The sequence below is a fragment of the Pristis pectinata genome, chromosome 9, assembly GCF_009764475.1.
Source record: "Pristis pectinata isolate sPriPec2 chromosome 9, sPriPec2.1.pri, whole genome shotgun sequence".
NCBI classification, from domain to species: domain Eukaryota; kingdom Metazoa; phylum Chordata; class Chondrichthyes; order Rhinopristiformes; family Pristidae; genus Pristis; species Pristis pectinata.
Window position 1 is genome coordinate 60,034,090 of NC_067413.1, and position 121,896 is coordinate 60,155,985.

Consider the following 121,896-nt stretch of genomic DNA (forward strand, 5'->3'; position numbering starts at 1 on the left):
GGCACCAGGTTTGTTTCTTTATTCTTTAATGTTTTCAACACCTTTAAAGCTTCTACTTTGTGTTTTGATTCCCAATCAATATTATTTATAAGTAAAGGCAAAAGTAGCAGCTCATCAGAGCTAAATTTATGTATTATTAATCCTGTATCTAAAGATTCATTCTCCTATCACCCCCTCAAAAAAATCAAACTTTTCAAACCCTTTGATGTGTGCTGATTACCAATGTAATTATTTTTACATTGTCAACCAAATGGAAAAAATGGGTCATGCTTCCTGTGAGCACCCAGTTGAGCAGACTCAGAGTAGGTCAGTAATTGGATAGGAAGCCACTAGGAATAATACCTGGTGCTATCAGCTTGCCAACCAAGAAAGAAAATGATCCACTAGAAGAGTGAATTCAATAAGGATCTCAGTCACACTGCATATTCTAATTGAAAAAAATCACCTGCTATTTACATTTGGTGTGCTACCAACCAAGGCACAGCCAGAATAAAAAGATTGTGGGTTCAAATCCCATTGCAGGGCCATGAACAAAACAAAGTACAGAATTGATGCAGTGGTATTATGTTAGAGGTACTGTATTTCATATGTGAAATTAAATCAAGGCCCAGCTATGTTTTACTCTCAGGTGGTAATAAAAGTTTCTAAACTACTATTTTAAGTACAATAAATTTAGCTCCACCATCTTTGCCAATATTTAAGCCTCAACCAACATTAGCCATGACTCACAAAACAAAAAGACCTTGAGCATTCTCTCAAGGCATACTTTGCAGCAAAGTTCCAGCTCATATCTCACCAGTGAGAACCTCTGCTGCAAACAATTCATTGCAGTGTGGGGTTGTTGGCTGGGGGGATGAGGGATGGATATAAGAACATGCAAACGTGGAAATGCTAAAAACAAAATGACAGCCCTGCCTCTGAATCAGTCAGCATTCAAAATACTATCAATTTTTGACATTGAGAAACAAACATTAAATCTATTAAAAATAAGAAACTAAAATACTTAAATAAATTCAAAAGTTTCCTTCATCCCTCACAGTCAATCTCTACCAGCAATATCCAGAATTGCAGTTGGAAAATGGGTGACAAACAGTAATCACAAAGTTCAGGACTTTTATGCATGTAATTTCTCCTTCCACCATGTGGTTACTTCCAAAATTGTCAAAAAATATATACTTAGAAACCTACTCTTCTGCATCTGCATACTGGCATTTGTCATATGAGGTCAAGGTCCACTTGCAGTCCATGACACCGACTTTCCTTCAGGAGTACTTCCCTCAAGCAAATGATCACTTTGTGTAATCAGTCAACTTTGTCAACAGCGATATTTAGTCTTCATCAATAGTATTGGTATTGGTTTATTATTGTCACATGTACCAAGATACAGTGAAAAGCTTTTGTTTTGCATGCCATCCAGACATATCATGCCATAAATAATTACATTGAGGTCATAAAAAACAGAATCCAGAATAGTGATACAGCTAGAGAAAGTGCAGTGCAGGTAAACAAGTGCAAGGGCCATGATGAGGTAGATAGGGAGATCAAGAGTTCAATAATTATCCTTTAGCATATGAGAGGTCTGTCCAAAAGTCTGATAATGGTGGGATAGAACCTGTTCTCGAGTCTGGTGGTTCATGCTCTCAGGCTTTTGTATCTTCTGCCTGACAGGGAGAGGAGAGAATGATCATGGAAGGAGAGGTCCTTGATTATGTTAGCTACTTTCCCAAGGCAGCAGGAAGTGTAGACAGAGTCAGTAGAGAAGAGGTTGATGAACTGGGCTGCATTCACAAATCTCTGCGATTTCTTGTGGCCTTGCGCAGAGCTGTTGCCATACCAAACTGTGATGCACCTGTATGAGATGGTTTCTATGGTGCATCTATAAAAATTGGTAAAAGTCATCGTAGACATGCTGAATTCCTTTTGCCTTCTGAGGAAGTAGAGGTGTTGGTGTGCTTTTCTGGCCATAGTGTCCACATGGCTGGACTAGGAGAAGTTGTTGGTGATATTTACACCAAGGAACTTGAAGCTCTCAACCATCTCCACCTCAGCACCATTGATACAGACAGGTGTATGTACTTCACTTTGCTCCTTTATTTTGCTGACATTGAGGGAAGGGTTGGTGTCCTGACACCATGCCACTAGACTCTTTATCTCCTTCCTGCACTCCATTACATCATTGTTTGAGATCCATCCCACTACGGTGGTGTCATCCGCAAACTTATAAATGGAATTAGAGTGGAATTTGGTCACACAGTCATGAGTGTATAGGGAGTATGGCAAGGAGCTGCGGACACAGCCGTGTGGGGCACCAGTACTGAGGGTAATAAAGGAGGAGGTGTTGTTGCCTGTCTTTATTGATAGTGCTCTGTTGGTCAGAAAGTCAAGGATCCAGTGCAGAAGGGGTGCAAAGTCCTTAGTCTAGAGTTTGGAGATGAGTTTGTATGCAGTTATGATGTTGAAGGTGGAGCTACAGTCAATAAATAGGAGTCAGACATAGGTGTCTTTGTTATCCAGATGTTCCAGAGATGAGTGAGGGCTGAGAAGGATGGTATCCACCATGAACTTATTTTGGCAGAAGGCGAATGGCAGTGGGTCTAGGTTGTCTGGGAGGCTGGAGTTGATGTGTGCCATTACCAGCCTCTCGAAGCACTCTTGGAGTAACTGCATTGCAGTGCAGACTTGATATATTAATCTAGGCCTAATCCTGCTGTTCTTCCTTTGCACTACGCTGCCATATAAACTGGGAAAACACCTACCTGAGTGCTGGCATGCTCCAAAGTCATGATTAAGATTTAGTAAAGCTTCAGGTTAGATGTTCAAATATTTAAAAGAACCCTTGGCAAAGTAATTCCCCATTTGAAAATGTTCCCTGCCACTCCACAACTTCTTATCTCCATTTCTGATAAACACTATCAACCAATAGATTTCCTAAGATAACTACTACAAAATAAAATATAGTGTTGCCTAGAATCTTCAGGAGATCAGACAACAAGAGCATACGGAGAAACAGTTAATATTTCAAGTGGATGGCCTTTCATAAAGATGCTTACCTCTCTACAACTGTCACCTGCTCTCCTGAGTACTTTCAGCATTTTCCAATTTTAATTCAGAAGCCTGCAGCTACTTTGATTATATGTCTTCCCACCACCACTTTCTGGAAGGGCACCAATAATTCTCCCAGTTTCTCTATCACATTGGTTCTGATGCATGATTTCAGATAAAGCTAATCATGTGCTGTCTTGCTTCAGATTGGTTAAGAGATAAAAATTGAACCTAAGAGTTGAAAATTATGTACCTCATCAAGGAGAGAGTGTGTGGACTGCACCTACAAGATGTTCAGGCCCCTGTCCCTCCTGAAGAAGAATTGTGAATGGAACTGAACAGTGTGCAATCATCGGCAAACAAATGCTCCCACCTCTGGCCTTATGACAGAGGGAAGACTATTGGTGAAGCAACTGATTGGGCCTAGGACAGGGAGAGCCCTGTAATGATATTCCATGGCTTATCAGATTAGTCTCCATCTATCAGAACCAATGTTCTAGGAATTAGGTAAGATTTTTTCCAGCGGATAATTCTCTCCTGGGTTTGCATTAACTTCAATTTTACTAGAGCTTATTTGCATCACATTTGGTCCCAATGTTGCTCTGAAGTAGTCATTTTCAGCTCACCTATAGTGTGAAATTCAGCTTTAATGTATCAGAGCAGCTTGAGTAGAGGTACAGTGAGCTCTAGAGTTTTGACAGAGTCATGGACCATCGACTTTGCTGGACAAAATACATTCAGGTGTTTCTTGATATCACATGGAGTAAATCAAAATGCCTTGTGATGGTGGAGACCTCAGGAGAAGGTAGAGATGCATCATCCATTTGGCTCTTCTAGCTTAAGATGCAATTAACTTAGCCAAATCATTTGCAGTCAAGTGTTGGGCTCTTCCATCACAGAGGATGGAGACATTTATGGGCCTACCTTTTCCCTTTGTTCATTAATGATGCACCAGTAGTCATGACTGGATACGGTGGGACTGTAGAGCTTTAATCTGATTCATTAGACATAGGATTATAATAGCTCCATCTATAGCAGGCATGTAGTCAGACATTGTAGCTTCACTAAGTTGGCAGTCTGATACCACTCCTGGCATTTTACAATCCTCAATAAACCAGGAATCCCTTGCCCAAGGTTGCCAGGCTTAATGGCAATGATAAGAAGATGTTTATGTTAAAACATGGGGTTACAGATAAGGGAAGGATCTGATTCTGCTGTTGCTGATGGCCCACAGCACTTCATGGGTTCCCAGTTTTGTGCTGCTGTTTTATTTTCTAAATCTATCCCACTTAATATGTAATTATGCCAACAATGCAATGAAGTGATTATACAGTTTGGACTTCATCTCTACAAGGATTGCACAGAGGTGACTTTTACTCAAACTGTCCTGGTCCAGTTGATCTGTAACAGCTGGTTTGATAAGACCAGGGTCAAATAGGTTTTCTTACTCAACTTGATTTTCTCATTACCTGCTGCAGATCCAATCTGACAGATATGCTCTTCAGAATTTGACCAGGAAAAGTGTCACTAAGCAACACTCCATTAATGAGAGCACAACATGTAACCTTCCTATGTTGTGGACCCCAAAAGCTACTTCCTCACAAATATATGCTACTCTGAAACCACACATAAAGTTGATTGGAAAGGAATCTGGAATGCAGAATAAATAGACAGGATCTACTGGAAGCTTTAGAGAGGGTGCAGAGGAGATTTACCAGGATGCTGCCTGGACTGGAGAGCATGTCTTATGAGGCTAGGTTGAGTGAGCTAGGGATTTTCTCTTTGGAGCGAAGGAGGATGAGAGGTGACTTCATAGAGGTGTACAAAATGATAAGAAGCATAGATCGAGTGGACATACAGAGACTTTTCCCCAGGGCGAAAATAGCTCACATGAGGGGGCATAATTTTAAGGTGATTAGAGGAAGGTATAGGGAGGATGTAAGAGGCAACTTTTTTTTACACTGAAAGTGGTGGGTGCGTGGAACGCTCTGCTGGCAGAGGTGGTGGAGGCAGATACATTAAGGACATTTAAGAGACTCTTAGATAGCCACTTGAATGATAGAAAAATTGAGGGCTATGTGGGAGGGAAGGGTTAGATAGATCTTAGAGCAGGATAAAATGTCAGCGCATCATCGTGGAGTGAATGGCCTGTACTGTGCTGTAATGTTCAATGTTCTATGTTCAATTGCCTCAACTGTGCTGTAATGTTCTATGTTCTAAGTTTAACTTGCCTTTCTCATGTCTGATTCCAGTACCTAGGCTGATGGCAAGTGATCCATCTAATTTTATTCTTATTATGTTTTGATGGAGCATTTCAGAGGGCAGGTAAGAACATGCCCTATTCTGTGGGGTCTGGAATCACATACAGCCTGGACTGGATAAAGCTTTTTTTTCCCTACATGAGCATCAGTGAACCAGATGTCTTTAGTAATTTAATAATTTTAAAAATTATTTAAATTAACTAACTTAGATTCCCCAGATGCTGTAGTGGGATTTGAACTTAAGTTTTCAGATAATCAGTCCAGATCTCTGGATTACTAATCCAGTACCAGTATGCCACTATAAAAGTGATCCCTCATACAGATATAGTATGTGTATTGCTGCTTTCATCTTTGACGAACAGATTACTGAATTCATAGACAGTTAAAAGAATATTCTACAGCATTTATAACTATGACATATATTGTGCATGTAGTTAGCATTTTCAATAGCCATACTTCTATTGAGCTCTGAGAAGTTCAATATTAAACAATACATAAGTTAACAATAACAGAAAATGTTGGAAACACTCAGCAGGTCAAGCAGCATCTGTAGAGAGAGATAGCGAGTCAATGCATTAGGTGAAGAACCCTTTGACCTGTTGAATATTTTTGGCGTTTCTGTCTTTTGTTTCAGATTTTCAGCAACTTCATTTTTTTTGTTTCAATATGCTGGACAATTATTGTAATTTCATTTTATATACCAAACCTGATCATCCCAAAAGCTAGCCCTAATAAAATGCAAATACCTCACAATATGCATTCCTAATGTAATTGTTGGTACAACAATTACACTGTTAGCACAAATATATTAACTGGGCAATTCTATAAAAACTCTTCCTCAATTAACAGAATACTGTCACATATTCTATGCCCAAACCAAAGAGTAAATTTTATAATACCTTAACTATATCAAAAAGAAACATGGGGCATAGTTTTCCATTTTGGGGAAAGATATCTTTATAATAGATTGTTGTATTTGCTGTGATCCTGCTGCACTAGCCACATTTGATATTCTGAAGTCAGCCTAATTACAGTATATACCTGGAGTAAGGTCTGATTGGTCTGAGTTTGCTGAAAGGAGTAAGAAATTGTAGGCAACAATATTTGAGGCTATTGCTTAACGGACAAGTGAATTGTTGCAAAGTGAACAATAAAAACTGCAGCACACATGATATGTATACTTTCAGTTAAACGGAGGTGCTACTAGAAAGTGAAATAGAAGAAACATACTTGGTTTGGACATGAGGTGGACGCTGAGAAAAATGACACCTCCAGCATCCATAGGATATGGAAACACATGAAAGAAAACATAAATAGTATCTGAAAATCTACCAAGATAAAACTAGCCTGCATTATACCAAGTAAATGAATAAAGCTTGCAAAGCACTATCAGTTTCCTCTCATTGTTATGCAAGCCACAAAGAGTGTTCAGCAAACAGCAAATTCCAAGTGTCACATCCATGCCTACATTGAAGCTAGACACACTATTACTGAATATTCAAAATAGTAAACGTTTTGCATAAACATCTGAAGAGATGATTGCATAAGGGAAACTCACCATAGAATTAACCTGCAAAATAAATACAAATAATACTCACACACTAGTTGGATTCAAAATGAGTTGGAATCAAGTGGTCATTTCTGACGTTTTAGCACTACTTTTTTGCTTGCTGCAAAATTAATAAGTGGTATATAAAAGGAAAAAGTAAGAATTCTGACTTTGAGAAGCTGTCTTTAATTTAGACCTTTTAGTCGATAACAATAGGTTATGTAGCGGTGAGCATAATACTATTACAGTGCTGCTGTCTGTAAAGAGTTTGTATGTTCTCCCCATGCCTACATGGGTTTCCTCCAGGTGCTCCGGTTTCCTTCCACATTCCAAAGACATACAAGTTAGGAGCTGTGGGCATGCTATGTTGGCGCCGGAAGAGTGGCAACACTTGCGGGCTGCCCCAGCACATTCTAAGTAACGCAAAAAGATGCATTTTAATATGTGTTTTGATGGACATGTGACTAATAAATAAATATCTAATATATAAATATCTTTTGACATTAGGATCACAGAACCACTTGGCCGAGTATAATAAACTTCTAATGTTGAGGACTAGCATTAACCTTGTTATCCTTTTTCTTCAATCAGATACTCACATGTTTGTAAGTGTACTAGCATACATATACACATTTGTAGCTGTGGAATATTGGGGAGGGCTCTTCAGTTACTATTCTGACATATATACTTCCATTTATAGCATCCCAAAGAAAAAGCTGCATACATTTGCAGACATCAGAATAGGACCCCAAGCACTAACCGTCATTTATTCCACCTGTAGCAAGCAACAGAATATCAATCATTCCCAAAATTCAGATAATTAATGTGCATAATTAACAAAAGGGTCATTTATCATGCCATGAGAAAACAAAAGGAGATGACAGGGATAGAAAACAAGTCACAACTTATCTGGAGAACCAGTTCTGGTCATTCTGATGGCATACAATAAAAAGTCCACTTCTGCAGTTCTAGAATCAAGAATCACCTGAGTTTCTAAGCTGCCCTACTTACAGTGAATGTCAACTTATAAGATCAGTGCATCAGAGCCTCAAATCTTAGAATCCTAATCTCACTTACAGTATTTCTTGTGAATTGTCAAACTGCTGTTAAAGAAGCCTTGGGTTGCAAGGCAATGCTATCTTGTTCACTTTTAACATGCTGGCAACTTCAATTTGAAAGCACAATAATTCAAGCCCAAAGGTTAGTGAACATGGTTATGTAATGTCTTGTAGTGAATGCAGATCTAGAAGAACACAGGTAAAATTGCTGTGCATAGAAATAGCATTACATTTCCCCCATCATGACCAAATGAAAATAGATGTCCCAGACACCCAAATTATCAGCGAGACCCAGTTATAGGGTGGTCTATGGTAATGATTGGCAGTCACTAACAATTACTTTGTTAAAAGGATACTTGTATCATTGAATAGTACACTGAACTTTCTCTGCAGGCTTACTGGGAAACTGATGTGCACGTACAGCAACTCCTTTAAAGTCATGAGATGTTTACATGCAAGATGGCTATTTGTGCAAAACTAAGAGAGTGGCACAGATCTACAAATAAATCAAGGCAAGTTGCATTCTCTCTTTATCACTACATTATTGGTTAATTTGGATGTGTTTACTATGTAAAGAAAAATTAAATGGGGAATGATAGAGTAATTTTTGTATGTTTTATAATTTAATTCTTCACATAGGACATAGTAACAATTTCATAAAACAATGGTATGTATTACTGGTTTCCTTAAAATCAGAACAACTGTTAATCTGCTTGTTTTCCTAATAATGATACTTACAGTTTACTAAGTATTCCAATTAGGGTTTTAACCTTTGTTTTGAAATGATGAGGTATACCATCCTGCTTAGGCTGCAGTTTTTCCAGATGATCATCTTTTGCTGATTCATTTCTACTTGATCTCTTGCTCAACCTGCTGTTTAAAATAAAAGCATAAACTTAAAAGGCAAAAATGAATTCTTGCATTTGAAATGTTGCCAGAGGTTAAATCTGATTACTTAATGTAGACATATATTTATGCAGCTGGCAAAATCATAGTACATCAAAACTGCATTAGAAATCTCAAGATTTAAGCACATAATCCAGACTGACAGCTCAGTGCAGTACTGGAGGACCACTGCACAGTCAGAGCTGCTATCTTTCAAATGAAATGTTAAGCAAAGACCATGTCTTTCTCACTTTCTAGTGAACATGACACAATTTTAAAGTAGAGCAGGACCATTCTCACATGTCCTTTACAATATTTAAGCCTCAATATACAATGTCAGATTACCTGGTTATTATCTCATTGGAATATGATTGACCCATGTGCAAATTTATTACATTTCCCACAACAGTGAGTATACAATTAAACTATTTCAGTGGCTCTGGGGACAACCAGAGATCAGGAACTACAAATCATTCAATTTACTACCCACAAATACAAAAGTGCTAAAAATGTGGTACAAAACTGGAGTATCCATAAAGGAAGCACTAATTAGTTTATGATTTGAGGTATTAAATCTTCCTCAGAGCAAGGAATTTTCCCAATCCAAATTACCCACTTTTGCCCGATATCAACCCTGCACTTTCTATGACTGAAAGCAGCAAATACATCTAGAAATTGGGCATTAAACTGCTGTGTACAATATTAATGCCCACAGGTATCTCTCACCAAGATTGTGAAATTGGCCAAAAATGCCTTTACATGAAGGGCTAAGTTGTTTTACACTCAGAATTATGCTATAAAGTAGGACCTGTGCTGCTTTACTTAGCACACAGCCCAATTTAGCAGACCAATCATGTAGGGCCTTGATGAGACCACACCTGAAGTATAATGTTGAGGTTCGGTCTCCTTCTGTATAAAACGGCAATAGACAAAAAGTGCTGGAGGAACTCAGCAGGTCAGGCAGAATCCAGAGGGGGAAATAAACAGTCAACGTTTCAGTCCGAGACCCTTCATCAGGACTGGAGAAGAGGGCAGAAGCCAGGACAAGAAGGTTGGGGGAGGGGGAGGAGTACACACAGGCAGGGGATAGGTGAGATCAGGTGATAGGCGAGTCCAGGTGAGGGGGGAAGGTGGTGGATGGGGCAGGGGAGTCCCCCTCCCCCACCCATTACCTTCCCCCCTCACCTGATCTCACCTATCCCCTGCCTGCATGTACTCCTCCCCCTCCCCCCACCTTCTTATTCTGGCTTCTACCCTCTTCCTTTCCAGTCCTGATGAAGGGTCACGGTCGTAAATGTCAACTGTTTATTTCCCTCCATGGATTCTGCCTGACCTGCTGAGTTCCTCCAGCACTTTTTGTGTATTGCTCCAGATACATCCAGCAACTGCAGAATTTCTTGTGTCTCTTAGTGAAGAGAGAGAATGTAGTGAAGATTCACTACTCTGGTTCCAGGGATGGCAGGTTTGCCATTAAAAGACAAATTGAGTACACTTGGCCTGTATTCTCTGGAGTTGAGAAGAATGAGAGATCACCTCATTGAAACTTACAAAATTCTTACAAGACTCAAAAGGTGGATGCAGGAAAATAGCCAAAGACTTTAGAACCAGGGGTCAGTCTCAGAATAGAGTAAGCTATTCAGGACTAGGAATGAGAAGATATTTCTTCATGCAGAAGGTAGTGAGTGTATGGAATTTTTTTACCCAGAAAGCTGGTGGGGCTCACTCACTGAGTTCATTCAAAACAGAAATGGATAGATTTCTAGATATCAAAGAAATCATGGAATATTGGGATAGTGCAGGAAAATGGATTTGAGGTAGAAGTTCAACCATGATCTTGATGAATGGCAGAGCAGCTTCACGGGCAAAATGGCCCACTCCAACTCCAATGTTTTTAATACATGCACACAATCTGTACACCAATCCCACAACTGTGTCAGCTCTTAAAGGCACACATACCAGCAAACACAGAGAGCACCAATAAAGATAATGGCGGCAAGGATTGACAGTAAAGTTACATGGGAGAAGGAGCAAGATCCTCAATTCAGCATGCCCAATTAACATGCACTCTTTAATTCCACTGATGCAAGGAGGAAAGTCTTGTGCTGCAAGGAAGCCAGGAAACACTGCAGGGCTACTAATAGGACAGCCTGGACTGAGCTGGCTACGAAGGTGTCTGGCCGCAGCAACAATCTCCATACCAAGGAGAAATAGAACATATACTGTACGTAGAACATAGGACACTACAGCACAGTACAGGCCCTTGCTGTGCTGACATTTTATCCTGCTCTAAGATCTATCTAACCCTTCCCTCCCACATAGCCCTCCATTTTTCTATCATTCATTTGTCAATCTAATAGTCTCTTAAATGTACCTATTGTATCTGCCCCCACAACTTCTGCAGGCAGTGCGTTCCACGCACCCACCACTTTCTGTGTGAAAACTTACCCCTAACATCCCCCTTATACCTTCCTCCAATCACCTTAAAATTATGTCCCCTCGTGTTAGTCATTGTTGCACTGGGAGAAAGTCTCTGACTGTCCACTCGATCTATGCCTCTTATCATCTTATACACTTCTATCAAGTCACCTCTCATCTTCCTTCTCTCCAAAGAGAAAAGCCCTAGCTCGCTCAACCTATCCTCATAAGACATGCTCTCCAATCCAGGCAGCATCCTGGTAAATCTCCTCTGCACCCTCCCTAAAGCTTCCACATCCTTCCTATAATGAGGTGACCAGAACGGAACATAATACTCCAAGTGTGGTCTGACCAGAGTTCTATAGAGCTGCAACATCACCTCGTGGCCCTTGAACTCAATACCCCGACTAATGAAGGCCAACACTCCATATGCCTTCTTAACAACTCTATCGACCTGCATGGCAACCTTGAGGGATCTATGGACGTGGACCCCAAGATCCCTCTGTTCCTCCACACTGCTAAGAGTCCTGCCCTTAACCTTGTATTCTGCTTTCAAATTCAATCTCCCGAAGTGTATCACTTCACACTTATCTGGGTTGAACTCCATCTGCCACTTCTCAGCCCAGATCTGCATTCTATCAATATCCTGTTGTAATCTACAGCAACCTTCTACACTATCCACACCACCACCAACCTTCATATCATCAGCAAACTTACTAACCCACCCTTCCACATTCTCATCCAAGTCATTTATAAAAATCACAAAGAGCAGGGATCCTAGAACATATCCCTGTGGAACACTACTGATCACCGACCTCCAGGCAGAATACACTCCATCTACCACCACCTTATGGCGGTTTTCTATGGGCGAGCCAATTCTGAATCCACACAGCCAAGTTTCCCTGGATCCCATGCCTCCTGACTTTCTGAATAAGCCTTCCATGAGGAACCTTGTTAAATGCCTTACTAAAATCCATGTGCACCACATCGACTGCTCTACCTTCAACAATGTGCTTTGTTACATCCTCAAAGAATTCAATCAGGCTTGTGAGGCCATAACTGCCCACAAATCCTGTCTCTAAGAATCTTCTCCAGTAATTTGCCCACCATTGAAGTAAGACTCACTGGTCTGTAATTCCCAGGATTATCCCCACTCCCTTTCTTAAACAAAGGAACAACATTTGCCACCCTCCAATCATCTGGCACTACTCCTGTGGCCAGTGAGAATGCAAAGATTGCCGCCAAAGGTGCAGCAATCTCTTCCCTCACTTCCGGTAATAACCTTGGATATATTCTGTTTCATGATATCCCGTGAGAAGTTTCATGATTTGACAAATATGCACTCGAAAAAAAGGAACCCCAATGACAAACATCTCAAATCACTCACTCTCAAGTCCCATTCATCTTTGCATCACCCTGCACCACTACTCAGGTACTACCACTACAATCAACATTCAGAGATCAAGTTTAAGACAGAAACTCATTATGTCTACCAATGTCCTTTTACCTCCCCATTAAGGCAAGAGATGCCTGGAGTAGGAGGAGGCCCAAAGAGGGCAGCATCTCACCAATCAGAAATTTTCTCTACTGAGAATGATCGGTACAGGCATTGAATTTACAATAAGGAGCAGTGTCTGATGAACTAGCATGAACTGGACTTGGAAGCTGTTCTTTTGATGAAAAGGTTGGCGTTATTGAGTGGAGCTCCTATGACCATATAAGTGCAGTCAATAGTTGCGTGTGCTGATGAAAAGCCGGCAAGTTTTACAAACCCTAGTGCCCAAAACGTTTCTGCTTCCTCACTAAAGTCAAAGATGATGGCAAATTGAGAAATATGGTAAGGATCTCCTGGTGCTGCTTTGAATGATCCTGTGGTAGTGAAGTTGACAGTCAAGGTGACTGTGACCTTAACAGAGAAAGTAGTCCTTGAATGGCATCAAGATGTTGCCCAAGCAGGACTCTTATTTCTGTCAGGACTAGCTATGAAAACCTGAGCCTGTGAGAGGTAGAGGTAGGAAACAGTATTTCTGAAGATTCTCAGGGAATAGGATCTTCTCTGATGGACACTGCTGTGCGTTCTGGGAGAAAATTCCCAACACAAATGGTGTAGCCAATGGTCACAATATTGATTCTTCCATTAATAGATAGCACCCATTGGTGTGACTACTGAGGATCCCCATTGTATAAATACTTCAGCTGTCAAATTCATTACTTTCACTCACTGTGGGAGTGCAGTAGAGTTGATGGGCTTTGGACAGTGCTTCAGTAGCCTAGTCTGATTTCTGAAAACAGTCAGCCAAATATCCAGATATGTACATTTAAAGCACAAAAGGTGTTGCAAAGCGGTTAAACTGTACAAAAATCTCAAAGGTGGCAATCTGCAACAAAAAAACCCTATTTATGAGAGTAAATACATAAATGGGAGTGACACACAATGATCTTATCAGTTGTGCAAATCACAACCAAACATCATTTCCTGTGCAAGGGCAAATAATATATGGAATTACTCAGGTCAAATTTGCAAGGAATGCTTATTCTAATGATATTTAAGCTCAATCCCTTTTATAAATGCTTGATGCATGAATTTGTTCTACTTACACACAAACTGCAGGTACTAAGCACTCAAGCATTAAATATCTTTAATGTGTTATTTGTGCAAAACAAAATGGATGCTAATAGGTCCAAGTTTTAGATGACAATGTACAAACATAGGAATAATATAATACACATGTTATTATAGACTATTCACAAAATAATAAACTTGTATTTGTTATACACCCATACTGCTGAGCCTGGACACTACTTTTGACAAAACTCATAAATAGACAGGTGTAAGAGGACAATGATCAGCAAGCTTCCAACACACGACAAATATCTGACATTGAGTCATACTTGATTTACTTTGTTCATAAGTAAATTGCAAATGCAAATTGTACCTTGAGCAATTTTCTCATTTTAGCAGTCAACATAGAAAAGTACAGCACAGCCCATGATGTTGTGCCGACCTATATAAACTGACTCCATGATCAATCTAACCCTTCCCTCCTACACAGCCCATAACCCTCCATTTTTCTTACTTCCATGTGTCTGTCTAAGAGTCTTTTAAATTTCCCTATTGTATCAGCCTCTACCACCACCCCCGGCAGTGCATTCCAAGCACCCACCACTCTCTGTGTAAAAAACCTGTCTCTAGCATCTCCCCTAAACTTTCCTCCTCTGACAAACTGACATCCTCTGGTATTGGTCATTGCCACCCTGGGAAAAAGGTGCTGGCTGTCCACTCTATCTTTGCCCCTCATAATCTCATACACCTCTATCAGTCCTAAAACCATTGGAGAAAGAGGCCTGGATGCTCTAAGAAATATTACTTGATAGCAGTAAACTGCATTTTCTCTCTTTTTAAGATGATAAAATCACCTTTGTGAAACTGATTTTAAGACACATTTAAATTTCTCACCTTGCTAACTCAGGAATCTTGGGTAACACAAGTTTTGGTTGAATAAATATAGATAGATATTGTTGAAGGAATTCATTGTGGGCTTCAGGTGTACTTTGAGAATTATCCCTAAAAAAGTAAATAAAACACTGGTTTATATGGAAGTTTCATTAACTATCTGAAACATATTAAATGAGCCTTCATTTTTCAAATCAGTAGACAAATAAAATAATCCAGCGAAGGTATCATCAGTGATTTACTGTCAGGGAATTAAAGGTAGACAAGCAGATAATGATCATGTAGTGAAGCACAACAAATTAACAACTTTGATTAAAGAAAACATAAAGACACAAGAGACTGCTGATGCTGGAATATGAAGCAAAAAACAAACTACTGGAGGAACTCAGTGTCAGCGTCAAGGTCAAGCAGCATCTCTGGAGCCAAGGGGATAGTTGACATTTCATGTTGATACCCTGCATCACCTTTCTTACTTATGAGATTCTAGCAGCTCCAGTCTCTTGTATCTCCACTTACCACATTCCAGCCTCTGGGTCTACCTCCACCCTCCCCCCCACCGCCCCCCCAACCAATCCTGGCTCCATCTGTTTGTCTCTCTCTCTCTCTCTCCTTACCTGTCATTAACTATCACCCACCAGCCACTGTCTTCCAACTCTACTTTATCCCTTCCCCCACCTGGCTCCATCTGCCCATCATCTCCCCCCTCACCTGGTTCCACCTATCTCCTCACCCCACCTTCCCACTTCTTTATAGTGGTTATCTCCCCTCTCAGTCCTGATGTAGGGTCACAACCTGAAACGGCGACCATCCCTCTGCCTCTACAGACTCTGTCTGACCCACTGAGTTCCTCCAGCAGTTTGGCTTTTGTTCAGATTACAGCATCTGCAGTCTCATGTCTCCACTATTTCACAATAGACAATTGGGCTAATGCAATGTTTAACACAATTGATACTCTTGTATAGATGGCAGCTTTATCAAACCGTATTGAGTTCCATATTTATGACATTTATATTGCCTCTCACATTTCCTGTGATATCTGTTTCATTTTAATTATTTATTTAAGTCATTTTTCAAAATGATTACATTGTGATTTATTTTCAAGCATTCTATGTATGCATACATGGTATGATTATATAATCGGTAAAACATTTCTGATAGTGGTTGAAGAGAAAAGATAACACTGGCAGTGTGCTCTTAAAAGTAGTTTTGGATTATGTAATGTCTGGCAGCTTGGAACTTTTGAACACATTGTTGATGCCTGTTTGACACTCCTTGAACATTAAAACTGCCTCCAAATGTTCACTGTCTCACATCTATCCAAGATTAGAGTCTACCATTCAGTTGTGACTTAACTGACAATTCTACCCTTTATTACAAATAGAAAAATTAATTCTAAAACAGACTTGTGTGCAGAAATATGATTATAGTAAACTGTAGTGTAACAAAAATTCTGGTTCCATACAGACTTAACTTGAAACTGTAATCATTAACAGCACACTTGATTTCAGTGTGATTGGTGTAAATCTGAGATCAAAGTATGTCTTCTGTATTTTGCACATTAGATATCAAATTATTTGTGCCTATTCATAATGAAGATTTTCATTGTGGGTGGTTAATTTTACTCAGGAATAATTCTAAATCACAGGAAACATATACAACAATAGGACTTATATGACATCTGTAATGTGAATAAAATACATTTCACAGGAGTGTTACCAAACAAAATTTGACACTAAATCACATAAGAAAATATCATAACAGCTGGTCAAACACTTAGACAAAGAGAGGTTTTAAGGAGTGCCAGAAAATTTTGTGCAGCTGAAGACACAACATCCCCTAATCGTGGACAAATTAAAATAAGCTTTGCACAAAAGCTAAGAAATATAGGGTTCAGATGGTTGTACAGCTGGAAGTAACAGACAAGGGGAGGCACAAAGGGATTTGAAAATGAGAACAAAAAGATAAAAAGAGTTGTTGCCACACTATGAACCAATATAGATGCATGATCCAGGACTGCTGGGTAAATGGAAAAGATTCAATTTGGAATAAGATTATGGAATTTTAAATGACTTCAAATTCATCGAGGGTAAAAGAAGTTTGGAGCATGTTCAGGGTTAGGAGTAGAATGGAACAGTCAAGTATAGAGGAAACAAAGATATAGATGGAGGATTTCAGGAGCACTAGTATATCATTGCTGGACACTATAATCTAGGCTTGAATAGATTCACTCAGTTAAATATTCTAATGGCTCAAATGGTCAGTGTTCTAATCCCAATCAGAATGCCATCAGCTCAAGTACTTGTGGTAGTCAACTCAAAAAATATACCTGCCCATAACTTAGGACTTGCACAAACATTTGCGTGCTAAGAATTAAAATTCTATTAAAAACAAAGTATGAATGAAAATTGGTGACTTATAATGTGGTTCACAAAGTCTTTGATTTCCATTCTGAGCTTCTCTGAGAGTAAAAAACATAATACATGGAAGTTCCCAAACTCGCATAGAACCATCCAACAAAATGCAACAAATGTCTAGATGTTACTTCTGGGATTTTCAATCTCATTCGAGTGGCCACTTAGTCTATAGGCCATTCCTACAGAAGCAGAGTTTCCACTTTAAGCAAGTTCCAGGCAGGTACAGGGAACACAAATCAGTGAGTCTCCTTTAAGGTATTTACTTAATTGCTCTTTTTTGGCCCTCCCACCATCAACATAGTGGTACAATATTTCACAATCCAAACCCAACAAACTTATTAAACACCTAATTGACCAACCTCACCCATCAATCATGTGACCCCCCTGCACAATAGAGAGATCTTCATCTGTACCTTGAGTGCTATAGAATTTCCAAACAGTAGTCCCCACAACCAAAATAATGTTGGCTGCCATCAATGACCATTTAACATACCTCTGCAGGAACCAAGGAACTTGATAGTTAATGTAATGTTTGAAGAGAGGCAAGCACTGCTCTACAGAAGTTTTATTATGTATCATTTCTAGGAGAGGATAATAAATGACTTTCTTAGATCATACCTCAGTCTAGTTAGCCTGGTCAACATTCAGAATCATTCTGATAACTACTATGAAGATCTTTAAGCAGTTCATAAAATAGAATCAATTCAATACTACTATGTTGAATGATACCTGTTCTGTAGACCACTGATGTTGCATAATTTCTGCAAATTATCATAATCAATTCCTAAAAAATAGTTCATTCCTGAAGGGAAAAAAAACAGAGCAGTTTTTAATTTTAAAATCATTCACAATTATGGTCCTGGTAAGATAACTTGCACAACGCTGTGTCCTTAAAAGAAAAGTCCTATTTTTGTACATTAACTGTAAGTGTATTTTAAGCAAAGTTCCAAAAGCAACAGAATATAATTTGGCTGTGAGTCACTCAAGTCATATTTTTAGTTCCATCAGATGTTCTGGGAGTTAATAACGTTGCCCAGAGATTGTTCTGTAATCAGAAATAACAAATGTCTAATGTCTATAATTCCAACACCTTGAGTGCTATAGAATTTCCAAACAGCAGTCCCATGACCAAAACAGTTGTTGGCTGTTAACGTGCTTCTGCAGGTACCAAGGAAACTTGATAGTTAATGCAATGTTTAAATATATATATATCAATTTATATTATATATCAATTTTAGGAAGGAATAGTAAATGACTTACTTAATCATACTTCAATATAGTTAGCCAGGCAAACTTTCAGAATCATTCCGATTACACTTTCCTCTGAGGACCTTTCAGCAGTTTACAAAGCAGAATCAAATCAATTCTACTACGTTGAATGGTACTTATTCTGTAGATCAGTGATGTTGAAGAAGTTATAAAATATTAGCTGTGTTTTAGCAGGTGAGGAACCAAAAATTGCAGTGAAAGTTTAACACCCTTGACAAAGGTTCTTCCCTGTGATAAACAAGATGCTGAGGGTGAAAGCAATTATTCAGAATGAACATCTGGAGGAGGGGGCAAATTAGCTGGTGAAGAAACATTCTTCTGGTGGGATCTAGAAATTATACATGCCTGCTTGAAACACTACAGCCCTTCTTATGAAGCTATTCCCATAGTGCTTTTGAGTAGGGAGTTCCAGTACTTAGACCAAGCAGCAAAAAGGGCTAGCAATTTATTTCCAAGTTAGGATGGTATGCAACTTAAAGGGAAATGCTGATCCATGAGATAACAGATTGTGGTAGTATACATTGCTGCTACGTATGATGGTCCATAGATGTCCACTTTTGAACTGCCAGTTCAATCTCAGTCTATTTCATTTAGCACAATGTGATGGAGATGAGACCTGGAGCAGATCAGTCATGATCACATTGAATGGCAAGGCAAGTTTAAGGGACTGAATGTCTACTCCTATTTCTATTCTCTTGTGCTCCTTTGTACGAGGTGGGTGTTCTCGAGGTGAAGATTGGACTTTGTATCTACAGCAATCATGTAGTGGTCTGATTGTTATCATAAATAGATGCGTCTGGTAGCACAGGTTGACTGAGTCGATTGCTAACTTTTCCTAATTCTGATAAAAAGTCATCAACCTGAAGCATTAACATTTCCATCTCCACAGATGTTACTTAAACTGCTGTGTATTCGCAGCACTTTGTTTTTAGTTTTAATTGCACTCTCATGATGAACAGAATTTAAACCTAAAAGAATGTGAGGTGATGCATTTTGGGAGGACTAATAAGGCTAGGATATATAAATAGCAGGAAGGACTGAGGAACAGAGGGACCTTGGTGTACATTTCTAAGAATCCCTGAAGGTAGCAGAATAGTTAGATGAGGAGGTGAAGGCAGCTTATGGGATACTAGCCTGCATTAGTCAAGGCATAACATACACAGCAAGGAGATCATGGTATACACCATAGAAAGCATCCTATCAGGATGTATCACGGCTTGGTATGGCAACTGCTCTGCCCAAGATCGCAAGAAGCTGCAGAGAGTTGTGGACACAGCCCAGCGCATCACAGACACCAGTCACCCCTCCTTGGATTCCTTGTCTTTACCTCTCGTTGTCTTGGTGTAGCAGCCAGCATAATCAAAGACCCCACCCACCCAGGACATTCTCTCTTCTCTACTCTTCCATTGGGTAGAAGATACAGGAGCCTGAGGGCACGTACCACGAGACTTAAGGACAGCTTCTACCCCACAGTGATAAGACTATTGAACAGTTCCCTTATACAATGAGATGGACTATGGACTATGACCTTATGACCTCACGATCTACTTTGTTGTGACTTTGCACCTTATTGCACTGCACTTTCTCTGTAGCTGTGACACTTTACTCTGTACTGTCATTTTTTTTACCTGTACTACATCAATGCGCTCTGTACTAACTTGATGTAACTGCACTGTGTAATGAATTGACCCGTAAGATCGGTTTGTAAGACAAGTTTTTCACTGTACCTCGGTACAAGTGACAATAATAAACCAACACCAATGATATAACTTATTGTCCACAGCTGGAGTACTGTGTGCATTTCTGACCATCATACTATAGGAAGGGTGTGATTTCACTGGAGAGGATGCAGAGGAGATTCATCAGGGTGTTGCCTGGGATGGAGCATTTCAGCTATAAGGAGCAACTGAAAAGGCTGGATTTGTTTTCTTTAGAATGGAGACTGATGGCTGTCCTGACTGAGGTACACAAAATGATGAGGGGTATAGATAGTGACAAACCATTCACCTTAGTAGAGGACATAGGTCCAAGCTAAGGGTGGGAGGGTTTAGAAGGATCTGAGGAAGGATCTTTTCACCCAGATGGTTGAAATCGGGAACACACTGCCTGAAGAGTTTTGGAGGAAGGTTCACAAGAACACAAGAAAATACGAGAAGGAGTAGGCCACCACGTCAAGACTGCCCTACCATTCAATATGATCATGACTGATCTACACTGTCTTCAACTTCTCTTCTGTGCCAGCTCCCCATAACCCCCAATTCCTCATTCTTTCAAATATTTATCTAGTTCCATCTTAAATATATCTAATGATCTAGCTATTTTACTCTCACAACAATTGAGTATTTAGATGAGCACTTGAAATACTATGACACAGAAGGATATGGGCTGTGAGCTGGGAAACTGGATTCGTCGTTAATGTCCGTTTAATGGCCAATACGGGCGTGGTGAGCTGAAGAGCCGACTTCTGTGCTGTATGACTCCAAGAAATATGTTTCATAAAGTTGTAATTTTTTAAAGATATTCTCTTGAATTTAATGCTAAATCGGTGTGAGATTTTGCGTCAGTTCAGAAGCGGGGCCATTCGGCACATCATTCTATGCTGACCCATTCTATGTTGATGCCCGTCTCCTGGCTAAAGAGGAGGGCGGAGGTCACCTCCAGCAAACCCCGCCCCGGGGAACGGACAGACCGAGCCGGGAGCTTCCGCCTGGCTCTCACCCCAGCTCCAGCTTCTCTGGCTGCAGGGAAAACTTTCGACCCTCTTACCGGGAGTCAGAGCCAAGCGGCTCTTGCAACTGGCCGCAGGCACCCGAACCGGCATTTTCCTTCCGACCAACGGCAGGAGCCGGGTGGCCGGCGGTCTCCACGGCAACGGCACCGCGCCGGGGCACGTGACGCGACCAAGTCTCGCGGGCGGAGAAACATGTTCCGCAAGGTAAGTGAGTGAATGTCGTGCAATGTGGAGATAATTTCTGGTTCACCTGTTACCTCTCCGGAAAATGGTTAGAGGAACCAGACTTTTTTTTTGGAGTGCAAGCAACGTAACTGACTGTCCGCTCTGAAATCCTCCTCCAAAGCTCAGCTGGCAATGTAATGAAGGAATTAGGTTTATTATTACTGAAATATGTCCTGAAATGTGTTGTTTTGCTGCAGTAGCAGCAGTACTGTGCGAGACATGAAAATTACTATAAGTTACAAAACTAAATAATAGTGCAAAAGAGGAATAATGAGGTAGTGTTCATGAACCGTTCAGAAATCTGATGGTGGAGGGGAAGAAGCTGTCCTGAAATGTTGAGTGTTGGTCTTCAGGCTCCTGTACTTCCTCCCCAATCGTAGTAACATGAAGAGGGTATATCCTGGATGGTGAGGGTCCTTAGTAATGGATGCCACCTTCTTGAGGCGCCACCTCTTGAAGATGTCCTCGTTGGCAGGGAGGGTTATGCCTACGATAGAGTCTACAACTTTCTGCAGCCTCTTTTGATCCTGCACATTGGAGCCTCTGTACCAGGTGGTGATGCAACCAGTCAGAATGCTCTCCACTTTACATCTGCAAAAATTTGCAAGACTCTTTGGTGACATACCAAATCTCCTCAAACTCCTAATGAAGTAGAGCAGCTGGTGTGCTTTCCTTGTTATTGCATCAATGTGTTTGGCCCAAGAGAGATCCTCTGAGATGTTGATGTCCAGGAACTTGAAGCTGTACAATCTTTCCACCACTGACCCCTCAATGAAGATTGGTGTGTGTTCTCCCAACTTTCCCTTCCAGAAGTCCACAATCAATTCCTTTGTCTTGCTGATGTTGAGTGCAAGGTTGTTGTTGTGACACCACTCAACCAGCCAATCTACCTCATTCCTGTATGCTTCCTCATCGCCATCTGAGATTCTGCCAACAACAGTGGTGTCAGCAGCGAATTTATAGATGGCATTTAAGCCATGAAAGTAGAGTAGTGGGCTAAGCACGCATCCTTGAGGTGCACTTGTGTTGATTGTCAGCGAGGAGGAGATGTTATTGTCGATTTGCATGACTGTGGTCTCCCGATAAGGAAGTTGAGGAGGATCCAGTTGCAGAGGGAGGTGCAGAGGCCCAGATTGTGAAACTTGTTGATTAGTACTGATGGTGTTGATCGATACACAGTAACCTGACATATGTTTTGCTGTTTTCAATCCACCATTAGATAATTACAAGAAGATTTTGTGAATTAAACACCATAACAGCACTCCAAGAAAGGTCCTGTCCTGAAACGTTGACTGCATGCTTTTCTCCATGGATGCTGCCTGGCTGCTGAGTTCCTCCAGCATCATAGTGTTTTTCTCCAGGAAATATGAGCATGACAATCTGAAAACCATGTAAGAAACCTAGCATTTTCCAAAAATAGAGTGCAGATGAAATTCAGCCTCAAATAACTTGTCTGGAGAACAGAAAGAAGAGTTTACCTTTTATGTCAAACTGTCTATGAGTAGTAAAGATGCTATTGCACCTCAGTGATCACAATGGGAGAGAACTGTTCCATACAATAAAGCTTTCAAATGAGCGCATGGAGAATATTAGATGCAATACAAGCACATTACTGTTAGATGATTAATTAAGTTGAAATCATTGACAAGAAATTGTAGGACCATTACTTATTTTTATTACTATGTTTGGGATCACATTCTGCAATTTAGCTTGCTTTATTAAAATAGACACACTGTGGTCACATATAGAAAATCAAAATTCTGCAGAAACTGGAAATCTGAAAAGCAAAGAAAAAGTGCTGGAAAAAACTCAGTAGGAACTATTCAATTCTGAAGAAAGGTCGCTGACCTGAAATATTAGGTCTGTTTCTATTTCCATTGATGCAGCCTGACCTGCTGAGTATTTCAAGTATAAGTAACAATAGAACATAGAACACTACAGCACAGTACAGGCCCTTCGGCCCACAATGTTGTGTCGACATTTTATCCTGCTCTAAGATCTATCTAACCCTTCCCTCCCACATAGCCCCCTATTTTTCTATCATTCATGTGTTTAAGAGTCTCTTAAGTGTCCCTGATGTATCTGCCCCCACAACCTCTGCCGACTGTGCATTCCACACACCCACTACGCTCTATGTAAAAAAAAAACTTACCCCTGACATCCCCTTCATACCTTTCTCCAACCACCTCAAAATTATGTCCCCTCATGTTGGCCATTGTCGCACTGGGAAAAAGTCTCTGACTGTCCACTTGACCTATGCCTCTTATCATCTTGTACACCTCTATCAGGTCACCTCTCATCCTCCTTCTCTCCAAAGAGAAAAGCCCTAGCTCACTCAACCTATAAGACATGCTCTCCAATCCTGGCAACATCCTGGTAAATCTCCTCTGCACCCTCTCTAAAACTTCCACATCCTTTCTATAATGAGGTGACCAGAACTGAACACAATACTCCAAGTGTGGTCTGACCAGAGTTCTTTAGAGCTGCAACATCACCTCGTGGCTCTTGAACTCAATACCCCGACTAATGAAGGCCAACACTCCATACACCTTCTTAACAACCCTATCGACCTGCGTGGCAACCTTGAGGGATCTATGGATGTGGACCCCAAGATCCCTCTGTTCCTTCACACTGCTAAGAGTCCTGCCACTAACCTTGTATTCTGCCTTTGAATTCGATCTCCTGAAGTGTATCACTTCACACTTATCCGGGTTGGACCCCAGATTAACCATATTTCCTCTTTAGGGTATTAACTGACATGCCAAACAAAGAGACTCTAAACCAAAATTTAAAACAACTTAATCTTTATTGACACTTGAGTTACTTAAGCATGTATGTGTACCACTGACTTCTAACAACTTCACATTTGATTTACTGTTCCAATTTATCACTTCTGATGTTAAGTCACAAGACTCACAGCTTGGACAAATACTACCCGTATGAGATGAATTGGCCAGATTCACTGCACAGCTTTGTAGCCTTCTCTGAGTTCCAAACTCAAGACCTTCCTTCTTGCAATGGTTGTTCCCAGGTTGTCACTCCCGATGTCTCGAAATGCCCTTCTTTTATATGACTTTTCTTCCTAAAGGTTTTTTGTATTCTTACCCCAGCTCAGGACTGTCATGATTCTGAAGTCAATCATTTCAAGTTATTGCTCATCCAAGAACTGAGTAAACAAAACATCTTTCCTTATCAGGCTAGAAAGTTCTTGATTATAAAGATGTCTGTTTGTACTTTCCCACTCCCCCCCTCCCACTCTCCCTCCACCCTCTTCTTATAATGCAATCCCTTTATAGGATGGCCATTGCCAGACACACTTATCTTGTTTGTACTGTTTCTGATGGTCAAGTCACTTAGCTAGAAAGCTGTCTCAGCTATGCTCTCATCAGGTGACATTCACAGAACCTTCCTTCACTGTACTACTTTGTTGTGTGGTTCCCAGCGCGCGCGTGCGCGCTCTCTCGCTCTCTCTCTCTCTCTCTCTCTCTCTCTCTGTATATTGGCTATTATTCCTATTAATACTTCAACATTCTTAAAATTCACATTTTTGAGATATTACATAGTTGAATAATATATTTTCCATTTAGTTAAGTTGCAAGGAAAACAAGGGTACAGTAAATTACAAGGGAGGATGGGAAACAGAACCTGGTGAGTTTCAAGGGAGCAAGGAAAAGAGAACCAGGTGAATTTCAAGGGACTGTGGAAATGTGAGCTATGGTGAGTTTAAAGGGAGTGTGGGAACCAGCGTATGAGTACGTTATAGGGAGCATGGGAATCGGCACCTGGTGACCCTGATGCCAATCTTCAGGATTTATGAATTGTCAGATAACAGGTTGTTGGAGTTTTACTGTAGTACCTTTTAATGTAGTAAAACATCACAAAGCACTTCACAGAAGAACTAGCAAATAAAAATTGGCACCAAGCCAAAGAAGGAGATGCTAGTGCAAATGACTTAAAGTGTGATCAAAAACCTAGTCTTAAATGTAATATTTAACATGTATAGTGTTGGTTTCTTTAAATAATTGCTACTTCAAGGCTGTGTTGCTTTAAAGGTGGCATCATATGATCTAGTGATGTGTGTTGTCGTGACACTAGCTAGTCTAAGATGTGCCAAAGCTTTGCCTGCCTCTGTGGAGAAGCAATAATAAGTATGTAGCCCTGACACTGTTAGATTTTATTTAGTAAAATATGCTATAACATGGGTCAGAGGTACTGGTTGATGAAAATATAACACTTAGATGCTATGTTGAATCATAATACCAGGTGTAAACACTCCCAATTGAGATAATGTGTATGTGTGCTAAGAGACAGGTATATGATTCAACTGAGATAGCACACAATGGAACAAAGACATCCAAGGTGCTGGATTTTTTTTTGATTTATTCATTCACAGGATATTGATGTTGCTGACATCAAAGCTTTTGTTGTCCATTCTTAATTGCTCCTGAGTTGAGTATGCAATTAAGAGTCAATTATATCGGTAGGTATGGATTCATAAATAGGCCAAACTATGTAAAGATGATACATTTCCTTTCCTGAAGGAGGATTATTGAACCTGTTAGCTTTTTACATCAAACTGGCAATCACACAAACATCGTTATTATGATTAACTATTTTTAATTCCATATTCATTGAATTACTTGAATTTAATTTCCCTTGTTCCAATTGTGGGATTTGAACTCTTGCCTCTGGTTCAGTGGTCCAGAATTCTGGCTGCTAAGTTAATTTAACCATTCTGCTACATGCCTGAGATTTTCAAGCCATAACCTGTCTCAAGAATGGAAACAATAGAAGGAAGAATTCACATTGTATATTGAGCTGGTTTTGAGCAGATGAAAGTATTATTGGATCTCATTGATCACAAGGGGTGAGAATTGTACCATACTATAAACTCCCTCTTCTGAGACTATGTCAGATGCTGGAATCCACTCGGCAGTGAAACAGTTTACTGTTACTGTTTTCTCATGGATGTCCAGGATCACAGTGAATAGTTTGATGCTTTCTCACAGAGCTATAACCTTGAATAGATAATTGAAGATTTAAAGAACTTTATCATCAGATCAGATTATTTATGGAATCTGGAGTACACTCTGAGGGAATGACTACTATATGAGACAGAGTTCTCTCTAGAAAAGTGCACACAAAGCTTTAGAGCAAACCAAAACCAGCCTAGAAATGTTGGATGGCCAACAGTAAGAAGTGCATGTGATGAAGTATAAAACAAAAGGCAAAAAAGGGAAAATATAGCCAAAGTCAATTGGAAGATCATTTCTGCAAACTGTGTGCGATAATGAGGATATCATAGGTCCATGGAGTAGATAAAATGAGACATGCAGGGTCAGATGCAGCATAACAGTTGAGAAGTTTTATTTAATGAAATGCCCTGATTGTTGGTTTGAATTAAGTTTTTCAGTAACTTTGAGAAAAACTGAGACATTAAGGAGTGCATTCAAGAATGAAAAAGGGGTAGAGACTTGATATTCATGTCCTTCCGTGTGGATGTGACTCTGGCTCTATAATTGCATATCTTTTTGGATATTTGTGATTCACCAAGTGAGGTTTGTTTTTCACACACTGCATCTTTGGTTCGGTATCTATTATATGGCATGAAACATCGATCTGTGCCTTTGTTACCTCTAGATATGACTATTCCAACACACTCCTGTCAACATTCATTTATTCCTCTCTCCATAACCTCATACAAAATGCGGCTGCCCATGTTCTAAAACACTTCATCACATGACTTCTTCAGTCTCGGGGTGCTAATCAATATTGGCACCCAGTTAAGCAGCATCTTGATTTAAATATTCACATTTTTGTTTATCATTGTAACTCCTTTATCACAATAACCTTCTGACATATCTACACTTCCCTAATTTTGATCTCTTGCTCATCCATGAATTTAGGCTGTTCAGTGTGAATGGCTGTGCCATCAGCTACCAAAGTTCTCAGCTCTAGCATTCCCTCCTTTAATCATTCCTGAATACATTATTTTTATTATCCCTTAAAATGCTTCTCAATACCTGCTGTTTGACCTTTCAATTTAACGTTCAGTGTCTCCTATGTGCTTCAGCACCAATTTTTGATTGATATGCTAATATAAACTGCTTTGATATATTTTGCTATATAAACCGTGCCATATAAATGCAAGTTAGTATTGTTGATGTCGTATTATTAGAAAGTTTGTGCTCTACAGCTTAAAAGTTAATTTACATTGATCATTTTACTTTGCTTTTACACTGTCTGTTTCCTAAGAAAGTGGTTGTTATGATAATTATCTCACAACACCTGTTTTACCCTCACTTAAAATGACTTACTGATTTTCCTTTGTAACATTATCAGAGATAAAATGTCATTGAAAATCTAATACACTATTATTTTGACTACAAGAAATACCTGGCTTTTGCATGCCTTCGCCTCTCCTTCAGAGGAAAATGGTTGCCAAAGACAATTTTAAAATGGGCCAAATGTAATTACAATATTTTTATGCAACATAACTTAAACTATAGTTTGTAAAGGAGACTTTAATTTAATTTGAAAATCCATGTCACTTAAAATGCTTTGTTTTCTTCAGCCTAGAAAACCAGTAGAGGAATTTCCTTTTGACTTTATTTTAATCATTCATCTTTGTTCATTGGCATATATAAACTGACACCCTTGACTAATACATCAACCAGATTTGGAGTTCTTTTAATTATTCTGTGATTTGCAATGTAAATAGTTTGATAGAAAAGGAAAACAAAAGAGAAATTATTCAAATTTAGGATACTAATTACCATAACCTATTTGAATGGAGTGTTAATGGTTGATCAGTTTATTCCTTCTGTTCCTTGGAATAAAAGGACTCTGAAATTCCAAGAGGTGAAGCAGAGAGAAAAGATGACTTGTATCAAGGGGATGTAACTTTAACTAATTTCAAAAATAGTTTAAATAATCATGAGAACTTTCTTCGTATGTCCATGGCCATCTTCCCAACTATTTACCTCCCTTCTCAAAACCATACTGGATTTTCCTTGTAAATTCTACACATCCCATCTTTAAGTGATATCAAGGGAAATCATGCCAGTTGCAGAACAGCTGTGAATACTGATGGAGGCCCAGAAAACACCCAGAAGTTTCAGGCAGAAGGTTAATTATTCCTTAAGGACATAAGTTACTTCTAAAGGGTGGCACCTTTGGAAACAAAAATAAACTCAATAATAACTTCTTTCTCTGACTGGGAAGAGACTTGGGAACTAGATACTAATTTAGTATTAGTCAGTGGATTATGGGGATTCTTTTTAATAAAAAACAGGAAGGGAGCGATCACACACACACACACACACACACACACACACACACACACAGCATCAGAGACACTGAGGAGCAGATTGGGAGGCAGATTTTGGAAAGGTGCAAAAATAACAGGGTTGTTGTCATGGGTGATTTTAACTTCCCTAATATTGATTGGCACTTTAGTGTAAGGGGGACAGGTGGGGCAGAGTTTGTTAAGAGTGTCCAGGAAGGATTCCTGACACAGTATGTGGACAGGTCGACCTGAGGACAGACCATTATGGACCTGGTACTAGGCAATGAGCCTGATCAGGTTTCAGATCTCTCGGTGGGAGAACATTTTGGAGACAGTGACCATAACTCCTTGACCTTTACCACAGCCTTGGAGAGGAATTGGAGCAGATGATATGGGAAAGTATTTAATTGGGGGAGGGGGAATTATGATGCTATCAGGCAGGAACTTGGGAGCATAAATTGGGAACAGATGCTCTTGGGGAATTGCACAACGGAAATGTGGAGGTTGTTTAGGGAGTACTTGCATGGTGTTCTGGACAGGTTTGTCCCACTGAGGTGGGGTTAGGATGGTAGAGTGAAGGAACCGTGGTTGACAAAAGACATAGATTATCTTGTCAAAAGGAAGAAAGAAACTTACCTAAGGTTAAGAAGGCAAGGATCAGACAAGGGTCTTGAGAGTTACAAGGTAGCCAGGAGGGAGCTTAAGCTTAAGAATGGATTTAGGAGAGCTAGAAGAGGGCATGAGAAGGCCTTGGTGAGTAGGATTAAGGAAAACCCCAAGGCATTCTACATGTGTGTGAAGAATAGAAGGATGACTAGAGTGGGGGAGGACCGATCAGGGATAAACAAGGAAACGTGCCTGGAGTCAGAAGAGGTAGGAGAGGTCTTTAATGACTACTTTGCTTCAGTATTCACCAGTAAGAGAGACCTTGACATTTGTGAGGATGGTTTACATCAGGCTGATATGCCAGAGCATGTCATTGTGAGGAAAGAGGATGCGCTGGAACTTTTGAAAAACATTAGGATAGATAAGTCACAAGGGCCAGATGGGATATATCCAAGGTTTTTATGGGAAGCAAGGGAAGAGATTGTTGTGCCTTTGGTGATGATCTTTGCATTCTCACTAGTCACAGGAGCAGTGCTGGATGATTGGAAGGTGGCAAATATTGTTCCTTTGTTCAAGAAATGGAGTAGGGATAACCCTATGAATTATAGGCCAGTGAGTCTTACTTCACTGGTGGGCAAATTACTGCAGAAGATTCTTAGAGACAGGATTTATGGGCATTTGGTGAAGCATAGGCTGATTGGGGACAGTCAGCATGGCTTTGTGAGGGCAGATCCTGCCTCACAAGCCTGATTGAATTCTTTGAGGATGTGACAAGGCACATTGATGAAGGTAGAGCAGTGGATGTGGTGCACATGGATTTTACTAAGGTATTTTACAAGGTTCCTCATGGAAGGCTCATTCAGAAAGTCAGGGGGCATGGGATCCAGGGAAACTTGGCTGTGTGGATTCAGAATTAACTCGCCCATTGAAGACAGAGGGTGGTTGTAGATGGAGCGTTTTCTTCCTGGAGGTCAGTGACCAGTGGTGTTCTGCAGGGATCTGTTCTGGGACCCCTTCTCTTTGTGATTTTTATAAATGACTTGGATGAGGATGTGGAAGGGTGGGTTAGTAAGTTTTCACATGACACGAAGGTTGGTGGTGTTGTGGATATTGTAGAAGGTTACTATATGTTACAACAGGACATTGATTGGATGTAGAGCTGGGCTGAGAAGTGGCAGATGGAGTTCAACCAGGATAAGTGTGAAGTGATGCACTTTGGAAGATTGAATATGAAGGCAGAATACAAGGTTAATGGCAGGACTCTTAGCAGTGTGGAGGAACAGAGGGATCTTGGGGTCCATGTCCATAGATCCCTCAAGGTTGCTGCACAGGTCGATAGGTTTGTTAAGAAGGCGTATGGTGTGTTGGCCTTCATTAGTTGGGGGATTGAGTTCAAGAGCCATGAGGTGATGTTGAAGCTCTATAAAACTCTGGTTAGACCACACTTGAAGTATTGCATTCAGTTCTAGTTGCCTCATTATAGGAAGGTTGTGGAAGATTTAGAGGGGGTGCAGAGGAGATTTACCAGGATGCTGCCTGGATTGGAGAGCATGTCTTATGAAGATAGGTTGAGTGAGCTAGGACTTTTCTCTTTGGAGCGAAGGAGGATAAGAGGTGACTTGATAGAGGTGTACAATATAAGAGGCGTAGATCGAGTGGACAGCCAGAGACTTTTTCCCAGGGCAAAAATGGCTAACACGAGGGGACGTAATTTTAAGGTGATTGGAGGAAGGTATAAGGGGTATGTCAGAGGTAAGTTTTTTTACACAGAATGGTGGGTGCATGGAACGCACTGCCGACAGAGATGGTGGAGGCAGATACATTAGGGACATTTAAAAGACTCTTAGATAGCCACATGAATGATAGAAAAATGGAGGGCCCTGTGGGAGGGAAGGGTGAGATAGATCTTAGAGCAGGATAAAATGTCGGCTCAACATCATGGGCCAAAGGGCCTATACTGTGCTGTAGTGTTCTATGTTCTAAATCCAGGTACCTGGGATGCAACCATCTAAATTATTCAAAATTATCCCACTCTTACAATTTTTGAGATAAAGTTGCCCCTCATCACATTTGAACACAGTAGAGGAATTAAAGTTGCTCCAAGACATTCCAGATGTAGATCAAAACTTCTATTAAAATGTATGATGACAGTCAGTAAGAATTCCAGCTGGGAAGGAAAAATGACTGGGACTTTCTAGACTAGATTTTTGGCCATCTTTTTAAAACAAAAACTTGAAGATCTTCTAACTGTTGCTCACAGTTGGGAGAGAATATGCTGCTTTATGCAAAAAATATTAAACAATATGAGCTCCAGTGTTTTTTAATGATATATGAGCCTGTTTCCTTACTTATTCAGCCCATGAAGTCTGCCCTGCCATTCAATTAGATTATGGTTTTATTGAAACTCAATTCCAGTTACTATTACAACTTCCTAATACAATATACAAATGTATTATGAGTTATTTTCCTGCCCAGGGGGTAACATAGGAATTTAAATTTTACGTTTTTGGAGGGGTTAAATGCACTCACGTTATAGATAAATGCACATACATGTATCCTTAATATACCTGATAATTATTAGGTGATCTCTATGCATGTGGTCTTCTCTGTGTATACATCCCCTTCATCTACATATGCTCCTACTTTTGTGGAACTGCTCATAAATACATATTAAAAATTCTCTCCTCAAGTGTAGGGATACTGTGTTGTCAGAGAATTGGGACTTCGCAAGCTCTGCCAAAGGAACACTTTTCTTTTTAAATCAGTGTTCTGGAGTAGAAGAGCTTCCTCTCAATCCCAATTTTCCATCCTTCCACCCACTTTCCTAGATCTTATCTTTACATTGCTGCAAGAGTACTTCAGGTAATTTATGCCCCTCCACCATGTGAACATACCAATTTCACTTTTTGTGCAGAAAATAATGCTACTGTTCCCCCTAATTAATTGATCTTACACTTCGAGTCAAATATAAATCCTTAGCTATTTTCCAGCATTAGATTGATACCAAGATAAAGGTGATTAGCTTGCAATTAAACATATTGTTGGTTAGGGTATAAATTGCAATAAGTTAATGCTAAGAATAGAAATAATTCTTTCAATATAATTATTAAACGGATAATGGTATTAGGCTACATTTGATGCTAATTTCCTATTAAGAAGCTTGTTATTGGCAGGAATAGTCACAGATGAAAAGCAATTTACTAAATCAGAATCTCAGTATTAAAGACGGTCTACAGGATGCATAATCAAATATTTATCAATGGTTAACACTTCCAAGGTATTGTTAATAATAGCTTCTTAACACTAAAAACTTTTCTTCTTTAAATATAGTGAAATACAATTTAAATTCCTAATTGTTAGAAATTGCACAGACATCCTCGATTTGCACAGGTTTCAGTGATACTGGAATCTGTACAGACCTCACCAGTGATAGCATTAACTTTGTTAACTTATTACTATATTAAATCATGTTCTGTGTCACTGGGTTAAAGTCTTTTAATTCACTTTCTCACGTGCAATGTTATTTTATGTTGTGTTATTATCTTTCAGCAAGGCTTACCGTTTTAAGTCAAATGTAACCAAATTTATTTTATATTACTGAATTAAAATCAACCTATGATCTGAAATCATCTGTTCCAAATGGTTGATTGATCAATAAAATCTTTCATTACACTTGTATTTCACCACAGACTTTCTGTGGGACTTTGCACTGGAACTAGGGAAATTAGAATGCGCCATGTTGTTTCGAGTTCCATTGGAAAATCTGCATGGGAAAGGGCAGGTGACTGTGTAGCCTCTAAACCAATCATTTTATTGGATCATTACAAAGACTTATTGGGCTAGAAACAAATGGTATAAGATTAGCCACCTGATATTGCAAGCAATGGAATATGACACCAAAAAGTATTCATTTCACCATGCCACACTTTACTCTCTTGCTGGAGAAGATGATATACAACATGAATTAACTGGAGTGGACATGCATGCTGCATGTTTTAATTGCTAAGGATGAGCTTAATACATAGTGAAGAACTGTAAGGAAAGTTGTGCTCTATATCGAGTAGCATAGAATAGTTCATCAACAATACAGGGCAGGGATTTGGCTAGGGTTTGAGAGGTTCTTTCCAACTGATCACCTCCATTAACATGCATGTGGAAGTATGATGCAAAATCCAATGTCTACATTCTCAGTTGCTACTTCTGATGGGGATTATTAGGCATTGATCTCCACCATGGCTTGCCTCTGTACACCCATTATACACTGAGGGACAAAAGAAAAGGAAAGGAGTAGCTGTTTTTTTCCTGGAAACCTTCTCGCCTATCCATTAACCTAATGCTGGTCTATTTCAACTTCATATTCCTGCACAATCCCCATATCCCTAAACATCCAGAAATCTCTGCTTTTAAGGAACAGTGACTGAGCCTCCCAGTTCATTGGGATAGAGAATTCCAAAAAATCACCAGCTTCAGACTGAAGAAATTTATTTCCTTCTCAGACTTGGCCTACCCCATATTATGACTCTGTGACCCCTGGTTCTACACTTGTCAGCCACGGAAACATCCTCTCTGTTTGCAGCCTATCAAGCCCTAAGTTACTATAAGTTTCAATGAGATTTCCTTTCATTTTTCTAAACTCTTAAGAGAATGCAGGCCTAGTCTACTGAATCTCTCCTCATGGTGGGAAACCTGCCATCCTTGGAACCTGTCTCATGGATTTTCTCTACATTCCCTGTATGGCAAGTATATACTTCTTTAGATAAGGAGACCAAAACTCTGTAATACTCCAGACACAGTCTTGCCAAGTCCCTATATAAATGCAATAAGACATCTTCACTCCAGTACTCAGGTCCTCCCATAATAAAAGCTAATGTACCATTAGTTTTCCTAATTGATTGCTACACATGCATTTAAAAAATGGTCTGCTTTTCTGTTTTGAGTACCAGAGTGGATAACTTCATATTTTTCAACATTATCATGCATCTGCCATGTTCTTGCCCTCTCACTCAGCTTGCCTATATCCTCTCTAAACCTCTTTACATCCTCCTCCCTACTCATACTTCCACCTAATATTGCAGTCAGTTCAAGATAATGTCAGGCTTGTCATGAGATGTAAGTAAATCGATGTCATAGAGTCAATGTTACCACACACCATAGGGAAGCATGCAATCTTGAATCCAGTAAGAGAAAAGATAGGAATAGTTTCGTTTAACTCATGGAGCAGACTCGATGGGCCGAGTGGCCTACTCCTGCTCCTTTGTCTTGTGATCTTGTGAGAATACAATGACTATCTCTGTTCTCAGTGCTTTCATCAATTCTGAGAGGAAAATTTACCCAGTCTGTAAGCAACTGTTTTCTGTCCAGCCTTTGTCATCAAAGTTTTCTTCAGCATTAGCCAATTTCCTATAAACTTGAAACTTCATACAAGTGTGCAAAAGTTCATCACAATGCACAGTAATGTAAAACTAATAAGCAATCGTTCATAATCCTCTAAATAAAACACGTTAATGGTGAGTATCATAAATGTTGTTTAACATGGTGCACAGCTTTGCAAAGATAAAAGGAATCCCATCAATTGTATGCGTGGGCTTCAGCATGGAGTTCCAAAATGGCAGCAGTGGTATCCAATTATCATTGCACACTGGCATCACGATCTGCCAGCCCTGCATGCTGTCAGCAGCTGTTAGATGCACATAAACAAATCCTTTAACAAATGGTACACAAAATAAATTTTTCCCACATGTGGTGCTTCTATTATTCTATGTTGAAACATACAAGATGATATGCCCTTCTCCAGTGTCATGGAAATTATCCAGTGCATTTTAAATTCATAGGTAAGGCTTGGGCTCCCATTCAATCTACAAAAGCAGGTATGGGTTTCATCGAAATGGCTAGGATCACACCTGAGAGTGGTTAAGATAAATGAAATTATTCAGATGAAGGCAAAAGGCCTTTCAAATTAAAAATAATTGGTTAGATGTTAACATGCTCCCATCACTCATGGAAAACAGGATTCCTAGTAATATGAAATTCATGAGTTTTAAATTGAATTCAGTTCATAATGCTTATCGCCATTGTTTCAATACTCTTATGGAAAGTGCATGTCAATGGCAAGGCTGCTACTCATTGCTTATCTCTATATGCACTTGATGAGATGATGGTGAGTCGCTTGATGGTGGTGATGGTGAACCTTGAACCAGTGTAGCCAGCATGAAGGTACCTACTCATTGCTGTCAGAAATTTCAGAGCTTATTTTCAAATCACGATGTTGTGTGCCTTGAAGGAGAACTGGTGGCAATGTGATAATAACAAAATAAAATGACATGGACAGAAGTATTTTGTATGTTTAAAGGTTAGAAAAGTAATCTGTTTTGACAACTTAATCAACTCGGAAAACATCCTATTTCTTAATGTTCGTGAATGAATTGACTATCATTAGTCTTTAGCTCACCTGTATTTGGCACACCATCACGTTGTCAAAACAGATTACTTTTCTAACCTTTAAACATAGAAAATACTTCTGTCCATGTCATCTTATCTTGTTATTATCACATTGCCACCAGTTCTCCTTCAAGGCACACACCATGAATATATATTCATATAACTTCTTTCATATTCTTACGAAGGACATATCAAAATGCTTGACGGTCAACATTACACTGTTGACAAATGTGACAGCCAAGTCGCGCAAAGCACAAATAAAATAAATGAACATTTAATCCCTTTTATGTGATATTGGTGGATTATAATTAACTGGGACACCAAGAGGGTCTCCATGCTCTTTTTGCAAATAATGTTCAGAGATTTTGTTTTACCTCCCCAAGCAGATAGACAAAACATAAGTTTAAGAAGACTAGAAGTAGGCTCTGCAGCTCTTTGTTCTTGTTCTACCACTCAGCTTTAAATTAATTTCTCTACCTTTGTTCCATTTCCTTAATACACTTAATGTAAATCTATCATTCACAAACTTGAACATTTTATTTAGCTGAATATCTACACTTTTCTCTGCTCTGACACTGAAAATGTGCTTCCAAATTTCACTGCTAAATGTACTATTGCTAATTTAAGATTCTACTCCCTCATTTTTAATTCTCCCAAACTTTTACACTCATTTTATTACTTTTATTGAATACATACAAAGCAATGTTCACAGAATTTAACCTTTTAAACTCTGTTAACTCTGTCATCCTAAATTAGGTATTTCCAATAACACAACGTAGTATTACACAGATATTTCAGCCTTATGTGCTCGTATCCTGAAGCAGAGCCAGAATTGGTGACTGACTGCCACAGAAGCAGGAGACTACTATTGAAACAAGCTTGATTATTTATAGTAAATTATCATAAAAATATCATTTGGGTTCCTGGACCATCTTCTAGCTAATTGAATTGTGGCTGAAGGTTTTGAACAGATGTACTTCCACTCAATTGGAGTGAGATTCTGATTTGTAATTGGATTCTTGGAGGAACTTTATCATCTTCAAACTGAATTTATCACACTTCAGTAGATGCCAATGACCATGATGATGTTTCATCAGAATGCCAATATATTGCATAACATCAGAAACAACAGTGATCTTCAACTGTCTGGGCTATGAGTAAAATCAAGTACTTAACGAACCATTGCTATTGGATGCCTCTTCATCTGGAAACTGAATGATACTGATTTTGTTTTTAGCAGCCTACTGATTGCCTGAATGTGAGCACAAATAATACTGTTTCTCTCTGGGAATGATTGATTCTCAAATACTTTTGATTCTACATCTCTTATCAAAGAGCAAATGTCAGGGTATAAACCAGCAATACTACCAAACACATTTGCCATTGCATGGTTTGAAATAGGGGCTCAATCCTATAATATGAACCCACAATATCAATCTATAGCATTGGATAGACAGATACTTGCACACTAATACAGCTTCCACCTGTAACTTTCAGTATAGCTTGGTAGGTCCCATTTAATTACGAATTTTGTGGATGCTACAGATGTACCTAAACAAACAGAAAAAATGTTTATCCAATTTCTTTCTTTATTTTGTCACAGGATTTGGGATAGGCGGTAGTGGTGAAATACATTCTTGAATTGTTTCAGTCTTTGTGGACAGTTCTGTAAAGTGGAAAATTCCAGGATTTTGTCCTTGTGCGAATGAAGGAATGATGTAACATTTCCAAATCGGCCTGGAATATCACTTAGAAAGGAATTGGTAGATGGTGGTATTGATATGCACTTATTTATGTTGTTGGGTGGTAAAGGGAATAGTTTTGGCCAATGCTCCTAAGGAAGTCTTGGCAATGCTGCAGTACCTCTAGTAGATGATACACATTGTAGCAATAATGCACTAGGGTGAAGGGAATATGTGTTTAAAACAGCAGATAGTACTGGATGTGGCCATGCTTCTAACTGTTAATGGATCTTCACCTTTGCAGCCATCACACACTTCACTTGAGCCTTGTAGGTGGTGGAATGTCTTCAGGTAGTCAGGAGGTTGGGTCAGCATTGAATGTACATCTTCCGACTGCTTGTCAATTATTTGTGGCCAATGGTGCCTCTCAAATTATTGCTGGTGGAAGTGGGGAAGCTTCAAAGAATGTCAAGAAAAGGTGGTTAGAATAGCTTTTGGTAGAGATGGCCATTGCCCAGCACTAAGTATGACACCAGCAGAGAGGTATTCTTCCCTGTAGACTTTATTTTCCCAGGCTTCTTTGTACCATACTTAGCCAAATGCTGCCATAATCATCAAGAGCAGTCAATCTCATCTCTCCACTGGAATTAAATAATTTTGTTCATGTTTGAGCCAAGGCTGTCATGAAATCTGGAACTGATTTGTCCTGGTGGAACCCAAACTGAGCATCAATTAGCAAGTTCTTGAAAGCCCCATCATAGACACATTCTAGTCTTTTGCTAATAATTGGAAGTGATACAGTGGTAATTGGCTCAATTGGATCTATCTTGTGGATGGGGCATAACTTGATAATTTCCACTTTGACTGGTAGAAGCCACTGGAACAACTTGGCTATGGGTGTGGCTAATTCTAGATCACACAGATCTTCAACAATTTTGCTGTTTCTTGATGAATTGACTGAGGATTTACATTTGTGACAGTGAAGACTTCAGGAGGAAATCCAATGATATGAGAACAATTTGATCCCATTATATGTTAACCTTTAAATAGGGGGCACTGCTGTTTGATAAATTAATATGTTGAATATATGTCAAATTGGCAGAATCAGGAATCTTTAGTGTAAATTAAGGAATAGCTTTTAATGGTGACCCAAAACCCCAGGAGATATTGATGTCATTTATGCTGTCAGGTATCTCCCAATACAGACTTTATCCAGGTTTTCCTGAGGACATTTTATTTGGTAGGCTAACTGACACCTCTGCCACCTGACTTGTGTGGAACAAATGTCTGCACTAAAGAACCAGAAAATTAGGCAGCTCATGGAGACAGGGAGGAGCAGGAAGGGGAAGAAGCTCAATCTTTCCACCTCTTCCAGGACTTTTATGACCAAACCCTTATATATATCCTCCAAATTCCTTATCAGGGATTTAATCCACATTATTTGAACATATTTCAATTGGACCAGCATACACAAACATTTTGTGGAGAGATAGTCCAACTGTCCACTATGTGGATAAGTGCTTCCTAATTGGAATGACCAAGCTTTAATTGGTCGCAATATGGCAATCCAGTGCACCCTGATGTAGCCTCAGGAAAATCTTATCTATTATAAGAAATAAGATAATCAATTGAAATGTTCAAATGAAATCTCTTGCAAGTCTGCTTTAAAAGTTAATCATTAGATAATACTCTATGCCAAAAATTAATTTCGATTTTACCTTTACCCAGGATTTGCACAATGTCAGTATTATAAAGATTTGCCTGAAGATTTGTTTCTTGCACTGAAGTAAACAGGCTGCTGAGTATTTAATAAGATAATAACTAGACTGCCTTTACTTAATCTTCTTACTAAACTACAAATCAAAGTGTATAATTAAGCAGATTGCAGATTGCTTTCAGTATGAGTATTTGTCCTGGTTCTTTCTATATTTAATATTACAATTAAAAATAACATAGGATCTAAAAAATTAATATGTTCACCCTATTGGAAATTTTGTACATAAGTTAACTGCGTTCTCCAAGATGATGTTTCCATAGTGAATTCTGAGATAATTGTTTTCTTTGTTATAGAACACCTAACATGGAACAGCACAACACAGGAGCAGGCCCTTTGGCTCACAATATCTGTGCTGACTATACTGCCAATTATTACTAATCCCATCCACCTGCGCATGGTCTATATCACTCCATTCCATGCCTGCTCATGTGGCTGTCTCAATGCCTCTTATTGCCACAATATGTGCTTCCAGCACGTCCCCTAGCAGCGTGTTCCAGACAACTACCACTCTCTGTGTTTTTAAAAAAAACTTGCCCAGCAGATCTTCTTTAAACTTTCTCTCTCTCACCTTAAAGCTATGCCCTCTAGTATTTGATATTTCCACCTTGGTAAAATGACTCTATCTACCCTGTCTATGCCTCCCATAATTTTATATACTCCTATCAGATCGCCCCTCAGCCTCCAAAACTCCAGAGAAAACAATCCAAGTTTGTCCAACTTTCCTTATAGCTAATACTCTCTAATCTAGGCAACTTCCTGGTTAACCTCTTTTGCATCCTCTCCAAAGCCTCCACACCATTCCTGTAATGCAGCCACCAGAGCTGCACACAATACTCCAAATATACAATCAATAAAGGCATGTATGCTGTATGCCTCCTTTAGCACCCTGTCTACTTGTGTTGCCACTTCAGAGAGCTATGGACTTGCATCCCAAGATCCCTCTGTACATCAATGCTCCCAAAGGTCCTGCCATTTACTGTATACTTTCCTCTTACATATGACCTTCCAAATTGCAACTTGTCTGAATTAAACTCCATCTGCCATTTCTTCGCCCATATTTCGAACTGATCTACATCCTGCTATATCCTTTGATGACCTTCTTCACTGTCCACAACTCTTCCATTTTGCGTGTCATCCATTATAAGATGCGCTTAAGAAGTATGATTTCAATGATCTCCCAATTTCAAATGTTCAGTTTATTTCAACTTTCTGAAGGTCTTAACATTTGATACTAAACGTCATGCCTAAGAAACCATAGAACCATAGAACACTAAGCACAGAAAACAGGCCATTTAGCCCTTCTAGTCTGTGCCAAAACTTTATTCCACTAGTCCCATTGACCTGCACCCAGTCCATAACCCTCCAGACCTCTCCCATCCGTGTATCTATCCAATTTATTCTTAAAACTCATTTACCACGTCAGATGGCAGCTCGTTCCACACTCCCACCACTCTCTGAGTGAACAAGTTCCCCCTAATGTTCTCCCTAAATCTTTCCCCTTTCACTCTAAAGCCACATCCTCTTGTAGTTATCTCACTAATCCAGGTGGAAAGAGCCTACTCGCATTTACTCTGTCTATACCCCTCATAATTTTGTAAACTTCTATCAACTCTCCCCTCATTCTTCTGCGCTCCAAGGAATAAAGCCCTAACCTGTTCAATCTTTCCCTGTAACTCAACTCCTAAAGACCTGGCAACATTCTAGTAAATCTTCTCTGCACTCTTTCAATCTTACTGATATCCTTCCTATAGTTAGGTGACCAGAACTGCACACAATACTCCAAATTTGGCCTCACCAATGTTGTATACAATCTCACCATAACATCCCAACTCGTATACTCAATACTTTGATTTATGAATGCCAGGATGCCAAAAGCCTTCTTTACAACCCTGTCTACCTGTGACGCCACTTTCAGGGAATTATGTACCTGAACTCCTAGATCCCTTTGTTCCTCCGCATTTCTCAGTGCCCTACCATTTACTGTGTATGTCCTACCTTGATTTGTCCTTCCAAAATGCAACACCTCACACTTGTCTGCATTAAATTCCATCTGCCATTTTCTGTCCCATTTTTCCAGTTGGTCCAGACCCCTCTGCAAGCTTTGAAAGTCTTCCTCGCTGTCCACAACGCCCCCAATCTTAGTGTCATCAGCAAACTTGCTGATCCAATTTACCACATTATCATCTAGATCATTGATATAGACAACAAACAACAATGGACCCAGCACAGATCCCTGAGGCACACCACTAGTCACAGGCCTCCAGTCTGAGAAACAATCATCCACTACCACTCTCTGTCTCCTCCCACACAGCCAATTTCAAATCCAGTTTACAACCTCTCCATGGATACCTAGTGCCTGAACCTTCTGAACTAACCTCCCATGTGGGACCTTGTCAAAGGTCTTACTAAAGTCCATGTAGACAACATCCACAGCCTTTCCTTCATCTACTTTCTTGGTAACCTCCTCGAGAAACTCTACAAGGTTCGTTAAACACGATCTACCACGCACAAAGCCATGCTGACTATCTTTAATCAGCCCATGGCTGTCCAAATACTTGTATACACGATCTCTCAGAACACCTTCCAATAATTGACTACTACTGATGTGAGGCTCACCGGCCTGTGATTACCTGGTTTACTTTTAGAGCCTTTTTTAAACAGTGGAACAACATGAGCTACCCTCCAGTCCTCCAGCACTGCACTCGTGGCTAAGGACATTTTAAATATATCTGCCAGGGCCCTTGCAATTTCTACACTAGTCTCTCTCAAGGTCCGAGGAAATATCATGTCAGGCCCCGAGGGTTTATCTACCTTTATTTGCTGTAAGGCAGCAAGCACCTCCTCCTCTTTAATCTCTATATGTTCCATGACGCTACTGCTTGTTACCCTTCCTTCCATATCCACTATGCCAGTTTCCTGAGTAAATACTGATGCAAAAAGACTGTTTAAGATCTCCCCCATCTCCTGAGGCTCCACACATAGCCCACCACTCTGATCTTCTAGGGGATCAATTTTGTCCCTTACTCTCCTTTTATTCTTAATATACTTGTAGAAACCCTTTGGGGTTACCTTCACATTATCTGCCAGAGCAACCTCATGTCTTCTCTTTACTTTCCTGATTTCCTTCTTTAGTATTTTCTTACAATTTCTATACTCTTCAAGTACCTCGTTTGTTCCTAGTTGCCTATCCCTGCTATACACCTCTCTCTTTTCCTGAACCAGATCGCCAATATCCCTTGAAAACCAAGGTTCCCTATGTCTCCTGGCAGGAACATGCAAACTCTGCACTCTCAAAATTTCACCTTTGAAGGCCTTCCACTTACTGAACACATCCTTGCCAGAAAACAACTTATCCCGATCCACTCTTCCTAGATCCTTTCTCATTTCCACAAAATTGGCCTTTCTCCAATTTAGAACCTCAACTCAAGAACCAGACCTATCCTTATCCATAATTAACTTGAAACTAATGACATTATGGTCACTGGACCCAAAATGCTCACTTACACATACTTCTGTCACCTGACCTGTCTGGTTCCCTAATAGGAGATCAAGTATTGCATTCTCTCTTATTGGTACCTCTATATATTGATTTAGAAAACTTTCCTGAACACATTTGACAAACTCCAAGCCATCCAGCCCTTTTACAGTGTGGGAGTCCCAGTCAATATGTGGAAAGTTAAAATCCCCTACTATTACATAGTTGAGATCTTTCATTTCTGATCCCAAACTGTGTCATCAGGCAATCTGAGTTTCGAAATATCAAACCTTAGTCCATTCTGGTCATAACCAAGCACTCGTGCCTTTGCATTTCTAGCAGTAACTGGAGGCCAATCAGACATTGGAATCCTGGTTGATTTTTGCTCTTCCTAAGAAATGGCATTAAAACCAATTATAGTAACACCCCATTCAAAAAAAGTATTAGAATAAGTTATTAAGAAAGTAACAGCAGTACATTTAGAAAATTATAATTTAATCAAGAGGAATCAGCATGGTTTCATGAAAGGGAAATAGTGTCTCACAAATTTATTAATGAATCCTGAGGAAATCTCGACCGAAGTGGTAGAAGGAAACTAGTAGATGTATCAGACTTGCAGAAGGCATTCAACAACATAACTCACAAAAGGTTAAGTGACAAGATAAGGGCCCATGGAGATGGAGCGTAGAGGATTGGCTAAAAGGCAGGAAGCAGCAAGTAGGGATAAGGGGTTCATTTTCAGGTTGGTAACCTGTATCCAGTGGGGTAATGCAAGAATCAGTGGTGATATATAAATGACTTGGAGGAATGAAGCGAAAGTGGCCGATTTTGCAGACTACACAAAAATGGGTGGGAACGTGAGTTATGAGAAGGATACAATTTACACAGGCATTGATAAATTAGCTAAGTTCTCAAGAAGTTGGGAAATGGAGCATAATATGGGGAAATGTATTCATTTTGTAAGGGAACACAAATCAGCAGAATATTATTTAAATGAGAAATATTACAGAAAGCTGCAGCAGAAAGAGGTTTGGGGGGCCTATGTACACAAAACACAGAAAGCCAGCACACAACTGCAGCAAGTAATAGAAAAGGCTAATTGGAATGTTGGCCCTTATATCAAGAGAGTTGGAGTATAAAAATAGAGAACTCTTATGGCAGCTGTACAAGGTGCTACTGAGACCATGTCTAAAATCCTGTAAACAATTTTGGATCCCTGTTTAAGGAAAGATAGTAGGCAATTCAGAGAACATTCATAAGAATGTTATGGCAAGACTGACTTATGAGGAAAGGTTATACAGGTTGTGACGCTACTCATTGCAGTTTAGAAGAAGGATAGATCATCTTACTAAAACATCTTACTAAAACATGATCCTTGTAGAGCTAGGCTGGGTAAGTGCTGAGAGAATGTTTTGTCTCATGGGAAAATCTAGAACAAAGGACCCTGTTTCAGAATAAAGAAGTGCATCTTTATCACTGAGATATGGAAGAACTTCTTTTCTCAGAGGCTTGTGAGTCTTTGGAACTCCTTGGCACAAAAAATTGTGGGACAAATGGAAGGATGGAGGGAGGGAAGGAGGAAATGAAGAAGGGAAGGAAGAAGGAAGGTCAGTTGGTTTAATTCTACAGATGTTCTATGGACACAAACTGCAAAAGTGTCTGTGGTTAGAACAGATGATGTAACTTGTATTCTTGGATTAATCTTTTTTAGGATTGATAAGGTCTATTCTCGAAATTTCTTCAGCTCATAGCCTGCTTTTTTAAAATTGCTTTAAGTAGGTCTGTTGGTCTGTCATGGCATGCTGAGTCAATGTTTAGTCAATGTTAGTCATTGTTGGCAAACTAGGAGTTAGTTATATGTCTTTCCAAACATAGTGGCCTGCATAGGCACAGATATCCTGTGGAAGGTGCCTGACAGCAACTCACAATGGAAAAGTAGAAATCCATACCACAGAGTCCAGGAGTTGGGCAAATTTCTTTGCCCGTTCCTTGAAAATCTGGACCAGAATCTATTGAAATTTCCAGTTACAAATATCTTCGATACTCTCAAGTTCAGTGGTACTTCTCCTTCATGTGTTCAAGAACCTGACTGTTTTGCCTAATATATGATCATATTGTAGTGTTACATTAGATTTAACAATACCTGGTTGTGATTTGAGTATTGTGTCTTCATAGGGGTGGGGATGAAATCCATGGTTGAAAAGTGGCTTCTATTATAAACCACAACTAATCTTTTATACTGGGAATCTCGCTGTAAGAATTGGGTCTGGCAGAATTTAATCCAGAGTAAGCCATGATTAGACTGACAATCTCATTTGATTTCTTTACACTGACTCAGGAAAGTACATCTATATTGTTGGTGCTGCAAGCACGTTGCCACAAAATGTTTCATAAACTATGGTTTGGACTTAGAAAAGTGACACCAAAACAGCCAGAGCCAAAAAATGCTGAAACTCAGAAGGAAGCCCAGCAATCAATGGAACGGGTTAGTGTATCGCTGTTTATTTTTCTATTGCTTTCTATCATCGTTTCTAGAAATCTAGCACACTGTTGTTATGTTTATTTTCTTCATAGGAATCTAAAATAACTGAAAATGATTCCAGGAAGACTGAAGAAAAAGTTACAGAAGTCAAAACAGCTCCAACAAACACTGAGCAAGGTCAGGACTGAGCGATATCTACTTTGTATGATTTAAAGGATATAATCATCAATACCATCAATATGTTTAGCAACAATATACAGTAAGAATGCAAAATATTTCCTTTATAAAGATGTGCAGAGAAATATCACTTTTGATGTAATTCACTAAGTTCTATATATAGATTTATGAGATAGAAAAATGCATAGGCTATTTAAAGATTTGAAGAGAGACACAGCACAGAAAAAGCCCATTTAGCCCACTGAATGCACACCAATTGTCAACCACCCCTTTACACTAATTGGATGTTAATCCCATTTTTTTATTCTCCCCATATTCTCATCAACTACCCCCAGACTGTACCACTCACCAACACAGTAGAAGCATTTTACAGTAGCCAATTGACCTGCCAACTGGCATGTTTTTGTCCCTGTTGATTTAATACAAGCAAGCAAAAAATATTAAAGAAGTACTTGTTGAGCATAAAATGATCCTCAGAGAAAAATTAACAGAATAATTAATCTGTTTAAAAACTAGCATCTTCATTCCAAACTAAACCATGAATACTTGCTCCTTTCTAACCCTATCATAGCACAGATGTTAGTTAAGTATATAAATGAGACCTGTTTCTGAAACTATACACCACTATACAAGGCATTTTTTGACTTCACAGAAGCCTTTGCCTACATTGTTCAATTAGGACTGTCCAATGACTAAACTGGCTACCTGCAGAAATTTGTCTTTATTTTGCATTTATTAACTGATGGCATCCAAGCCTTAATATTAACCAAGGAGTCCATAACGGACTCAAGCTCAGTGCAGGGTATCATTGTGCAAGGCTGTATCATTGTCCCAACAGTTTCCTCAATATTTCTGCTACAATGTTGCAGGTCAATTTCAAAAAGCTTCCTCCTGGGGTGGAGCTAATCTAAAGGACAAATGAGACCTGTTCAACCTAATTCATTTCCACTCCTCAACCTGTTTCAGTCCAACCTTGGCCAACAAGCTGCATTACACAATGAGATTTGTGTAATACATAAATTTGGAGGCTGAGCTCCAAGTCATCAAATTTATCTGAAGCTATTAAACTGAACATTAAAAATGATTTGTATGTAAATGAAATGTGTGCATGGAAAGAGCAAATTACAGTTTATCACTCTTGATGAACAAAAGACACAAAAGTGAATGGTATAAGTAACCATCCATAGACAATGAAAGGTTAGAATAAATATTGAGATAATTGATCTAGTTGTAGGTAAATCCTCCACCATAGAATCATAAAATAGTACAGTACAGATGGAGACCAAAGAGTCCCAGACAACTCCTAAGGAATAATTGAGTTAGACGTTCTCCATGATCTATTCCTGGACCCTGGAAATATCTTCTCCTTCAAGTATTTCAACAATTCCCTTTTGAAGGTTACTGCTGAATTTGTTTTTATAACAATATCAAGCAGTCCTTTCCAAATCCCAGCCACATGCTGCGGGATTCTTGTTTTTTTTATTAACAACTATAAATTGTGCCTTCTGATTGTTGACCCTTTAAGATTTTAAACACCTCTGTCAAATCCCTTCCTGGTCTTCTCTGCTGTAGGGAAAACAGCCCAACTTTTCCAGTCTATCTACCTAACAGTAATCTCTCATTCTTGGAAGCACTCTAATATATATTTTCCCTGCTCCAACGCATTCAATTTCTTCTTATAGTGTGCACAATACCCTCAATAGAACTAAACCAAAGATTTCTCTAGGTTTTGCCCATGCTCTGGTTTCAACCTCAATTATAAAACCCACATTCCCATCAACATTTTTGTTAACCTTTCCTCCAAAGATTTGTCCACAAACACCCAGACCTTCATCTTCAAGCAGCCCTTTTAAAATTTTACTGTTAAACTTGCATTGTCTCATTACATTGTGCCTACTAAAATATAGCAGCTCCTGCTTTTCTGTGTTGAATTTCTGTTTTATTTTTCCTTCGCTGTAATTTTGGCAAGGACCTCTTCTCTGGTAAACAACAATGTTTGAAGACCAGTATGTTCACCAAATTAATTGTCCTTGGAATAACTGAAAGGCTGCCTTAACAGAACCCAAGAGAGCAGTAATGCTACTCCAAGTTAGATTAAAATAAGTTCAGGTGAAGAGCTCATTGTAGATAACAATGTACATTGCACAGTAAGGAGATGAAGCACCTTACTTAGCTGACAAATTTTCTACCTTATCCAAAGTGGAAAAAAATTTCTGTTTATTTGCTAACTAGGAATATGAAGAAAATTTCATTTTTATAAAAGATGCAAGTTTTTAACTTAATTATAAGTTAGCCATAAAATCATTAATTATAGAAAAAGATTTTTTAAATTTATTGTTAATATTTCGTCTTCCACTCCTCCAGCCCTTGTCAGCATTTCCAGCTTCAATATGGGGAGTGTAATGATGCTCTACCTCTACTTTGATTTCATTTCAAAGGAGACCTAAAATTTTAGGGTCAGTGCTAAGATGACTATGAGCGCATTTAGACACTTAAATTTATACAGAGGTTTTGATTGTGAGCTTCTTTTTCTACCACATTGCCCCTAATAACAATAATAACCATGTCATTTTATAGCCTAGACAACAAGGGGAAAAGAATAATGATGCACAGAAGATGCAAAAGATTAAATGAATTAAGGCCTTATATTGCAGAGGCTTTTTCATAAGAGAGATAGGTGGGTGCACTGGTTTTGGAAGAGAACATTAAAGAAAGGACACAGTCACTGAAGGATCATACACATGTAGTGGAATGGCAGGTGTATTTCAAAAGAACAAAGATATACACTTGGAGGTATCCATCATGCAGGACGAGGGATACAGCTGGAGAAATTTCCATCTGTGGGAAGGTCTGTACTACTATTTATTAAATTGTTAGCCTAAGAATTCAATTGCACCTGGAAATAACAACAAGGAGATTTTGTTTTCAAAAGCCCTGAAAGTATTCATTTATGTTAAGACTTCAGTCTTTAAACAGCTATGATTTATTATGTTTACATTACTGCACAACTTCAAATGGAAAGGATTACTTATCACTGTCCATAGCCGATCAATTTTTTTTTACTTCAATTTTCTACCTACAGTCTTTCGCCAATTTTAGGAGAGATGGGTATGTCTAGGCTTGCAACTAACGAACCAGATTTCAAAGCTGTTAAGCAAACTGAGAGCTCACCCTACTAAGTGCAGAAAATAACTTACAGCCAACAGGCATCCAGCTCCACCAACACCAACTATTTATGTCTGCCTCTAAGGCGCAATGGAGCTTAGAGGCAGACATAACTGAGGTGGAGCCATATGTTACCAGAAGACATAAATGTTATCTACAGAAAGGATTAAATGCCATGCACATCAGTCAGCAGCTGCATTTCATCAGTTTTTTGTATTTCTGTCCATCATCACAGTGGCCTCTTGGATTATTCCTTTACATGTTAACATTTATGCACATTTTTCCAAAACTCTAGGAAGACCCATAGCCAGTGTGAACATTTTGCAGTAAATAAAGGTACATTTGATCCCAAATGCATATGTGTTTATGAGAAATTGTTAGAACTGCATTGATTTTATGAATTTGAGGAATGTGGATATTGCATTTTTGTCCATCCTAAATGGCCATATTCTACCAAAAACATTCTCTATCATAACTCCTCAAAAAAAATTCCTTTGGCAGTTCTTGAAGATGCATTATGGTGCTCTAAAACAATTAATGTATTTATAAAGTGCTGATATGCTAAGTGTTTACTGTAATTGCAGAATTTCTGACCATAGTTGAAAATATGAAATTATACATTGAATCAAAACAAGACAGTTATAAAGAAATAATTATGTTCTAATATAACTATGATTCTCAAATATGTGGGTACATTTGCTTTACTACAAAAACTAATGTGTTTTACAACAGCAACTTCCCAGCCTTCTCTTCGGAAAAGTACAACAAAACCAACACCTTCCACTGAAGAATCAAAGTCCCAGGAAGGAAGTGAGGCTATCCCTGAACTGTTATTTCAGGAGCATGAATCAAGTATATGCATCGTGCAAGAACCAATGGAAGAAGAAAATGAATTTAAGTAAGTACCATTCAGCTAACATAAACTATCTCTTTGATATGTGTTGACATTTGGGCTGCTATTAGAATTCTTCCTGTTCTTCAATTTTTATAAAGCACATAATTAAGATAAAATATTACTTTGATATTCCTCACCTTGATCACAAAAATAAAAATAATTTTGATGTATTTGTGCAAAGAACAACTTAATTCTCCTTTATGACTAATTAAGCAGAAGTAAGATTCTACCAGAAAAGAAATAAATAACATTTTGACGGTTTAAATATTCCAGGTTTTTCATCATCTGCAGTTAACACTTAAAGTTTATCCTCGTCCTTGGGCATAAAATTTAAAGATTATCTGATTTGAAAAATCCAGCAGAATTTGAACTTAAATATGGATTCTGATTTCCAGTTTGGGGTTTTCTTTGCAATGTGATAGATCTCATTGATTGCTTTACATATTGTCCATTACAATATCTGTCATTGTACTTCCATGTTGCAGATTGAGTAGCAGATAAAGATGCAAATTATCCTAATTAGAGTAATTCAGAATAGTTTGAGTAGATCTTTGCTGATAATTCACACTCAAAAATTCCTATGGATCATATCTCATTCCTTTTACAGTGAAGAATGAAGTTAACATACTAGACAGTGTGAAATCAAAGATAGGATTTTGTTTTGGCCTGTTGTACTGTGCTATTAATGTAAATTAACTTCCTAGTATAAGGTTTAAAATTTTGGTGAGTACTGATTGTAATCTTAGTGCCATCTATCGAGTTTGTGCTGTCACCTGGATAAGCAAGTTATTATTTTGCTTGGAAGAATTTAGTAGTGGAATACAAATATACTTCCTAGTATTAAGGTCTATGCAAGTAACATTTGGTGAGGTTCTTCTTCCAGCAGGGCATCATGTACCTGGGAACAGTTTTTGAGGAGTCTGGTATTCTGGCTAATATAATTTTGTGAATGTGATTATTGTTAGGCTATTGCTTGTCTAGGCTGTTGAACTGGATCTGCCAATGTTGGAGTGGAAATCTGCAGGACCATTTGAGCTCAGATTCCTGATTCCTGCCCTGTTACCATATCTGGCCTTTCTTTATAGATGCATTTGATTTCTCATATTATTACATTTTGTTGATTAGTACAGGTTACATAGATAAAGTGAAGACACAAGAAACTGCGGATGGTGGAGTCTGGAGCAAAGACAAACTGGAGGAACTCTGTGCATCAAGCAGCATCTATGGAGGCAAAGGGATGGTTGAAGTTTCAGGTCAAGACCCTGCATCAGAACTGTGCAGGGTCTCAACCTAACTTGTCAACCATCCCTTTGCCTCCACAGATGCTGCATGATTCACCGAGTTTCTCCAGCAGTGTATTTTTTATACACATGCAAAGTGGTAGGCTTGCCTCCTTAAGGACTATAGTTTGTCTTCTGTGACAGTTTGAAGATGATTTTTCCTGATACTCAGGCATAACTTTACTGAATTCAACTACACAAATTGTCATTGGTGAGATTTTCATTTGTAAACTCTGGGCTGATAGTCCAATACATAATCGATTGGCTTCTCTGGAGTTCCATCCTTTTGCACTCTTCATAGTTTAACAGAACTTCTACCAACTGAAAGTTGGTGTAAATTACCCTGAGGTGCCAGGAATTATTGCAACCAAAAATTCATCCAGGAAGAGATCATCTGTCAACTATTCCTGATCAGCTTCCAAAGAAGATGAAAATTCCTCTTTTTTTTTTGCTGGGCCCATCTGCTTCATCAAAGAGGCATAATGTCACTCTGATACTTTACGTTGTTTATCAGGATAAGCTCTGCTGCCAGCCCTGCAAATCTATAAATTGAGAAAGAGCCAAGACCTTTCTCTTTGGTGAAGTTGGAGTCAGTTCTACCACTTTTCAGAAGATTAAGTGAAGGTTTGATAGATGTGTTCAAAATCACATACTGTTTTGATAAAGTAGATTAGGATATTTTGTGACCACTGCTTGGTCATTACAGTCTTCATTTTGTTAAAGTTCACACATTCACCTCTTGTCTGTCAATCATTTTTATTCAGCCATGACCTAGGTCCTTGCTAAAAGACAGGCTATCTGCATCCTGGTGTATTGTATTTACATTTCTTATGAGTGCTTTCAATCATGCAGTCTTGACCCAGTCTAGTTTTGAAGATCCCTCCAGCTAGTATAACTCCTTCCTCACCCTTCAGTCTTAAATCTCTAGCTGCTTATCTGCTTATCCCTCTCACCATCCATCATTCATTGCAGAGTCTTCAGTTAGTCTCTCACTGGAACTCTATCCCAATCATATTCGTCTTTTTTGCTTCCTCTGCTCCCTCAAATCCTTTTTTATGGCCATGCATTTAATTTCTTTCTAAGGTTATTTATTCATTTCTGAAGCACATGGGACATTTTTAGCATAAAAACAACTGTTGAGCTCTTTCTCAGGTCAGACCTTCTGTATGAGGAGAAGAGTGTAGAGAAGTTGTTTGTCAGAAATTACAAACCTGGAAGACCTTATTCTCCATTTTTAATTCAAATCAGCAAAAGGGTCACAGGACATGGTCAGGGGGCTATGATTTCCCAGTTATAGCGCAACACTCTGTTCATCCCTATAAAAGCCAAATTGGACAATCAGCTCTGAAAAACACAAATTGTAATAGAGTGTGAAATTTTCTGAGTCCCTGTGCCACACAATGGGTTTATCATGTAATGGTCATTTTCAGTAGACTGTCCTCAATTATTTGTGCAATTATTTCAATGAATAGAAGATTATGTATATTTCATGTTAAGAGAAGTCAGCAGCTATTAACCCTAACTCTAATGCATATAGACTGGAATATTTATGTTAGTACTTTATTCAGTGATGCATGGCCTTTGATTCTTATTAAGTCAATATTTTATTTTTTGCAAATCAAATATATTTGTTAGATTTAACTCTCCAGGTTCAGCTAAGATCTGCCTCAGGCCTTTTATTCCTCCCATTCATGTCAGAGCCCTCAATTAGCCTCTGTCTGGAATTCCCTCTCATTCATGTTGCTTTTCATATCTCTCCCTCTCTCATTCTCTCCCTCGCTTTCTCTTATCTCCATTTCCCCCTTTTTAAAAACCTCTCGAACCCATCATTTTGGTTATGTTTTTAATTTATTTCTAAGGTTCAGTATTAGCACTTGTTGACTTTCTGAAGCATATTGAATTACAACAAATGTTCTGCAAAAAAAAGTATAATTTTCATGTCATGTTCTTTAGCCAATCACCATAAATCTGAACCTTTTGCTTACCAATCCTTCTGCCAGTGAAAATACTTTTGTCTAATCTCCTTTATCAAAGCTAATCATGATTTTGAAGACTCCTGTCAAATATCTTCCTAATGTTTTCTACAATAAGGTGAGCAATCACAGCTTCTTCACTCTATCCACCAAACTGTAGTCTGTCACATACGATACAGCACCTTGTTGACTCCACTTATCACCTTGCAGCCACTGTCGCTATCTTCACCCTTTTCTGCCCCACCTGGTTCCATCTGCCCATCAACCCCTCCCCATCTGGATCCACCTATCACTTGCCAGCTCCTGCTTGATCTGTCCCCATCACCTCTTTATAATGGCTTTCTCCCCCTTACACGCTCAATCCTGATGCAGGGTTTCCATCTGAAATGTTGACTATCCTTTTGCCTCCACAGATGCTGGTTAACCTGCTGAGTTCCTCCAGTAGTTTGTTTTTTGTTCTGAATTCTAGCATCTGCATTCTCTTGTGTCTCTGCTATATTTGTTTTTTGCCCTCCATATACCCGAGAACCTTACTGAAGAGTGGGGACCAAACTTGAACATAATACTGCAGCTGAGGGCAAACACATATTTTATAAAGATTTACCATAATGCCCTTTCTTTTCACGTTGCTGCTTTTATTAATAAAACAAGGGATCAAATTTGACCTTTAGCAGTCTTCTCAACTAATCCTGCTACATTGAAAAATTTGTGAACATGCATCTGAGGTGTTGGCACCTCTTTAAAAATATTACTATGTAGATTACATCATATCCTGTCATTATTCTGACCAAAATATGTCATTTTTCATTTCTCTGCATTTAGCTTAATTTACAGTGTTCAAAGTTGCATGCATCTGCAATTTTGGAATTATGTGCTCCATGGCCAACTCCAGGTCATTAATGCATATCAAAAAGAGCAGTGATCCTAAAACTGATCCTGGGGAAAACCATGTTATCTCCAGTCAGGTTATAAAGTTTAAATGGCCAATCCAATTGCTGGGAAATGGTTGGTTGTCCATTCCCTGTTCACCTCCCAGAAACAAGTTCAATTCAGAGTAGAAACACTTTTTAGTTTTTAATTGATTTCATCTTCCATCACACCTATCTCAACCCACTTATTTTGAGGATCAAAAAATTGTCCCCTCTCCATCTTTAGTTCATTTTCCACTTTAAATCTGGCATAATGGAATTTGTGCCTTCACATAACACTATTTGTCTGTCAAGGACCCAAGGGCTTACTGTTTGAGCAAGAATAACATTTGGATTGCTTAAAATCAGAGCTTAATTTAAAAGTTGGCTAACTTCAACAGAAGTCAGTTTGCATATAACACCTTGGGGTACTTATGTTAAAATTATCAAAATCCAATTTGCATGGCTGACATACATTTTTTTTAAATAACTCAATTATTATTTTTAAAAACTCTTTAAAAGTCCATTATATATCCCCACATTTTTGCTGTACAGATATTAAATTGAGGAGATGCTGAATTTCTGTGGTTGCTTTTTCATTGGTTAATAACCACTTGAAAATGAACCAATTCAAATGTATTGAAAACATTGCATTTGTTGAGGGGAATTGTACTTAAATTAAAATATCAATGCATAATTAGAAACTTTAAACTAAAGCAAAATAATCCAAACACTTACCTTTTTCATCAGGGTTAGCCAGCCTATTTGGTGAACCTTGTAACATTTTGTTATAAAAGTTTCATAAGCATTATATGACATCCCTCCCTTTGATAATATAATGCAGGTTTTGGCTACTTTTATTGAGATAAAATCACAATTAAAACATAGGGCAATGGAAAACTAGTTCCCATAATTTGTTTCAGTAAAATAATGTAATATATTATATTTTAAAACATAGCTATTTCTTACAAGAACTGCCACCTTCCCTGCTTTGCAAACCTTGTTTCAAAATAAATTGTTGACACACTTTTGGAACCAGAATTAAAACATTTGAGAATTTATAAAATTCCCACATTCAGTTTAACATACACTTCACCCCTCCAGTAATCATATGCACATAACTACAAAGCTAATAATTAAACTAATGAATAGCCTGCTCGTTGAGTTTTCAAAATAGCTTGCTGAATAACTGATGAATTATTACAAAAGTTAGTTCAATGTTTAAGACATAAACTCCATAAATATTGGTATTTTGCAGCAATTCACTCAGTAGTGAATGTGAGCAACAACCAACCGTCTTTACCAGTGATTTTGCCGATGCACAGCTCCAGAGTTTGGTGATACGTATGCGGGAAAGGGCATCTTTGTACAAAGAAAAATTGTTTGATCAGGATGGCTCTTCCTCAGACGAAACTCTACCAGCCAGTAAGTTCTATTATTAGAGGCAACGATCCAGTTCCTAATGGATTTCATAGCATGCAAACATTAATCTACTATGACAGTTAATCATGTAAACCTATTAGCAATGTGTCCAGAGATAGTGTTTTGTATTGAAATATTTCAGTGTTCAGAGATCATAATATTGTTGTCTTCTGTTTTGGGTTTATTTCATCATACCACTTTTGATTACAAGTGTTCTAATATATGGAAGGTGTCATTGACAGTGCTATCAAGCAGAGGGGAGACCTCAACTGGATGATGCACATGGATTGATGCCACCCATTCATGTGCCAGCCAATCCTGTGCACAGTAGTGCAGGAATCAAACTACATTACACATTTGGAAGTACCACAATTGATTTTACATACTTGCAAGTGCATTGACAGAAGTTACATGTCTTAATTTCTAAACTACCTTACAAAAAATAATACCTGCAGTACATCTTGGGAGTAAGTGGTATATATCTACCTGTTAATTGAATAATAGGAGATTTATCAAAAAATGTAATGATCCTAGCCCAGCAATATAACTAAGGATAGAGCAACATGAGATGGAAACTTGAGTGAAAATTTCCTCCAAGAATAAAGAGAGGTTAATTTATTATGAGAAAAATAATTGCAAAACAATAGCCACAATGTTTAATCTATTGATAAGTCAATAGTAATGCATTCTGACATTTTCATGCGTGATACTTCAATATTAATCTTTATTGAAGTGCTTCCAAAAAAAACTGCCCTTGCCAACAAGACTCTTTAATTGCATCAGTGAAAGGAACATAAGCCCTTTTTGGGAGTAGATGGAACCTATAATGTTTATAGTTTGGAATGAAGATCACGAACCTGAATCCTTTCTTTATAGAAGCTGCAAGAAATGTTGAGTAATTCTAGAATTTTTATTTTGGATCCACAGTATTATGCTATCATGCTGAAAGAAGGCAATTTTTCATTTTGTCTGTAGCCATGCATTCTTTTTCCTTAGTTGAAAGATAGTTTTAAGTAACCTGTTAAGAACATCTGGCATATGATAAGCACCATGAGATGCTCTGACCCTCCTGATACTTAATGCTCATCACAATAAGAATGCCGAACATTTATTTATAATTAATTGGTTTCTTGCATATGGTCACCAGGGATTAATTTAAGGATTGAATTTCTTTAAAATGTCAACTGTGTCCTACTGAAGATCCACTAATAGCTGATTATTTTTAATTATACTGATAAAGAATGTGAAATTACATTTTTTTATCTAAGTAAGGGGCTTTGAAAACTAACAACAAATGTTGAAGTTAACTGGAGTTCAAAACATTTCATAACTAGAAAGTTGAAGAAAACAACTTTTGAGATTGCTATCTGTATTTCCTTTATTGCTTAGCACCTGTCAAAAAACCACCTCCACCAAAGGAAGACAAAGATAAAAAGGAGGAAGAGAAACCAGAAGAGGAAAAAGATGAGGCCAAAGTGGAGGAGGAAATTTGCTGTGACATGATTGGCTGTAAATTCAAGAGGCCTCCAATCAAAAAGTTTCTACAGCAGTTAAGAATACCTAAAAGTATTGATACATATTCAGGTAACTTGTTGTTAATCCAAGACAGTTTTGAACTGCAGATTGAGTGATAAATCAAATTTTGAATCAGTTGCCCCAGTTAATCTGATTCATGAAAAAATTGAAAGTTGTCCAAATTTATAGTTTCGCCTACTTGCAAACATTTGGTTGCTGTAGTCTGGTAGGGGCATTGATCACTCGTAATCTGGTGTAGACCCTGGATTTTTATGGCCTATAATTTGATGTGGAAGACAGAAAAAGATATATTTCAGGTGGGCTAATAATACAGCAATCATATTTTTTCCATATGTAGGTCATATTGTAAAGCTATTTGGGTATGAAATGTTCAAGTGCTCTGTGAACCATGTGACATTCTAGCACTGCAAATATGGAGGCTAGAGTACCTTATAAATGAGGAACAGTTGGGTCTTGTGAAATAATTTTAACATCCAAGAAGTTCAAAAATGGCAGATGTATAAAAGAGGCATTAGTGGTTAGGATTACAACAAGGGGAAATGCATTTTATGAAATTTGCACTTATTTTAGGAGTTTGAAAAGTGAGATGGGAAGTTATTTACATTGTGAACATGGTGAATGGGTCTTTCTCCGTCCGTGACTTTTTGATATTATCTCTGAATGTTTCCTAAATAATAAGATCAAAAAGCTTAGCCATTTTGGATTTAGATTTAATGTGGGTTATGTTTCTTCACTTTCAAAGTTTTTCTGTGCTTTTGTGTGAGAGAGAAGCTCTGAAATTCCAATTTAACTATTAGCTATGGTGAAGACTCACCAGTAGCCGATTCCATATTGAATATCCTTGCAAATTTTATCCCCAGTACACAGGCACCCCTTGGTCCTCCAGTTGTGTCCCCAGAAACAGGAGCGCAAGTAGAATCTGTGCTAAAAGAGGTCATTAGCATTATGCATGAAAATGATAACAAGCTTAAACCATAGTAAAATCTATGGGCTGGGAGTTTTGTGCAGCCAAAGAGAGGGGGGAAATAGCATTTCTATCGCAACAACAGGAGGTGATATGAGAGACTATAGGAACCAGACTGCATTTCAACATGTCGAGGAGGTTCAGCAAGACCAAGTTTCTAGCAACAAACAATCTGCTGGAAGAACTCAGCAGGTCAAGCAGCATCAGTGGGCAGAAAGCAATTATGAACCTTTTGGGTCAAAACCCTGCATCAAGACTAAGGGCGGAGAGGAGAGATAGTAAAAAGAGGAGAGGGGGAGTGGTGAGGCAAGGGCCAGTGAGTGATAGGTGGACTGAGGAGGGGTGAAGGATGACGAGCAGATGGAGCCAAGTAAGGGAGGGGTGGGGTGCAGTTGGGAGACAGAGGCAGATGGATGATAGGTGGATTGGTGGAGACAGACAAAATTTTTAAAAAAAAGCAAATGGAGCTAGGTGGGAGGAGGGGAGGGTGAAGTTGGAGACAGCTGCTTGAGGTTGATAAACAGGAACACAGTTACCAGTGCTGAAATCTGATAAGTAAGGTAGGTGATAATGGGAACCATTAGGGGAGAGGTGAAGAGCAGATGGAACCAGAGGGGGATGGGAGGGTGGGTGAGGAGGTGGCAGGAGGAATCTGGTGGGCAAAATGTGTGGGTAGAAGGTGGATGGAACCAGGAGGGAGATGGGAACAAAAATGAGTGATGAGGCTAGAGGAGGGTATGGGAAAGGGGAATGGGTGATGGGGTTGGAGGAGGGTATGGACAAAAATGGGAGGACTGGAAGAGGATCATAAGGTGGGAGGGGGTATGTTAGGAAACACACTGGAGGTGAGGGTTTCCTGAAACTGGAAAATTCAGTGTTCTTACTGTTGTAGACTACCCTGGCAGAATGTGAGGCGTTGTTCCTCCAGTTTGTGTTGGGCCTCACCCTGGCAGACGGACAAGCTGGTGTGGGAATGGAAAGGGGAATTGAAATATGATGCAGTTGGGAGCTCTGGATGGCCATTACAGACAGGGATTCTGCAAGTCTGTTTCCTAGTCTGTACTTGGTCTCGCCAATGTAGAGGAGGCCATGTCGGGAGCACTGAATGCAGTAGATGAGGTTGGAGGAAGTGCATGTGATTCTTTGCCTCACGTGGAAGAGCTGATTAAGTCCCGGAATGGTGGTAAGGGAGGAAGTGTAAGAACAGATGTTGCACCTCCTGCAGTTGCAGGGGGAAGTACCAGGGGTCAGGGAGGGGTAGGTGGGGAGGGATGAGCAGACCAGGGAGTAATGGTGGGTTTCTGGCAGGTGGTGCGCAGTGAGTAGGAATGCCTTTGTTAAAGCACAGCGGATGTTGTATCTACTGGCATTCAGATTCCAGGAGCATGGGTACTACAATAGACCAGTGCGCTGTGGAGAAGCAGGTTATCAATGTACTTAAGGAGGTGAGTTAAAGACTTGCTTGCATGTCCAATTATCAAACTACAGATTTCTACCCAAAAACTGCTCTGTTCAGAAATACAGGTATCTAAGTAACTCATTAACTGCTTGACAAATTTTAAACTAAATATCAGCTGTTTCTGCTGGGTGAGATTACTGAATAAACAATGCAGCAATATAGTAAGAGCAAATCGGATGCACTTGGCAGTTTGATGTATAGATGTTACCCACAAACTAGATTATTTATCTCCACAGGACGTGATTATGGTTGTGTATTGTCATGTACTCTGTGCCACAGGCACCACCTGCAGGCTGCATTGTAAATAGCAATGAAAATCAAAGTGTGTCAATACGCTGGGCTGAACTTTAACATCACAATGTAAGGTGTGGCATGGATGGGTTGGTGGGATGTGGGAAACCCAGAAACTTTTGCGGCACGTTTTTCAGTTTATTTTTATCCCAGAGGCTCTATTAACATTTTATTTCCATATTCCCACAGCCAACATGCACAACTCAATTCAGCTTAAAGGTATATTGCAAGCATTTTATTTAATGGATTCTTCAATTGGCTGCACAGCAACCCATGTGGATAAAACCAAGGTTGTCCCTAGGTTCAGTGACTCCTTGCTTGAAGTCATATTTGGGGGCTATTTAAGACAAGAAGAATGTATTATTCCTCCTGCTGGAAAGAAGCCAGCCAGAAAGACCAAGAAGGCATGGGGACAGGAGTTTACCAAAGTGGCAAGGCTTTACCATGGTAGCAGGAGAGTGCTCCCCACTCCCACCTCTACAGAGCTAAACACCCCCTACCCCATAATCCAGGGTTCAAATCCAGAAACATCTTATTTGAAAAAAACAAATGGAAAAAGCTGGAATTACTCATCACATTAGGCAACATATGTGGAAAGAGAAACAGAGCTGACATTTCAGGTGAGTGACTTTTCATCAGAACTAGGAAATTAGGAATCAAATATGTTGTAGCCACAGAGTATGTGGAGGGATGGAGAGAACAGATATTTTTCTCTCTCTGCTCTGTTCCCATTCAGCTCCTTCTATTTACACTTCCTCCACACAGATAAATTGCAATTAACAAGCCTTCACCACATCAACTTGAGTAATTCAGTCTCTATAGGTCTCTGCCTTATTATAGACATTCGCTATGTTCTCTCCACTCTTTTCCATTCTCCACAACTTAAATCATATTTGATTTCTAACTTTTCATAATTCTAATGAAAAGTCATCAAACTGGAGTATTAATTCTGTTTCTTTTTCCACAAATGCTGCTTGGCTTGCTGAGTATTTCCAGCATTTTCCATCTCAAGCATGACTGGCATCATGTCCATGGAAAGACTGCAAAATTTAATTGAGTATCAAACACTGTGATCACATAAGCCCTCAAGATTCTCGTGTTCAAATGTTTCAAAGAGGCTTATCATCCATTTGTACATGTTCTATGGAAGGCAAGACCTCCTACAATGTGCACCTCTCCATAATCCATTTCCTCCTATGCAGTTGGGTAACACAGTGGTGCTGCTAATAGAGCTGTAGTCTCATAGCTCCAGTGACAGTTCAATCCTGACCTCTGGTACTATCTGTGTGGAGTTAGCTCATCTCTCTATAACTGTGTGGAGTTTCTTCTGGGTGCTCTGGTTTCCTCCCACGTGCCAAAGATGTGCAGGTTGGTAAGTTAATCAGCCACTGTAAATTGCCCCTACTTTTCAGGTGAGTGATAGAGTGGTAAGAATGTGCAGAGAATAAAATGGGATTAGTGTAAATGGATGCTTGATGGTTGGTGCAGACTCAGTGCTCTATAATACTATCACATTCTGACTCTCTGAATGCAAGAAGCAAGTTGCTTCCCGTTTGTGAAGCTTCTGCTGATGTTTCTAAGGGCCCTCCTCCCAATTCTAAACAACGGAATTTTAAGCAGTATCCATGTTGCTGTCAAGAATTAGAATTAAAAAGTGCAGTTCATAGTTAGTACCTCACAAGAGTGGAAACTGAACTGTAAACTTAGCTCCAATTTCTACTGAACTTGCCCCAATGATTTTGAAATAACCTATTACAATGAGTTCTAAAAACAAAACCTTTTACAGAGTAATTCAGTACAGTAGCTGTGAAGATGCAATACACTGATAGATTTGTCCTTCAGTTCTTCAGCCTCTACAGTAATGCTTTTATTGACAAGTTCGTAAAAGTTCTGGAAACCTGTGTGCTCTCACTAAACCCATTTTGTTTAATATTGCTTTTAATGAGCCTTCTATGAAGTTAGCAAGTTTCTTTCCCAAAGGGCCTGTTACAGTTAACATGGAAACCAATGGGTTGGATATGACTTCCTGTCACAGTACCACTTCCAGGCCGTTTAAACTCTAAGCACTCACCAACCTGACCAGTCAAAGAAGTTAAAATCTAGACTACGGACACTGAAATTTGTAACACTTTAAATATTAAAAATATTACTACTGTTTTGAAATATTAATTCCTATCTTTTGTTCTAATTATTAAATATTGTGTTTCAGATCAGCTTTACACAGTATGGATGTGTTTTGTGGTGCTTGCCTGGAAACTGGAACTGCTGGTTATTCCCATGCGCTGGGCTTTCAAGTATCAGACACCACAGCTTCTTTCCATCTGGTTAACTGTAGATTATATCTGTGATTTCATCTATCTGCTGGATATGTTGGTGTTCCAGGTCCGACTGCAGTTTGTGAAACAGGGAGACATAATAGTAAGTTTAACTTTCAGCAGACATCTAAATAATCATTCAATTACATAAGATTACTTGAGCTATATGTGGCACAGAAACAGCACAATAGGCCCCAATCCATGCTGATGTTTATGCTCCAGTCAAGTTTACTCCCACCTTTCCTCACATAAATCTATCAAGGTAAGCTTTAGTTCCATTCCACCACATATGCACATCCTACCTTCTCTTAAATGTATCTATACTCTTCATTTCAACCAATTCCTATGGTAATGAGTTCCACGTACTCAGCTGAGTTTCTTAGTGACCAAATTATAATCATATTTTGATAGCTTCTAGTTATGCTCTTCCTCACAAGTGGAAATATTCTTTCTGTATACCCCTTTATCAAAAAGCATAATCATTTGAAGACATATATTAGGTATCCCCTCAGCACCGTTTCTTATGAGAAGAGACCAACTCTGTTTGTCTGACCCAGTCAGTTTTCATTGCACTAGTTATATTTTGATGATAAATTAATAGTGGCTCTAGATGTGCCATTGATATGTGGAACCAAACCATCCCAAAACAGCAGGTCCCATGTTTTTAACTACCCCTTGATGAATTGGTTGGTCACAATCAGGATTGTAATAGTTGTACTAAAACTTGCTTTAATGTCCCTGGAACATCAAAGGGAAAATTAAGCCAGAATTCCTGGTCCTGATTACCATACGTGTGTAGAGCAGAGCTTCCTCTTCTGGGCTTAGCTATTAGAGAACCACAGAGGTTGAAGAGCAAGGCTTACCATCAGCTTCCCCAGAACACCTAGCAAAGAAAATTAATACTGTATTTGCTAGCAATGCTGTCATACCACTAATGAATCTTTTTTATAATTTGACGTGATTGAGAGTCCATAATAGTTCCATACTTTTAAATGTGATGAGGATTTCTGCCTCTATCACAATTTCAGGCAGCAAACTCCAAACCTCTACCACCTTCTGTGTGAAAAACCTTCCCTTGGCTCCACTCTAATCCTTCTAATAATTATTTTAATACAAACACCCTGGCTTCAGACCCCTCAGCTAAGAGAAATAGGACCTTCCTAATTATTCTAGTTAGGCTACTCATATACCCCAATTAAGTCTCCCTTCAGCCTCCACTGTTCCAAAGAAAGCAACTCTAACTTATCTAATTTTTCCTCAGAGCTGAGGTTTTCCAGTGCTTGCAATTTTCTTATAAATCTCCCCTGCATTCTCCCCATCTCAGTAGTTAAGCTGTGGCCTAAGAAGAGTTGTATACATGCCGAGCATAACGTTCCTTCTCTTGCATTCTGTGCCTTGGCTAATACCATGTTACATTTGATGATTTGTGGATATAGATTCCTTCTGTTCCTGCATACGACTCAATATTCTTCAACTTATTGTTTATTCCCTTGCCTGTTGCACAACTGCCAAATGCATTCACTCACACTTCTTAGGATCAAATTCAATTTGCCATTTTTCTGCCCAGCTGACCGGACTATGTATATCTGCCTAAACTCAAATGCTTTCCTCCTTCCTTTCAACCCCGTGCCCAATGTATGTGTCATCTGCAAACTTCTTCATCATGTCCCCCTTACATTTAAGTCTAAATTATGTCCCTATAATGAAAGAAACTCCAAATACAACTTTAAGATTGCCGGAATTTTGCAATTCAACTAAACATCTAAGGAAAACATTCTTGAAGGTGTTAGCTTTAGTTGTATTATTATAGTCACTGATGTCCAAGGGAAAGGAGCCATAGCAGCTTGCACCTATCAGGGATCCCACAATGATTTGCCGCATCTGGATATCAGATCTCTGGGAGCAAGCCTTTCGCCCTCTTAGGGCACATCTTCAACATTTTCTGCCCTGGCCGGTGAACCTGGAACAACCTGAGAGAATTGTTGTTGGGCCATCCCAACCAGGAGCATGCACAAGATAGTAAGTGAGCATGGGAGGGCGGTGGAGGATGAGGTGATATTGGGGGAGCAAGTATTGGTATATCCTTCTATTTTGCTGAGACCTGTTGATAACTTAGGCATTGAGCTCTATGTAGCTGACCAATCTAAACATTGTTATAATAAAGTTCCAACTATTTGTGACCTTGTTAGGTCTTCTTTCTGTCTTTTCATCAGTCAAAAGTTAGTGGCCAAAATATTTAGTATTATTTATTTAAATAAAAACAGAATACTGCACTAGCTGGAAATATAAATAGAAAATGCTAGGAATACTCAGCTTGTCAGGTAGCATCTGTGAAGGATCAAGCAAAGTTAGTATTTCAGGTCAATGGCCTTTCATCTGAACTGAAGAATCTTCTGTTTGTATTTAGAATGAGAGGTCAACAGGCTGACAGTGTTATTTATCCTGTGTCTAGAGCTAATGAAGCCAGCCATTCACTTATTGAGACCAAATACATTAACATAAATTTAAACTATTTTTAAACAGCCTGTATTTTTCATAAAAGGCTTACATGAATAGCTCTGATTTTTATATAATTATTTCCCATTTACATGGCAGCACTTCTGAAACAATCATTCCTGCTTTATTTCCTCTGTTACAGTACATTACCCTTTTTCCTCATTATCTTTTGTATAAGTTATTTGAAAATATTGAACAAAATTCCCCTCTAGGGTCTTACAAATAGGAAATTAAGCTACTAACTATTCACTATGCTGTTAGAGAAGGAGCTATGCCATTGTTGCCATGGCAGCTTGCTTGCTAATGATTTCTGCTCATTCAAAATGTCCAATTTGTCAACTGATGTAGAGTTCTTCCAGGTTTGTTTTGTCATCTTAAAACGTGTAAAGGGAAAAGGTCTTGCATTTTACATAGTGAACATCAAGATTTTCCAAAGCACTTTAAGCCAAGTAAGTACTTTTTTATTTAAATGTTAATACAACTATAATATAGGAACTAGCATCTAGCATTTAGCAGAGTCCCACTAATAGCCATATACAATTATATGGCTATTTAACAGCCATGTGATATTGACTGGTTGTGAAATTTGGAATTAACCTACCTCAGAGAGCTGTGGATTATGTGTATTCAAGACTAAAATGTTGGAATTTTGGATTACAGGGAATCAGGTAGGAAAGTGGGATTGAGGCCAGTGTTGAAATCCGTCATGATCTTATTGAATGCTGAAGCAGGTTCAAGGAGCTGTCTGTCCTACTGCTGTTACCATTTCTTATGTTCTATGTCTCATCTAAAAGGTGGTTTTTCCAACAATGAAGGTCTTGTTCAGTACTGCAGAGAAATGTCAGCTTAAATTTTTTGTGCTCAAGTCTCTGCGGAGAGATTTGAATACACAGTTTTCTGACTCAGAGGTGACAGTGTTATTACTCAGTCTATGCTAATCCCACTAGCTCAGTATTAGGAAGCTTAGCAAAATTACATATATTATAGTCATATTTCTTCTCCAAAGCATTTTATTAATAGTGCTTTCACTTATGGCTCTCAGCTGAGTGTAAAATGATGGAGTATCTTTAATCACAGTAGAAAACATAATTGTATATTGTTCTTAATGAAAATATCATGCTGATATAAATACTAAACATCCTATGCTATTTAATGCAGTAACTAAAAATACAACCTAATTATGGCCAGTAATTTAATTTGGCTGGCACACAACTCAGTGTGGGATACTGATGTTTCATATGGACATTACCAGTGGAATTAATGTTGTACCTCAAATATTCCATATATGCTTAGAATGAGAAAAAGGTGGGAATTTATTCTCATGTAGCACCATAAGGATATCTGGAAGTGTTCTGTATCCACATAGTTATTTATGAAGTGTCGTTATTGTTGTAATGCAGGAAAATGCAGAGGTTCTACAAACAAATAGATATGACATTTAAAATGTTTTGTGGTGTTTGTTTCAGAGAAGAATGTTGGCCAGGAGACAAGGAAAACTTACTGATTTTTTTTTCAAGTACAGCTGTTTTTTATGCTGTAAAGGTAGTTTTTGTCTGAAAATGTAACTGAACCTCTAACCACAAGCATTGTTTTAATGTTGTTTTTATATGTTACATTTGCTGAGCATAGCCTCCAGGTACAGCAGAATGAAATATTGGCACCTAGGTCCCAGCGCTGGACCCATCCTTAGGGGTAGATATGGGCAATGTTACAAAAGTGGAAGTAACCTAGAGTTGGAGTGACTGTGGGGTTAGAAACTTATTTCAGAGTTTATAAGGACTCCAGGCTTATGAATAGTCTGATACAGCTTCAGCAGTAATCTTGTGGAGGCATATAATCAATGTACAAGATGCAGAGTTTCCCTGATTTTGACTTCTCCCCTTTCTTCAACAGTAGGTTTGTATTTATTGCCTTCCAACCCACAAGGCATGATTTAGAATCTAGGAAAATCTGAAAGTTCAAAACAAGTAAATTTGCTGTCTCTGCAGACACCTATTTTAAATCCTTAAGATATTAGTCAACAAGTCTAGGGTATATATTTGGCATTTAGTGTTATTAGTACTGTTTTTACTGATATTAAATTACTTTAAGCCCCTTATTCATTCTGGACTTCTTGTTTCCCACTATTTTTGATATGTATTTCAGATGATATCAAAGGACAGCATGTAAATAGGAAGTATGGGGTATCATAATATACTGTATACTGATAAATATAGTTTTTGTTAAACCTATTCTCTTATTTGCATCTACTCGAGGTTTCTTCTGCCTATCAAAACAGAGAATGGCATATCCTGAGGAATGAAATATGTTATGGTTTCCTTGGTGTTCATTTTAAGAGTTGCTTGGTGCCTAAAGGCAGTAGTAACTAGCAGAGAAATACTGTAATCATCTGATTTCACTAACTTCAGATTTTTATGTAAAGTTGTTGTACTTAATTGCAATGTGTTCTAAAACTATCGTGCTTAGGAAAACATTGCTGCAGGCTGCTGTGTTATAACAAACCATCATGCATGATAATATTAGAGGTAGCTGCATTCGGCTAAGTCTGGATGTTCCCATCTCCAGCCCCTTGCTTCCGGTGACATTATGGAACTGATGCATTCAACAAAACATAACTCTTATGGCAGCAGCACCATCTGCAATGCCAGCTTTCATTTGATTGATGAATGCAATTTTGACCCACAGCTAGCAAAATGTGCCACTTAGTGCCTTGATAAAGATAGCAACATTTATAGCACTTTTCTGCCTGTGCACAAATGTCAGTGCATTCTTCTTGTTACCTTTAATTACGTTTCAGCTAACCTTTTATTGTGTCCATAATTTGGTATGGCAACCTTTTCAATGAGCATTATGGTAATAAAGGACCCATGTCAACATTGCCATAAAAGCTATTTATATGAAGTCAGTCCTTTTATCTATTGTGATATCTGTCTCCAATAATCTCCATTTAAGAAAAAGCATAAAACCATCTTGTGGCTAGTTCCACCATTTTCCATGAAATCATAGTTTATGTTTGTATTTGCTTTTTGAGAAATCACAGTAATATTGCTCGTGCACATACTTGTTTTATTAATCAAAGCCTTTTTTGAAAATTTTAATGATAGAAATACGACACATGCTGCAGAAACTTATTAACATGTGAATTTATTCAACTGGAAAGATCCTTACTATCTTTGTACTCTCCTTAAAATCATTAAACTTCTTGATGACCTCTTTCTATGCCTGAGGGAACAGTAAACACTCATTGCACACTTTCTGCCTATGATATGACCATCTCAGTCAAATAGAGCTGTCTTTCTTTTCACAGTTGAAGCCATTAGCCCCTCTGCGGCATCAGTTCTGAATTAGAATATACAAGAAAGCTGTTAAGCCATCTCAACTCATTATTTCCACAAAGTATACCTGCCTGAAAGCCTCAGGACACAATTTAGACCATTGTGCATTTGTTAACACTGGTGAATTACAGATAACCATTAACTATGCTGATAGTATATCCCTGACGCTAACAATGGAGTCAAAGTTCTGATGTGTATATCAAAAATTTGCATGTTTCCATCCCAATAATTAAAGTAAATGGATCTGATATTGCATGGGATCATCTGTTCCACCAGTACACTAAGTAAACATGATGTAAGATTGGTTCAAGTGAAATTTATGAACTCATGGCATTAAATAAGTAGAACTGGTGGTAACAGTACAAGGAGTGAGGCAAGGTGGAAATATCAAATTAAATATTTAAATGGCAGGAATGGCTGAACTTTCCAGCTACAGAATCAGTAGAGGGGTGTTGATGAGTAGTGAATGTTATGAATGGCTGATTTGATTGGTAGGAAGCTGCTGCAGAGGTTTCATAATTGATTTTGTGGTACTTTTAAAGGCACTTTATATCTGTCCCACAATTCACTCAAAGGAAGGAAGAATTTATGGTAGAATAATCTTCCAAAGGCTGACCTGCAAAACTGGATTAAAGATGCAATGGGAGCATGGGTACAAAAATGGCCAAGAGGTAGAAAATAGAGTTGTGGTGATTGGTTGATTTTCAGACTGCAGGGAAATACATAACGATATCCAAAAGAGATGTATACAGAGTCAATAAAAAGTAAATTCTACCATTGCACAGTGGATGTAGAAACAATGTAATGTATAGAAACATTTGAAATTGACAGGACAAGTTGTGAAGGGAGTTAAAAAGATGTACAGGTTTTATAAATAGAAGCATGGAATACAAAGCAAGGAAGTCGTGCTAGACCTGTATAAAATAGTTAGGCCTATGCCATTTCTGAGAACTACAATTTAGGAAGGATATCGAGCTCTTGGAGGGTATACAATATCATTCATGAGAGTTTACTAAGTGCCAGGGATGAGAGATTTTAGTTGTTGTGTGGCTAGACAAGTTGGATTTACCTTCTAGTAAAAACACTTAAGGGATAATTTGATAGAGGGATTCAAAATGTTGCAGGTTTTTATAGAGTGAATGAGGATAAAACTGTTTCCACTGAAAGAAGAATCAGAAATCAGACAATGCAGAGCAAAGGTAATTAGTAGAGATGAGATGAGTTTTTTTTAGCAAGTTGATATAACTTGCATTACACTGGCAGACAGTAATGAATGTTGATTCAATAGTAACTTTCAAAAGGGAATCGGATAATTGCTCAAAAGTGAGAAAGTTGCAGAATTATCAGGAATGATTAAGGACGCCGGACTAATTAGAAAGCTCTTACAAAGGGCCAGCACAGGCAGAATGGGACAAATGACTTCATTTCATGTTGCAAGGTTCTAAGGTTCCAACATAAATCCATTTACAGGGGAAATGCAGAAAAAGAGAGAAGTACTGCCAGTATATTGGGAAGTTGTGTTGAGGGGAGGAGGAGCTGTCAAGAAACAGTGCACATCATCAGAAATGCAGCAGAAACAGATCTAGCCCAAAGAGCACTCCAAACAATACCTGTCTAATATGATTATATTTGAAGGCACTGCAAAGATTGAGCTTTGGTGCCTGTGGCTGCAAAGTCATGGACTGAAAGTGTAATAAGCATTTATGATGCACAGTATCAGTATACATCAATTTTTTCTCCCAATAGCGCCGTATTATTGTGCACAATGGGAATTTTAATGTTATTTTCCATTCACATTGCTAATGACAGAAGCTGGTGGGCTTTAACACATATTTACAAAGAATGGAAAGTGCAGCCAGCTGTTAGAATAGACCAGAGGATATTTTATTTTGCATCTGTTGAAACTACAATTGATCTGAGGATATTCACTTCTTATTTTAGATGACAAAGTGGAAAATTTATTTGGTTCTCCTTTAGATTTCCTTATATTCAAAAGTATTAAAGAAGAGAGCAAACTCAAAAAATATAATTCTATAATACTGATTTTCAAATTTATGTATTTTGCTGTTTTAGACTGATAAAATTGAAATGAGAAAACACTATGTAAAATCATTAAAATTCAAGGTAAGCCTTATTTAGCTATAAGCATCTAAACAATTAACAAATACACTTTTTAACTGAGTTGTTTAATATTAAAGAGTATGCTTTCTGATTTAAAACCTCTTTCCACAGCTTGATCTTGCATCAATAATCCCGTTTGATTTGTTATATTTGCTGCTTGGTTATAATCCCCTGTTTCGGCTAAATCGTGTACTTAAGGTAAATACATTATGGTTATTGGTTTAATACTGGAGCTATTTTTTTTATTGACTGTGTCAAATTTAGCTTGCATGTTGGCGTGAATCTGATCTTATTTTTTTAAAGATCTTTAGAATGTGTCTGAATTGCCAAAATTTGACAAGATCCATAAATCATACTTAGATTGCTTAAACTAAAATGGGATACATGGTATTACACCATTAGACTGTTACAGAGTCAAGTGAAATGATTCGGGAAAATATTACACACGGGAGCGATATGCTGTAACCATTTGCTTCAATTAATTATTCATGTAAAATCACAATCCTGAACCTATAAAATACAATTGGTTTCTGTTAATATGAGCTATTGAAGCTTCCTTTTTAATGCTTTCTCATGATATCAATCCTAGTGAATGAAAGTAAAATGAAATATTTTCTTTGCTGCCTCTTTCTCTGTGTAAGATTGCAGTAAACAAATTTGGATAGATTCTATCATGGCTGACTTGTGCCTGACTGACAAAAGATTTGGGAACAATTTTGCTTGTTTCTCCTCCTGCATAAAATAAGTCTTTGGAAATGCTTTGACTTGTGGACAGAACAGAGAAAAAGTAATAGGCCTGATCCAACAATAACTTGCTTCAACTAATCAAAGCTGTACTTTGAAAGCAAAAGTAAGAAATGCAACCTACCTTTTGCCCATTTTTCAGAAAATTTGCCAGCAAACTGCAGATAAACAAAATGAGTCATACTGGCAGTCAGCCATTCATAAAGCACAAATGCCAATTTTACACATGAAAATGAATACAGTGAAATATAGATATAGTCTCCACCTTTCTGCCAGCTGTGTAGCTAGCTTTCTCTATCTTCTGCTGGAACTGTGATTAGTCAGCCAATGTGCCTGCTTGAAATTAGCAACAGGCACTTTAAAAATGCAAGTCTAGGTCCAATTACACGCATAAGACCCCCATTCCTATTTTACTGAGCATTGGGGTAAAATGGATAACATAAACTCGGCCCCAAATTTTGTGGTGATTTTGTCAAAGGAGAATGGAACAGGACATTTTTCTGGACCTAGAACAAGGAGTGATCTTTAGACTCCTTGAAAGCAACTTGGAGATATCCATTCCAACGCTGTGCCCAGGAAATGGGGTTCCCTGCTTCAACATTTTGTTTATCCGGCTTGAAAGCCAGCAAGACCACTGATATTGCAAAATAGATAGGGTATCCCTGAGGCTATCAATCAGCTAACCAAATGCACACCCCCATCAGTAGCTAGCAAAATATGAACAGAAAGTATTATCAATAAAATTTAATCAGGTGCAAAATTTATGATGTTATTCCTTATTGATGACCAGTTTTGAAAACATTGATGGGAGTAGCTCCATTCATTTATAAGAAGCAAAAGTCCACAGAATTAAGTTTGGATTTGAGCTCATCCCCATGGGCTGTAACAGCACTCTTGTTGCCATGCCCATTTATTAATTTTTAATGTGAGGAGAGGAAATGAATATGACACCTCAGCTTACTTTGGTAGACATCACCTCATAGTTGCACCTATTATCCATGTTCTGCAATGTGATTATTGTCATTAGAAATGGGAGGCCATCCAGGTGAACTTTATTGGGTTAGCTGTCCATTTATCTCTAATTCATTAACTGAACAACAGAGGGAAAATTGTATCAGTTTGTTAGTCTTTGCTCCCATCACTAAGGGAATGCAGATCAAAAAGTTGGGTTTGATTTTCCAGGGCTTAAATGTCCTCAGATAGCAAGTTCAATTATATTCACTCATTTGATTTACCTTCAGATATAATTGACTAGAATTCATCTACAGTTAGTACCCCCAAACTTTAATGGAATGAACATCAAAGCAGAGTACAATGCCCTCACAGCCCTACACCAGGGAAGGATTCCAAGGCACCCATTCTTTAAAACAGGCCATTTTTCTGCACAAAATGTGTTCTTCTGATGAAGAGATTTCATTTGTTAAGATAACTCAATTTATTTTTGACAAAGGAAATAGTGACTGTTGTTATTCCTCTGTAGGTCTTATTAGTAAACTGCCTAACATTTAACTGAATATGCACTTTTTTTTCATCCTTAACCAAGATATTTTTAAAATAACAAATGTTTTACAGACTCTACTAACTACAGAACATATAAATTTAATGTAAGCTCAAAGCATAATTTTTTTCCTGGATCCAATCCATCTCCACGTCTATTCTTTGGATTGGACAAAAGATGGCAATCCATTTAAGTAAAGGCCCATCCTCCCTTGGCTGCAGATTTTGAACATTGAAAACTTCTGCCTAGTGGCATCAATTAGAAGACCACACTGAACTTTCTTCATTTATTTAAGCAGCAGTTCGCCCAGTTGTATTCTGTCCGTATATAAATTTGATAACATAATGATTTCTGTGCTTCAAAAGTATCTCATTGGATATGAAGTATTTGAGATATTCTGATGACAAAATGAGGTAATATAAGATTGCAAATTCTTTCTTTCAGTAACCAACAACAACATAAAACCTTGTCATAATTAAGCATTGAGGCTGCAATGTAAGAATTACTAACAAAGTATTTTGTTTGGGTTTTTTTTTGTTTTTTATTTTTCTCCAGTATTCAATCTTCTTTGAATTCAATAATCAACTGGAGTCCATAATGAAAAAAGCTTATCGTTACAGGTAGGTAGTCATTGAATTAAAAAATAGTCAATAGCTTCTCTGTTAAAGTAACAATAAAAAGTTATGTTTATTGAACCTGTGTTCAGGATTGCAGTTGATTTCTATTTGCAACACACAAAGTTGATTTTTTGATCAAAATATATAATTTAAATTAGTTGGTTGCTGATATCAAAAGCAGTCTCAATAATCCAATGAACAAATACTTTCAAAGCTGCTGACAGAATTGCCATACTTAGAATTAAGTAGCCAAGAGCTTATGACTAGCCCTGATCTTGGTTGGCTGTACTAAAATTGATTAGTCTCAATTAACTCATGTTGGCACTTCTCAGTTTGTTTGTTCAGTATATCCCTCACTGTATAGCACCATAATTTGTTTTTGAAAGCTCAATATTGACCCTGCGCACAGAATTTCTGTATACCATGTACTATATATTTTGATACATAGTCCAAATGACCATAGCTTAGAAACTACGGTACAGGCAACCCTCACGTTACGCCATTTCAGGTAACGGAAAAGTGCCCTTATAGGATGTACAAATCACTACCAAAAAAGTCTGGGAAACCAGAATAAAATTTCCTCATACAAAATTTATTTGAAAAATAAATAAATAAACAAACATGCTTTTCTTTTCAATTCACATTTCTTGATGCATGCACAGATGATACAGTTTTGCATTATGGAAAATCGCAACAAGGAGCGTTTTCTAGGAAGACAAGTACCCAACGCAGGGGTCGCCTGTATAGGGCAATGTTTTAGTATGCTATGTGATCAAGTTTTATCAAACACAAATCAAGTCCTTGGTAGCACACTCCCAGAAATCTATTCATGCTCCTCCATTTGTATGGCACACAAATCCATTAGACTACTATGCTTGCACAGTAATGGCAAGCAGCCTGAAACACGTTTTGTCATCATGTGCAGCATCCTTCTGCACATAATGAGAGTTAAGGCTGCTTTTCCCTCTTTACTTCCCCTTTCCCAGTCCTTGAAACCTAGAATCCCTCCGACTCACACTTGTATTCCAAAGCCCCACTCAATTTCTCCATTAGCAAAGTAAAGTTATTTGGGTGCACATAGTGCACAAGGGCTGTTATAGTGTGCAAGTGCCATGAGCCTAGTTCACAGTAGAATTTCACCTTTGAAGTGGGGGGTGGGGCATTGCCTGTGACTGTATAATTTCTGTCGCAGTGGTATTTGCCTAAGATCATGTGCTGAGATTGAGATTCAGGGATAACAATAGACTACTGTATTTTTGTTCGTACATTCAACTTTCTAGAGGAAGTGAAGACATTTCTGCAAAAAAAAACATATGGAATTTTATGTTTGCACTCACTTGTAATGATGGAAATAAAATTAGTGTTTTCAAACACCAAGTAGAGAAGCTTGTTGGTAGCTGGAATTTGACACAGCTAATTTAAATCAGCTCAGATTTTTTATGTTTTGTGGATGTAGAACACATCCTTGCATTAATGAAAACTTCACCCGTGACAGAGTTGTGGCTACTTGGTCATGGCTGAATTTCTAGCCTTAAGACCATTAAAGTGATTTGATGGATTCAGTGGTCTGGAAGGCCTGTCAGCAGCATTGTATGACTGGTGATTTCTGCACTGCCAGGTAATTGCACAGACTTTCCAGATTTTTAAATATAAATTCCCACAGGATTGAGAGTCTGATTGCGGATGGGGATAATAGTCAAATTCTGTCATTTGACTGAAATGATAGTATTGTAGCGGTTGCTACCACGAAATAAAACAAGACGCTAGTCGAAGGATTGCCAAACAAGAACTGGTTTATTTTCCCGCCTTGCGCGAGCCTTTTATGGGAAACTGTTCCCGCCCAATGCAACCGGCAATGACGTATATGCTACGTCATCAAGTCTTTCCCGCACGCGGGTTCTCCCCGTCGCTCGGGGAAGACGAAGGCCCGCCGCTATCTTGGGCCTCGTTGCTCCGACGCCGCACGACCCGACTGCCGAGCCGGTTCGCCTGCCCGGACGGTGAGTCACTACAGTATGTCAATATCCAGACACAGTGGATGTATACTATTCTTTATGTTACACAGGAAATAACAGGCTATTAAAGTGGACAAGGTGCTTTCTACAGCTGTTTATTCCAATTGTACTAAAAGCAAAGTGGAGGATCAGTGCCATCTCACAGAATCAGGGACAGATCACAAAATCCCTCCAATATCAAGCAACAGTGATCTTTCCTCGGTGGCTTCCCCCAGCAACAGATCACAGCATTTGCTGATAATATTGAGTGACAGGTCTCGATATTCAATGGGCCGCATCTGAGTTCAGCAGCAGCTCCAGAACATACAGGCCTGAGCCACCAGGCATACTTCGAATGTTACCCTCAGTTGTACACTATCTATGGCTGGCATACAAGCAACATACCCATTCATTTCAACGGGGTTACTGGCTTTCATTATATTGTTAAGTTTAGCTATGTTGTTCATTTATTTTTCTTTACTATATACTTAATATTAAATGTAGTCTTAAGTAAAGTTAATTTTTGTTATTTTAGTCCTTTTCAACAGTTTTTAACTGTATATAAATATTAGAGACATTTAAAATGGTAATAAGATGCCTTTAATGGCAGCTGTCTGTTGAAGGCCATCAAGGCGACATTGAGGTTAGGGTTCAGGTTCTGCCACCTGATGCCTGGTTGCCCCTCACGACTTTGGGTAGAGGTCCCTAGCCCAGCCCATTCCAAAAGTGCCGCAGCAAGTAAGTGCACCCATGAGATTAACCAGGGAGTCAAGTGAAAGTGGTGGGGGCTTGCTGAACATGATCTCACCCAAAATTCCCTGCTAAACCATGTGAGGTAGCTGCCATGGTGAGTACTGCAAAACAGGGTGATGTTTTTCAGAGTCCTCCCTCAATAATGAGTGAAAATATCTGTGTCCTTCAACAAAATCAAATGATAATTCCAAGTATCCAGCAGTGTGAACTCAGGAAATTTTATGCAGAGGCCTTGTAATACACTCAAGAAGGTAAAGACTAAATAATGGAGAATTAAAACAGAAAGTCAGTAACTTGATAAAGGAAATAGACTGGTGGTCTAATGTTTAGTGGGGTTAAAGTTGATGGATATGCAAGCATTTTTATTGCTTTTATGACCAGAAACACATCTTGCACTCAGGTTCTGCTGAATTTAACACAAAGATTGGATTACAGTTTTTGGAATCCATTTCCTACCTTTAGCCAGCCAGCCAGGGACTCTGTCATGCCATGACGCTGACTAGACCTACAGCAGCAGTTAACAATCTTGGAGCATGTAGGATGAATGAAGAGAAAGCACAGGAATGGCAAAGGAGGAGGGGTGGAAACCTTGAAAAATCACAGGCCTCTCTTCAGTGGGGAAACAGGTCACAAAACAAAGGTAAGTTTCTGACTCTAGGAGGGGATGTACAATGGCTTGAGCGACTGGGAAAGCGCACAGTCCTCTGGACCAAAAGTAGTATACAGTTAGCATAGCCTGGTAAATCCAGCTGACCCTTTCTAAAGCTGGAACAAATCTAAAATCCTCAGCACGCAACTCAGCTAAAATAGTTAAATAAAGGACCTGCCTTCTGAATGGATTACTCAGCAACTCTCTCCCCTCCACCCCATTTCACTTCATTCAAGATCTGCAACAGGAAGTTTCAAGATGGGTTGGATATATATTTGGAATGCTTTAAAGTTTAACTTGTTACCTGACTGTAAGATGTTTTGGGGAATTAAATTTACTTGCAGTGCAACCTACAAGCCTTCTCCATGTCTTCCTGCAAATGGCACCTTCCACATGCACATTGGTTCTGCATCTGCAGATGTGCCACAGACTGATAAAACACAGAACAATTCTGACAATTAGATGAATCATTAAATTAAATAGCAATCCTAAAAGCCAATATTACAGCTAACTTGTTGCAGAGTTCACTATTAACTAAATAGGTCATGCATTTCATTCTGTTTACAGAATTGCCCGGACAATAGGATATCTGCTTTTCCTCTTGCACATAAATGCTTGTTTATATTACTGGGCTTCAGATTTTGAAGGCATAGGCAGCAATAAATGGGTCTACAATGGCAAAGGAAACAGGTAATTATTTCTCTGTTACCATTTAAGATTGTCAGTTTCTTCAGGAGATGAACTGCACCATGAGTCAATGGCCTGATGCCCACTGTTCATCTCAAGTAGGACATTGTTCTGGGGTAGAGGGATACAGTATGGAAAAGGTATAAGGGAAGGGTTCCTAGATCATACTGTTTAAATCCGTGTACAGAATTTAGGTCATTCAAGTCAATCATTAATTAACCAATTAACAGTATGATTTGTTGTTTTTATTTCAGAATCTAAGACTAAGTGACCCTATAACGTTGTTAGTTTCTTTTCTCCTTAAGTGCTGTACTTGCTGCAAAAGATTATAGCAATCTATCTTCTCTTTAAAAGAGCACAGTACCTGCATTGTCCTGAATGAATATTGAAGTGATTTTTTAAAATAAGAAAATAATGTTAATAATAAAACATTATCTTAAGCCATTTGCATCAATTTAAACTTGATGTTGATTTTTTTTTAATTTTCCTCTCTTTCATACATTCTTTTTCTTCTTACTTCTTGATAATTTTGTAGCTATATCAACTGTTTCCTTTATGCGGAGAAATCCCTTCTGATGATTGCTGAACTTCCACCCCCCACCAATGAGTTTGAGCAAATATTTCAGATGTGCAACTATTTTTTAGGAGTTCTTATTCTTTCAGCCATTCTTGGTCAGGTACCTATGTTACTTCTATTAAACATTTAAAACTGCACTACTTTTGAAGCTGATTTTTTCAATGTTAAAGTGTACCCGATTTCTATCTATTGCTTCTTGAAGAATTATTTTTGACTATCTTAATTGAAACAAAGGGTATAGATTGCAGAAGCATGTTGATACCAAACTAGGAAAGAAATTCCATATGAAAAATACAAGATCTAATGTGGCAAGGGTAGTGGGTACAAAGTAATATAACTAATAATGTTTGTGCGTTTCTATAGAAAAAAGCATGTTAAAACATCTCAATGAGTTTTATAGTATAATTTTCTATTAATGTGCATTGATTGTTGTTATCCATACAATTACAACCACAATATACCACAAACAACAATATGATTTATAAGTTAATTTGTATTTTGTTCAGTATTTTATTTACTTGTTGTTCAGATGGTTTACTGTCCATTACTAGTTGAGGAGGTGATGATGGTGAAAGGCTTTGGCCTTGGAGATCTGAGGTGATGGTTCTCCGCAACTGTTACAGGATCTTGACCAAGTGACAATTTTGCTCTCAGGATTCCATATCGTTGGAGCCATGGATGGTCAGAAATGGACCATCTCTCTAGATCTGCATCTGCTTGGTATTTATAAAAGACAAATGTCATCTGTCTCTTTTTCAGTCCAAATTGAGAAGTTATCCAGCTCATGGTGTAGATTGGCATGGGCTGCTAACTAAATGGAATTTAACTGTAGAATCATTAATGAAGAGTTGTACTCCTGATCTTATCACATAAGGTATTAATGAAACAATTCAAAATGATTAGGGCAAGCATCCTTCCCTGAGGAACTCCTGGAGTGTTATTCTGGACATACAATGATGGGCCTTCAAAAACCATGAGCCATCAACAGCAGATTCCCCATTAATCCATTTGCCCATTGATTGGCCTCCTTGATGCTGTACTAATTCATGCTGCTTTAGTGTTGGATCAAATTTTTAATTTACTCATTTTTCGGGATCTGAGCATTACTGACAAGGCCAGAATTTATTATCCATTCCCAACTGCACTTGAGTAGGTGTGGTAAGCTGTCTCTTTGAACTCCTACAGTCTTTCTGGTGAAGGTATTCCTGCACTGCTGTTGTGTACGGAGTTCCAGGATTTCGACCCAACAATGATGAATGACTGGCAATATATTTCCAAATCAGAAAAGTGTGCACCTTGAAGGGGAACCTGCAGGTGGTGGTGTTCCCATGTTTGTGCTGCCCTTATCCTTCTTGGTGGTGGAGGTTGCTGGTCTGGGATGTACTATTCAAGTTGCCTGGGCAAGCAACTACAGTACATTTGGAAAATGATACACTATGTGCACTGTAGCCCCTGTCCACTGGTGATGGAGGGAATGAAAATATAGAATGGTTCCTGAATTGTCCTGGATGGTTTTGAGAGTTGTTAGAATTGCAACCATCCAGGCAAGTGGAAGGTATTCCATCACACTCCTAATTTGTGCCTTTAGTTGATGGAAAGACTTTGGGGTGCCAGGAGTGAGTCACTTTCCACAGGATACCCAGCCTCTCACCCGCTCACAGTACTTACTTGACTAGTCCATGTTTCTAGTCAATGGTGATTCCCTAAAATTTTGATGAGGGGGGACACGATGATGCTAGTGCCATCGTTGGTGGGTGATTAGATTCTCTCTTTTTGGAAATGGTCTTTGCTTGGCACTTTTGTGGTATAAATAGTATTTGCTTTTCATCAGCCCAGGCCTAAATGTTGTCTAGGTCTTGCTACATTCAGTCAGCTAATGAGTTGTGAATGGAATTGAACATTGTGCAATCATCAGCAAACGTCCCCACTTCTCTCATTATGATGGAAGAATGAAGGTCATTGTTGAAGTAGCTATAGATGCTTGGGCCTAGGAAGCTGCCCTGAGGAATCCCGCTGTGATGTCTTGGGGCTGGGATGATTGACCTGAATAACCATAACCAGCTTCTTTTGTGAGAGGTATGACTCCAACCATAGAACCATAGAACAGTACAGCACAATACAGGCCCTTCAGCCCACCATGTTGTACCAACCTTTAAACCATGCCTAATACTATCTAACCCTTTCCTCCCACATATCGCCCTATTTTAAATTCCTCCATATGCTTATTTAACAATCTCTTGCACTCGACCAACGTACCTGCCTCCACCACTACCCCAGGCAGCACATTCCATGCACCAACTGCTCTCTGGGTGAAAAACCTCCCTCTGATATCTCCCTTGAACTTCTCACCCATTACTTTAAAGCCATGGCCTCTTGTATTGAGCATTAGTGCCCTGGGAAAGAGGCGCTGGCTGTCTACTCTATCTATTCCTCTTAATATTTTGTATACCTCTATTGTGTCTCCCCTTCTCTCCAAAGAATAAAGACCTAGCTCCCTTAGTCTCTCCTCATAATGCATACTCTCCAAACCAGGCAGCATCCTGGTAAATCTCCTCTGCACCAATTCCAACGCTTCCACATCCTTCCTATAATGAGGCGACCAGAACTGGACACAATACTCCAAGTGTGGTCTAACCAGAGTTTTGTAGAGCTGCATCATTACCTCGCGGCTCTTAAACTCGATCCCATGACTTATGAAAGCCAACATCCCATAAGCTTTCTTAACTACCCTATCCACCTGTGAGGCAATGTGTGGAATTTAAAATTTCATCAAGTGTTTAAATCCCTCCATAGTCTTATACTACTTATCTATGTGACTTCCTGCAACAGCCATGTATTCCCACAAATCTGGCATCCAGTGGATTTCCATCACCCCAGATTGGGAAGCCATTTCTTCACTTGCCTGGGCCCTAACTTTCCTGATTCCTTCTGCTTCTATCTCCTCCATTGGACACTCCTTAGAACCAATTTATTTGGATGAGATTTTGGGCACTTTTCCTAAAATTTTGTCTGGTAACCTAATTTTATTGAAAAATGCTCCTATGAATCACCTTGAATGAAGCTCTACCTGAAAGCCACTTATAACAAAGGCAATTTGTCTTTGATTAAACACATTAAACAAACTGACATGCCTGGCGTGCATTGCTGTGCAATGAGGCTCACAATAAACCCAAAGTCAGTAATAATCCACTTGGAACAGTAATAATGTTTACATTTGAAAGATATCAAATCAATCATTCAACTAAACATTCAGGATGCTTGACTCTCATAGCCTGATACGTAAATATTATTACAACTGTATTAACACAGAGTAAGTCTAAAGCAGCTATCTCACTTAAAACTCTGACGAGATCTCTCCCTAAAACTCTCTGCTTTACCCTCCTTCTTTAAGACTCCTTCAAGCCTATCTACTACCACCACTCTTAAAATATTGCTATGTTCCTTTATAACAGCCCTGTTTGCCAATTCAATCAATAATAAATATTATTTTCCTTAGCAGAACACAGAGTGAACAACACATGTGACTTTGGTATGAAAAATGTATATAGTATGAGGCATGATTAGGGAAATCAGGATTGTTTCCTTTGTCAGCCTTAGTTTCTCGAAGTTATAAAGGGAATATATTTAATTTAGGCAAATGTTATTTCAACTTTTCCCATTACGTGAAATAAAGGATGCCGGCTGAAACTTAAGAATAAGGAAGGAACTTTGAACACGGGGATGGGAGGAATGCATTTATGATTTAAAATACAAAGGAGAGTAGTTGAAAAACTGGAAATGCTGGAAATCTCAAATAACACCAGGAAATGTCAGAAATACTATACATGTCAGACAACATCTGTGGAGAGAGAAAAGTTAACATTCCAAGTTCTGATGCAAAATAGAAAGGCCGGTAAGCTGAATTTGGTATTGAATCCTGAGGACTGTAATGTGCCTAGTCAGAAAATGAGATCCTGCTCCTTATGTTGGGCTTCGTTGGAAAAGTATAAGAGGCCAAGACAGAGAAATCAGTGTGGGAGTGAGACGGAGAACTGAGGTGATAGGCAGATGGAAGTTCAGGTCTCTCAAATGGATTGGACAGAGATGATCCACAAAGGAGTCACTGAGTGCAGAGGAGACTGTATTGTGAACACAGAATGCTGATACTAAATTGGAAGGAGCACGAGTGAATCACTGCCTCGCCCAGATGGACTATTTGGGTCCTTGGCTGCTGGGGAGCAAAACAGGAAAAGGTAAACTGTAGCACCTCCCTCAGTTGCAAGGGAAGCTGCCATGAGAAGGGGAATGGATGTTGGTGGAGATAAAATAATGAACCAAAGCATTGTGATGAACACACTCACTTCGGAATGCTGAAAGGGGAAAGAAGATGAAGATGCATCCAGTGGTGGCATTGTGTGAGGGTGCAGTGATTGTGAAAATAATTGTGAAGGGTAGTGGGGTAGACGATGAGAAGACAAGGAAAACCCAATCCTTGTTCTGGACAGAAGAAGAGTGGGTGAGAACAGAGCACAGAAAATGGAACAGGTGCAGTTGAGAACCTGTCAACTATGCTGGAGGGGAAAACATTTTTAAGGAAAAAGGAAGAAATAGAGCAGCACTGTGGTTCAAAGTCTCATCATTAGAATGGAATGTTAGAATGGAATCTAATGAATCATTAGAAAGTCTCATCATCAATTAGAATTAGATAAACTAGGAGAATAGAATGGAATACTTACAGGAATCAGTATGGGAGATGTGCAAGCAAGATAGCTGGGGGAGTCCATGGATGTAATCCCCTGAGATGGAGATAGAGAAGTCAAGAAAGGAAAGGGAAAAGTCCAAGGTGAGCCATGTGAAAGTGAAAACAGGGTGGAAATTGACAACACAGGTGGTTTGAATTCTGTACAAAAGCAGGCAGAATACCAATAGGGCTATCAGTGCAGAGAAAGGAATTGAATTATTAATGGATTTAAGAGACATATGGAAAAATTTCAAAGGCAGAGGCATTTGCTGAAGACAGGATTTGGGGAAGTTCAGCTATGAGAGGGACATGGTTTAATACACGTCTAAATATACTAGCTTGTCTTAGTTGGTAGTACTACATACATAATCCTAGCTAGTCTCTCAGTACTTTTGAACAAATATTGCAGTGTGAGTAATATAAAATATTAAAATGATGCTTTGGCTGCCTGTTCAAGTGGACGTAAAAGGTCCCATTTAAATTAAACAGAGTGTACTCTGGTTAATTCAATCATTTCATTTGTTTGTTTGTAGAAACTGGTTGGACCTAAATTGGCTGTTCCACATAAACTACATACCAAAAATAATTAGTTGTATGAGAGACATATTGAAACTTCCAGCAAATATGAAAGGCATTATGTAAATGCAAGGGCCAGCATTTTTCGAAATGCTTTTGAAATTCAGAACTGTAACCTTTACTGCCATTCAGAATCCCCACCCCCACCCCCGCCCCCAGTTTAAACATGGTTTCAATTGTTGAAAAATATTTGTGTTCTCCAGGTACCTGAGGTGTTACTATTGGGCAGTCCGGACTTTGATTACAATTGGTGGTATTCCTGAACCAGTCACTGTCTTTGAACTAGTCTTTCAGGGGTGCAATTATTTCACAGGTGTCTTTGTGTTCTCCAGCTTACTTGGTCAGGTAAATGAAATTATCTTTGAATGAATCACTGTACATTGCAGTGCATTCATCAGACAATTTATAAAATATGGGTCAGGCAGGGGAATTAAAGCAAAGGCTGAGGAAAAGGTTAACAGGCATTACTGTTAAATCAAACACTTATAAGTGAAATATTGCCAAAATTTTACAACACTAATCTGGAAAACATTTCTCCCAAGTTTGACATGAGGTGGGACTGGCCTACAGTGGAATATTTTCCCCTATTTTTCCCCTTGGTGCATAAGCATTGTAATAGCAAAACTTCTTGCTGAAACTGTCACCATTAATTAATATGAGGCGTTTTAGTAGCTAGTGGAAATCTCTTGAAATAATCTGCAAAACAAGGGGGTAAATGAGGATCTGCTTTTTAAGTCAGTAAACTGTTTTAAATTGGAACACATTGCCTGAACAATTGATGGAAGTAGATTCAACAGGAACTTTCAGAAAAGAGGTGGACTTTAACTAAACAGTGAACTTTTCAGGACAGCAAGGAAAGAACAGGAGACGAGGGCTAATGGGATAGCCTTTCAAAGTAAAGGATCAAAGATGTAATGCCTTGAATGGCCTCTATCTATGCTGTGTAATTTTCTAATTCTTAGTGCAATAACTTAGTTGTATTTGCACCGGTAATTTAAAGTCACAGAGTCGTAGACTACTACAGCAATGAAATAGGCCCTTCAGCCCATCTAGTCCATGCTGATCTGATCTTCTGCCTAGTCCCATCTACCTGCACCCAGACCATATCCCTCCAAACCCCTCCCATCCATGTACCTATCCAAACATCTCTTGAATGTTACAATTGAACCCACATCTACCACTTCCGCTGGCAACTCATTCCACACTTGCACCACCCTCTGGGTGAAGAAGTTACCCCTTAGATTCTCCTTAAATATTTCACCTTTCACCCTAAACCTATGACCTCTAGTTCTAGCTCACTCAACCTGAGGGGGAAAAACCCTATCTATACCCCTCATAATTTTGTATACCTCTAATAACATCTCCCCTCATTCTCCTGCACTCCAGGGAATAAAGTCCAAACTTATCCAACCTTTCCCTATAACTCAGGTCTTCAAGTCCCAGCAACATCCTTGTAAATTTTCTCTGCACTCTTTCAAGCATATTGATATCTTCCCTGTAGGTAGGTGACCAGAACTGCACACAATACTCTAAATTCAGCTTCACCAACATCTTGTACAACTTCAATGTAACATCCCTATTCCTCCAGCATCACAATGTTTTTCATCCCTACCTCTGTACTGAATGTCCTAATTTATGAAGGACAATATGCTCTCTTTGTGGCCCTATCTACCTGTGATACCAATTTCAAGGAATTATGTATCTGTATTCCCAGGTCCCTTTGTTCTACTTCACACCTCAGAGCCCTACCATTCACTGTGTAAGTCTTACCCTGGTTTGTCCTCCCAAAGTGCAACACCTCACACTTGTCTGCATTAAATTCCATCTGACATTTTTCAGCCCATTTACCTAGCTGGTCAAGATCACGCTGCAAGCTTTGATAGCCTTCCTCACTGTCTACTACACCCCCAATCTTGGTGTCATCCTCAAATTTGCTGATCCAGTTTACCGCATTATTATCTTATTCATTAATATAGATGTTAGCCTTTGTTGCTGAAGCTGCATGAATATTTGGTAAAAACATTTAGAATCTTAGTGGCTATTTTAGCTGATATTAAACCTTAGGTTGGCTGTTTTGGAATTTATTTATTGCAGGTGAACAACATATAAAATAAATCAACACCAATGCTGAAATAGCAGTGATCAGAATTCTGGACTACCATATAGAGAACAACAGAACCCGTACCGATCCCTGCAGCAGACCACTAGTCACAGGCCTCCAGTCAGAGAAAGAACCATCTACTACCACTCTCTGGCTTCTCCCGCTCAGCCAATGTTAAATCCAATTGACTACTTCACCCTGAATGCCAGCCAACTTAACCCTCTGGACAGCCTCCCATGCGGGACTTTGTCTACATGGATTTTAGCAAAGCCTTTGACAACGTCCACTGCCTTTCCTTCATGAACCTTCTTGGTAACCTCCTTGAAAAACTCTATAGGATTGGTTAGATATAACATACCACGCACAAAGCCATGTTGACTATACCTAATCAGGCCCTGTCTATCCAAATACTTATATATCCTGTCCTTTAGAATACCTTCCAATAACTTACCCATGACTGACATCAGGCTCACCAGCCTCTAATTTCCCAGCTTATTCTTAGAGCCTTTCTTGAACAACAACATCAGTTATCCTCTAGTCCTCCGGCACCTCACCTGTGGCTAAGAACGTTTTAAGTATCTCTGCCAGGGCCCCTATAATTTCTACGCTAGCCTCCCACAAAGTCCAAGGGGACACCTTGTCAGGTCCTGGGGATTTATCCACCTTAATTCACCTCAAGATAGCCAGCATCTCCTCTTCCGTAATCCAGATACAGTCCATGACCTCAGAACTCTTTTGCCTCAGTTCTATAGTCTCTGTGTCTGTCTCCAAAGTAAATATGGATGCAAAAAATTAATTTAAGATCTCCCCATCTCTTTCGGCTCCATGCATAGATAACCACGCTGATCTTCAAGAGGACCAATTTTGTCCCTTGCTACCCTTCTGCTCTTAATATAGCTATAGAAACCCTTGGGATTCTTTCATCCTGTCTGCCAGAGCAACCTCATGTCCTCTTTATGCCCTCCTGACTTCTCTCTTAAGTGTTCTCTTGCATTTCTTATACTCCTCAAGCGCTTCATTTGATCATGCTTATCTCCAAAGACCACTCAGTTATGCACGTTCACATTCCCTGTTATCTTGGGCATGCCTTTCTCTATATGGTAGTCCAGAATTCTGACCACTGCTATTTCAGCATGGTGTTGATTTATTTTATACAGTATTTGTTTCACCTACAATAAATGAATTCCAAAACAGCCAACCTAAAGTTTAATAGCAGCTAAAATAGCTGTTAAGATTCTAAATGTTCAACCAAATAGTCGTGCAGCTTCAGCAACAAAGGCTAATTTTTTTTAAGCAAGCTATCAGAAGGTGTTCAGAGCCACCTTGCTAGCTTCAATGCCAGGGATCACATACCCAGCCATTGGACAGGTTGCTGGTGTAGTTTTGAGGTCGTGACAATCTTCATTGCTGAGGTGATACTTAAATCAAATGCCAACCTTTAAATCAGATATTTAAACCATTGGTTTCAATGAAACGTGGATTTCTCATAGGCCTGCAAGTTTCATCCAAGGGAAAAGTTCAGTAATGTGTCCCAAAGTCTGACTAGGAAATCAGCAGTTCTGTGATTGTATGTTTTAATCTACCATCCACAGCAAAAGTGGTAACATCTACCATAGCTGGTTCTAACACAGTTAATGGTTTGCTGCTGCCACTTGATCCTTAATGTTGTACTGTGGGATCCTTCAAAAGGAATTCATTTCCCCATTATTCATAAAAGCTGAAGGTAAATTGCTGAAGGAATGGTGATGTATTATTGTTGGCCTGGACTGAAATGTCTTCCCTTATGTAGGGAAGGCATTTCAGTCCCCATTATATTCTCTGGACATTGCATATTTGTGATGTGCATGTGGTTGGACAATGTTTGCAATCACACCCAGACAGGTTATTTGTGTTGATAAAGACACACCAATGATAATTCTCAAAGTAGAATTTAGCTGGACTTCTACAGATTTGGCGAGCAGTACTCTGCTAAAGAATACACTGAGGCAAGTGTTGCCCTACAGTGTATTTAAGCCATCAGCAATCCATGTGGATCTGACAGGTTTCTGGATCAGGTTGACCCAAATCTTTTGTTTCCTCCAAGTTTCAAGAGATACTGCCTTTTTAATAGGGTGCAATGAAGTACGATTCTGATGCAGTAGGAAATTTTGACCTGGCTAAGAGTTAACACAACCACAGCCTATAACTTAATTAGTTATCTCCAAGATCTACAAATAGCTCTACTAACTGCTTACCTTATCATTTAATGAAAATTGTTGATGTGCCTGCCTATTTCCTCCCTTTTAGATGCGTGATATTATAGGAGCAGCTACTGCAGGCCAGACGTACTACCAAACATCTTTGGATAACACAGTTGCATATTTGAATATATATTCAGTTTCAAGATATATACAAAATCGTGTACATAAATGGTATGAATACACTTGGGAATCACAAGGCCAGCTGGGTGAGTAAGCTGTGCCCACACCAGGCTTTCTATTTGATAAATGTCCTTGGTGACTTCTACTTTAAAAAAAATGCTTTATTTCTTTCAGATGTGTCTGAGATGATGGAAGATTTGCCAGTAAAGATGCAACTGGCCATTGCAATTGATCAAAACTATGAGATAGTCAGCAAGGTTGATCTGTTTAAGGTATGTAGTTTAAGTTTCCCTTTAGTTGACTGGATTCTGTTGCTACTGTTATTTCTCATCTCTCATTCTCTTACAACATAGAATGCCATTCAGTTCATTGAGTCTCTATCAGCTTTCCCATCAATCTGATTTTCTTCCTTATTTCCCTGCAATCTATCTTTTTCAATAAATTCTACACTGATATTCTGACCACCCAACCACAGTATAGTTAATTTACAGTGCCCAATTAACCTATCAACGAGCACATATTTGAGAGGTGATAGGAATCCAGAGCACCTGGGGGAAACCCATAGAGCAAGCCTGAAGGGCCAAATGACCTACTACTGCTCATAATTTCTATGTTTTTGTAGAGTAAAGAGGGCAGTCATAGTGAGAGAAAGTAGACAAGGGGACATTTAAAGCTGTGAAATGCAATTCTATGAGATGTTGCTCAAACCTGAAGCCAACAGGAGAATGGGCATTTCTAGCATCCATCTGTTTCACAGTTCTGATGAAGGATCTTTAACCAGAAACATTAACTCAGTTTCTCTTTCCAATGTTATTTATTTACCTACTCCTGAGAAACAGCAGCTGTCTTCTAGATCCCATAAAAGCTGTAAGAAATACAAGGTGAAGTGAGCCACTTGGCCTTTAGAAATGGCTTCATTGTTTAATAACATCAAGCTAATCCTCTGCTTCAACTACATCCTCCTGTGTATCCTCACATCAATTAAATCCCTTGGTTTCCAAGAATATCTCAACTACTGAGCATCCAGATCCCTCTGGGGTAGACAATGCCAATTCACAACCTTCTGTGTGGAGTGAAGACCTCTCTTCCTCCAATATCTTCCTCCTCCTCCCCTCCCCCAACTCCTACTGGCTCTGCCCACATACCTCAGTTTCACAAACCATTCTCTCTTGCTCTTGATGGTTTCACCTGAATAATCTTATGAGCCAGGCAGCTGCTTCCAAAGTCTTCCTGGCATTTCAGTAAAGATGGCAAGCAACTAAATCTAAGCCATAAAAATCAGCTGAGCTTTTCTGTTATTTATCTTGGACAGGCATGCTAATACATTCCAGCTCAAGCCATTGTCTTCCTACAATAAGACGGAGAAATCAGATATATACTAATAGTGACAGAAGAAAATTGCATTACTACAAAGACTCAGGTGGAAATAGAAAAAGATCAACAAAAAGAAACTAGGAATCAGTGTTAAAAGTATTCAAAAGTATTCACATAATACTATGTTTTTAGTTGAATTTCTGTGCACAGCAAATTCTCTATCAACTGTGGACACATAATTACGATCTGTAACAGTACTCATGTTGTGGCTAGAAAATTGCTCTGAAAGGGTTGTGGTATTCCTTACTATTTGCATATATTAAAAAAAATTAAGCTCTAACCTAGCATCAACCCTTTTTTGATTCTATTATGATCTTTGAACTGGCACACAACAGCATAATGAATTATGTGGCAGAGCTAGTTAACATCTTATCCTGACTTTGAGATTCGTCCACACTGCTGTAATTTAAAGGTTCCTATTATAATAATCATATATAAAAGTTCATCTGGGCAAACTTAATTCAATGTTTATGTGTGGCTAGATTCACAGGTACTGTCATGTGCATTTAAATAATCTAACAGAATCTGATTGTGGTTATTTTGTGAAAAAGACTAAAACCACATATGCTCAGTAAGGGTTGTTCTTTTGAGATTAGCTGTAGGGCAGATTATTGTGATACGGTTGAGTAAGCTTTACTTTGCTTCCAATACTACGTAATGTTGACGTGGGAATCAAAAATATTTCTTTTCCAGCACTGACATTCTTCATACAGGAACAGCTCAATAAAAATATAAACATAAGTTTTTGTTTGTAATCCATACATGATTTACTGTTAATATTGAAGAACTGTCATGTTCTCCAGAGAAATTTGCTTAGTCCATGCAATGAAATGATCAAACTAAATATGTCAACCTTTGGTCAAATATGTATCAGCTCCCAGCATTAAATTGTTGCGTTTTTGTAGTTTGTTAAATTGGAACTGATAGTATAAGCAACAAATTAACATTGGCAATATTTTTTTCTCATTTCAGTGTCTAAACGCTCTGCTTTTACAAAGAGAATCCGCCACATTTTGTGTTGCTAATTTTTTTTAACAAGTATTTGTTCTTGGGTAAAATAGTGAAAGGCAATACATTTATATGCTTTAGATAAGAACCAGTTTCAGCAGTCTCAGATAGCACACCCATTGTTGCAAAGTACAATGTCCTCAAGACAATGAAACAAAGCCAATAACATACATATCAATGTCGCTTAAATAAATGAAAATCAAATAAATGGTAAATGCTGGAAATTTAGCTTCAGTAAATAATGCATATATTAGTGTACATGTGGAGGGAGGACCCCTGGGAATCCTCAGGATTGACTCTTGGCCAATGATGTCTCATGGTATCAGGTCAAACATGGATAAGGAAACCTCCTGATTACCACCCACCATCTTTTCTCAGCTGATGAAGTAGTACTCCTCCACGTTGAACAACACGTACTCAGGGTGGGAGAACTCAATGTATATCATCAAGAATGGCTTGATAGCACTGCCGTTGATTGAACTAGCCGAGTCTTGAAGGACACAACTGCCAGACTGGGTCTGCAGCAGGTAGTGAGTGAACTGATGTGAGGATTGGACCTACTTGACATCCTCGCCACTTTACCTGTGGCCAATTCATCCATCCACAATAGCACTGGTAGAAGTGACCATCTCGACATTCTTGTGGGGACAAAGTCCCATGTTCACACCAAGGATAAGTTCCATTCTGTTGTGTAGTACTACGATCATGCTGAGTGGGATAGACTTGGAACATGTCTGGTATCTCAAATCTGGGCATCCATCAGATACTGTGGACCATTAGCAACAGTAGAAATCTAGAGGTTGCATCTGCAACCATATGCCTGACATATTCCTCATATTCTACCACAATAATCAGGCTGGGGGATCAGTACTGGGTTAATGAAGAGTGCAGAAAGATATGCCAAGAGCTGCACCAGGCATACCTAAAATTGAAGTGCCTAGTGAAGCTGAAATAAAGGACTACACATAATAGGCAGAGTTAAACAATCGCATAATCTATTGATCACATCACAGCTCTGCAGTCCTACCCCATCCAGTAGTGAATGGTGGTGGACATTTAAACAGCTAACAGGAGGAGGACGCTCTATAAACATTTTCCATCCTCAACAATGATGGGGCCCAGATTGTGGGGGAAGAAGGCAAGATTGAAACATTGATGACAATGTTCAGCCAGAGTGAATTAGCCGTACTGATTTCTCTTGAGATCTCCAGCATCACAGAAACCAGTCTTACCCAATTAATTTCATTCTGTGCATTATCAAGAAATATCATAGAATACTTGTAACACCAAAGACTAAGGGATCAAACAACATCCTAGCAGTAGTCCTGAAGACTTGTGCCTCTGAATTATCTGAATTTTTATCCAAGCTGTAGCCTGGTAGGGTTATTACATTGGTGTCTACCCAATAATATTGAAAAAGTCTTCGTGTATGTCCTGTTCAGAAAAAAACAGAACAAATCCAATCTGGATAATTACTGCCCAGTCAGTCTGGGAATGGGATGAATTGTTCAAAGCAACTGTAGAGTCCTCTTTGTAATTCAGTAAATGAGAAAGATGTAAAATTTAAGGTATTTTTAGATTTAGTGCATACTAAAAGAAACACCAAAATGTTTCCTTTATTGGACTTTAATCAATGTTTCATTGCCATGTCTCTCCAGGATTGTGACAAAGAGATGATATATGATATACTGCTCAGGCTGAAATCAGTTGTCTATTTGCCTGGTGACTTTGTATGCAAGAAGGTAATCTTCATTTTTCTCCTGTTCATTGCAGTAAGTTGTTTGCATTTATTGAGCCAGTTAAATTCAGTCAGACATGGTTTACTCATTGGTATATTCAGAATTCATAAATTAACCCAAGATTAAAAATATTTTGAAAGTGAGGCTTTCAAATCTCACATAAAAATGTATGATTATCTGTAATCGTAGGAATGATAATTTCATCATTCTGCAGGTACATATTAGATAAGTGCAAAAGATTTCACTAATGCAGATGATAATTATTCATTACTAGAAAAGTGAACAACATAAAATTTCACAAAACAAAAATTAAAATTTCCAAATCCACTTTCCTTGTTATATAATATAAAATAGATATTTTTGTTTACTTTATCTTATCTTTGTTATAATTATTGTCACCTGTGAACAAAGGTTATGGTCCCTTTCATGTCTGGATTCTGGACATTTTCTTTGTAATTTTATTTATGTTCTCTCATGAGATAAAATGTTTCTTCATCTGTTGTAATTATGAGAAAATTGTTGAGAGAAATGACACTACAGCTGTTTGCCTCAAAATCTTTTTAGAAATAACCATTCTTCCTTCAGGAAAGCAAATGAGCCATGTATTGTCTCAGCCATGCTGACATGACATAAAATGAAGCTCTTTTTAATGGTCAGGGTATTCTCATGGTAGACGCATTCCTTGGAATTCACTGGATTTCACAAGCACCCAAAAAGTCCAAACCCAGAGCCATGTGTGTGCAATCAATACTGTTACTTCTTGTGTGCACCGAACAACAGACCTTTATGGTTGTAGGCTCCAAATGGCATATCCACAACTGACAATGTGGTGCGCATGTGTCAATTGGCACCTTCAATCTATGCACTGGAAGGTGTCAGACCAAATTAATAGAAATGTTCACAGGTGTGTGTGTCTGTTTCCAAACAAATAAAACTTCAGTTCAGCTCAGTGGTAACACTCCTGCCTCAGGGTCGGAAGGATGCTAGTTACCAATTCCAATGCTTTAAGTGTGTAACCCAAGATCATTCTTCAGAACTGTTTTGAAAGAGGTACAATCTTTCAGATGAGACTTTAAACTGAGGTCCCTACTGCCCACTCGTATAATCATAAAAGAGCATAGAAATTTGTCAAGGACTATGAACTTGTCGTAAGAAGGCTTTCATGGTAGCTAAAAAAGATTTTGTTTGAAGACTTGCCACTGGGAAATTCAGTACCAGAAAAGACCCAATATATTGTGCAAAGCTGAAATGACCTTGCGTGCTCTAGGCATTTGCTTGGAGGCACACACGAGAAATCATAAGGTCATAAGAATTAGCAGCAAGAGTAGACCATCTGGTTCTCTGAGCCTGCTCCACCTTTCATCAAGATCTTCTACCTCAGCTCCATTTTCCTGCATTATCCCCATATCCTTTGATTCTGTAAATATCCAGAAATCTCTCAATCTCTGTTTTGAATGAACTCAATTACTGAGCCTCCACAGCCGTCAATGGTAGCGATTTCCAAAGGTTCAGCACCCTCTGAGTGAAGAAATTTTTCCTCATTCTGGGTCTGTGATCCCTGACTCTTGATCTCCAGCCAGGGAAATATCCTCCCTGCCTTCAGTCTGTTGAGCTCTGTAAGAGTTTTGTGAGTTTTAATGTGAACTCATTCTTCTAAATTCTAGAACATACAAGCCTAGGATACTCAATCTTTCCTTAAGTGGCAAACCCATCATCCCAGGAACTAGTCCATGCAATCTTCTTTGACTCCCTAGCAAATGCATCCTCTTTTGGACAAAGAGACCAAAGTTCCACACAATAATGGGCACCTTTGAGTGCTGGGTCCCGGAGAGGAATGGGCGTGGAAATGAGGTGGGATGGGGTGGAGGATTACATAAGGAAAGGCCCAGAGTTGGACCAAAGTCCTCCATGCATTAAGACATTAGACACATGGAGAAACCACAGTGAAAATTTAAGATTTTCTGCAACTCACATGAAATCCCTGATACCTGATTACATTTAACTTTTCATTGAAATTGTGTTCCCTAATACACTCAAGAATGTGCTGAAGTCGTCTCATCCACGAGTGTCTAATTAAAGCATGGAAAGAGAGCACAGAAGCATCGGAGAGGGCTAATAATTCTGGGGTATCATAGTTAGATAATAATATAGAACCATTACGGTTCAGGAGGCGGCTATTTGATCCATAGAGTCCATGCCAGCTCTCTGTGGAGCAATTTGGTCACCCTGCTCTCTCACTCTTTCTCTATGGTCCTGCAATTTCACGGAGGTTCTCCTGGTTAATTCTTGTGAAAGGTCCATTTCACAAAAAACTCAAAGATTAGCCTGCTAATACTGCAATAAAATAGAAAATGCTTACAATACTCAGCAGGTCAGGCAACATTTGTTGAGAGAGAAATGGAGTTCTAATTTCAAGTTATTGACCTTTCAACATTTCTGATGAAAGCTTTTGACCTGAAATATTAACTTGTTTGCCTTCTCCATCCTGACCTGCTGGTATTTCCAGCATTTTTTGTTTCTATATAAGATTTTCAACATCCACAAGTTTTTACTTTTGCAATATTTTAAACTTTCCAGGCCAATTTCCAAACTTTGAAAGCACTATTTGTAAACTGAACAACATGGATGTCACATATGCTATCTGATTTCAAAACTCAGAGTGTCATAATGAATAACAGTAGAGATGCAAGTACAGTATAAGGCTGCTGTCCACATATCTACATCTGCACAAAAGGTCACATCTCACTGAATGTTATGGACTTTCCTGCACATATGTTCATGCCATGTTTCCTATATTACATCAATGACTACATTTCAAAGACAGTTTCATTAATTTTGAAAGCATTTTGGCATTCTTACATTGTAAAATGTGCTATAAAAATCCACAATTGTATGTGTGCCTTTTGCACACTAGCTCCTTTATTCTTAGCTGGCTCCACTTGCCTCCTGTCTTTCAGATTTCTTTTTTTTTCCAGTGCTTCCAATTCATTATTGTGTAACAACCTTATTGGCCTAGATTTTTCAGGAGTACCAATAGCAAAACTCATAATGATCAGCATTACTAAACCACTGAACAAGCAGCAACTCAGGATTTCCACAGAAATTTGGAAGCTATTGATTTAATGCAAGTCTGCAGACAATTCACCAATGTTCAGAGTCCCAACAGGGACATGGGATCTTGGACTAATTGTCCAGCACTTGCAGAGTGAACTCCTCATAAATTCTGTACCACTTCTGAAAAGACACAAATTGTATTTTCCAGTTGCCTAAAAGAAAGGAAAGTCTGTGCTACACTCTAATAGTGGAAAAGATTTACCCATAACATTAATTTGAAATGTCTTTTACGTTAATTAGCTAGGAGAATTTAAACAAATTAATCAAAATAATTTTTAAATTATTCCAATACTTTCAGATTTAGATATTTTACTTGTTCAGAATGGTTTTACTTTTGACAGTGAGTGTGTGTGGGAGGAGAGCACCAGGGTTGTGGGTTACCTGAAATTGGAAAATTCAATATTCATGCCCATTGCGCTGTGAGCTACACAAGTAGAATATGAAAAGTTGTTCTTTCAATTTGCATTTGGAATCTCTCTAGTAATGGAGAAGGCTGAGGACAGACAGGTTGGTGTGGGAGTGGAAAGATACAAAATGTGTAAGTTGACATTTGGGTTGAGACCCTGCGTCAGGACTGAGAGGGAGTAGGAAAGATGGCCAGCATATAGCAGTGGTGGGGGGGGGTGCGGGGATGTGGTTGGCTGGTGATGAATGGAACAATATGGAACAGGGATGATGGGCTTATGAAAACAGGTGGGGAGGGGGGAGGAGGGGGAGTTGGGGTGGAAGTGGTTCTTCAAAGTGCTGTTCCAAATTCCAGCATCTGCAGTCTCTTTTGTCCTGATGAGGAAATCTAAAGTATCCCAGAGTCCAGAAATTTTGTCTGAGCAGTGGCAGGACCCCACCAATACAGTGAGGGAGATCCATCCATGAAATACTTCTGAAGTCTTTGACCGCTGGCTAGGCCACATACCCAGCTTGACCGGTTCTTAAAGGTGACATTTAAAAACACTTAAAAATGAGGTAAATCATTTTTTAAAAAATTAATTAACATTTAAAAACTAACTAAAACATCTGAAAATAAATAATTAGAAGCATTAAAGCAAAGCAATGTTTTAAAAGATAACATCATCTCCTAATCCCAAGTCTTACAATTCCCATTGAAATCAGATCCCATGCCAGGTCTGAATGTGTCAGTGAATCTGGGACTAGTGTTAGCTGGCAAGATCAAGCCCACTATTGCTCCAAACACTTTGGCCTTCCCCTGTGATGCCCCTTTTCCATCCACAGGAGAATGAATGCAGGAGGCCTTACAGTGTACACCATCATATCATTTTCTCTAGGTTCATGCTTGAATGATCACTGAAGACTGCAATTTATATCAAGCTGTTGGCTCACAACCACCACAAAATCTAGATCATCATCCTGTTCTACAGGATTCTGCCCCTCCTATTGTAGTCATAGAGTCATACAGCACGTAAGCAGCCCACCAAATCCAAAGGTCAGGATTGAACCCCATCTTGTAAGTAAACATGACAACAAGAAGGCGAAAGCACTATTAGCTATGCCACTCTGGTACATAGTTGATGGTCCTCTCATCTCAAATTCAGACATCCTAAAGCTTCCATGGGACTTAATTATTGCTGGATATAATTTACCGGGTCTCTCCAAAGATGAAGTTTTGAACAAGTAACATTCAAGGAGGGTTCAGCTTTCAAAGTAACTAATGAGATTTAATTACAGGAATCAAACAATTGGATATGCATGTAGCAACACAGTTACAATGACAATAGGAAATAGCTTGACCTTTTAAATCTAGATTCTGCTCCTGACCGCTGTGATTATAATAAGCTTATTTTTTTGTTACTGACAGCCTGAAAAGTGCCAGAATGCTAAATTCCTGTTCCATTTCATTCTGGACCAAGCTGATTCTGAGAAATACCGTGGTTCAGTCTCTCAATCTCTGTCCCACGAACCATTGCCTTAAGTTATCTGTTTATATTTGAACCGTCTGGATTGCATATTAATGGACTATTGGTTCCAAGAATTCCATTTCTAGATGGAATGCACCATAGCTGGGAGCATTTCCATTATTCAAATATAGCCTTGAGGCTTAATGTGTGCAATAATAATGTAATAAAGTCATTACAAAAAGCTACCTTGTAAAAACAAGGTTTCTCCAAATCTAAGTTCTTAGACTTTCCCCAACTTTAATACTGCATCTCTATGGAGACCTACTATTAACATATACTTGTACATGTGGGTGGTTGTGATTTAAACTGCCTATTATAATTGGCAATACTGTAATTAGGAACTTGTGCAATGAGTTAAATGTCTCTGAATCATGTTTCATTGAGAATTCAAGTAATTTGTTGTATATGGAGAAATGACGGAGTTGCATTTAGAAAGCAACTTTCACCTTCTCAAGGTGAAATTGCTCTGTGGCCAACAAATTACATCTTGTAAATAAATGTGAAAACTGTGCACAAACCAAGGAGTCACAAACAGCAATGGGCAGTTAATCAGTGTTTACAGATGAATGTTGGCCTGTGAACCAATGGAATACGAAGCTCTTCTTCAAGCAGCTGTCCTAGGATCTTTATCACCCAGTTGGCCAAGCAAATAGGACCACAGCATCTTTCGATGTTTCACTGAAATATCAGTCTGGCTTACGTGCTCAGGAACTGAAATAAGATTTGAACCCACAAAACTTCTGACTCAGAGACTATAGTGCCAAGGCTGAGCCAACTGTAGTTTCTCCCTCTATAAATGCTACCTGACCTGCTAGGTGTTTCAAGTATTTTCTGTTGTTATTTATTTATAACATCCACAATATTTTGCATTAGATTTAGTTATAATTTCAGGACTCCAACATAAAAGGTCAGGTAGTACTATCTCTGTGACAACAACAAATGACTCTTAACCTGATATTGTGCATTTCAGGGAGATATAGGCAAAGAAATGTTCATCATCAAGTCGGGACAGGTCCAAGTGCTTGGTGGACCAGATGGTAAAAAAATTCTGGTGACCTTGAAGGCTGGATCTGTATTTGGGGAAATCAGGTAATGCTCTGGCTGCTTAGAGAGTGAGTTGATTTACAGTAAAAAAAATGACTAATGTGACTAATGAGAGAATTGTTTTTCTCTTGTCTCAAAATAATACATAATATGTTTTTTTATATATATTAAAAGAAAGGAGGGGGTCAGGGTATGAGTTTAGTGCAGGAATGGGGTTAAACTTTGCCAAACTAGGAGCAATATTTTAATTGAAAGTAATTCAAAACACTTATATCACATCTACATATTTCACCTGCTTCCTCAAACTTGCCATTTAAAAGGGCTGACTAAATCTCATGTAATTATTGCTATGAATTAGGGGGAAAAGTTTGATAGAAGTACCATTGCCAGGAGTTTAACTTCTATATTGGTGGAGCCTTGGCAGCCTTAGAGTGGCCCTCTGACAAGGAGCAATGTAACCAGCACCAGAAACAGCGGTATCCTGCTATTAATTACAACTGGGCATCAGCAATTACTGACTGTTCTACAGCTTGAAGTTAAAGAGGGAAACAGCAGAGGGGTGAAGCTCACATTAGGTGATACCTGCTACAGGGCATAGAGATAGAGGCTGCACTCTCTCAGCAGCTGCTGGTGTTGCCTTCGTTTTGCCTCTGGATCCTTCAGTGCTTTGCCAGAGTCATTAACGATCTCCCAGTTGGCAGCCCACTGATGCATAACCATGCATGCAAATTATGAGTTTTTATCAACGCTGATGGTAATGCAAATCAACAACTGTTTGGCTGGCACAGGTATATGCCATCCTGGCCAGCACGTGTGGCCATCTGCAAACTCACGAATACCCTGATGTATGAATAAAGGCTTCCATTGCAGCAACATAAGCTAGTGAGCAATCATAGAAAGAGATTTCTGGAAGTGTGCAAACGATTTCTGTGGAACTGCCTGATGCTTTCATGCTGTGATAGTCCAAAGTGGCCAGTATCTTCTGGACCTGCAAACAGACAAGGTGTGGCTAGCTGATGATACCCAAAAGAACTATAACAACTCAACACAGAATGCCATATGCCTTCCAGTGCACTGAAGATGAGCTTCAGATGCCCAGGCAGAACTGGAACCAGCATTCATTACTCACCAAACGTTGTTCCTAGAGTGGTCATAGTGTGATGTGCTTTGCACATTGCACAGCCCCAGGTTTAGACCCACAGAAGAAACAAAACTCAGAGCACAGATCACCTGTGGACATTTCTGAGGAGGAGGAGGAGGAGGAGGAGAATTACCCCAACAGCACCATTCAATTGATCCAAATAATATAGAAACAACAGAAGTCCAAATTCATTATGAAGGGGTCCCACATCTACAGTATAAGCTTTGTAATTTGTCATCGTTTCTTTAATTATTGAATGCACAACGAAATGTTATTTCAAATGCAATAATATATTCAGTACCAGTACAAAGATGTGCATGGGATCCTGGGGCCCTGAGATTACCATATCTTATTTCTGCCCCTATTTGATTAATGTTTACAAAATTAAAAAGAAGTTATAAAGCATACTAAAAAAAATTAACATAAAGCTACAAAAGCAACAACTGCAGATTGGGGGGGAAGTAGGAGGTATGAGTGTGGAAAATCCAGATATTATTCTCTCCTCATAACCATAACCTATCTGGCAGTTTTCTTCTTTGAATGAGGTAACTCAGGTTGTGATGGAATATCACCAGTGGATGGCAGCATTTCACCTCAAGGTGTCTTCCTTTGCTATGTTAGGCACACCAAAGGCAAGGAAACTTCTGGCTCTAAAACACGCTCATCTGGTTGAGCTGATGACAGTGTAGTAGGTGGCCTTGATAATGCTTCAATAGGTAACTATCAGAGATGAACTACAGATTAGGTAGGTCCAGTACAATAAAAAATGCAATGTGATAACCATTGCCTTATACAAACTACAAAATAATGTTACTTTGTTCCTTCTCCTTCACCTATTTTAAATGCACCAGTGCTGCTAAGCTCTGGTTTCACCAGTGCAAGTGTGTCTGACATGTCTACCCATCAGAAACTCAGTAGGTGTCTAGCCTGTAGAGTTTGATATGTTCCAGTATTAGGATATGAAGTGTGTAGCTGTTGTCTTAATTTCACCTCCTATCACCTTTTTCAGTCCACCTTTCACAGTCTGAACTGGCAAACAACTTGAGGCTGAGTGCTGTTCCCATATGCCTGATTCCACTCCTGCTGAGAAATTAGGCAAATTCAGCATTATTGAAATTGCTTTCATTGCAACTCTAGACAATCATCTTTCGCAAAGAACATTCTCGGCTTTGTCGACGTTGCTTGATGTACAGGAGTATCCACAGGAACTGCTTCTATCCACTTTGAATATGCATTTATGACAATCATAATCATATTTATCTAAATATCCACATATAAAATCCACATATATCCCTCACCATGGCTTGTTTGCATAGGAGCAGGGTTTGAGATGAGCAACTGGTGGATTCTTGCAACGATCTTAACATTGTTGACTTTCTTTTACTGTGTTTAGGCCTCCCAAAAAAAATTTAGAAACTTCCTTGATAAAAGATCTCCCTGGATTTCCTTCTTTAGAATAGTTGCTTTTGCTTTCAATTAAATAAGAGGATCACACCATTCTGGGATGCATAGCTCACACCTCTTTCTGTAATATGACAGCAATGTGCCATCTTCAGATTCTACTTCTCATCCATTCTAGATGTATATGTACACCCACTAAATGGCAGTAGCAAGCTGTTGTGTGTGACCAGAATACAGTCCAATTATCCTGCAATGCATAATCTCATCTGCCGTTTGAACTGGCAGCCAAACCAGCACATTCACATTCTGATTGTACGATGCATTCTTGACATTCAGATGTTGTCCTGTGCAGGCAATGTTAATGCCCATCTCTGCACTCCGCCTCTGCCATCAGATTTATATCCTTGAATGTACAAAATAATCCTGCAAAGGCATGTGACCATGTTTTCTGAAGTTAAAAACCAATCATGCACTCATCTCCAATTTTTCATATTGGCAGATAAATCTACACCTTTGCTTTAAGCCAATGCCTCACAGGATGACAGCATTGGCTTTATTGGATCATAATGAACAAGAATCAGTGTATTCAGCAACAAAAGCTGCAACTTTGTCCATGAGTCAGCAACTCGTGATTAGGTCCTAACATGACACTTAAAGAAGGCAGGAAATGTCCATAATAGTTGAAGCTTCTAAAGTAGGTCAACTTGGAGTAATACAGCATGGAAACAGGCCCTTCAGCCCAAACTCATCCATGCCGACCAAGTGGCCCACTTGAGCTAATCCCATTTGCCTGTCTTTGGCCCATATCCCTCTAAACCATTCCTATATCTAGATGCATCCAATACTGCGTGAAACTTGTCCTCAACTGGGTCTATCATATGGTCAAGAGAGAGAAGTCTGTGACAGCATTTGTCTTATCTCAACCAAACTGTTTGTTCATTCATTTTTCGGGATCTGGGCCAGTTGCCAAGGCCAGTGCATTGTCTATCTCTAATTATCCTTGATGGTAGTAGGTTGCTGCCTTGAACCTCTGCAATGCTTCTGGTGAAGGTACTCGCATAATAGAGGAACTTCCTGGAGGGAATTTCAAGATTTAGATCCAGTGACAAAGAAGGAACTACAATATATTGAGATGGTTTGCAACTTGGAAGGGAACATGCAAGGTGGTGGTTTTCCCATGCACCTGAACCCCTTATTCTTCTCACTGATAAAAGTCATTGGTTTGTGAGGTAGTTTCAAAGCAGTTTATGCAAGTAACAGCAATGTAAAAGGTGTAGGTCTTGCTTTGAAGAAAGAAAGGTGCAGCATTCCTCTTCAAGTAAATCTTGGCTACCAAACTTTCAAAGCTTCCATGTTCATCACAAAATACTTCTCAAGTGCAAGTAATAATAATAAATACTATAACAATGCTAATACAAGTAAAATAATTTTCTGATATTAACTGTTTCTCTTTCCACAGATGTTGTCTGACCTGCTGGGTTTTTCCACCATTTTTTGCTTTTAGGTCAGTTTTTTAGAGTGAATGATTGCTCTCCAGTCTAGTCATATCTTTGATAGCCATTTCCAATCTATCAACCTTGCCCTAAAATAATTAGAAGACAGAGCTTTGCCTTGCTGTCATTGCTTCTGACTCCAAATTCACATTTCCCTATCACTTTGATTCTTACCCCATTGTGAGCACGAAGGTAGTTCATTCCTTGAACTTCACTCTACCAGCTAGCCAATATTGCTTAAATTCCTCCTCACACATTGTCAATATTACATCACCAGAGTTAGAGTCAATCTCTATCTCACACTCTCTCTCTTTAAAGTGTACCAACCTACAGAATAATTCAGTAGACTTCTAACTTGAACAGTTATTGTTAATTGACTAATTAATTGGTTTATTATTATCACATGTACCAAGGTACAGTGAAAAACTTTGTTTTGCATGCCATCCATATAGATCATTTCATCACATCAGTACATCGAGGTAATACAAGAGAACAGCAACAACAGAATGCAGAATAACAGAATGCAGTTCTTACAATCCATCTGGATCATCAACATCTTCATGAAGTTTATATGTATAATAGCCTTTACTCTTCTTCCTAACCAATAGGCTTCTTACTGCTTGGTTCTTTGTAATCCTGTGTCTGCACTCATCAACTTAGTGCTGCCACGATGATACCATGCCTGCTTTAGGTTGTTCTTCCTTTTTTCAATCACAGAGCAATGCCTCAACTTGTTAACAATCTGTGTCTTCACTGGGTGATGTTCCATATCCAGTGCTCAGTTGACTGTCATCTTTGGGCAATATCTAATGCCCATCAAAAATTCCATTTCTTCTCGCTGAGCAGCTTCCTTTCATTATAAATTTTTCAGATTCCACCAACTAGGACTTCTCCAATACCTCCTCCAAACTTGTAAAAGTACACACCCTTCACCTCAAATCTGTGACAGAATCTACAATAGTTTCATCAGTTTACTGATTGCTGTTGTTAAATTTGTTCCATCAAACTATGGGACTGGTATGCTGTTTAGCTACTTTGATCAAATGTCATGTCTCCTGGTTTGGTAGGAGCCAGCACATCTTCATCAAGTTGTATGTGTTAGAATTTACAGGTGAGAGCAAATTGAACTTCTTCCCTTCTCAAGTGCAGCTTGCAATGATAACATGTTCCATTCTTCCGATTAAAATGTAAAGTATCCATTGTGGCCATCTTGACTTGCACTGGAAATGGTACCCTCATTTATTTAGGCCATTGGGCAATGTTTTGACATAAAAGCTACTTTTGTACAGTGTGGCACCATGACTCAAACTTAGCTTTATCAGCAACCATGACTAAACAGTAAGACCTCACACAAACTCATGAAAGGTAAGCAAAGCTTACTCCTGAAAGAAACAGCTTAGTCCTCATTACCATTCAGCATAACCACAAGATTCAATTAATCCAAATACACACCCAAACAACCAATTTATCATAAAGTATTCCAACATGTGGAAGTGAATAGCCGCCTTTTTCTTTATTATTATTATTTTAAGTAGTTCTCCACACACCACGTAGTGCTGTTCTCAATACAACAATATATTCACTATCCATACAACAATACACACAGGGTCCTAGTGCCCTGAGGTTACCAACAGGACAAGGAAAATGTGTAGGAGGAAGTGAATGATGGCAAAATAACACCAGTGTAACAGCGGTGTCAAAGATGCCCTTACCAACATAACGTTCACATAGTTCCCACCTGGAGACTGATCTCAGAACCATTGCTTTTTCCACTGTGCCCCAACTCCCAACAGTCCACCGCATATCCCCCAAATGCACAGAACATAATTGCGTATTTCCATCTTGTTATCGGAGACCAGTGGCTAACTTCCAATATTCACCTTTATTAAAATCAGGGGTTAATGTAATCAGGTTTCACTCTGATTTTAATGTTGCCTCCTAAAATAACTCATTCATTTTTGGAAGCTGAACTCCAAAGTGTGATGTGGAAGAAATTAACGAGTCATGATCAGGCTGTTGATTACTCAAAAGAACCCTTGAAAATTGTAACCACAGGAGAGCCTTCCTCCACTAATTTAAACCTGCCACTTACCTCCAACTTCCTCAACTCCCACCATGACCCCAGTATACATCCCTAGGAGTTGCACAATATTTTGTCTTTTCCATAAGAGTCAGGTGCAGCCCTTTATCCACCCATGGTTTATAATTGTCACTGATTAAATTTGAACTTTTCTTTGGTAAACTCCAGTAAAATATTAAGAGGGCATGATTACTTACAAGCTTAATTTCAATGTGGTATCTGCATACATCACACTATGGTAATGCTTTCAGGTGCAAGCTTTGCAGTAATCTATTCAATTTTTGCTCATACATTACAAATCTTGCTCTTGGAAAGACAGGTAATGTATGGTTTTTTGTGCCTCTAGAAGCATGGAGTACACACTTATTAAGGGAATAGCTCTTCATACACTGGGTGATGGTGGTTGAGGAAGATGCTGCCAATGACTTCTTCCTGTGGCAGATGAGAGGGAAACTTCCTTTGTTACTGCAGTCGAATTTGTCTCCTTTGTTAAGATGATCATAGAGAGTCATAGAGCAATACAGCACGGATACAGGCCCTTTGGCCCAACCAGTCCATGCCAACCACAGTGCCCACCCAGCTAGTCCCAAGTTCCTGCCTTCAGCCCATATCCCTCTAAGTCCATGTACCTATGTACCTATCCAAGTGCTTCTTAAATGATACTATTGTACCTGCCTCAACCACTTCCTCTGGCAGCTCATTCCATATACTCACCACTCCCTGCGTGAAAAAGTAGCCCCCCAGGTCCCTTTTAAATCTTTCCCCCTCACCCTAAACCTATGCCCCCTAGTTTTGGACTACCCTACCCCGGGGAAAAGACTGTTACCGTCCACCTTATCTGTGACTCTCATAATTTTAAGTATGTATATAGGATCGCCCCTCATTCTTCTACGTTCCAAAGAATAAAGACCTAGCCTGGCCAACCTCTCCCTGTAACTCAGACCCTCTAGTCCTGGCAACATCCTTGTAAATCTTTTCTGCACTCTTTCCAGTTTGACCTTGTCTTTCCTATAAAAGGGTGACCAAAACTGTACGCAGTACAAGTGCAGCCTCACTAACAACTCATACAACTGCAACACAATGATGTCCCAACTCCTATATTCAATGCCCTGACTGATGAACACCTTTTTCACCACCCTGTCTACTTGTGACACTGCTTTCAACGAACTATGCACTTGCACTCCTAGGTCCCTCTGTTCCTTTACACTCCCTCGTGCCCTACCATTTATCGTATAAGTCCTACACTGGTTTGACTTTCCAAAATGCATCACTTCACACCTATCTGTATTAAGATCCATTTGCCACTCCTCGACCCACTTCCCTAACTAAATAAGATCACCCTGTAATCTATGATAACCTTCTTCACTGTCAATAACACCTCTTAATTTCGTGTCATCTGCAAACTTACTGATCAAGTCTTGTGCATTGGCATTCAAATCATTTATATAAATAATGAATAATGAGGGCCCCAACACTGACCACTGTGGGACACTGCTTGTCACCAGCCTCCATTCTGAGAAACAACCTTCAACCACCACCCTCTGCTTCCTACCTCCGAGCCAATTTTGAATCCACCTAACTAGCTCTCCCTGGATTCAATGGGACCATGTCATGTTTATGGCATCCCTGGTAATCCCCTGGCATGTCCTCCTCTTCCCAGAGGTAAGAAATGATATTGTGAAGTTGTGACTGAAGTTCCTCTTGCCTAATTTTAGATATAATTTGCTCCTGAAGCCTAGTTGTTTATCAGTTGACATGTGGCTTTTGTGACTTCTTGTTGGTTAAGAGTGTTGGTGAAAGCAGACCACATGGTTTGCTGTGGAATGGAATCATGAATACTTACTTCAAAGAGTCATAGTTGAGGGGTTCACTGAAGTACCGCCTCCAGCAGATGCTGACTTCCTCCCTGTTCTTGATAAGTTTACCTCTTTTCTTGACTTTCTGTGGAGTGGGCACTTGAGGTTTTTTTTGCTGTAGAATGACTTGACAGCAGTGAAGAATCCACATGTGCCATGATTATCACTGGACCTCCTGCAGTCCTTCTACCCACCAACACTTCTTATTTCACAGTTTTTTTTGTTGGACTGTGCCCTTCAGGTGCCAGTAGAGTTGATTTCCCTTGGAATGTTGCATCATTTCCAGTCCAAGAATGGCTTGTATTTGAGGTTTATTAGCTCCTGGGCAGTGTAGTTATTCTCATCATTTCAGTCTCAAGGGTGCTTACTCTTCAACGCAAATCAACTCCAATTGAAATGCTGGGAGCAGCAACAACAACAAAAAATTTTACCCCTGCCAATTGAGAGTGACTGTGGAGAATCCCTCCTGAATTTTGCTGTCTGAAGAAATTCATCTCCATCTTACAACTACCACATGATGGCTTGCAAGCTGTGATTCTAACCAACAGGTCCACAACAGACACAATCTCAGTGCAACTTGGTGTCAGGCAAGGTTACATCATAGCAATAAATTTGTGTCCCAAAGAGGAAAGAAGTCAAGCACCTGTAGGATGATGTGGTACATAAGAACATAAGAAATAGGAGTAGGCCATCAGGCCCCTCGAGCCTGCTCCGCCATTCAATAAGATCATAGCTGATTTGGTCGTGGTTTCAGATCCACCTACCTGCCTTTTCCCCATAACCCTTAACTCTCCTACTATGCAAAAATCTATCTAACTATGTCTTAACTATATTTAATGAGGTAGCCTCTACTGCTTCCCTGGGCAGAGAATTCCACAGATTCACTACTCTCTGGGAAAAGCAGTTCCTCCTCATCTCCATCCTAAATCTATTCCCCCGAATCTTGAGCTTTATCCCCTAGTTCTAGTCTCACCTACCAGTGGAAACAACTTTCCTGCCTCTATCTTATCTATCCCTTTCGTAATTTTATATGTTTCTATAAGATCCCCTCTCATTCTTCTGAATTCCAGTGAGTTTAGTCCCAGGCAAATCAATCTCTCCTCATAGGCTAACCCCCTCATCTCCAAAATCTACCTGGTGAACCTCCTCTGCACCCCCTCCAAAGCCAGTATATTCTTTCTGTACTCACTGGAGTTTAGAAGGATGAGGGAGGAATCTCATTGAAACCTACCGAATATTGAAAGGCCTGGATAGAGTGGACGTGGAGAGGATGTTTCCAGTAGTGGGAGAGTCTAAGGGCAGAGGGTAAACAGCTGTGCCACTGCAAGTCATTCAATTAAAGGAAAATTCAGTCCAAATTAACTAGTTTTGTAATTTGGGATGGAACTGTCAATATCTAAATTTGACGCATGTAGATGCTCATTTTATTCACTTACAGGATGACAGTGTCACTGGTAGGCCAGTATTTATTGTCCGCCCCTAACAGCACTTGAGAAGTTGGCAATGAACACCTTTTTGATTTATCAATTGAATTACTTCTGGGTGTAGGATATCTTGTCACAATTAATGAGCAGGCAATCAGTAAATTACTGAACATATATTTGGATTGGGAGTTCAAACAAGAAACATGTGCCATCTCATTACCACCGAAAAAATTCACAAGAATTCTAAGAATGGTCAAATTACAGCTAAATTACTTACAGCCAGTTTAAGTAAAACATCCAGCTAAAAATGGGACATGTCCAAGGTTATTATCAAATATTTATTGCTTTTAAATGCATTTGCTTCCGAAAAATATTTTGTCTAGTTTTGTCAATTAGTCATGGCCCAAAATGATTCTTAAAAATCCATGGGAACCATTTGAAAGGAAATTTGACGAAGAAAGTGGATACGTTGGATAATTGCACTATTGTATCTAATTATCTGCCACATTTAATATAAACGTACCAGCCATGCAGCCTTGTATCATAATCAGTTTTAAACAAGCTTATTAAAGCTGAAACGTCACTTAAATACTGCTGGTGCTAATTCAGCTCTTGTTTTCCAGCTGCTGACAAGTTTCCAGAAGCAAAATATGTATGCTAAGTAGATTATTGGTTACAATAATAGATGTATAACTAATTCTACTAATTCTAATTCATTTCATGCTATGAAGATAATCCTCCATCAATTGCCACTGATGAAAAGAATACTACCTCTTGAAGGATTTTTCACTTAAAAAGATACAAGTTGTATGAAATATATAGATTTCTATTTATACTCATATCAGTTTAAGTTTATCATTGAATTTCAGTTAACTTTTCACTTAATTTCGATGTAGAGAGAAAAATAACAAATTTCATTCAAGGGTAGAATAGACTGTAGCGTAACGCTATTACAGCACCAGCGATTGAGGTTCAATTTCCCCAGCTGTCTGTAAGGAGTTTGCACGTTCTCCCTGTGCCTGTGTGGGTTTCCTCTAGGTGCCCCAGTTTCCTCCCACATTCCAAAGACATACAGGTTAGTAGGTTAACATGGGTGTAATTGGGCGGCGTGGGCTCATTGGGCTGGAATGGGCTGTTACCGTGCTGTATAAATAAAGTTTTTAAAGTTTTATAACCAAGGACAACTCTCTTGTCCATCCAGCTCAATAACAAGGCCATAAGACGTAGGAGCAGAATTCGGCTATTCAACCCACTGAGACTACTCTGCCATTTGATCATGGGTAATTAATTTTTCCCTCTCAACCCCATTCTCCTGTCTTCTCCCTATAACGTTTGACACCATTACTAATCAAGAACCTATCAACCTCCGCTTTTTAAGTATAGAAATTCCTCCTCATCTCTGTTCTAAATGGATGTCCTTCTATTCTGAGGATGTGCCCTCTGATCCTACTCTCCCACTACTGGAAACATCCTCTCCACGTCCACTCTATCCAGGCCTTTCAATATTCCCCCTCACCCTTCTAAACTTCAGCGAGCACAGGCCCAGAGCCATCAAATGTTTCTCATACATTAACCCCTTCATTCCCAGGATCATGGGACCTCTGGACCCTCTCCAATGTCAGCACATCCTTCATTAGATATTAGGCCCAAAACTGCTCACGATACTCCAAATGTGGTTTGACCAATGCCTTATAAAGCCACAGCATTACATCCTTCCTTTTATATTCTAGTCCTCTCGAAATAAATGCTAACATTGCATTTGCCTTCCTTACTGCCGACTCAAACTGCAAGTTAACCTTTAGGGAATCCTGCACTAGGACTCCCAAATCCCTCTGCACCTCCAATTTCTGAATTCACTCCACGTCCAGAAAATAGTCGACGCCTTTATTCCTTCTACCAAAGTGCATGACTATACATCATAATAATCATTTAAAATTCAACAACTTCATTTTATATTGTGCCTTAAATCCTAGAAAAATAAGTCAAGTTCTTTCACATTTTTATTGCAAGTCAGATGAAATCAACAGTGAACCAGAAAAAGGCAAAATTAGTATTGACTTAGTTATTAAGCAAGAGAAAAAGTTAGACAGTCAAGCAGGTTTAAAGAGGGTCATGTGAGACAAAGTATAAGGTACAAGGTGATTTTTCTACAATCAAAGTAGTAGTTTCTCTGCAGCTACCCAGTCAAGCCCAGCTTGTTCAGTTTGTCCTCATAGTGTAACCGTTTCAATCTGATATCATTATCATCCTGGTGTCAGGCTTTTCTGACATAAAGTGGAGCAAAATAAAACAATCTAATGGAGGAAATCTGCAGAACAAGTAGCCTCTGTGGAGGCAAAGTGATTGTCAGTGTTTTGGGTCCAGACCCTGCATCAGTTTGTTGTTTGCTCCAGACTACAGCATCAGCAGTCTCTTATGTCTCTACTTAATAGAGTTCCAGTTCCATTTCTTTGTGAAACAAACAATCTGCTGGAGGAACTCAGTGGGTCAAGCAGCATCTGAGGGGGGAAAAGGAATTGTTGACATTTTGGGTTGAAACCCTGTATCTTTCCCCTCACAGATGCTGCTTGACCCACTGACTTCCTCCAGCAGACTGTCTGTTGCTCCAGATTCCAGCACCTGCAGTCTCTTGTGTCTCCCTTGTCCATTAGCAGGGAGCACCTGCTAAGAGCAGTACTGATGAGGTGAATGTAGATGACATCCAGGAGTTAAGATAAGATAAGATATTTATTTATTAGTCACATGTACATCAGAACACACAGTGAAATGCATCTTTTTGTGTTACTGAGAGTGTGCTGGGAGCAGCCCACAAGTGTCGCCACTCTTCTGGCACCAACATAGCATGCCCACAACTCCTAACCTGTACGTCTTTGGAATGTGGGAGGAAACCAGAGCACCCAGAGGAAATCCAGGCAGAATGTACAAACTCCTTACAGACAGCAGCAGGAATTGAACCCAGGTCGCTGGCGCTGTAATAGTGTTACGCTAATCGCTACGCTACAGTGGCTCAGATCTGAAAGTTATCCTTCCACCTCAGCTCCTACTTGAACCACTTCCACTTGGAGAGAAAGTTGTCCTTTAAGTGGGAATTATTCTGATGGCTAAGAAAATGGTGCAAAGTTTGTCCGTGAAAAGTGACAGAGAAGTGCACCCAAAATAGATATAATTGACTAGGTCTGGTTAAGTAAACTCATACAGGCTAATTTCAAGTTATCTGGGCTCTCATTATGCCCTTCACCTCCCACATAATTATACTGGTCAATTATTATTTAAATCCATTGTAGCAATCCCACCTGATTAGACTAGTCATTTCCTGTGGTTGTGCTTACATCACACATCAATTACTTTTGTTTCTGTTTCCACTGAGAACTGATGAGCTTTCACGTAAGTATGTAGATTGATTGTTTGTGATTGATTGCACCTACATTGATGATCTGTGAATACACTGACATGCACTATAATGGTGAGACAGTTGGCTACTACTCTGTAATTTATTTGGCTGGATCCCCGACGATAAGAATAACAAAACCAAGACGATGATATTGCAGAGAATTTAGGTTAATAAAAATTAGAACAATCTATAATGAAAATTTACTGTTCTGCATTTAGTTTTAACACTGCTTCAGGATGTTACATTTCATTTGATTTGCTTAATGAAATGAATAGTAAAATAAACTATGAAATGTAGAAATAGTAAATTGAAAATGTGGAGGTGGTGAATGAAGCACAAGCTGCAATTGATCAGCTTCACTTTTGTTGCAGTCTTCTAGCTGCTGCTGGAGGCAATCGACGCACTGCCAATGTGGTTGCCAGTGGATTCACAAACTTGTTTATTTTAAACAAAAAGACTCTGAACGAAATTCTGGTATATTATCCAGATTCCCAGAAGATCCTTAAGAAAAAAGCCAAGTAAGTAAAAACAATTTATAATCATGTGTTGAATTATACCACCAGAAGAACAAATCATCCCACATCTAAATTTATGCACCATGTTGTCAGTTCAGTTTTGGAGCCCCTTCACTGTTCTTGATAATGCAGGTCATCTTTCCACTCCCCTATTTGAACAAAGATTAAAAGAACCATCAGAGAGGAGTTCAAAATTTCAAACACTTTAACAAGTAACTTATCAATATGGGTTTAAAATGATTGTAAAATCCATATTGATAAATCCCTAGTTAAATGCAGGACAAACTTAAAAATAACTGCAGCTGAGTTGTGGACAACAGAGAAAATTGTAGAAAAGCAACACTTGCTTTCCATTAATTGGGGTATTTAAATTCAGAAGAAAAGGAGTTTAGAGATCACAGGGAAGCCAGGGTGGAGGCTGGAGACCCTGAGAGTAAAACCAAGAGGAATAACAGAGATTGCAGGAGCAAGAATGATGGTAACCTTCCAAAACATGGGGTCAGTGGCTCAGCCAATCTGGCCCATTGTAACACAATCCTAAATTACAGTATCAGCAATTTCCACAATAGAATTATTTAAATTGGCCAAAATGTGTTTACAACTTTATCAAATTAGATCAGGTAATAATGGAGCCCTTTAAATAATTCATTATTAGTCTTGCCTTCCATTGTTTCAGTCATGGATCAGGACTTTCAACTACTTTCTCTTAGATGAAAAACATCTTGTCTTGTAAATTAGAGGCCAAAATCTTTATAAATCTCTCTTTATAAATCAGAGATCAAAATCACAAAACCATATTTGCAAATTATCTGAGCCACCTCCAAATGCACCAATGGCTTTTTAAGGTGCAAGGGTATTCAAAAAGACAAACAATGACTCCAATAATTACTCTGGGCTTGCAAGAGAGTAAGGGAGACACAAGAAGGTAGAAACGTATCTTGGCCAATTAGCCTCTTTAACTTATTTTGTCTTTTAATGAATCATGGCTCTCTATTGGCTAACTCCCACTCCCTAAATCTATTAATTAACAAAAATCTAATTAAATAATTAATCAATCAAAGCTTGTAGTAGGTACGAGAGAGAGGATAGGCAGGTGATAGAGAAGGGACGTGCTCAGACCGACGGTTTGAGATGTGTCTATTTTAATGCAAGGAGTATTGTGAACAAGGTGGATGAGCTTAGAGCTTGGATAAATGCTTGGAGCTACGATGTGGTGGCCATTACAGAGACTTGGATGGCTGAGGGACTGGAATGGTTACTTCAAGTGCCGGGTTTTAGATGTTTCAGAAAGGACAGGGAGGGAGGCAAAAGAGGTGGGGGAGCGGCACTGTTGATCAGAGATAGTGTCACGGCTGCAGAAAAGGTGGACGTCATGGATGGACTGTCAACAGAGTCTCTGTGGGTGGAGGTTAGGAACAGGAAAGGGTCAGTAACTTTACTGGGTGTTTTTTTATAGGCTGCCCAATAGTAACAGTGATATCGAGGAGCAGATAGGGAAGCAGATCCTAGAAAGGTATGATAATAACAGAGTTGTTGTGATGGGAGATGTTAATTTCCCAAACATCACTTGGCATCTCCATACAGTGAGGGGTTTAGATGGAGTGGAGTTTGTTAAGTGTGTTCAGGAAGGATTCTTGACACGATATGTAGATAAGCCTACAAGAGGAGAGGCTGTGCTTGATTTGGTATTGGGAAATGAACCTGGTCAGGTGTCAGACCTCTCAGTAGGAGAGCATTTTGGAGATAGTGATCATAATTTACAATAGCATTTACAATAGCATTGGAGAGAGATAGGAACAGACAGACTAGAAAGGCATTTAATTGGAGTAAAGGGAATTATGAGGCTCTCAGGCAGGAAATTGGAAGCTTAAATTGGGAACAAATGTTCTCAGGGAAAATTATGGAAGAAATGTGGCAAATATTCAGGGGATATTTGTGTGGAGTTCTGCATAGGCATGTTCCAATGAGAGAGGGGAGTCATGAGAGGATACAGGAACCATGGTGTACAAAGTCTATAATGAATCTAGTCAAAAGGAAAAGAAAAGCTTACAAAAGGTACAGAGAGCTAGGTAATGTTAGAGATCTGGAAGAGTAAAAGGCTAACAGGAAGGAGCTTAAGAAGGAAATTAGAAGAGCCAGGAGGGGACATGAGAAGGCCTTGGCAGGCAGGATTAAGGAAAACCCCAAGGCATTCTACAAGTATGTGAAGAGCAAGAGGATAAGGTGTGAAAGAATAGGACCTATCAAGTGCAGCAGTGGGAAAGTGTGTATAGATCTGGAAGAAATGGCGGAGGTACTTAATGAATACTTTACATCTGTATTCACTACGGAAAAAGATCTTGGTGATTGTAGTGAGGACTTGCAGCAGGCTGAAAAGCTTGAGCATGTAGATATTGGGAAAGAGGGGGTGCTGAAACTTTTGGAAAGCATCAATTTGGGTAAGTCGCCAGGACCGGATGAGATGTACCCCATGCTGCTGTGGGAGGTGAGGGAGGAGATTGCAGAGCCTCTGACGATGATCTTTGCATCATCAATGGAGATGGGAGAGGTTCCAGAAGATTGGAGGGTTGTGGATGTTGTTCCCTTATTCAAGAAAGGGAGTAGAGATAGCCCAGGAAATTATAGACCAGTGAGTCTTATCTCAGTGGTTGGTAAGCTGATGGAGAAGATCCTGAGAGACAGGATTTATGAACATTTGGAGAGGTATAATATGATTAGGAATTGTCAGCATGGCTTTGTCAAGGGCAGGTCCTGCCCTACGAGCCTGATTGAATTTTTTGAGGATGTGACTAAACACATTGATGAAGGGAGAGCAGTAGATGTAGTGTTTATGGATTTCAGCAAGGCATTTGATAAGGTACCCCTTGCAAGGCTTATTGAGAAAATAAGGAGGCATGGGATCCAAGGGGACATTGCAATGTGGATCCAGAACTGGCTGGCCCACAGAAGGCAAAGAGTGGTTGTTGAAGGGTTGTATTCTGCATGGAGTTCGGTGACCAGTGGTGTACCTCAGGGATCTGTTCTGGAACCCTTACTCTTTGTGATTTTTATAAACGACCTGGATGAGGAAGTGGAGGGATGGGTTAGTGAGTTTGCAGATGCCACAAAGGTTAGATATGTTGTGGATAGTATAGAGGGCTGTCAGAGGTTACAGTGGGACATAAATGGGATGCAAAGTTGGGCTGAGAAGTGGCAGATGCAGTTCAACCCAGATAAGTGTGAAGTAGTTCATTTTGGTAGGTCAAATATGATGGCAGAGTATAGTATTAATGGTAGGACTCTTGGCAGTGTGGAGGATCAGAGGGATCTTGGGGTCTGAGTCCATTGTGTGTCCTATGCAGCTGCACAGGTTGACTCTGTGGTTAAGAAGGCATATGGTGTATTGTCCTTCATCAATTGTGGAATTGAATTTAGGAGCCGAGAGGTATTGTTGCAGCTATATAGGTCCCTGGTCAGACCCCACATGGAGAACTGTGCTCAGTTCTGGTCGCCTCACTACAGGAAGGATGTGGAAGCCATAGAAAGGATGCAGAGGAGATTTACAAGGATGCTGCCTGGAATGCGGAGCATGACTTATGAAAGCAGGTTGAGGGAACTCGGCCTTTTCTCCTTGGAGCGACGGAGGATGAGGGGGCACCTGATAGAAGTATATAAGATCATGAGAGGCATTGATCGGGTAGATAGTCAGAGGCTATTCCCCAGGGCTGAAATGGTTGCCACAAGAGGACATAGGTTTAAGGTGCTGGGGAGTAGGTGGGTGCGTGGAATGGGCTGCAGGCAACGATGCTGGAGGCGGATACGATAGAGTCTTTTAAGAGACTTTTGGATAGGTACATGGAGCTGAGAAAAATAGAGGGCTATGGGTAAGCCTAGTAATTTCTAAGGTAGGGACATGTTTGGCACAGCTTTGTGGGCCGAAGGGCCTGAATTGTGCATGTAGGTTTTCTATGTTTCTATGTCTATGTTTCTAATCATCAATTAGCACCAGAAGAGTAATTTATACTGCTATCAACCTTTTCACTATAGAAGTGTTTCCTAGTTCACCTTTGAAAGGTTTGGCTCCAATTTTTAGGCTGAGCCTCTTGTCTTTGTAATTCCCAATCAATTAAAATCAAAATGCCGTCCTATTTTCTGCAATCTCTTACACAGAGTAGGGATAAATTTTTGTATGAGGAAGTTAATCATATAGTCATACAGTGCAGAAGCAGGCACTTCAGCTCACCATCTCCATATTTGCCTGATCAAGTACCTTTCAGTGCTCGTCCTGTTTTCCACTACTTATCCCATGACCTCTGTGCCATGGCACATTAAGTATTTATCTATCTGTTCCTTGAATATTGTGGGAGCAGCTGCCTCCACCACCCCCTCAGGCTGCATGTTTCAGATTTCACTCACGTCTTAAATGAAAATATCTTCTTCAACTCCCCTCTATCGCTCATACCCCTTAAATTCCATGTTCTCTAGCCACTGACACCACTGCTAAAGGGAAATGTTTCTTACTGTCTACCCTATCTATGCTCCTTATTTTGTATACCTCAACCAGATCCCCCTCATCCTTCTCTGTGTCAAGGAAAACAAACCCATCTTATCCAGAGTTCCCTCAGAGATTAAAATGCTCCATTCCAGGAAACATCCTGATATATCTCCTCTGCAATCTCTCCAGTACAATCACATCCTTCCCCACAGTGTTGTGATCAGAACCTGCGCAAAGTATGCCAGCTGTAGCCTAACTCATCATTTATATAGTTGTACCATGTACCGTAACTTCCCTTCTCTTATATGCTGTGCCCCAGCTAATGAAGCTAAATTTCCCATATTCATTCTTAACCACCTTATCTCTTTGTGCTGCTGCCTTCAGGGATCCTTGGAAATGTACATTCCTCTGTTCCTCAGTACTTCCTAGAATCTTACAGTTCACTGTGTATATCCAAGCTTTAGTGGTCCAAGAAGTGTCACCTCACATTTTTCAGTGTTAAAATCCATCTGCTATTATTCTACCCATATTACCAATTTATTGGTATTGAACTGTAGCCAAGGAGTTCCGTCCTCACTGTCAACAACAGCACCAATTTTGATGTCATCTGCAAACTTACTAATCATACCTCCAACGTTCAGTCCAGACAAATTATCGTGGATCTCAAGGGCTTTTTATTTTTTGGATCAGTCTTCCGGGTGGAACCTTATTGAAGTCCATGTAGACTACATCAATTGCATTATCCTCATCAACATACTTAGTTATGCCTTTGAAAACTTCAGTCAAATTTTCAACAACTTTCCCACCAAACATCCAACCAGATTTAGCAGCGAGCTGCTTGTCAGGCTGGAAGCCGACTGGAGAACATGTATCAGATAATCCTGTATTGTAAAGGAAAGTGGGGGAGACGGTTCAAAAAAGCAGTAGAAGTACACAGACATCAAGGGAGATTGGATGACAATTGACCAATTGCTGGGAGGTAGATAGGGTAATATGCACTAGTGTATATGGCACATAACTCCACCATTCAACTTTTCAGAAGTATTTTGGGTTTGGTGAGGAAGAAGCAGCAGCACTTGGATTCAACGCTTCTCACCTTTTCCCTACCAAATGCTTTGAAAACAGGAACTCCCTGGGCCCACTCTTCTTGTCTTAAAAGTAAATAAGTGAGTTAAGGCACATTAGCATTATCAGACACACTGGCTGTGAAAGCTGTCAGTAAGATTGACTGGGCACATTTATATGTGTATTCTGGAACCATTAAATAAAAACTAAATAATTGTAAAGACTAAAATTGAAACTATAAGAAATGCTTACAGACACTTAAAAACACTAAAACATGTTTAAATTAGCTGGTTATTCAGTCATTTCTTCCCTTTCATTTCAATGGTAGGCCTGTACTTGTACCAAGTTAATTTGGAGTAGATTCAGTGGATAGATTTCCCAAACTTAGAGCTGGGAAATTCGAGGAAACTGTACTGCTTCTTTGGACTCCACAAGATGTCTGCCAATTACCTGAAGCAGAAGCCACATTTCAGCCTGTGCTCCAAAATCCTGAACTTCAGCACTGTTAGTTCATTAAAAGTTAACAGGTGAGATCATAACAGATCTGCTGGCTTTCAGACAGATATTCTGCCTCAATATATTAACCTCCCCACCTGCATTCAACACAAACCTTGATGGGATTTAAAATTCAATATTCTAAATGTGCTCTGGCTAATAATTTATCAGGTGAAAATTACTTGTTCTTGAGTAAATTAAAGATCATTAAAATCTACCTTAATGTCAGTTAGCCCAGTGAGTAAATGCATATGAAAAGCCAATAAATAATACATTTGAGAAACATCTGCGATGTTAATACTTTTGAAATTAAGTTATTTATTATTGGAACATTTGAATGGTTTGCTACCATCAGTAAACAATGTCCATTGTATTCCTTGGAACATATCCAAATCTGCTATCATATATGTAATTCTCATGCACTTAAGAGTTTTCAAATTTCTTCTGTTATTTTCATTATTCCTCTCAGCCTTCATCATTAGTAAGCTTAGTACAAGTGAAGGCAGAGAACTCAAAAGCAGTGAGATCTATTAGGTTTTTATTCCCTTTTGCAATATCATTCCAAATGATAACAGAAAATTAAATAAAGTAATTCAACAGGTTTAGTCTGAAAGTATTTCACTTGTGCTAGCACATGCAATCAACTTCATAATAGGAAACCGAAGGGCAACTTTTTCATGCAGTATATGGAATGAGCTGCCAGAGGAAGTGGTTCAGGCAAGTACATTAACAACATTAACAACAAAGACACTTGGACAGGTATATGGATAGGAAAGGTATAGAAGGACATGAGCCAAATGCAGGCAAATGGGAATAGCTTTGATGGGCATCTTGGTTGGCATGGACCAGTTGGGCCAAAGGGCCTGTTTCAGTGCTGTATGACTCTATGACTCTGTATCTTCTGTAATGCTGTCATCGAGATCTATACAGAGTCATAAGAACTGTGTTATAAACCTTGTTTTACAACAGCTAATCATTACTAAATATATTACAAGCAATTTAATTGCTTCATGTAGTTATTTCATCGGTAAATACATTGTGTTATATAAAGTGTATATAATGTGCTTACTTCATTTGTAAGTGCATTATTATGATGCATTAGACAGAATTGTGAGGACCTAATGAATTTACTATGGACCTTAAATGCACCCTGTTCCATCTATGAATTTCTGTAGAACATATTGATTCTTCCATCAGCCAGGAAGTTTCCATAGAAACACACTGACCCTCTCTTTATGTCATTCATCTATGCTATTGAAGGCATCATAAACAGAAACTCAAGAGCTTACCATTTGCAGACTCATCTAGATATACAGCCAACATGACTTGAACTCAGGTCAATTGCTTCATTTTCCACAACATTTATTTACTATATGTACTCATCTTTTCTGCCTATCTCTTAGTTGTGGAATTATACAGCGCGAAAACAGCTTCAGTCCAACTCATCAAGATATCATCCCAAGCTTGTCCATTTGCCTGCATTTGGCCCAAAACCCTCTGAACCTTTCCCATCCATGAACCTGTCCAAAAATCTTTTAAACATCGTAATTCTATCCACCCCTAAGACTTCCTCTGGCAGTTTTTTCCATATACCCACTAACCTCCATGTGAAAAACTTGGCCCTCAGGTCCCCTGTAAAATCTTTCCCCTCTCACCTTAAACCTATGCCCTCTGGTCTTAGATTCCCCTACCTTGGGAGAAAGACTTTGACCACCCACCTTATCTATGCCCCTCATGGTTTTATAAATCTCTAAAAGATCACCCCTCAGCCTCCCTCACTCCAGGGAAAACAGTCCCAGCCTATCCAGTCTCTCCTCATAACTCAAGCCCTCCAGACACAGCAACAGCCTTGTGAATCTTTTCTGCACCCTTTCTAGCTTTATCACATCCTTCCCTATTGTATAGCAACCAGTACAGCTCACAATATTCCAGGTGTAGTCTCATCAACATTCTATACAACTGTAACATGACATACCGACTCCTGTACACAATGCCCATACAATGAAGGCAGCATGCTATATGCCTTCTTCACCACCCTGTCTACCTGTGTTGCCACTTTCAGTGAAATACGTACTTGTACCCCTAGGTCTCTCTGTTCTACTTGCCATTCAATGTGCAAGTCCTGCCCTGGCTTAACTTCCCAAAATGCATCATTTCACACTTGTCTGAGTTAAATTCCATATGCTGTTCCTTTGCCCACTTTCCCAGTTGATCGAGATCCTGTTGTAACCTTAATCATCTTTTTAACCTTTGACAACCTTCTTCACTGTCCACACCACCAATTGTGGTGCCATGCGCAAACTTACTGATCATGCCATCTACGTTTTCATTCAAATCATTAATATATATCACAGACAACAGAGGACCCAGCACCAATCCCTGCAGCACACCATTGGTCACAGGCCTCCAGTCTGAAAAATAACCTTCCACTACCAGGCTCTGACGCCTTCCAGCAAGCCAATTTTGTATCCAATTGGCTAGCTCATGTGATCTCATCTTTCAGACCAGCCTACCATGTGGGACCTTGTTAAAATCCTTGCTAAAATCCATGTAGGCAAGGTCTACTACCCTTCCCTCATCAATCCTCTTGGCCACCTCTTCAAAAAACTCAGTTAAACTTGTGAGGGATGATTTCCCACACACAAAGCCATGCTAACTATCCCTAATCACATGGTAGCGTAGCGGTTACAGCGCCAATGACCCGGGTTCAATTCCGGCCACAGTCTGTAAGGAGTTTGTATGTTGTCCCCGTGTCTGCATGGGTTTCCTCCGGGTGCTCCGGTTTCCTCTCACATTCCAAAGATGTACAGGTTAGGAGCTGTGGGCATGCTATGTTGGTGCTGGAAACGTGGCCCCCAGAACACTCTACGCAAAAGATGTATTTCACTGTGTCTTTCAATGCACATATGACTAATAAAGATAAAAATCTACCGGATCAGTCCTTGCCTTTCCAAATGCAGATAGATCCTGTCTCTCAGAATCCCATCCAGTACCTTACCCACCACTTATGTAATTATTCAGTTAATCCTGATTCTAGACTTAAGAATTGAGATTCTGAAAATATGAAAATGCCATTAAATATGCAGTAACAATTAACCTCTTTTGAGGATTGTAATCCTCTGTCTTATGTATATTTTGGTGTGGTCTGAAATAAGTTGCAGCTTACAATGTGTGTGGATCCGATATCCACTGTCATATTTCATGTGTTTATGAATTAGATTTATTAATGTGGCAATGAGCCTAACTGCACATCAAGCACAATTTTAGATGCATTCTAACCTAGTAACACAATTAAGCAACCAGTTCCTCCATCAACGATTATTCATTCTCACATGATGCATTTGTGCATCAACAGCAGCTTGTATTTTCATTCCACTTTTAACATTGTATAACCTTCCCAAATTATTCACAAGAATATTATCAAACAAAACTGAACCACATAACACCTTGGGAGTTGAAGACACAGGGACCAAAGATAGATTAAACTTGGGTATGATTGAGAGACCAGAAGGAGGTGAGTGCAGATATCTTGGAGAGTTAAGTCCTGGGAAAGATTACAAAAGATAGGGGCATGATCATGGGGATATTTGAAAACAAAGATGTGAATTTTTTAAATTAAAGGTATTGTTTAATGAGGAACCATTGTATGTCAGTAGGAAAGAGTGCAAAGGATATGGGGCACATTAGTTCACAGACAGCAAAGATTGAATAACCTTCAGTTTTTAGATTGGTTGGAGTGCCTGGGATTGTCTAGGCTAGAAGGTCATAAAGCACAGATGAAGGTTTCAGCTTTGTCAGGCTGAAGCAATGTGTAGTTGTGCATAATTATGAAGGTAAAGCTAGACCAAATTATTAACTTCAATAAATAAAAGCAAGTGCGTACTAAAGCAAAATGTTCTTAGAGCAAGAAAACAAAGAACATTAAGCCAGTGATATTTTTGAATGATGTAAATGATAATTCTGCCTGCACTTGAAGCTAAATATCACAGATTGTGCAGTCCATTGTACATCAAGCTGATGAAAAAATAGTGGGCTGTCATATTAGTTAAATGATCTCCAACTCCTGAGAGGCTGCAACTTATCAGATAGAATGGTATTTAAAATTATCTGTTTAATCCTCAATGACCATGATTATTTATTGGAAACTCTTTAAAGGTAACAAGCATTCTTCCAATCTACGTGCACAAATAAGGGCAGTTATCTTTGCATATTTATAATGCTCTGTTTTGCTTTTGTTAATTTCTTTTTAGAAAATTCTTTGCAAAAGATAAAGACAAGAAAGCTGAAGTCCAAGAATCTCCCAGTAAGGGATTGGTGCTCCTAATTCCACATAGACCAGATACTCCAAAACTTTTCCATGTATTGCTGATTACAGTAAAACAGAAAGGATTAGATCTTCTAAGGAAATTTAGGGAAACTGAAACCAAGGTAATGAAACTGCATTTTTAATTGTTTTTTGTTATTAAGGGATCATTTATATAGAGGAAGGAAAGTCAAAGTACAAAAACAATTAAGAATCAGGAAGTACTGATTCTGGGTCTCGACCCAAATCATTGACTATCCCCTTGCTTCCACAGATGCTGCTTGACTATAACATAGCAACAAAGACCAAATATGAACATATAAAAGATGTTAAAGATATTTTTATCTGTATTGAGAAAAAATTAATAAGTTAGGAGAAAGTAACATTGTAAAAGATTAAAACTGTGGAAATTACCACAACAGCAAAGAAAGTGTGTCGAAGCGAGTAATGGTGATGGCCAAAGTACTCAACCTCAATGCCATTGTACTTGTGTTTAAAGAAAGGTGACAAAATGATGCTGAATGCAACAGCTGATGGGACCAGAAACATAAAACAATTTACTCCCACTAATAAGGAGAGATTGGAAGGCAATGAGTGTGCAAAAACTGGAGAAAAGGCCAGAACATGTGGTATGTATCTTGTTTGCTGAATAGTCAGGATAGATGTGTAACATTGAGCTGTAATTATACACTCATTTTACATCACCAACCAAAGCAAACATGTGCAGATGTACACTGTCCATTTAATTATATCTAGTATCCAAATGGTAAATATACTCTTTACTCAAAATCCTCTCCGTAGAGCAAGGAGAATCCAGTCACCCTCAAGCCAAACCTGAAGAACATCATTCAGCAAAACACCAGTCAACATCCCATTCACATGAGGTTGTTAGCAATGTGGATGTGCACAGAGCCGAAGATTTTAACATCAATGAGGATAACTAAGTATAAGGTAAGTTATACTTACCTTACTGAGTACTGTTGAGCAGATGAGGATGTGTCTGAGGAGGAGTCAGTGGTACAAACAAGGGATAATCCTTCAAATTCACTTGCAATATTTCTGACAGCACTGTCCTCTTTCTGAATCTTTCTGTCTCCATATCAGAGACAAACTATCCTCTGACATTTGCTATAAAGCCACCAACTCCCACAGCTGCCTCCCCTTGCTTAACAACCCCTCCTCACCAGGATCCACCTATCGCTTCCCAGATCCTGCCTCACCCCTCCCACTTAACCTCTTTATACTGGCTATCTCCCCTTTGCACCCTCAGTCCTGACGCAGGGTCTCAATCCAAAATATCAACTATCCCTTTGCCTCCACAGATGTTCCTGACCCGCTGAGTTCCTCCAGCAGCTTGTTTTTTTTTGCTCCAGATCTCAGCATCTGCAGTCTCTTGTGTCTC

At 39.1% G+C, this 121,896-nt stretch overlaps 1 protein-coding gene across 1 annotated transcript; it reads left to right on the plus strand.

Moving 5' to 3' along the window:
• Window positions 1-20,964: 20,964 nt before the first annotated feature.
• On the plus strand, window positions 20,965-110,164 carry LOC127573997 (cyclic nucleotide-gated cation channel beta-3-like). Its single transcript, XM_052022589.1, has 16 exons — window positions 20,965-21,282; window positions 45,144-45,228; window positions 49,126-49,291; window positions 54,708-54,874; window positions 56,261-56,455; window positions 61,331-61,539; window positions 69,341-69,391; window positions 69,500-69,586; window positions 72,186-72,250; window positions 76,211-76,333; window positions 82,407-82,548; window positions 86,591-86,750; window positions 86,839-86,936; window positions 90,705-90,788; window positions 96,783-96,901; window positions 110,014-110,164. Exons 1-16 carry the CDS (start codon window positions 20,965-20,967, stop codon window positions 110,162-110,164), a joined length of 2,220 nt encoding a protein of 739 aa, XP_051878549.1.
• The last annotated feature ends 11,732 nt before the right edge of the window (window positions 110,165-121,896 follow it).

Excerpts from the sequence above, each read along its gene's own strand:
- LOC127573997 (XM_052022589.1), top strand. The coding sequence starts at position 20,965 with ATGCCCGTCTCCTGGCTAAAGAGGAGGGCGGAGGTCACCTCCAGCAAA. Across the intron at positions 49,292-54,707 it reads GAAGAAGAAAATGAATTTAA|CAATTCACTCAGTAGTGAAT; the intron begins GTAAGTACCATT and ends GGTATTTTGCAG. Across the intron at positions 76,334-82,406 it reads TACAATGGCAAAGGAAACAG|GTACCTGAGGTGTTACTATT; the intron begins GTAATTATTTCT and ends TGTGTTCTCCAG.